This window comes from Elaeis guineensis, chromosome 6 (assembly GCF_000442705.2).
Source record: "Elaeis guineensis isolate ETL-2024a chromosome 6, EG11, whole genome shotgun sequence".
Taxonomy (NCBI): domain Eukaryota; kingdom Viridiplantae; phylum Streptophyta; class Magnoliopsida; order Arecales; family Arecaceae; genus Elaeis; species Elaeis guineensis.
The window spans coordinates 74,843,088-74,987,266 of record NC_025998.2 but is presented as its reverse complement, the minus strand read 5'-3'; the positions used below and the strand labels follow the sequence as shown (position 1 = coordinate 74,987,266).

Sequence of the window (144,179 nt, the reverse complement as noted above, 5' to 3'; positions counted from 1 at the left end):
TTAATGGGAGGCTATGACTCAGTTATCTCCATAACTTTGTCATTTTAAGGACCTAATAATTTTAGAAGATTTAAATAATTTAGAGGATGAGGTCAGATAAACCAGCTTATCATGATTCTCCCACTGGCTTCACCAAGTCAGCTTAAGGGAGACCAGGGCTGGTCTAGGAGCACCTAAATCAGTCACACTGATTTACCTAGCTGACATGGGTCAGCTCGAATAGTCAAGTGATCCGATCAAAATATAATTTCACCAAGAGGCCAGGTAAGTTCGATCAGTGGGAGGGTCTGCCAAAGCTTGCCTTAGACACCATCAGAAATGGCCAGGTAAGCGGGCTCCCAATTAAAAACCACCGGTCTAGTTTACCTTAGACACCAACTGGTTTAATTAGTTTCGATTAGATCAACCTAATAGTTCGTGCTAGACCGCTTAGCCAAGAATCAAGTCCATTTGGTTCTTGTTAAAGACATGGACTTGACCAACTACAACTATTATAATTGATCTAGATAATCCTTGACCTAATCTAAGACAATAATTGATTAGATTTAGTCAATTCTCTAATTAAGTCCATCTTTAATCTAACCATAGGTCTAACCCAATTAATGGACCTAATTCCCACTAACCCATTAACCCAATGTGTTATGATTTGTGTCTTAGGTTCTTCAATTTACAATCCTAGAACCTAATCAAACAACTTCTTAATTCTTAATTAAGTTTTGGGCTGAGGGTTGGGTTCGGCTTTTCAAAAAATAATTTTCATATTTGTAAAATAATTTTACAATATGATTCTACCAAGCATATTGCATGTTTGATTCATAATCAAGATGCAAGTGAAATAAACATGAAACTACTTTAGATCTAATCTAAACAGGTTCATGTAATTGAAACAATTTCAACTTTAAACAATTTCTTTGCACAAAAATTATTAACAAAGAGATTTTATTTCAGATTTAAACATCTTTTAAATCTAATAAATTATAAATTTAATCTAGATCATATCTAATAAATTTATGATTAAAGATAGATCTACACAAACTAGGACAACCTTTGCACTGTAAGGGGTAAACCTTACAGCAGGATAACCTTGCAGTTTGTGATTGATCTAAAATTTTAATTTTAGATTTAATAATCAGATTATAAATTAGATCTAATCTAAAAAATAATCTAAGCATGTATAAATAATCATGTAATAAAGAACCTAGGCTCTGATACCAATTGTAGGAACCAGATCTAGGGTTTCAGGGTTAGATCTTGAAAAAGAGGGTTAGATCTTGAAACTTTTTCAAGATCATACAGCGGAAGACTAAAATAAATCAAAATTTATTTTTTAAGATCAAAAAATCCCTAGATCTAAGATCCTATTACATGATTATTACATGGCATTAAATTAGAAATTAAAATATATAAATATAGCATGAACTACATGTTGATCATATCAACATGTTTCTATACTACATCTAATGTATGTATTAAACAATAGATCAGATCTATTACCTTGCAAGTTAGACGTTCTAACCTTGCTGATCTGGGCTTGAGGATGATGTTGCAAGCCGCACACACGTCCGGCCTCTAGGAGTCGTCCACACGAGCCCACGAATCTCGATCAGAAGTCCTGCTTCAGGAAATCAGCACAGTATACTAGTACTGCGCTGATCCTTCTTTGATGGTTGATCAGGTGCCTCCTTCTTCTTGATTTAGACTCTTCCAAAGATGGAAAGTAGAAGGAGGAGTTTTAGATCTGAGACACTCTCAGAAAACTCAAGATGGAGGGAGGAAAGATATGAAAACAAAAAACCCAAGAAGAAGACCCTCTTCTTCTTCACGTTTTTCTCTCTAGACACTCAAACTTGCATCTTTTATATCTCCATGACCCAAAGGTATTTCTCTCTGATTTTTGGATGGCACAAAGGACTCTCAAATCTCTAATTTCTCCTAAAATTTCATGAAGAAACTCATCTTATATAGAGAGATATGATAGAGTCCTTGTCTAGGTCAAACACCTAGTCAAGGCTTATCCAAACATGGCAAGTTAAGGGATGCCCAACTCTTGAGCACCTCCTTCATATTTTCATGTATAGATCAACAGAAAAGGGTGCATAATGTATACCCTAAAAGCCACGAAAATTCCAAAAAAAATTTGGATAAATTCGATGCAAAATTGAAAGAGTTTTGGATTTCTAAAACTCTATCTCATAGAATTCGAAATCCAAACTTATTCCTTTTAGATTTGATCCAAATCACCTTCCATGTAAGAAAGTGTTGGGAAATGTGTCCCAAAAAGCAAATCATCAAGCTGTTGACGGTTGAGCAACCAAGTATTGTAATTGATTTGTTAATAAATAAAATATATTTGGCATCTTCATCATAAGCTTTCATCTTCTAATGAACTCCGTTGTTATGATGAAGTCCTTAGGACTATTTAGGTTCGATAAAGAGAAGATTTATCGATTAGTCCTTAAAACTGTTCACGACTAAATGATAGGCTGTTAATAAGGACGACGGCTTCTATCGAGCATAGGTCGTTGTAGGCCATATGGGTTGGTTGTCCTCTTAACCAAAGAGTGTGGAGACACTGGTATGGCATACAGGTGAGATGTAAGGGTACATCATCATTGAACGTGACCAACTCCAGAGCATTCTGCTGTCGAGAATGTCTCTGATGGGATATAGGTATAAGTGTCCCTTAGACTTGAGATCACCTCAGTGACTTACAAGCAACTCACTGTGCTTTGGTACTGGACTAACTGAATTTCTAATTCAGGGACGGAAGGCTTCTGGGCACAGTCAAGTACTTGCAAAGTCAGAGTGTGATCGAGATGGGATTGACCACTCCAAGAGTTGGAGAAGAATGAGTGCTGTATTTCAATTTAGCAAAACCTTGGCCAGGGTAATCCATCAGATGGATTTGATATTTTGAAATACAATGTGGACAACCTGATCAGAGTTGACAGTTGAGCTCTGGGGTGTCCTATGATCATTTTGGTCAAGGGGATGAATTATATGAAAACTATATCCGCATGGGTTCTAAGGATGTTGTTCTACACATTCGACCTATCCGGTCGTCGGGTACCATTGCTAGATGGTCACTTCGATTGGTATAGAAATTTGTTTCTATGCTACCGGCTTAGGTTCGGACCTATGAGGTCACACACATTAGAGTTCATGATCCGATCAGATGGTTGATCAACGATTAAGAATCGTTCTAGGGTTAGATGATCAATACGATTGATATTTAACCCAGTGCAAGTGTTGCAGGAGGATCGATTAGCAATTCGATTGCTAATTGGCTTAATTTGATTAAGCCAATGGGCTGAGATTAAGTCTAATTAAATATGATTTAATTAGATTTAGTTTGGGCTTGATTGGATCAAGTCCAATTAGTTTATTGGATAAGCCAAGTGCAAGGAAAAACTAGTCCTAGTTCAACTAGGACTTGGGTCAATCTAATTTCTAATTTGATTAGAAAATTAAATTAAATTTAAATCTAATTTAATCTGATTAAATTAGATTCTTAATTAGGTTAAGATCTATTTTAATTGGATTGATCTAATTTTGATTTAATTTGGTTTGGAAAACCAAATTAAAACAAGTCATAAGACAGAATCCTAGTAAGACTAGGATTCCACCTTGCACCACATAAACCTTCTCCATGCCTTCTCTCTTATTCAATGCCAATCTCCACTTATTTTGTGCAACAAAAGCCCTCTCCCAGATCTCTCTCACGTTCACAAAAGGTCTCCTCTCTTCTTTCTTACATGGAAGGTGGTTTGGATCAAATCTAAAAGGAATAAGTTTGGATTTCGAATTCTATGAGATAGAGTTTTAGAAATTCAAAACTCTTTCAATTTTGCACCGAATTTATCCAAATTTTTTTTAGAATTTTCATGGCTTTTAGGGTTTATATTGTGCACCCTTTTCTTGTGATCCATCCACGAAAATATGAAGGAGGTGCTCAAGAGTTGGGCGTCCCTTTACTTGCCATGTTTGGATAAGCCTTGACTAGGTGTTTGACCTAGACAAGGACTCTATCATATCTCTCTATATAAGACGAGTTTCTTCATGAAATTTTAGAAGAAGTTAGAGATATGAGAGACCTTTGTGCCATCCAAAAATCAGAGAGAAATACCTTTGGGTCATGGAGATATAAAAGACGCAAGTTTGGGTGTCTTGAGAGAAAAACGTGAAGAAGAAGAGGGTCTTCTTCTTGGATTTTTGTTTTCATATCTTTCCTCCCTCCATCTTGAGTTTTCTGAGAGTGTCTCAGATCTGAAACTCCTCCTTCTACTTTTCATCTTTGGAAGAGTCCAAATCAAGAAGAAGGAGGCACCTGATCAACCATCAAAGAAGGATCAGCGCAGTACTAGCATACTGTGCTGATTTCCTGAAACAGGACTTCTGATCGAGATTCGTGGGCTCGTGTGGATGACTCCTAGAGGCCGGACGCATGTGCGGCTTGCAACATCATCCTCAAGCCCAGATCAACAAGGTTAGAACGTCTAACTTGCAAGGTAATAGATCCGATCTATTGTTTAATACATACATTAGATGTAGTATAGAAACATGTTGATATGATCAACATGTAGTTCATGCTATATTTATATATTTTAATTTTTTATTTAATGCCATGTAATAATCATGTAATAGGATCTTAGATCTAGGGATTTTTTGATCTTAGAAAATAAATTTTGATTTATTTTAGTCTTCCGCTGTATGATCTTGAAAAAGTTTCAAGATCTAACCCTCTTTTTCAAGATCTAACCCTGAAACCCTAGATCTGGTTCCCACAGAAAGAAGAGAGGAGACCTTTTGTGAACGTGGGAGAGATCTGGGAGAGGGCTTTTGTCGCACAAAATAAGTGGAGATTGGTGTTGAATAAGAGAGAGGGTGTGGAGAAGGCTTATGTGGCGCAAGGTGGAATCCTAGTCTTACTAGGATTCTGTCTTATGACTTGTTTTAATTTGGTTTTCCAAACTAAATCAAATCAAAATTAGATCAACTCAATTAAAATAGGTCTTAACCCAATTAAGAACTTAATTTAATCAGATTAAATTAGATTTAAATCTGATTTAATTTTCTAATCAAATTAGAAATTAGATTGACCCAAGTCCTAGTTGAACTAGGACTAGTTTTTCCTTGCACTTGGCTTATCCAATAAACCAATTGGACTTGATCCAATCAAGTCCAAAATAAATCTAATTAAATCATATTTAATTAGACTTAATCTCAGCCCATTGGCTTAATCAAATTAAGCCAATTAGCAATCGAATTGCTAATCGATCCTCCTGCAACACTTGCACTGGGTTAAATGTCAATCGTATTGATCATTTAACCCTAGAACGATTCTTAATCGTTGATCAACCATCTGATCGGATCATGAACTCTAATGTGTGTGACCTCATAGGTCCGAACCTAAGCCGGTAGCATAGGAACAAATTCCTATACCAATCGAAGTGACCATCTAGCAATGGTACCCGACGATCGGATAGGTCGAATGTGTAGAACAACATCCTTAGAACCCATGCGGATATAGTTTTCATATAATTCATCCCCTTGACCAAAATGATCATAGGATACCTCAGAGTTTAACTGTCAACTCTGATCAGGTTGTCCACATTGTATTTCAAAATATCAAATGCATCTGATGGATTACCCTGGCCAAGGTTTTGCTAAATTGAAATACAGCGACTCATTCTTCTCCAACTCTTGGAGTGGTCAATCCCATCTCGATCACACTCTGACTTCGCAAGTACTTGAATGTGCCTAGAAGCCTTCCGTCTCTGAATTAAAAATTCAGTTAGTCCAGTACCAAAGCACAGTGAGTTGCTTGCAAGTCACTGAGGCGATCTCAGGTCTAAGGGACACTTATACCTATATCCCATCATAGATATTCTCGACAGTAGAATACTCTGGAGTTGGTCACGTTCAATGATGATGTACCCTTACATCTCACCTGTATGCCATACCAGTGTCTCCACACTCTTTGGTTAAGAGGACAACCAACCCATATGGCCTACAGCGACCTATGCTCGATAGAAGCTGTCGTCCTTATTAACAGCCTATCATTTGGTCGTGAACAGTTTTAAGGACTAATCGATAAATCCTCTCTTTATCGAACTTAAATAGTCCTAAGGACTTCATCATAACAACGGAGTTCATTAGAAGATGAAAGCTTATGATGAAAATGCCAAATATATTTTATTTATTAACAAATCAATTACAATACTTGGTTGCTCAACCGTCAACAGCTTGACGATTGGCTTTTTGGGACACATTTCCCAACACAATTCTCTTGTAGATTTTTTATTTTTAAAGCCTCTTCTCCTCCTCCTCTCTTCCTCCAAATCTTCTATCACTTTGGAGTGTCCAAGGTGCTTGTAGAAGAAGGAAGAGGTCAGCTATTGAAGTTGTTTGTAGACTAGCATCTCTAAGCCCCTGATCTGCGCCAGTCTTCGTGTGGATTTTTCTATAGAGGCCAGACAACTTCGTGTGGTTGTGAATGACCTAAGGAACATCCTCTCCAACTGTTGGATCAGAGGAGATCAAGATCAAAATTTATTTGATAGTGATCTCTAACTTATTTTGATTCTTATGGTAGATCTAATAGTTAGATCTAGAATTTCAGCATCAATGAGATCAATGTAATTTTTATTTTTAGATCTAAAGTATATATTTTTATATCAAAAATTTTGATGTGGTAGTCTAAGATTAGATCTTATACATGTGATTAGGATTAAATTATTTAATCTATTATTTTCACTGCATAAAATTTTTTAATTGCATGTACTGCACTACCATAAATTTTCTTCAGGAAGAAATTGAAAATGAATTCTATGACCGTAAGCAAGAGAAGTGCATAGGGTTTTCCAATGGGATCAGGGGGAAATCACCCATCAAAGAAGGTTAATACTTTTGAGTAGCCCAATCAAAGTTTCAGAACACCGATAGAGTCCGGGGTGGAGTCTTTTGCTTTTACCAGCCCAAAGCAGAAGAGGACAAAACAAAGATTTGTACCATAATCAGCAGACAGTCGGATAATAGGAGGAAGGGAGAATCAGGGCAGCTCTAACCGGGGTGTCAGCCCAGTTACTACTTCACTAGGTCAGGTGTTGGGAAATTTGTCACAAAATCAATCGTTGGATGATTGTGCTTATTTTATAAATTATATATAAATTTTTGTTAATAAAAATTATTTAGCTTTTTTATTACAAATTGATCATCTTTGAACTCCTATGTTGTAATAAAATTCTTAGGACTATAATTAATCAACAAAAGAAAATTTGTCGTTAAGTCCTCAAAAATGATCGCGACCAAACGATATGCTATTACAAGGACGATAGCGATATCAAGTATAAGTCGTTGCGTGCCATATAAGTTGGTTATCCTCTTAACCAAGGAGCATGGAGACACTGTCATGGTGTGCAGACGGAATGTAGGAGTACATTCGCATCGAACGTGATCATGTGTCGGATACTCTACTGTCACAAGAAGGATATGGGTATAAGTGTCCCTTAGACCTGAGACCATCACGGTAACTTGAAAGCAACTCACTGTATTTTAGTACCGAACCATCTGAGTTTCTAATTCAGTGATGGAAGGATACTGAGTGCAGTCAAGTACTTAACAAGTCAGTGTGTGAGTCAAGATAGAATTGACCCCTCTGAATTAGTAGGAGATATGCATCAGTGTATTTTAATTTAGTCAAATCTTGGTCAAGATAATCCATGTGATGGATTTGAAAGATTGAAATATAATGTGGTCGACTTAATTAAGGTTGAAAGTTAAACCTTAGGTCACCTTGAGCATTTGGATCAAAGGGATGAATTATACGGTAACCATATGCCAATAGGTTCTAGAAGGTTGCTTTGCAATACTTTGACCTATCCGGTCATCGAGTCATCATTACTAGATGGTTACATCGATTAGTATAGAAAGTTATTCCTATGCTACCAGCTTAGATTCAAACCTATGGAGTCACACGTATTAAAAGATTTTATCAGATCAGATGGCTGAAGAGTCCAATTAGATTGTGACTCTGGTGGAGAGTCCTACTGGGACTGGGACTCTAAGTAGAGTCCCACTATGATTGAGACTCTACTATTTATGAAGAATTTATTAGTAATTAAATTATTAATTGATTCAATTTGATTGAGTAAAGAGCTTTGGATCAATTCTAATTAAATGAGATTCAGTTTGACTCAGATTGGGTTTGATATGATCAATCCTAATTACAACGAAAATCTGATCCTGATTCGATCAGGATTTGGACTCAGCTAAGTCCTAATTAGATTAAAAATTTGATAATATATTTAGATTTTTAATTAGATTAGAATTATTTTCATCAATGGGTTCAATCCAAATTTGATTTGGATTAGAATCAGAATTGAAAATGAAGAGTCCTTATCAACTTGGACTCTATCCTTATCTCTTGCGCCACTCCTGAACCCATACCAATTTCTTCATGCCTAATTGGATTTGAATTGTGATTTTTGACATCATGATAGAGGGTCCAATAAGAGTGTGCGACAATATTTGATGAGTCATAATCTTATCTCTTGCCTAATTCGAATGTGATCCGAATTAGAGATAAGATGTAAACTAGGAAAGAGATTTTTCATACATAGAATATTGTAGGGACCATATTATTTTTTTTTCTTATTTTTCTTAGAGAATCCTTTGGCATGTGAGACTCTAGAATCCTTCTCCATGCCTTAGTGATTTTTTTAGAATTTTTTGGGATGCCAAAAGATGGTTTTGGCATGGACTATTGGTGCCCTTCCTTGTAAAAACCCTAATTCCTAGTCTATCAAAAGGGGTCCTCTCTCTTGGATATCCTATGATCAATTTTTTTGCTAGTTTTTATTTTTAGAGTCTCTTCTCCTCCTCCTCCTCTCTTCCTCCTCTAGATCCTCTCTTGCTTTAGAGTGTCCAAATTGCTTGAAGAAGAAGAAAGAAACCAGCTATCAAAGTTGCTTGCAGACTAGCACCTCTAAGTCCCTAATCTGCGCCAGTCTTTGCATAAATTTTTTTGTAGAGGTCAGATGATTTCGTGTGGCCATGAGTGATCTGTGAAACACCCTCTCCAAGTGTTGGACTAAAGAAGATCAAAATTCAATTGGTTTGGAAATCATTTCTAATCTATTTTGATCATATTGTTAGATCTAATAGTTAGATCTAATAGTTAGATCTAGGATTTCAGCATCGATGAGATCGATATGTGTTTTTGTTTTCAGATCTAAAGTACATCATATTTCATATGTTCTTTATGATATGATAGTATAGATTAGATCTTATGCATGTAATTTAAATTAAATAGTTTAATCTTATTCTTTCGCTACACAAAAATTTTGAAATTGCATGCATAGCACTACCTATGTTTCCTTCAATTGGTATTAGAGCCATAGTTATTTTGATATAAATTATTATGCCTTTAGATCTAATTTTTTATTGTTAGATCTGATTATTTATGATTTAAATTAGATCTAAATATATTTATTTTTAGATCTGATTATCATTTGTTTAGATTAGATATTCTGAGTAGTAAAGTACTCGGATTGGATAATCACCAAGCCGTCTGGTCATAGGAGCAAGTAGAATTTTATGACCCTCTCTTTTCATTCAATGGGGTGCTCTTCATGGTGTATAGGGGTGCCACTGTGAGATCCCATGAAGAAGAAAATGAAAGGAGAAAACTTACTTTCTTGTAAAATCCTAGATCTTGAAATCCTAGGTGTTGTTGTATGTGATGCAAGTTGCGAAGAAGTTAGTTACATCTAATCTTGTTTAATTAAAATTATTTTGATTTAAAATCATAAAAATTTAGATTTGATCTAAAAGATTTTATGATTTAATATAAAAGATTTGTATGTAAAAATTATTTTCAAAACCTTAACCATGCTGATGCAAAACTTAATTAAGAATTAAGTGTTAAACTCAATAGATCTAGAATTATGATTTAGATCTAATGGCATTGCATAAAATATGAGGCATGAGTTAGATCAAATCAAGTTCTTCTCTTTAATTGGATTAGACCTAAGGTTAGAATCAAAGAATTAATTGACCATGTAGAGAAATTGATTAAGTCTAACTAAATATTGAATTAGAGTAATCAAAATTTTTTTAATACAATAATTGCAGATGGTCAAGTCCATGTCTTTAATTAGACCAAATAGACCTTGATTATGACTCAGTGATTGAATCCGAATCATTAAGTTAGTCGAATCAAAACTAGTTAACCAATTGGTGTCTATGGTAAGTTTGACATTTTGATCAGTGATTTTTAATTGGAAGTGACTTATTTGGCCATTTTGATGGTGTATAAGACAAGCTTAGCAGATCCTCCTATCGATCTCACTTACCTGGCTAATTTGATGAATTAGATTTTGATTAGATTGCTAAGTAATTCGAGTTAGCCCATGTCATTAAGATTGATCAGTGTGACTGATCTAGGTGCCATTTCAATCAGCATGATCCTAACCTGATTCAGTGACTTGATGAAGTCAGTGGGAGGATTATGATCTACTGATTGATTTCTTCTCTTTTCTCTTCTCAAAAATAAAAATTAAATTCTCTAAATTATTAGATCTCTTAAATAAGCTGGTTATGATGATAACTAGATCATAGTCTCCCATTAAGTTAGATGATAATGGGTCCATTAGTATGATGATCATTGGAGGCCCAAAGGCTTCATGCTCATCTGCTATTGGAATTATCATTCATAATATGATGACTTTGTTGAGTCTCTCTGTCAGGTGGTTAAGTTAGCCAGCTAAAGTCAGGCCTAATCATTTGGTAGTTAGATTTGTAAGTATGATCGTGTTAATGATTGGACCTAACCAGGGGCTTACAGAGAAGATCAAAGTCATCTAAAAAGTTATCTAGGGCTAAATCAACTACTAGAAATTGTTTGGTGAAATAATTGATTAATGAACCCACCCATAGATGCACATAGGTGAGCCGACCAAAGTCGGGCTCATGTGCAATCGTATGGATTCTAGTACCCACAAAGGAATTAAAGTAATTCCTCAAATTAGAGGTAGAGGCTACCGATTTGTATAAAATAGTGAGAGAACCTTTAAACTAAAGTCTATATCTTTAGGCTTAACAAATTCATATACTAATTAGGTTTTGATTTTTCTTTGTGTGTGCAGATATGGCCTCAAACTTATCGCTCTGATCACTATTAGACAGTGAGAAATTGACAGGATCCAATTTTGATAACTGGTATCGAAAGTTAAAGATCATCCTAGAGCACGAGGGAATCCTGTATGTGATTACGGATCCGATACCTGAAGGCCTACTCCCAATGCCTAAGATGTGGTTCGAGATACTTATTTGAAGTGGCTCAACGATCGCACCATGGTTCGTTGCATCATACGAGCCTCTATGAACGACGAGTTCAGTCAAAAATTTGAAGAGACTTAGCTAGAGGAAATGCTTCAAGTGTTGAGGGATTTCTTTGGTACTCCTGACGATGTTAAGCGGCACAAGATTAGTTGCACCATTTTCAATGCTTGAATAAGGGAGGGTGCATCTGTTATGGATTATATATTGTACATGATCGACTAGATTGAGAAACTAAGCAAACTTGACTTCTCTTTGCATGAACAACTGGAGAAGGATGCAATCCTGAACTCCCTGCTCAAGTCCTACCTATCATTTCTCAGTCATTTTAGAATGACGAAGTCTGTAGTCAACTACCACGGTCTGTTGGGGTTGCTACAGACTTTTGAGAAGAATCATTAGCTCCATAAGGAGACAGTAAATTTAGTGAGAGGATCTTCTTCGGATGGGCGTTGTCCCTTTAAGAAAGAATAAAAAAAATAAAAAGGTACAAAGTGCTGGGAGTCAGACCTGAAAGTCCAAGTACAAGGCCGATCAGAGTCAAACAGAGTACTTCTTTTATAAGAAGTAGGAACTTTGAAAGAAGAATTATCCTTAGTATAAAGCTTCTCTTGGCCAGAATACGCCAAAGAAGAAGCAGCAATCGATTGCTGCACAAGGTACTTATGTGATAACATTTTGTAACTTCTCTCTTTTTGATACAATCACCTGGGTATTGGATACCGAAAGTCCCATTAATATTTGCAATTCATTGTAGGATCTTCAGATCAGTGAGAGGTTTGGAGATGGTGAGAGATTTCTGAACGTTGAAGATGGAAGATCAGTTCCAGTTCTAGCTTTAGGAATCATCAAGCTTGTATTCGAATCTCATTCTATTGTTCTAAATGAATGTCATTACTGTCTTAGTTTTTTTTTAAATGTTATTTCTATAGGCCTCTTGGTCAATTCAAATTATAAAATATTAATAAAGAAAAAATTTTATGATATCATTTTGAATGGTGTTACAATTTTATGTGGACAGTTGAACAATGAAATCTATGTTGTATCTAGGCCTAATGTAATGTACATGTCAAATAAGCACCCTAGGATTGTCGATGTCACGGATGCCTACCTTTGGCATTATAGGCTAGGTCATATCAACAAGAACAAGATGAACAGGTTAGCTCAAGAAAAGATTCTTGATAAAGATGATTATGAATCGTTACCTACCTGTAAGTCTTGTTTACTTGGAAAGATGACTAAGTCACCTTTTACTGAAAAAGATAAACAAGCCAGTGATGTTCAGGGACTAATACATACTGATGTATGTGGATCCATTAGCACAAGTGTTAGAGAAGGATATCACTATTTCATTATATTCACAGACGACCTATCGAGGTATGGATACGTCTACTTGATGAAACATAAGTTTGAATCATTTGAAATATTCAAATATTTTCATAATAAAGTAGAGAAACAAACTGGAAAGAATATTAAAACTCTTTGATCAGATCAAAAAGATGAATATCTCTTTAATGAATTTCTGACATACCTTGAGGAGAATAAGATTCTCTCTCAATGGACACCTCCTGGAATGCCACAACATAATGGTGTGTCAGAAAGGAGAAATCAAATCCTGTTGGATATGGTTCGATCTATGATGAGCTTTTCTACTCTACTGATATCTTTTTAGAAATATGTACTCGAGTCGGTTTGTTGTGTGCTTAATAAGATTCTTAGTAAGTCTGTAAGTAAAACACCATATGAGATATAGATTGGATGTAAGCCAGCACTCACTCATCTTAGGATTTGGGGATGTCCGGCTTATGTCAAATATTTGAAAATAGACAAACTAAGAGCCAAATCTGATAGATATAATTTTATTGGGTATCCCAAAAAAATCAAGGGTATTACTTTTACCTTACTGATGAATAAAAAGTATTTGTTAGCCTTAGGACAGTCTTTTTAGAAAAGAAATTCTTTGGGGAAGGAATTAATGCCTCTAAGGTTGAACTTGAGAAAGTTCAATAGGTAGAACCGACATAGTCTAGTAAACCTACAGAATCAGATTTGATGAGATCAAACCCAAAACCTATTGTAGAGGTACCATTAAAAAGATCCAATAGAGTATCGCATCAATCGGACGGATACTACAGTTTTTTGATCTGGGATGAAGATCCTGTTGAACTCGATAAGAATAATGAGGATCCGATCATCTATATAGATGCAATGCAGAGGTCTGATTCTGATAAATGACTTGAAGCCATGAAATTCGAAATGAAGTCCATGAAGGTCAATGATATATGGACATTAGTTGACCTACCTAAAGGAGTTAAACTCATAGGATGAAAGTGGATCTTCAAAAGGAAGAGGGGCACAAATGGAAAGGTGGAGATCTATAAAGCCCATTTGGTTGTCAAAAATTATCGTCAATATTATGGCATTAACTATGATGAGATATTTTTTTCTGTGGCAATGCTCAAATTTATTCAGATTATGCTTGCGATAGCGGCATACACGGACTATAAAATCTGACAAATGGACGTGAAAATAGCTTTTCTAAATGAAAAGCTATAAGAAGAGATGTATATGATACAACCTAAGGGTTTCACATCCACAGATGAGTCCAAGGTGTGCAAGCTTCAGAGATCCATCTATGGATTGAAGCAAGCATCCAGGAGTTGGAACATGCATTTCGATAAAGTTATCAAAATGTATGGCTTTGTTAGAAATGGAGAAGAGCCCTGCATTCACAAATGGATAAATAATTTTGTAGTTATATTTCTCATTCTGTATGTGGATGATATTCTCTTAATCGAGAATGATATCCCTGTATTACAAAGAATAAAAGTCTGATTATCGTCTCAGTTCTCTATGAAGGACTTGGGAGAAGCATCCTACATCCTTGGGATAAAGATCTATAGAGATAGATCGAAAAGATTGCTTAGATTGTCCTAGTCCATGTATATTGACACTGTGCAAAAGTGATTCAGTATGGAGAATTTCAAGAAAGGCTATCTTTCGATCGACTAAAAAATTTTTCTCTCGAAGAAGGATTGTCTGATAACTCCTCAAGAGAGAGAGCGTATGAGTAGAGTTTCATATGCTTTAGCAGTGGGTTCTATAATGTACGCCATGACATGTATGAGACCAGACGTGGCATACTCACTAGAGATAGTGAGCAGATACCAATCTGATCCAAGAGAGAACCACTGGAAGGTCATAAAAACCATCCTTAAGTATTTGAGAAATACTAAGTACCAGTGGTTTGTATATAGTGAAACTAACTTGAAACTAGTGGGGTTCACCAACTCCAGCTTTCAATCAGATCATGACAATAGCAAAAGTGTGTCAGGTTATATTTTTATCCTGAATGATGAAGTAATTTGCTGGAAGAGTTTCAAGCAGCACACCATGGCTGACTCTGTTTGCGAAGCAGAGTATATCACGGTATCTGATGCTGCGAAGGAAGCTATATGGCTGTGAAAGTTCATCAGTGAGCTCAGAGTGGCACCCTCCGTTAATGATCCTATCTTGTTATACTACGACAACACTAGAGCCATTACTCAAGCCAAGGAGTCGAAGTCCTATCAGCACACCAAGCATATTCTGTGCCATTACCACCTGATCCGTGAGATCGTGGATTGAGGTGATGTTGACCTTCAGAAAATCGATGGAAAGGAGAATCTGACCGACCCATTTACTAAAGCTCTTGAGATCAAAAAATTCGATGATCACAAATCGAAGATGGATATACGATACTGTATTGATTGGCTTTAGTCCAAGTGAGAGTTATTGAGAAATATATTCCAAAGTCAATCGTTAGATGATTGTGCTCAATTTATAAATTATATATAAATTTTTATTAATAAAAATTATTTGACTTTTTCATGACAAATTGACCATCTTTGAACTCCTATGTTGTAATGAAGTCCTTAGGACTATAATTAATCGATAAAGAAAGATTTGTTGTTAAGTCCTTAAAAATATTCGCGATCAAACGATATGCTATTACAAAGACGATAGCGATATCAAGTGTAAGTCATTGCATGCCATATGAGTTGGTTGTCCTCTTAACCAAAGAGTATGGAGACACTGTTATGATGTGTAGATAAAATGTAAGAGTATATTCACATCGAACGTGATCATGTGTCGGACACTCTGCTGTCAAGAATAGCTAGAGAAGGATATGGGTATAAGTATCTCTCAGACCTGAGACTACCACGGTGACTTGTAAGTAACTCACTATATTTTAGTACCAAACCATCTGAGTTTCTAATTCAATGATGGAAGGATACTAGGTGCAGTCAAGTACTTAACAAGTCGGCGTGTGATTCAAGATGGAATTGATCCCTCTAAATTAGTAGGAGATATATATCAATTGTTGCCCAGCTATGCAACCCAAGAGGGGGGGTGAATTGGGTTTCTAAAAATTTTAAGCTTAACTAATGACTTATGAAAAATATTTGTCAATAGCTAAATGAATGAGGAGAATGACCTTAGTTCAAGATTAATTGCCTAAAGCATGAATGCAAGGTAATAATGAAGAGTTAAAGAGAAGCAATTATGCACACCACAAACAAAAGGATTTATAGTGGTTCGGTGCCAACCTTGCACCTACATCCACTCCCCAAGCTCCTACTTGGGAATTCCAATCCACTAAACTTGTATTCAACCCAAATACAAACGTCAAAAACTCCGACACTAGCTATCCCAAGCTAGTCCACTTATTTTTCGGGTACAAGCTAACCCAATACACTCCGATTCTAGGTTCGGATCAACCTTCCCTTGTTTTGAAACTCCTCCAAAACAAAAACAATCACTCAAAATGAGTAAAATAATTTATAGCACAAATAAGTACAAAAAAAGCTCCTTTAATGAGCGAATATAACTTTAAATACACTTTACTCAAGAGAAGAAGCCCCTTTTTGGATTTCCTCAAAGTGGATGGAGAGTTGATTGAGCGCTTGAGGAGTTGGTGAGCTTGGATTGATGGCTTCTTGAAAGCTTTAAATGAGCTCTTGATTAGGGCTGAAAAGTTGGCTTGAGAAATTCATTTCTCTTTTGAATGCTCTTGAATGCTCTTCTTTTTCTTTTTAATCTCTTGCTTTCTCTCTTTCTTCTTGTTGTTTGTTTCCCACCTTTGAATCCTTTTATAGCTTTAAAAAATAGAAAAAAATATTCTAGGCTGAAAAAGAGCCGTTAGACCACATTAAATGAGCATTAAAAGCACTTAAAATAGGTTAAAAACTAGTCGTTGCAGAAAAATCCCGTCGCAGGGGTCGACTCATGCCTCAGGGGTCGACTCATGAGTCGACCTCTGTTGAAGCAACCAGAAAATAGGGTTCTGTAAATTTTGGCCTAAAACTGCAGGAGTCGACTCATGAGTCGACTCATGAGTCGACTCACAGGCCATGCCAAGCCAAAAATTCAGCGTGCCAAACTGCTCATTGTGCCATGAGCTGACTCATGAGTCGACTCATGGATTTCAAACATGCATAACTTCAAAAATACAAGTCCAAAAATGATGAAATTTTTGCCAATAGATCACAAATCTTTTGTTCTACCAAATGATACTATTAAATCAGGGTTTTGGTAAAATTATGATTTTGCCCCTGAAGAGCACAAAGACTTTTTCAAATCAAAAATTATTAGTACCCCTTCAATCTGTTTTGTAATCATCAAAATCAATCTAGGGAGCAACAATCTCCCCCTTTTTGATGATGACAAAACACTTGAACAAAAGCATTTATGTGAATCATGAATTTCAAAAGAATGCATTATAAGTGCATATGCTTGAAAAGAATATTGATTCTTTTGGCATGTGATACAATTGGTCATATGCATAAATAGTTTGCCCATTTGCTTAAAGATTTAAAAATTTGCTCATTGGATTATGTGATTTTGGTGTTAGAGCAGAAAATTTATTTTTGTTATCAGAGCAAGTTGTATTTTGAAAATTTGCTCATTCTCATTTGATTATTTAGTTTTAGTATTAGAGCAAAAATAATTAAGTGTGCCAATGCATGTCTAAGAGTTAATTTGTAAAGTATATTAGAGCATGTTAAATTTAAGATGTATCAGAGCAAGTAAGAATTTTAAAGCATATCAGAGCATATTTAAAAAAGTAATTTTAAAGGTTGCTCATTTGCATTGTACTTAGCAATTTACTCATTGTATTTTTAAGTCATGTAATAATTTTACTTTTGATATGTTTCTTTTTCTTTAATTTCTTATAATTTATAATTTTACTTTTGATGGATTTTTTTTTCTTTAATTTCTCATAATTTATAGTTTTGCTTTTGATGGGATGCTTTTTCTTTAATTTCTCCCCCTTTTTGACATCATCAAACATTGTTAACTCCCCCTCTTTTTCTGAATATGTTTTCTCTTTAATACTTCTAGTGCTAATCATTGATGTTTGCTCCTCCTTAATACAGCAATCATTAACAACAATCATCAACAAGGAGAATATATATAACCAAAAAGATGATTGACATCATTACAAAAAGTAGATATATAGGTAAAGGATGATTAAAACCATAATTGTTTCAATACAAATTTCATAACATAAAAGTCAGCTAGCTAATGTCATTACATGGCCCCAAAATACAGATCCTAGAAAGAACAAGAGACTAACACCTAGAATCTAGTAAAGATCATGACTAGAAGGATCGGAGTCATCAGATATAGGGTGAGGAGATGATGGATCTCGACCAGAGGAACGTCCTCTACCCCGTCTGCCTCTGGCACGAGCAGGTGAGCGAGATGAACTAGGAGGCTGAGAACGTTGAGAGGCCAAGGACTGGACTGAGAGAGTGAGTCTGATGGAATCAAAAACGTTCAGTGTTCTGGAAACAGACTGAAGTAGAGCAGTGAACTGAGTAGATGCATGCTCACTCGAGCCTCTGATCTCTCTCCTCAATAACTCATAGCCACCCTCCAATGCACCTCTAAGCCTGCCAGCCTCTGCAGTAAGGTCTGTCACCTCAATAGTGGACTCCTGTGGCTGAGGATGGGCCAAAGCTAGGACTTGCCCCTGCAAGTCAAGAACTCTCCCAGTCAGTCTCCAAACAGTGTCCTCTAGCTGCTGAATCCGAATAGACTGATCTGAGATCAACTGAAACACAGTGGAGATATGGGGAATCAGGATCTGATCAGATGAATCTAATGAAGTGGACCCTGGTGCAAATGTAGTAGTGCTCCACTGTCGAGATAGCAACGAAGCCACACGATGAGATATCTGCTCGATCTGATCATCAGCCAGTCTGAACTCTGAAGAAGGTGCACTGCTCTCTGGCTGATGTACTGGTGTGGGCCTCCTGGTGAACTCTGAAGGGCCAGCCTCTGGGTCTGGAATAAACTGGATATCTGGAGATGCAGCCCTGAAGTCATGGATAGGAGATGATGGACCTTCTTCTTCAGCTCTGTCTTCTACTCTGTCCTCAGCTCTCTCCTCAGAACTCTTGATCCAACCACCATCAGTTTTAGTAAATCTCATGCGGTGCAGAGTATGTTGGTTGATGGTGTCTACATGAAAAAGCTTTGCAGATGCCTCCCCCTCAAAGCTGACTCCAAACCTCCTAAAAACTCGTGTAAGGGCCATACCAAAAGGCAGATGTGCCTTGGATCTGTTCAGTGTCTCTCTCATGGCCTCAATCATTAATGCTGGGAGGTTTAGGGGGGTTTGAGTGATCACATGAAACATGATACAAATATCTCTGCTAGAAAGTAGATCATGCCTACCACTCCTAGGGAAGAAGAGCTTTGTCACCAATTGATGTAAGATCCTCATTTCAATAGACAAAATTTTGGCTTCCAATTTATTCAAGCTTCCTGAGTAGGTACCCCCTAGAATCACACTGATCCCCTCTTCCTTTATTGGGAGTTCCATGTAAGAGTATCCCTCACAGGGCAAGTGAAGTATTTCTCCCAAAATAGCAGGATCCAGACAAATATCAACTCCCTTAACTGTCGAAGTCACTGTTCCATTATCATAATGCAGATTTTGATAAAATTCTCTAACTAGGTCTACAAAGGTGACTTCCTTAAGAGAGCAGTAGAAACCCCAACCCTGGTTTTTAATCTTTGTTCCAAAGGTGAAACCCTCTTTTTCAAAGAATCTAAAATCTACATTCTTTCCGGTTTCAACCATCCTATCAGATAGAGGGATCTTACTGGGGCTAAGGGAAGACTGAGAGGGACCTTGAGCTGACACAGAAGCCGGAGTGGGAGCAGTGGAGGACTGAGCAGCTTGTCTTTTTCTGCAGACATTTTCTTCTAGCTCACGGACCGACTTTCTTCTCTGAGGGAGCTTCATCTTCGGAGCCATTCTCACCATAGCAGCAGGCAGAGAGACTTGGAGGATCAAGTGGATGAGTGGAAGAAGGGCTACAAAAGGATGGAGAGGGATTTTGGCGGAGAGAAGAGGCGGTTTTGAGAAGAACGGTGGAGGCTAGGGTACGCTCCAACCGTTTCAATCAAAGGGGAAAGATGCAAAAATCTTCTTTCCCATGCGGTGATTTGTGATGGAGAGGAGAAGGGAGAACAATCTTGAGCTAGATCCTTGGTTTTGGAGAGAATGAGGATGTCGGTTCTTGGAAGGAGGAAGATGAAGAGATGAGTCGGCTCATGAACAGGCTTCCAATTAAAAAGAAAGAGCCCGTGGGAAGTTGGCAGTAATTACAAGTTTGCCAAGGGGTCGACCCTAGGGGGTCGACTCATGAAACTCAAAAATTCAGAAAAAATATGAATAAATTTCGAAAAAATTTAAAATTTTAGGAGAAGGAATTTTGCTCAGTGATAAGTTGTGAGAGTGATAATCTTGAGCATTTAGAACCAAGAGAGATGATGGAAATTGAGCTCAAAGAATTTTTGACATCAAATTTTTGGAATTGGAGAAATATTTAGGCATAAGGATCAAGAATTCCTAGATTTCTCCTAATTTTACAGAATCTATCCTCACTAAGGGCCTTTGTAAAGATATCAGCTAATTGATTTTCAGTGCAAACATATTCAGGAATTATATTTTTGTTTTGAACATGTTCTCTTATAAAATGATGTCTTATTTCAATATGTTTGGACCTTGAGTGTTGAATTGGATTTTTAGTTAGATTTATGGCACTTGTGTTGTCGCATCTTATGGGTGTTTCATTAAGTTTGATACCAAAGTCTTCGAGTTGTTGCTTAATCCACAAGATTTGAGCACAACAACTTCCGACTGCAATGTATTCGGCCTCAGCCGTAGACAGTGCTACCGAATTTTGTTTCTTGCTAAACCAGGAGATTAGGTTAACTCCAAGAAATTGGCAAGTTCCACTTGTGCTTTTTCTATCTAATTTACATCCAGCAAAATCAGCATCTGAATATCCTAATAAATCAATTAGTGAGTCCTTAGAGTACTATAACCCTAGAGTTTGAGTACCATTCAAGTATCTAAGGATTCTTTTAACAGCATTCAAATGAGATTCTTTAAGATTAGATTGATATCTAGCACACAAACAAATACTAAATATGATATCAGGCCTACTTGCAGTTAAATATAATAGAGAGCCAATCATACCTCTATAGTATTTTAAGTCTACACATTTACCTTCATCGTCCTTGTCAAGCTTACATGAGGGGCTCATGGGTGTGCCAATTGGTTTGGAGTTCTCCATTCCAAATCTTTTGAGTAGTTCCTTGGTGTACTTGCTTTGGGTGATGGAGATTCCCTCTTTTATTTGTTTGATTTGGAGTCCGAGGAAGAAGGTAAGTTCTCCCATCATGCTCATCTCGAACTCCCCCTGCATGAGCTTAGCAAAGTCTTGACAAAGAAATTCATTAGTAGACCCAAAAATTATGTCATCAACATAAATTTGTATTACTAACATATCATTTTGATTTCTTTTAATAAAGAGGGTTGTATCTACATTACCTCTTGAAAAATTATTATTTAGTAAAAATTTACTTAGCCTATCATACCAAGCTCTAGGTGCTTGTTTTAATCCATATAAAGCTTTATTTAATTTAAAAACATGATTAGAAAAAGCATGATTTTCAAATCTCGAAGGTTGTTCTACATAGACTTCTTCAGTAATATATCTATTTAAAAATATACTTTTGACATCCATTTGAAATAATTTGAATTTCATAAAGCAAGCATATGCAAGTAGAAGTCCAATGGCTTCTAATCTAGCAACCGGTGCAAAGGTCTCATCAAAATCAATTCCTTCTTCTTGATTATATCATTTAGCAACCACTCTTGCTTTATTTCTAATTACATTACCATGCTCATCTAATTTATTCCTAAAGACCCATTTTGTGCCAATTATTGAATAATTTTTAGGTCTTGATACTAAAGTCCAAACATTATTTCTTTCAAATTGATTAAGTTCCTCTTGCATTGCATTAATCCAATTATGATCATTTTCAGCTTCTTCAATAGTTTTTGGTTCAAGATGAGATACAAAAGCACAATGATTAAATACATCTCAAAGTGAAGAATGAGTTTTTACCCCATACATAGGATCACCAATAATTAACTCCTTAGGGTGATTGTGAACATACCTCCATTCCTTGGGTAGGTCATTTGTACCTTGAGGTTGTTCTTGAATTTCTTCACCTCTCTCATCTTGTTTGTCTTCTTGTTCCTCGTCCTCTGGAGTTGTTGAATCTTTCAGAGTGATCTCCTTCATTCCTTCTATTAGAGGATCTGCATCATCAACACCCTCATTCTTCCTTGAAGGAAGATCGTTAGATTCATCAAAAACAACATGTATGGACTCCTCAACTACTAAAGTTCTTTTGTTAAAAACTCTAAAAGCTTTACTAGTGGAGGAGTAACCCAGAAAGATTGCTTCATCTAATTTTGCATCAAATTTACCAAGTCTTTCTTTACCATTATTTAACACAAAACATCGGCACCCAAAAATATGAAAATATACAATATTTGGTTTTCTTTCTTTCCAAAGTTCATAGGGGGTTTTTTCTTTAAAATTTGTCTAATCAAAGCATGATTTAAAATGTAACATGCTGTGTTAATTGCTTCCATCCAAAAATATCTTGGAAGGTTGCTTTCACAAAGCATGGTACGGGCCATTTCTTCTAAGGTTCTGTTTTTCCTTTTAACTACCCCATTTTGTTGGGGTGTCCTAGGAGCAGAGAAGTTATGGCCAATTTCATTTTCATCACAAAAGTTTTCAAAGTCTTGATTTTCAAATTCAGTTCCATGATCACTTCGAATATTTTGAATTGAAAATCTCTTTTCATTAGTGACTTTTCGGTAAAATTTAGTGAAAATATGAAAAGTTTCATCTTTGTGTGCTAAAAAAAAAACCCAAGTAAAACGAGAGTAATCATCTATAATTACAAAACCATATCGTTTTCCTCCTAGGCTAGTGGTTCTAGTTGGTCCAAATAAGTCCATATGCAAAAGCTCTAAAGGTCTAGAAGTTGAAACAATATTTTTGGATTTAAATGAAACTCGTGTTTGTTTACCTAGTTGGCATGCATCACAAATTCTATCTTTTTCAAAATTCAGTTTAGGCAAGCCAAGAACTAATTCTTTCTTAATTAATTTTGAAAGAGAATGCATGCTAATGTGTGCAAGTCTACGATACCAAAGCCAACTAGTCTCATTAACTTTAGCATTCAAGGAAACTAGGCATTGCATGTTTAGTTTGGCTAAATCATTTAAATCTACCATATAAACATTGCCATGTCTATGTCCAATAAATTTAATGCCATCGTTAATAGGACTAGTTACTATGCAGACAGATGATTCAAAAACAACTTTATACCCTTTATCACAAAATTGACTAATACTAAGTAAATTATGCTTTAAACCATTAACTAGCAAAATATTTTCAATGTATTTGGAGGGAGTGATACCAATGTTACCTATCCCGATGATCTTTCCTTTGCCATTGTCTCCAAAGGTGACCATCCCTCCATCCTTAGCATCAAGCGTGATGAATTGTGATTCATCACCAGTCATGTGTCTCGAGCATCCACTGTCAAGATACCATTTCCTGTTTCCTCCTTGGGATGCTAGACACACCTGCAAGCAAAAGTTAAGTTTTTGTTTTAGGTACCCAAGCTTTCTTGGGTCCTTTTTGGTTAGTCAAAATGGTTCCTTTTGGAACCCATATTTTCTTTATAGTTGAGTTTGCAGATTTGTCAAAGAAGCAAGTGTATGACTTATGTCCTACTCTACCATATTTGAAATAAGTAATATTGGTAGACTTGTTATTTAAAGAGTTTACATAAATATTTTTCAGATATTTTTGTTTCTTCAAGGGGTTATAGCCAAGTCCAGCCTTATCATATACGGCTTTTTGATTATCAAGAATCATATTGAGTTTGTTTGAACTTAAGGTGAACTTTTCTACTATTGGTTTTAGCTTGGCAATTTCATTCTTTAAGCTTTGATTTTTTTGAAGCAAGGTGGATTTTTCAATTGAAAAGTTTTCAGCTTATTTCACTAAGGATTGATTTTTCAATTTCAGCTCTTTGTTTTTCATCCCTAGTTTCTTTAATTCATCAACTAAATCATAGAATGCTTCATGCAATTCTTCAAAAGTAAAATCAGTAGGGGTTTCGAAAATTACCTCATTTTCGTGTGCCATAAGGCACAGGTTGGCTTGTTCGGTTGAGGTTTCCTCATCGAAGCTTGAGTCATCACTCGCACTCCATGTGGCCATCATGGCCTTCTTCTTGAACTTCTTGGGACCTTTCTTCAGTTGTGGACATTCGGATTTGAAGTGTCCCGGCTTCTTGCACTCGTAGCAGATAAGGGGTTGGTCTTTCTCTTTTTCTTTGCTTTGTTCCCCTTTTGTGAATGGCCTCTTTCTCATCCCCTGTTTCCTTTTTCTCAAAAATTTCTTGAATCTTCGGATGATGAGAGCCATCTCTTCATCTTGTTCTTCATCTTCAGTGTCATCAGTTTCTTCATCAGGAGGAGCTGTGGATTTGAGGGCAATGATTCTTTTCTTTTTGACTTCTTCCTCTTGATGTTGCTTCATGCTTAGCTCATGAGTCATCAAAGATCCAAGAAGCTCTTCTAGAGGTAGAGTATTCAAGTCCTTCGCTTCTTGGATGGCAGTCACTTTGGCTTCCCAAGTTCTTGGCAAGGACCTGAGAATCTTTCTTACAAGCTCACTGTTAGTATAGGACTTACCAAGACTCTTTAAACCATTAATGATATCAGTAAAATGAGTAAACATTACAGTTATGGACTCATCATGCTCCATTTTAAACAATTCATATTTATGCACAAGCATGTTTATTTTAGACTCTTTTACTTGATTGGTTCCCTCATGGGTTACTTCTAACCTATCCCATATTTCTTTAGCAGAAGAACAAGTAGAAATGCGATTAAATTCGTTTGCATCAAGAGCATAATAAAGTACATTCATTGCTTTAGCATTTAATTGGGCCATCTTTTTATCAACCTCATCCCATTCTTTCTCGAGTTTGGTTGATTCCTCACCATCTATAATTTTAGTGGGTGTGTGAGGACTGTTCACTATGATACTCCACATATCATAGTCAAGTGCTTGTATGAATATTTTCATCCGAGCTTTCTAATAGGTGTAATTAGACCCATTGAAAAGTGAAGGTCGGTTGGTGGATTGCCCCTCGGCTAGAGAAGTACCGACGTGGGTTGCCATAGATCTTTGGCTCATTGATTGTTTAGATCAAAGATGGGCTAGAGCACCAGACTCTGATACCACTTATTGCCCAGCTATGCAACCCAAGAGGGGGGGGTGAATTGGGTTTCTAAAAATTTTAAGCTTAACTAATGACTTATGAAAAATATTTGTCAATAGCTAAATGAATGAGGAGAATGACCTTAGTTCAAGATTAATTGCCTAAAGCAAGAATGCAAGGTAATAATGAAGAGTTAAAGAGAAGCAATTATGCACACCACAAACAAAAGATTTATAGTGGTTCGGTGCCAACCTTGCACCTACATCCACTCCCCAAGCTCCTACTTGGAAATTCCAATCCACTAAACTTGTATTCAACCCGAATACAAACGTCGGAAACTCCGACACTAGCTATCCCAAGCTAGTCCACTTATTTCTCGGGTACAAGCCAACCCAATACACTCCGATTCTAGGTTCGGATCAACCTTCCCTTATTTTGGAACCCCTCCAAAACAAAAATAATCACTCAAAATGAGTAAAACAATTTATAGCATAAATAAGTACAAGAAAAGCTCCTTTAATGAGCGAATATAACTTTAAATACACTTTACTCAAGAGAAGAAGCCCCATTTTGGATTTCCTCAAAGTGAATGGAGAGTTGATTGAGCGCTTGAGGAGTTGGTGAGCTTGGATTGATGGCTTCTTGAAAGCTTTAAATGAGCTCTTGATTAGGGCTGAAAAGTTGGCTTGAGAAATCTTTTTCTCTTTTGAATGCTCTTGAATGCTCTCTTGAATGCTCTTCTTTTTCTTTTTAATCTCTTGCTTTCTCTCTTTCTTCTTGTTGTTTGTTTCCCACCTTTGAATCCTTTTATAGCTTTAAGAAATAGAGGAAAACATTCTAGGCTGAAAAAGAGCCGTTAGACCATATTAAATGAGCATTAAAAGTACTTAAAATGGGTTAAAAACTAGCCGTTGTGGAAAAATCCCATCGCAGGGGTCGACTCATGAGTCGACTCATGCCTCAGGGGTCGACTCATGAGTCGACCTCTGTTGAAGCAACCAGAAAACAGGGTTCTGTAAATTTTGGCCTAAAACTGCAGGAGTCGACTCATGAGTCGACTCATGCCTTGAGAGTCGACTCATGAGTCGACTCACAGGCCGTGCCAAGCCAAAAATTCAGCGTGTCAAACTGCTCATTGTGCCATGAGCTGACTCATGAGTCGACTCATGGATTTCAAACATGCATAACTTCAAAAATACAAGTCCAAAAATGATGAAATTTTTGCCAATAGATCACAAATCTTTTGTTCTACCAAATGATACTATTAAATCAGGGTTTTGATAAAATTATGATTTTGCCCCTGAAGAGCACAAAGACTTTTTCAAATCAAAAATTATTAGTACCCCTTCAATCTGTTTTGTAATCATCAAAATCAATCTAGGGAGCAACATCAATGTATTTCAATTTAGTAAAACTTTAGCCAGGGTAACCCATGTGATAGATTTGAAAGGTTGAAATACAATATGATTGACTTAATTAGGGTTGATAGTTAAATCCTAGATCACCTTAAATATTTGGGTCAAAGAAATGAATTATACGGTAACCATATGCCAGTAGATTCTAGAAGGTTGTTTTGTAATACTTTGACCTATCCGGTCATCGGATCACCATTACTAGATGGTTATATCGATTAGTATAGAAAGTTGTTCTTATACTATCGACCTAAGTTCAAACCTATGGGATCACACATATTAGAAGATTTGGTCAGATCAGATGGCTGAAGAGTCCAATTGGATTGTGACTCTGGTGAGGAGTCCTACTGGGACTGGGACTCTGGAGTAGAGTCCCACTAGGATTAGGACCTACTACTTTTATAAAATTTATTAGTAATTAGATTACTAATTAACTCAATTTGATTGAGCAAAGAGCTTTGGATCAAATCTAATTGAATGAGATTCAGTTCGACTCAGATTGGATTTGATATGATCAATCCTGATTACAAAAAAAATCTGATCCTGATTCGATCAAAGTTTGGACTTAACTAATTTCTAATTGGATTAAAAATTTGATGAGATATTTGGGTTTCTAATTGGATTAGATTCATTTTTATTAGGAGGTTCAATTCAAATTTGATTTGGATTAGAATCAGAATTAAAAATGAAGAGTCCTTGTCAACTTAGACTCTATCCTTATCTCTTGCGCCACTCCTAAACCCATGATAGTTTCTCCACGCCTAATTGGATTTGGGTTGTGATTTTTGGTATCATGATAGAGGGTCCAATAAGAGTGGATGGTAATATTTGATGAGTCATAATCTTATCTCTTACCTAATTCCAATGCTATCTGAATTAGAGATAAGATATAAACTAGGAAAAAGATTTTTCATACATGAAATATTGTAGGTGCTATATTATTTTTTTCTTATTTTTCTTGGAGAATCCTTTAGTCTGTGAGACTTTAGAATCCTTCTCCACATCCTAGTGATTTTTTTAAAATTTTTTGAGATGCCAAAAGGTGATTTTGGCATGGACTATTGGTGCCCTTCCTTGTAAAAACCCTAATTCTTAGTCTATATAAAGGGATCCTCTCTCTTGGACATCCTATGATCAATTCTCTTGCTGATTTTTATTTTCAGAGTCTCTTCTCCTCCTCCTCTCTTCCTCCTCTAGATCCTCTCTTGCTTTAAAGTGTCCAAGTTGCTTGAAGAAGAAGGAAGAAATCAACTGTCAAAGTTGCTTGCAGGCTAGCACCTCCAAGTCTCTGATCTGCATCAGTCTTCGCAAGAATTTTTTTTGTAGAAGCCAGATGACTTTGTGTGACTGTGAGTAATTTGAGGAACACCCTCTCCAAGTATTGGACTAGAGAAGATCAAAATCTAATTGGTTTGGTAATCATCTCTAACCTATTTTGATCATACCGTTAGATCTAATAGTTAGATCTAGAATTTTAGCATCGATGAGATCGATGTGTATTTTTATTTTCAGATCTAAAGTGCATCATATTTCATATTTTCTTTATGATATGATAGTCTAGATTAGATCTTATGCATGTAATTTTGATTAAATAGTTTAATCTTATTCTTCTGCTGTATAAAAATTTTGAAATTGTATGCATAGCACTACCTACATTTCCTTCACCAGGTCCCTCAGAGTGGTAATCGTGGTAAATTCTATCATGGAGAATGTAGAAGAAGATTTAGATGATGTTTCAATTATGGACAGATGGATCATCAGTGGAAGGATTGCCTTAATTATGGTCAAGTCAGAGGTCTTCCATCAGGGTCGAATGCTTCTTGAAGATTTTCGATAAGGGGTGGCAATTATAACTTGAATGCTTCAGCAAATCAGGGAAAGACTAGTACCAGTAGACAGGAGGTCATGCCAGGTAGATTAAGGGCAGAAGCAAGGGTATATGCCATGACAGGCAAGAAACACAAGCTACTCTTAATGTGGTGATAGATAAATTATCCATATGTAATCATGATGCATACATATTAATTGACCCTGGGTCCACACATTCATATGTGTCAACTGTATTTTCCATGCATATCACTAAAAGTTTGAGCCCATTAGATTGTAGTTTGGTAGTATCTATGCCAGTAGGAGAGCCATTTATTGTAGTTCAGGTGTTCAGGGGCTGTCCAATCTGATTAGATGAGTATGAGTTGGTAGCAGATTTGATTCTTCTAGATATGCATGATTTTGATGCTATTTTAAAAATGGACTAGTTATCTGCACATCGGACGAAGGTAAATTATTTTAGAAAAGAAGTGGTTTTTCAGATTTTAGATGGCAGAGATATGTTTTACAGGTGAATGGTGGGCACTTTCATCATATATTATTTCAGCATTAGCAACTAGTGGATCACTTGGAAAAGGGTGTGAAGTATATTTAACATGCATAGTTAATACAGAAGTAAGCAAGCCAAATCTGGCAAATATTCTAGTGGTTTGTGAATTTCTAGATATTTTTTTAGAGAAACTTCCAGGGTTGCCACCAAACAGAGAGATAGAGTTTGGTATTGATCTGATACCAAGTACCAGACCAATATTCAGAACTCCATACCGAATGGCTCCAGTAGAACTATGAGAGCTTAAGACATAATTATAAGAATTATTAGATAAAAAATTTATCAAGCCAAGTATCTCACCCTAAGGAGCTCTAATATTGTTTGTTAAAAAAAAGGATGGCACCATGAGGTTGTGTATTGATTATCGACAACTTAATAAGGTAACTATCTAAAATAATTATCCGCTGCTGCATATTGATGATTTGTTTGATCAGCTTCAGGGAGCCAGAGTATTTTCAAAGATAGATCTCAGATCTGGATATCATCAACTAAAAATTAAAGAGGAGGATGTCTTAAAGATTGCTTTTTGAATCAGGTATGGTCCCTATGAATTTTTAGTAATGCCATTTAGTTTGACAAATGCTCCAACAACTTTTATGGGTTTAATGAATCGGATATTTTAGCAATATTTAGACAGATTTGTGATTGTCTTTATTGATGACATATTAATATACTCTAGAGATGAGACAGAACATAAAAAATATTTGAGAATTATTTTACAGATCCTTCGAGAGAAGCAGTTATATGCTAAATTGAGTAAAAGTGAATTTTGGAAAGATAGAGTAGGTTTTCTTGGGCATGTGATTTCAATAGAAGGTGTATTGGTGGATCCATAGAAAATTGGTGCTATTGTAAATTGGGAGATACCCATTAGCCCGATTGAGGTGAGAAGTTTTTTAGGTTTGGCAGGTTATTATCAAAGATTTATTGAGAATTTTTCAATTACTGTATCTCCCATGACAACATTGCTTCGAAAAAATGTTAAATTTGAATGGAATAATGAATGTCAGAAAAGCATGGAGGAGTTCAAGAAAAGATTGACTACTACTCCGGTACTTACTCTTCCTTCCAGTGGTGGTGGTTATGTGATATATAGTGATGCTTCTCACAAAGGATTGGGGTGTATGTTGATACAGTATGGAAAGATAATTGCCTATATTTCTATACAGCTTAGACCCCCTGAATTGAATTACCCCACCTATGATTTAGAACTTGCTGCAGTTGTATTTGCCCTTAAGGTGTAGAGACATTATCTCTATAGGAAAAGGTGTCAACATTTTACTGACCATAAAAGTTTAAAATGCGTGTTAACTCAGAAGAAATTGAATCTTAGGCAGCGAAGGTAGATTGAGCTTATTAAAGATTATGATTGTATAATTGAGTATCATCCTGGGAAAGCTAATGTAGTAGCAGATGTATTGAGCCAAAAATCTACAGCCACCTTGTCTCATATTAAAGCTGTGTACTTGCCATTGATATTGGAGCTGAGGGCACTGAATGCTAAGCTAATAGTGGAAGATTCTGGAGCCTTGTTAGCTAATTTTCAAGTTAGGCCTACATTGGTTGATGCAATAAGTAAAGCTCAAGTTTAAGACCCTCAGTTAAAGAAGATTATAGCTACTGTACAGAATGGGCAACAGATAGATTTTACAATCAAAAAAGATGTCATTCTAATGTACAAGGATCGTGTTTGTGTTCCAAAGATAGGGGATCTTAGAAGACAGATAATGGAGGAAGCCCATTGCTCAGCTTATGCCTTGCACTCAGGAAGCACCAAAATATATCGGACTATCCAATAAAATTATTGGTGGACTGATATGAAAAGAGAGATACCTGAATATGTATCCAAGTGTCTGGTGTGCCAGTAGATAAAAGTAGAACATCAGCATCCAACTGAAAAGTTGCAACCGCTCTTTATCCCTGAGTGGAAGTGGGAGCGCATCACTATAGATTTTGTAGTAGGCCTTCCAAAGACAGAGAAAGGTAATGATGCAATATGGATAATTATTGATATATTGACTAAGTCTGCTCATTTTTTTCTATCAAGACCACTTTTACTCTAGACAGATTAGCAAAGTTATATGTTGATGAAATTATTAGTAGATATGGAGTGCCCATTTCAATTATGTCAGATAGAGATCCTCGATTTACTTCACAATTTTGGTCAGAGTTGTAGAAGGCTTTGGGTACCCGATTGAGGTTTAATACTACTTTTTATCCATAGACTAATGGGGAGTCAGAGAGGATAATACAAACTTTAGAACATATGCTATAGGCATGTATCATGGAGTTTTCTGATAGTTGGGATAAGCACTTACCGCTAATAGAATTTGCATACAATAACAGTTATCATTCTAGTATAGGTGCAGCACCATATAAGGCTTTATATGGCAGGAAGTGCAAAACTCCAATGTGTTGGGATGAAGGAGAAAGAAAATTTTGGGGACCAAAAATAGTATAAATCACTACAGACCAGATCAGATTAATCAAAGAAAAACTACAAGCAGCACAAGATAGATAGAAAAAGTAAACAAATTCGAAGGATTTTCAATGTGAGTGATAAAGTGTTTCTTAAAGTTTCTCCTTGGAAGGGTATACTATGATTTGGAAGAAGAGAAAAGTTGAATCCAAGGCATATTGGCCCATCTGAGATGTATTTCATGTTTCTATATTGTGCAAATATATTTCAGATCCCTCCCATGTTCTACAGTCCAAGCCAATCAAATTGGAAGAAAATTTATCTTATCCAGAGAAATCAGTGTAGATTTTGGGTAGAGAAGAAAGGCAGCTACACGCTCGAGTTATATCTTTGGTTAAAGTTCTTTAGCAGAACTATAATACGGAAGAAGTTACATAGGAAAGAGAAGATGAAATGGAAAATAAATATTCATATCTATTTCAGACTCAAAGTAACAGAATTTCGAGATGAATTTTTTTTGAGGGGGAAGGAAATATAACATCCCGAATCAGTACTGTAGTAGTTTGAGAAACTTGCACTTGTACTTTACAATCATGCATATGTGGCATAGCATTTCATCTATGATTTACTTGAGCATTTAAATATTTAATTAGGTAGTAGTAGTGAAGTATAAATCTAGTTGTTGGTTAAGAAGAAAAAATGATCGAAAAAAATTAGATTGATCATGGCAATATGCAAGTTGAATTTTGATGCGTATTAATCCTAGAATGAGTTGATATTTTGAGGAATATCTTATATAATTTAAGCATAACAATTTAGTGGTAAATACTCATGATTAGAGCAATTTCTGCCACTTAGCCGGCTTAAATAGAGGGTGAGTCGACTAAGTCTCAGAGGGGTGTGCCGGACAAAAAGTGGAAGTTTCAAAAAATTTTGAATGGCACGTAGCTAGGTTGACTAAGTTTTATGCTGAGTCAACTAAATTTTGGACTGAGTCGACTAACCTGCGAAAAATTCTGAAAAGCGGGATTCAACCGACGTGTTTCAAGTTATAATTTAAAAATGATTTTTAAAGGGTTAGCTCAACATCTTTTTAATATAAAGAAATAACAGGAGAAGTAAGCTATTTGTTGGCTTTTTGTGGGTTAGACATCTAGCAATAATTTCTTAAATTATTCTTTTCCAAAACATCAGTCATTAGTCCCTATCTTCAGCTGCTTGAGGTTCTTTAGTAAATCAGAAGGGTTACAAAAGGAAAGAGGACAAGAGAAGATGATTTTCTTAGTCAAAAATCAAGAAAAATTCAGCTATGAAGAGATGAAGTAGTGATAAGTTGGTTTGAAAGAGGGAAGTAGTTGATTTTGAGGAAAACTGGAAACTATTTTGAGGATAGTAGGATATCAATTATTTGAGGTAATAATTCTAAACTCTAGACCAGATTTAAATTGAATTCTGAATTATTTCTATCCGATGTAGTATTTTGATGAGTTAAATTCTAAAGTTAAACTTGAAATTAAAGGAAGAAGTGCTGCCTCCAACCCATCTTTTTGAAATTTCTGAAGTGTTTCAGTAATAAGTTGGATTTGTGTTTAGCTGAATTAAAATAGATTATGAAGAAGAAAAATAGTGAAAATACTGAAAATTATTGAGGCTATGTAGAGACGTAATTAATCCTAAGTTAGGGCAAGCAAAGTAAAACCAAAACAAGAGCTAGAATGGCTAAGAATTAAGCATAAGAGTAAAGCATGCATAATCATATTCCCATATCATGTAGTAATGTATTAATTAGTGTGTATCCATGCTATAGGAGAAGAAGGCTCCTGAAGTACTTTGGGAGAATCAAGCTTTAAGATAGTGCTGTAGTTACTAAGAGGTGAGTGATTTTTTATCTAACCTTGATAGTTTTCACTATATTTTTGCTATGTAAAGCACTTACTTTAATAAGTAAGTTAATTTTTTATTATTTTACTACTTATGTATATGTATGCAAGCAAGGAAACAGGAGATGATCTTCCATTGATAGGTTATTAAAGAATATGTATGTATATGCATAGTTGATTTGGACAGCATAGCATTGTTAGTTTGAAAATGCTTTGAAATAGCTTAAAAATATTTTGGTGATTTATTTGAGAATATTTTTTTTTAAAAAAAAATTATCCATAGAAGTGATCAACCTATGAGGTGTGCCATATTATCAGCTGTGAGACAACCAGTTTGTGTGTTATAATATCAGCTGTGAGACAACCAATTCAGTCGACACCTCCTTACCAACAATTATGCCCGTAGAGACTCTACAGTACCAAAAGCACCGCAACTGCCATGATAGGGGTGCGCCGTGATGTAGTCGACAGTAGCGGATGCTTTTATTTAAAATGATCTTTTACATAATTTATTTCTACTTAACATACAAAAAATTCAATAATATATCAACAGTGTAAGATATATGTTATTATGAGCATTACAAATAAACTTTCCTGTTTTTTCATTACTAGATCGAGTACTCACTCGTTAGGACTTAGGTCTCGTTATATATTTTCTTTTCTTTTTCTCTTGGCAAGCTTAAAATACTATAGCTCAGCATAAAAGTTACAGCATCAGCATTTTCATTAGAAAGGTTGGCCATGGTAGCTTGTAAGAAGTGTATCTTTTTGGGATATTATCTATGTAAATATTTGTATGACTTGTATGAGTCTAAGTGGTGGGAGAGGTATATTTGGTATGTATCATATATTGAAGTTGTGTAAACCAAATTGATATTAGACGTGCTGTGCTTCTGAAGCCTATGTAACATCTCGAGTTGAGTTTGAAAATTTCTAACTTATTTTGAAATGCTTGTGTAACAGATTAAAAGAGTGATTGAACTAAGTGAGGACAGGTTATTGGTAGATGAACGGGATTAATTAGTGTCTTGTAAACCATGGCATAACATGCTGGTCAAACTCAGTTCAGCTTCTATATCCTTAGGGGGGTGGGGTGCTACAGTATTGGTCCACAATAGATCTGATGATCCTCCTAGATCAAGACTTCACCTATTTGGAGGATTTAACTCTCGCTAAATGGAAGTTTGTGACAGGGAAACGCCTACTTCCCATCTTGTGATTAATGAATTCATCCTTTCTGGGAAGTATTTACCGCTTTGAACATCAATAGAACAAACTATTTGCAAGCATTAGTCCGCCTTTTGCTTGTGCAGCAGTCATAAAATCAGTGTTTTCTTATGTTCTACGAGCATTAATCAAGAACTCCTCTCCAAGATAGAAGTTGCAGGTCTGGAAATTGAAAGCATTAATTGAGACACAAGCTTGGTGAGTTAATATAATCCACATTTCTAGGTAAGGCATCCCTTTCCATCGTTATCTACTGGGATAGATGTAGCAGCCATTACCGATTTCACCTTTGATATACTTCATAAATATAGGATTATGGACTCTAATACCAACTTAATCCGATTAGAAAAAAAAAAAAAATCAACCTACTAAACTCAGACCTCTCAAAAAATATTATAGATTAATAAAAAAAATTGAAAGCACAATTCTAAAACATTTATATTTTTATTAGTTTATCTTTTTACAAAAACTGGCTTAAAACAACTCCATTTATATTAATGAGGTTCAAATCTCCAAATTTGGATCAAATTCCTATGCCAGTTAAAAAGAGTTGGAAAGTAGGGTAACGCACTTTTTACTTTCTTCGGTACAAAATTGTAATGCATGCCCTCTAATTGTATCAATGAGGTCTTCTCTTTCAGAATCCAGATTGAATCTCTCTCCTAATTGGGTTAAATTTTTAAAATAGAAACAAACTATAAAAAATATCAAATTTGGAAGGAAGCCATATCTCAATTTCTATAACAACTTTGCCTTCCATCACATTTTCAAATTCCTTCCATATTAGAAGTTACAACCTTCAAATATTTCAATGCATGATTAAATCCTTGATATAGCATATCTTGCTCCCAGACCCCATCTAGATGTACTTGAAATGGCCAAATTGTGATGCAACAAGTTCAGTTATCCTCCTGGATCAAAGCCTCACAATGTTAAAATCATAAAAATATGACTACATGGGAGGCACCACGTAAAACATTTACGATATTGTGGAGCATTGTTCCCCAAAGTAAGGATGCACATCCCCTAAATTGATATCCCATAAGCAGAGGTACATGGCAATAGTCATACCCTTCAGTCACTTTCCCTTTTACCCACATCAAGAAAAGCCAACCATGCCTCAATGCACTAATAGCTGCTCGAGGTGACAAGAAAGAGGGATTTTTATTTGGTAAAGCATTTGTCCAGTTCATGGGACAACGTACTTAGCTGCCATTGGTGATCAGGACTTGAACAGAAGAAAGGTGGAACCTAGTGTCACAAGGCTCCAGAAGATGACAAAATCGGTGCAAGATCGAACTGGAATGCTGTTGAAAATCGATTCAATTCAAACCACAAATAGATCTTCAAAAGAGTCCTAGATCTGATGGAATACCCTCCGATTTACGACTCTCCGATGATTAAGTCAGCTGGAGCCTTGAGAACGAATAGTAGAAATAAAAAAACTGAAAGGTAAGAAAAGAGATTTTGAACGAGTAGAATGAGGACTCTTGTTCCCTTCACTGGAGGAGCTGAAAAGAATTCAGCAATCTTAGCTCTATGATTTCTAACTTACCTTGTGGAAGATATCCTACCTCATTTTATATAGAGGGGACTTGCTTAGGCCATTAGGAGAATTTGTTAAACCGTTAGTTTGTTATAACAGAATGGTCAGTTATATGGAGATCGTAGATTGTTTACTTATGTAGACATTAGCTATAGCATGACTGAAAGACAGCTGTTGTTGAGTTAGATAACTGTTGTAAGGTAACTATTCGTGTTTTAAGATCACGTGATTCTGGACCGATATTCCTTACGCCGAGATTGGCAAACAACCTAGTTGATTATATTTTATCGGGAACTAACTCTAGTCCGTTCAAATCAATACAGCTAAACCGAAAGTTTATGGCAGATCGATACTCAACCGACTTGACTTGAAAGTATACTTATAATTCAAATAACTCTAATATTGCCACGTAGCTTAATGATGAGGTCAGTTTGTATATACCAACACATGCCCCCACTTTTCAGGCCCGAACTTGAGTTCTTCATATCAGATGTGGAAAGTCAATTCAAAAAATCTTATTTGACTTGTGCTGTCGGTATAATACATCGTACAGCCAGCGGTTGAGAATATTAATTTTTTAAGCATTCGAAGCGACATATCATTTTTCAAAAATAATTCATCGAATTCAATAATTATGAGTATTTAGAGAATCGGAAGCTCATTATTATCTGAACGGTTATGCCCAGATGTGCATGCGCTATGTATCAGACTGCCATTGATTACCTCAGTTGTTATATAGATCAGACCTGCGTGGCTTAATCAAAAAGAGGTATATCGAATCGATTGATCTGATAGTATAGCTTATTGATCTGAATCATTGATGATTTTAGAAATAGGTCTGTACTCTGTTTGAAAATAATTTTACTATTTTCTCTGTGCGAAAGCTCCGTCGAAATTCTTCCAGAGCTTTTTTAGCACCATTAACGTCGAAGAGGGGATCTTTCAGCATCGCCAAAGTCGGAGAAGAGACCATTAAAGTTAAAGAAAAGTTCCTTGAAAGCTTCCTCAGAATCTCTTCTTTGTCTATTAGGTATACTTCTTTATTCTTGACTTCTTTTTCGTGTAACTCTAGGATTTTAGGTCTTTTTAATCGCACTTTTCTCTCCTGGACAGTTCTTTCTTTTGCCTTTTCATTTGTTTTCCTCTTTTCATTTGTTTCTCTTTCTCTTTTCTTTCAAAAAATATCTTCCGATAGTAGTGAGATGAGTCAGCATGATCGTGTACCTCGATCGACCAAGCCGTTGCTTGAATTTGAAGTGAAAACTTCATCTCGAGCAACGATCGAAGTTAGTACCTCAAGTCAGGAGGATTCAAAATCTCCCATAAGAGGATTCTTGGATTATTTCAATCCTGATACTGAACAATCTATTTTGATCGATCTCGATCAGCTCATAGTTCTAGGCTGGGATAATTGGATTACTGAACCTTCAGAAAGTTGTGTTGTATTTTATGATAAGACTCTTCGTTTTGAACTTCGATTTTCCTTACATCCCTTCTTCCATAATATTTTGGATTTCTATAGACTCCATCTGACCCAAGTTACCTCCAATGCCATTAGGATGATCATGATATTCATTATTTGCTATAAATTCTCCATCATAAAACTTAGCATTTCTCTCTTTAAAACATTATTCGTCCTAAAGAAACATCCTGATGAAAAAGACTAGTGGTACTTTTTACCTCATCTTAAATGTAAATTTGGTAATACCTTTCCATCTTCTATACATAACTAAAAAAATCATTTTTTCTTTATTTCTTCCAACATTCTATGGGATTTCAGCTACAAATAACGTAAGCTTGAAATCAAATAAAACTCCAATAATGAAATACTATCTGGGGATGAGGAGGCTTTTATCGAACTATTGGGTATGAAGGTACCCAAACTGAGCATACTAATGATCGATCAATCTTTATTTAACATCGGCATCAATCAAATCTCTCTCTAGGATAAGCCAATTTCAATATCACTTTCTATTTCTCATCATTATTTATTTATTTATTTATTTTTTCATCATAGTAATAATGAAGTTCGATCCAAAGAGGAAGGCTGATGCAAAGAAAAAAAATAAGATTCAACAGGTCAACCTGCCCCGAAGAGGAGTAAGGAGGTTGCTGTCCCTTCTAGGTTGGTTGCCCCCTGATCTTCATCTGGGGCCATATCAATAGATTCGGATGCTGTCCCAATCTCTGTTGTACCACCAATGGTCAAACATCAATCCCGACAGTCCACCGAGATGGCTTGTCCAAAAGAGGCATCTGCATGCCCAAGGCAAGCTTCTTCTCCGGCACCTCCTTCAACGTCGACGAAGTCAACTCGTCTGACAAAGCAATGTCTGAGATCTCAAATTCTCGATGCCAATCCACCATCTACCTCATCGGAGAGGATCGACCTCTCTAAAGCGTCACTTCTGGAGACACCAAGACTTGGTAGAGATCTACTGTATAAGATGATGCCTCAGAAGGATTTGGATACTCAAAAGAGAGTCCTCTCCATCGAGCAGATAATAAACTACGGGTTCAACAGTATTTTGGATGTAAATTTCATCCTTCTCTGCTTCTTTCCCTTTTTCTCTTACATCAGCTCTTTACCAATCTAAATGTATTCACATTTTTCTTTTTGCAGTTGGCCATGTTCTTCAGGTTGCTTAATGAGCACCTGACATGGTTCTTTGAAAATAAAAATCTCTAGAAAAGAGGCTCAAGGTCGAGAATGAGGTCAAAAAAGTGGCCGAAGAGGCCAAGAAGATAGCAAAGAAAAAGGCTTGCCAAAGAAATTGAACTTGCTGAGGGACTAAAAAGTCAACTCCAGAAAATGATGGATATAATAAAGGAGAAGAACCAGTAGCTCCTAAACAACCAACGTCAGATAAATAATCTGAAAGATAAGCTATAGAAACAGACCGAGAAAACTTCAGAGCTGAAGGCCAAATTGAAAGAGGTTGAGTCGATAATTGAGAAGCGCAACGTGGCCCTCCTTTCATATCAAAGGCAGCTCAATAAAGATAAAGAGCACATTTCAAAGGTCATCAAAGATTATAAGGGGCCTTTAACTACGATTTCCTGAGTTGCAGGAGTTTGATTATAAAACTCTTTCCTAACCTTGACTCAGCAAGGTTACCATGGAGGCAACTCTGACGGGAGCATCCGAGGTGACTTATATAGCTACTTCCGAGGTTCGTACTACGACGCCACCTGCTACCCCTCCTGCTGACGTGCCTTCGATCGAAGTCCCAGCCAGTCTAGCTAAGGTCCCAATTATCGAAGTCATTCTAATGAAATTGACCGATAAGGATCCTGCTCCAGCTCCTCCAACAAATATTCCTCAAGCTAACACTTGAATTATCATTGTAATTTTCTTCTCCTTTTTTAGTTATTTAAACTTTTGTATTAGCCCGATGTGGGCTTTTATAAATACTTTTGACATCAATGAAATGAACTTTTTTAAAGTATGTCATTTTCTCTCTGCATCGGATATTACCAATCTTAATTAACCCAATCTTGGATTTAATGATTCGAAAAACTAATTCACGTCATTCATAATTGATGACCATCATCATACTTCAGTCAAATAATTACAGATAAACACCATTTGACTTCAGTTGGGCAAATAATTAAAGCACCAACAAATATTGACCAATCTCAGTCAAATTAATAATAAAGCTGATATGGCTAAACTTATCATGTAAGCTTATCATTGAAGTAAACTAAATCAAATCAATTAACTAGAAATAAATCAACCTTTGATAATTCATTGTAAAGATTCTAGAAATACCTTCATTCAAGTGCAAAGTGGCAGATCGGGTCATTTTGTCTATAGGACTTTGACCTATGATGCCATTCTGTGACTTTGATCATTAATTGCTTTAAACCGATGTCGCAAAGCCCTGGCCATGGATCTAGATACTTTTCATTAGATTTTTGTTGAATTTATCATCTTTTATGTGAGGTCCAATCCGAAGATCGGATCCTAGTTTGGTTAGGATTGTTATAGTCTTAATTCGGCTCTTTCCATCCTCGTTTGGACACTTAACCTTTTTTAGTCCTTGTTCGATCAGACTTAATGATCTCATTTAGATGAGATTCTTTAAACCATCCTCATTTGGCTAGACATCGTAGCCTCGTTTGGATAGATTTACTTCTTTCGATCGATTTGACACCGATCCAGTCTAGATGTGATTTTCATCTATTATCATCCTCATTGGATCAATTATCACCTATCTAGTTTAGATGAAAAAAAAAAATTTCACAAAACCACCTTCATTGAAATAATCTGTAATTTATTTTTATTGAGACAAAAGCCGAAAGCTTTATTGAAAGATTTTATTGATAGTACATTCTAAGATTTTCAACAATCCATATTCGCGGAATAACTATATCATCCAATTTCTCAATTTGGTAAGCTCCCAGATAAATCACTTCTATAATCCGAGTAAAATCCTTCCTAATTCGGAGCAAGTTTCTTTTATTCTATGAGTTTTGAGACTTCAGCTCGATGGACTAAATCTCCTTTATAAAAAATTTTAAGCTTTACTCGAACATTATAGTTTCTCCCTACTTTTTGCTTATAAGTTGCCATACAGATCCGAGCTCTTTCTCTGATTTCATCAAATAAATCTAGATCGGCTCAATCTAGATCGGCTCTTTAACCGACCTGAATTATTTCCTTCATGAAAGTTTTCTATTCTGATCGTTGGCAGGATGATTTTCATTGGTATTACAACTTCTGCTCCAAAAATGAGCATAAACGGTGTTTCTTCGATAAGCCTCCGAGGTGTAGTTCTATAAGTCCAAAAAATATTGTAAAATTCTTTTGCCCAAAGACCTTTCACCTCCATAAGCCTGATCTTTAAACCTTGAAGGATGGTTCTATTAGTGACTTTAGCTTCTTCATTTGATTACGGATATCCTATCGAGGTAAATCTGTGATCTATATGAAGCTCAGAATAAAATTCTTTGAACTTTTGATAATCAAATTACCGTCCATTATCAATGATTATAACTCGAGGTAAGCTAAAACGATAGATAATTGACTTCCAAACGAAGTCTCGCATCTTTTTTTCAATGATTTGTGTTAAAAGTTCAGCTTCCACCAACTTAGTGAAATAATCAATAGCCATAATCAAAAATTTTCTTTGTCCGATAGCCATTAAAAAAGATCCTAGAACATCTATTCTCCATATAGCAAAACATCAAGATGCTGTAATAAAAAAAAATTTGGCTGCAGGCTAACGTTGAATATTGACATACTTTTGACACTGATCACATTTGTTAACATAATCGATCATATCTTTTTCGATAGTAGGTTAATAATAACTTTGTCGAATCACTTTGTAAACCAATAATCTGCCTCCCAAGTGATCGTCACATATTCCTTTATGGATTTTTTAAAGAGCGTAATCAGCTTCCGATGGTTATAAGCATCGAAGTAATGAAAATGAATATGATCTTTTGTATAATCGATTATCTTGAATGACATACCATGGAGCTTATCTTTTAATTCTTCTTGCTTCAATTAGATTAGTTGATAGAGTTTTCTTAATAATAAAATTCATTAACGGATCAATCCAACTTGATTCATATTCAATTTGGAAAATTGGCAAAGCTTCGATACTGGACTTTTCAAGAACATCAATAAGAATCCTTTGGTTAAGCTCAAGAAAATCGATGTTGCCAAATGTGACAAGATATCAGCTCGAACATTCTCTGATCTTGATATTTGTATGACTTCTAAATCTTTAAAATTTTTTAATAACTCTTGTACATTCTACAAATATTGGAATATTATAGAATCTTTTACTTCGAATTGATCTTGTATCTATCCGACGACAAGCTGAGAATCGATAGAAACTTTGAGTCTTTTGATACTAAACTCTTTAACCATTTTGAGTCCTGCAATAAGTACTTCATATCCTGTCTTATTATTTGAAATATCAAAATTGAATCTTAAAGCATGCCTGATAATAGCATCTTCTGAACTAACCAAAATCATACCAGCTCTGCTTTCTTTCGAATTTGATGCTCCATCAACATATAGCACCCAACAAGAGCTTTTTTTAATATTGCTTGGGCTTTCTGAGATCGGTTCTTCATTAAAAATAGAACATTTCATAATAAAATCAACTAATATTTGAACCTTTAATGAAAATCGAGATCGATAATGAATATCAAATTCATTTAATTCAATAGATCAAGTCGTTGCAAGACTGACTTCAAAGGCTGATCGGTTAGAACAACAATAGAATGAGCTTGAAAATAAGACTGAAGTCATCTAGCGGATGTAATGAAAGCATAAATCATCTTTTTAATTTTAGAATATTGAATTTCAGTATCTCAAAGTAATTTGCTGGTATAGTAGATTGATTTCTGTATTCTTGCATCATCTCAGATTAAAAATGAGCTAACGACGTTAATTAAAACAGATAAATACATGAATAATTTCTCATCTTCAACCAACTTTAATAACAATGGAGCTATGCTAAGATATTTCTTGAGATCATCGAAGGCGGTTTGACACTCATCCATCCAATTAAATTTTTTGATTTGCCCCAAGATTTTGAAGAAAGAGATATATTTTCCAGTCGATCTGGATATGAATCGATTGAGTGATGCTATCCGTCTGATAAGTCATTGTACCTCTTTTATTGTGCTCGGATATTTCATCTCGAGTAGCACTCAGATCTTTTCAGAATTAGCTTCCATTCCTTTTTGTGTTACAAGAAAATTCAAAAAAAAATTATATCACTCCAAAAGCACATTTGTTTGGGATTGAACTTTATTTGATATTTACGTAATTCTTCAAAGGATTCTTTTAGATCGGTAATATGCCGATCTGACTCAGTGCTTTTCACCAACATATTATCAACATAAACTTTCATATTGCGGTCAATTTGTTGCTTGAAGATCTTATTGACAAAAGTTGGTACGTGGCACCTACCTTTTTAAGATCAAAAGATATCATTTTATAACAATACAAATCTCTTTCAATGATAAAGGCTGTATTTTCTTCATCCTTAGATGCTATTTTAATCTGATTATAACCAAAAAAAGTATCTATAAAGCTCAATAATTTGTGTCCTAAAGTAGTATCAACAAGTTGATCGATTCTTGAGAAAGAAAAACTATCTTTCGAGCAGATTTTATTGAGGTCGGTATAATTAACACAAATCCTCTATTTTTTATTTCTCCTTTTTGACCATAACAACATTTACAATCCACTTCGAATACTGTGCCTCCCTGATGAATTTAGCTTTTAGAAGCTTATCAACTTTTTCATCTATTATTTTGTTTTTCCGAGGCAAAGCTTCTTTTCTTTTATTATACTGATTTATATTTTGAATCAACATTTAATTTATGTACAATGACATCGATAAAAATTTCCAACATATCAGAGTCTGACCAGTCAAAGACATCGGTGTTTGTTCAAAAAAAAGATATCAATTTTTTTTAAATCAAATTTTAGTTGAAATCTGATCTGAACAGTCTTCTCCGGATCCTCACCTAAAGGAACAATAATAAGTTGTTCGACTAGTTCTCAATTTTTGCTGATCTCAATTTTATCCTTTTGATCAGGTACTTTAATTGATAGAGCTTCTATTGATTTTTTTCATCCTTGTAGCTATTAAAAAGTACTACCTAGCAAGTACTTGATCTTCTCGCATTCTTCCAACTCCATCTTTCATTGAAAATCAGGCTAATAAATGATAAGTAAAAACCATAGCTTTGAGGGCATTAAATCCAGATCCGCCAAGAATAGCATTATAGGCTGATGGTATTTTAACAACTAGAAAGATGAGCTATACAGTCGATTAGTGGGGTTCTCTTTCTATGATTACTAGCAAGGTAATCTCTCCTTGCACAGCTACAGAATCTCTAGAGAATCCAACTAGTAGAGCACTGACCTATTTTAACTGATCCAACATGTTCATTTTTTAGAATGCATCATAGAACAACACGTTAGCGGAGCTTTCATTATCAACTAATATTCTTTTTACATCATATTTTGCTATTATCATAGAGACGACAATAGCATCATTGTGGAGAGTTTGTACTCCTCTGACATCATCATCAGAAAATGAAATGATATTATCAGTATGTTGTCGCTTTGGAGAAGGGCCTTCGACTACTTTAACTGCTCCCTAAGCTCCAACGAGATCTGAGATCATGTTAATAACTCCAATAGTAGGTTTATTGAGCTCATTTTCATTATCGAGCCTTTGCCGTTGTTGAATAGCTTGACTTGTCTGATCTCAAACATATTTACTGAGATAACCTTGATGGATTAGCGCTTCGATCTCACCTTTAAATTACCGACACTCTTCAGTATCATGGCCATGGTGTCGATGAAAGCGGTAGTACTTTCTTTTATCTCTTTTCACCGATGGGACCTTCATGGGATTAGGTCGGCAAAAATATCTTTCATCCTCGATCTCCATCAGTATTTGAGTTCGAGGAGCAGATAATGAGGCATAAGTATCAAATCACCGAGGTGGACTTTTAGACCTTAAATTTTTTCGATATCGGTCAAACTCATTCCCATATTGATTTTTGCAGTCTTCTTCTCGAAGCTGTTTTTTTCAATTCTTTTCCTTCTTCACCTGGTGGAGTATACTCTCTTCTTCTTCAGCTTGAGCATTTTTTTTAGATCCAAACCAATATTTGCTCATAAATGTCTACATAATTCTTATTAGGGGAGAAAATCAATCGATTATTATGAAATCTTTGCTTCAAAGCAGCCATTGCAATAGACTCATGGAAGTTTTTTACTTCCAATGTAGCAGCATTAAAATGTGCCACATATTCTTGGAGAGATTCATCCTCCTGCTGTTCAATAGTAAAAAGACTATTAGTATTTTTCAGATGAACCTGATTATTATCAAAATAAGTAATAAACAACTTCATCAACTATTCAAAGAAAGAAATAGATCTTCGCTTGAGCCCGAAGAACCAAATTCTCATAGATTTTTTAAGGATAATCGAAAAAACGATACAAAGGCATCAGAAGCCCCTTGCAATCTCATGATAGCAGTAAAACCATCAAACAATTCCACCATGGACATCTTGAACCAGGAAGGAACCGATTCACCTAAAATTTTTTGGAAGAAAGGAGACCATAAATTGAAATCTTTTTCACTTTGAGGATGGCTTCCAAACTATATTTCCATCAATCTTTTCTCAAGATCCTGAATCTTCTATCCAAGACCTTCCCAATATGATTTTTACTATATGGAGTAGATTCTACTTTCCAAGATTGATCAATGCGATCAAGAAGATGATCATGATGAAGATCTTGATGAATCAGTTACTGGGTGTGGCGAGATTGAGCTTCTTAAGAGGCTGCTTCTTGCTGCTGTTCAGTGATATGCTGAACTGATTGCACCACAGCAATAAGGGCTTAGACCTACTGAACCAGGAGATTAAATTGTTGATGATCCACTATAATGGAAGGTTGAGCATTCTTCTGAGTATCTCCTAGAGAGGATGGTGCGGATAAAGGATCATTCTGTGCCTTCTTCACCATTTCCACCAAAAAATTTTGAATTGCCCTCCTTCTAACACCAATCTGATGTCACAAGACTCCGAAAGAAAGATGACAAGATTAATGCGAGATCGAGCTGGAATGCTGTTGAAGATTGATTCAATGTAAACCATAAGTAGACCTGTAAAAGAAGTCCTAGATCTGATGAGATACCTCCAATTTAAGACCCTCTTATAATTAAGTCAGTTGGGACCTTTGGAACGAATAGTAGAAATGAAAAAATTGGAAAGCAAGAGGAGATTTTGAGTAAAGTGAGGATTCTTATTCCCTTCAGTGAGAGAGCTAAAAAAAATTAAGTAAAATCTCAACTTTGTGAATTCTAACTTATCTTATGGAGGATATCCTGCCTCTCTTTATATAGAGGAAATTTGTTTAGACCATTGAACTATAAGAAGAATTTGATATACCGTTAATTTGTTATATCAGAATGGTTAGTTGTATAGAAATTATAGGTTGTTTATCCATATGAAGATTAACTATAATATGACTGAAAGATAGCTATTGTTGAATTGAATGACAGTTGTAAAATAATCGTCTATATTTTAAGATCACGTCGATTCTGAACTGAGATCCTTTACGTCGAGATCAGGAAACAACTTAACTGATCATATTTTATCAGAAACTAACTCTGGTCAGTTCAGATCGACATAGAGCTAAAGTGAAAGTTTAAGATAGATCGATACTCAACCTATTTGACTTGAAAGTATACTTATAATTCAAAAAATTCTGATATTGCCACATGGCTTGATGATGAGGTCAGTTTGTATGTACCAACATAACCAATTGATGTAAGATAACCATAGGGGAGCTAATAATTGATGTCATGCAAATACGATAAATTCTAACTCAAATTGATGCAAAATCCATGAATGCAAAATTTAAATATGATGCGAACTAATGGTAATCAACAATGTGAATTAAAAACCTGATCTAATTATATGCAAAAATTTAACTACCTATTAATCCTAACACATGATTAATGCATGGGAAAAGCAAACCATGGTTGCAGGTGCTGAATTTATTTGATGCAAAGCAGATAAGAATAATTAAAATACAAACCAAAACAAATAATAGCATTACAGTTACCAATATTCTGTTGGAAGATGACAACGATGGTTATACATTTGTACAATCTCAAAGGCTGTTGCTGCTGTTCAGAAATGTCCCAAACTGCATCTTGCAAGAGATGATGTCAATGCCGAAGAATTGAAGCCTTCCTTTCTTGAAATATAAGAGAATTAAACAACCTCCAAACCCTAGATTACTGATTTGGGTTGTTTGTGGTAGGATCTAGAAGAAGATATCAGTTCTACAGTTGGTCTAACCAAATATTGGAGGATAGTAAAAATGATATTCAACAGCAGATCAATCGGTTCTTACATCAGATCAGATTTGCTCCTGCTAGGGTATTCAGCAGGCCCTAGCAGATCTTAGAAGAGCACTATATTTATTTGCTCCAAGTGAGTTATGATGCAGAAAGACTTCACAGCTCAAATCCAGTGTAGGAAAATTTCAGGACAGAAAAAGTAGCGCATAGAAATAAAATTAAAAAGAAACAAGTAAAGAGGAAGAAAACAAAAAAAGAGGGAAAAAAAACAACAACAACAACTGCACACTGGCTGGTTGGGATCGATTCCAGGGCCTCACACCGATTCCTCTGCCTTATACGCACAAGAAAAGAGATCTGATGGGCCTCACACCCAATTCCTATGCCTCATGCAGAATAGAAGAGGAAGACAAATTTGATTTGATTAGAGAAATAGAATAACAAAGACGCCTGAAATTGCCTTGAAAAGTAGCATTACTGTTCATGATACGTACCACAAACAGGAACATGCCCCAACTTTTATTTCTAAAATGCAGCTCTCTAATCACATGTGACTAGACTAATCACTTAGTGCCTGTTTAGATATTCCTACATGATGGGACTTAAAATTCTATAGGAATTGAACCTGTTGGCTCATCTAGTTTTGTATTCTCTAAGAGCCTCTTTAAACCCAGCCTAGATCTATGAAGGTCTTGTTTTCTTTTCCATAGGATATAGGCTGAGTGGTGTTTAGTTGATATAGGGTCATGCTTAAATAAAGAGCCCAATCCACAAATCCTACAGGATTTTCAGCTCAATCCTACGGGAATATTCAAACAGGCCCTTAGATTCTCTCTTTTTCATGATAAATGCAATAAAACATGGACTAAAACAATTAAAACAGAAAAAAAATATAATTAAACAAAAATTCAATGATGCTAAGATTCAAAAACTAGAAAAGCTCTAATAATGCTTGATGATGTTTCCGAAGCTCCCATTATACCACCTTATCATCCAAGTCAATCCCAATACTTGGCATCTCCTCAAGATTGAGTAAAAACAAGAAATCAGCAATCACCATCAACTCTCTCTAGCTCGGTAATATTTGCCAGGCTGCGGTGTCTCTCAAGCAACTCTGGACAAAGCTTTAGTAGTTCACCAGCTGTGAATGTTTCTAACAGATGTTACACCATTTCATAATAAAGTCCACATACATCTCAAGAGAATTCTAAACTTCAAATGCTTATCTACTATCAGTACTGGCTTAAGTTCAATTCTGCAGTACACACACTTCGACAGCTTACCGTAGGTCATTGTCATGCTGGAAAGAAAAGATATTTTGCTGACATATAGCTTATAACAAAGTACCCAATAAATAGTTCTATAGGGTATTTAAGTTTCAATGTATATACAAATAATAGTATCTTCCATGAATCAAATATTTTTTATGTTTTAACAAGTAATTGATTACCAGCAATGACTGGAAATGTAGTAACACAGAGCTAATTTATTGCTTAGACCAAGATTTTATCCGGTAAAGAACCTCTTCCATGACTGCCACGGAAGAAATCCACCTGCAAATGAAGGATTCAAATTCAAATTCAAATAGTAATATGACCAATAACCACCAACGAATGGTTCCTAAGAGCATTGGTTGACTTCGAAAATGCTTCTGAAACTGAAAACAGACTAGCAGACAATTGCCGAACCTCTAAAGATAGGATGTCAAAAGTCAAAATAAACAACAGACTTGACAATTAAAACATACCACAGCCAGGGCAACGGACATAAAAATCATTTCTCAGAACAAGTCCAGAGCCTCTGCAAAGTCTGCATTTTCTCTGTGCCACCTACCATAGAATTTGAAGTAAGATCACGGTGAACAACCTAAAAACCCAATGCAGAAGCAGATATCAATATTTGGCATGTTGACTTCAAGTTGAGAGTCAGACATAAAACACAAATATTAATGTGTTATACCTTGGTCATTATAGTTGACACCTTATACATGGTATAAGGGTTATTTGTTTAGGTACTATTATTCACATAACTGTATGTCCTACCATGTCTCTTATAAAATATCACAGGATCCAGTATTTCATAACAGTCATCATCACACACAATATTAAATTTGTAAAGATGGCAAAAAATTGGAGATGACTCCATCTGCATATTTGCAAAATCTCGCAATCAAACATTAAAAGGGCCCAAAAACAACACATTTCCAAACTTAACAGGAAATGGTAATCAAGTCTATATCTGCTGGACCACTTATGGCCCTGTTATAGGAGTATGATGCTTTTCTTATTCTTATGATTGGAGATCAAAGGCTGCTGGCCCCATCTACACTTCTCCATGAAACCAGCTGGCAAGCTTTCAATGTAGAACTGTGTTGAAGAAGATTGCAGCAGCTCTCTAGCCAAACAGTGGGCTACGATGGTTTAATGTGAAATTTGAGGAGGGAATCAAGATATGTTGTATATGAACCATAGGATGCAAGTCCACTAAAAGGAGGAAGGGTGCCATGATATAAAATAAAATGTCGGACATCTTACACAAGATTGTAATATGAAAACATAATACCCAAATCATGCATATGATAGTTCTATCTTGAGTGATCCCTTAAGCAACAACCAATTCAGTGCAAACATGGCGCCGTTAAGCAAACATCCAACTCCTATTTAGTTAAATAATAACATTTATTTTGTAAGACATATGTAAAGATTCCTTTGGGACACATCAGAGTGATGGTTGGAAGGGATAAACATAGGTCCCCAAGTAAAAGAATATGCAATCAACATCCAACAGTTTCTCAATAACATCTTTTTATCTGATGAACAACATTTTTACATGAGTTTGGAGACCACATTTCCATCACCTCCATCTTAACTGCAGTAGTAATACATTCCAAAAGACCATTCCAATTAGCACAAAAAGCAAGAGTTACATCTAGTATTAGAGGCGCAAGTAGGTTAGTAGACCAAAATCCTACTCAAACCCACTCAACATACTCAGCCCATACCTGATGTGGGGATGGGTCCTAAAATAGCAACCCACATCCAATTGGATCAGGTACAAGTGTCATGATATTGGACCTGACACAATCAGACACAAACAGAGCCAAATTTAACCTGCAAGAAATTACTTCAAAAATCTAGCTCTAACCTTAACAACTGATATGGGTAGGAAATCCCACCTCTAAGCCAAAGATGTGAGTAGGCTTCGGTAGCTGCCGACCCAGATCCTGTCGACCCAAATTCAGTCGACCCTTGCTTTTGTCGATCCAAGGTACTTTAGTCAACCGTCATCGATACATTTGGAAGGATTGATCTCGAGCTCCTACGTATTTTTTTCAAATCCCTCGACCACTGGAAATAACTGGCAATGTGGCAGATAGGGCAATGGGCAACCCCCAGATCCCAAAAAATATGGTTAGGAATATCACGGGCGACGTGCCCAAAATGGTCGAGATGACCTCTCGCACTTCTGCCCTCTCACAGCTCTCACCTGTCTATAAATAGAGGCTAATAGGGGACCCCCAGGTATGCGATCTCTCCTCTTTCACTCCTTCCCATCTGTTCTGGGTATCTAACTTGAGTATTGGAGGTCCCCGCCGAAACCAACTCCGATTAGGAGACTTTTTTTGCAGATCCGGCCGCCGTCATCCTACCGTCGCCACCCACTCTAATCCACCAACATTCGAATTGAAAATTCACAGCAACAAATTGGCACTAGAAAAAAAGATCAGACCCACTTTTAGGAAGGAGCATGAGACCAGCAACAATGCCGCCGCGTAGAACCTCTTCACGACGTTCTAATGCCATGGCAACCTGGCTAGTCGAAAATCTGGTTGAAAACCATGCTCCGATACAACCACCAGAGGCCCCATCATAACCGTCCCAATCGGCTATGGGAGTGAATCCGGATCACTTCAACATGATGGTCGAGCAATTATAGGTGTTGACTGCAGCAGTCCGCGTCATGCTGCAACCAAACCTCGCATAGGAGGCTCCCTGGCAGGAACCACCTCAACCTCCCCCGCGCAGTCTAGAGTGGGGAAGGCAGATGCAACAGAGTCAACCCCAAAGTCCTAAATGGAGGAGGCGCTCTCCTACCCCCCATTCCAAAAAGGGCTCTGCTCCGGACTAATCTCCGTCGCACCACACAGAGGCCTATATGGCCCATGACGCTAACATTGACCCCGCAACTAGAAGTCTATGATGGGTTGACTGATCCAATGGATCACTTTGAGAACTTCAAGACTCTTATACTCCTTCACGGAGCAAATGACAAAATTTTGTGCCGAGCCTTCCCTTCTACACTCAAAAAGATGACTCAGGACTAGTATCGGGCTTGAAACCAGGCTCCATCTATTCGTTCGACCAGTTGAGTTGGTAATTCGTAGCCCACTTCGTCAGCAGCAAAAGACAACGTCGAGGATCCAATTCCCAGGTGAATATCAAATAGAGGGAAGGAAAGTCCCTCCGAGCCTACACGAGCCACTTCAACATGGCCATCCTGAAAGTATGCGATCTAGACCAGTCGGCTGTAATGACCATCCTGAAAGGCGGACTTTAGAAGAACTCTCCTCTTCTAACTGGAGAAGAGATACCTGAAGGACTTCACTGAAGTGTTGGCTCGACCAGAAAAATATGCTCGAACCGAGGAAGCCTTCGAGATACATGGAACATCAACTGATGCCACAATCGAGGAGAAGAAATAAGACCAGAAGCTCTCACCAAGTCGAGAAGATCCTCAAAGTTGACAGCGATCCAGGCCTCCGCCCCGATGCCAGCAATCCAAAACTCCTCAAAGCTGACGACCCAAAAGCCCCAGAGGACAACAGTCTGTCACCACCGAGGCATCTGTCGTCGCAAAGAAGGTTCATAAACTACACCCCCCCTGAATGCATCTAGGACTCAAGTGCTAATGAAGATCAAGGAGCAGCTTCTCGAGATGAGGAGGATGCAATCCTGGCAAGATCAGTGCGATCCAAACAAATACTGCCTTTACTATCCTGACCATAGCCACAACACCGAGAAATGCATCCAGCTCCAAGATGAGACAAGTTCATTCGATGGGGCCGATTGGACCGTTTTATTCGGCACAGGAGGGACCAGTGCGAGGATCCGTCAAGGCCACCTCAGCTGTCAGAATCACCTTGACTAGAAGAGCCAAAAGAACCGACCAACAACCGAGGTGATCAATGCCTTTGTTGGAGGGCACACTGGTAAATCAGAGCCTAGAGAGTCAGCCAAGAGGCAAAGGTCTGAAGATATCATTACCTTCTCCAAGAAAGATGCACAAGAGATCCAGTTTTCACATAATGATGCGCTTGTATCTTTAAATATTACTGATTATGTACATTGCATCTTGATGGATAATGGAAGCTCGACTGATATTTTATTTTACGATTCATTCTCAAAGATGGGAATTTTCTCAAATCGATTAGGCAAGCAAGATTCTCTACTTGTAAGGTTTATCGAAAATGTCATACCCATCGAAGGAGTCATCATTCTGTCAGTCACTACTAGTCGAGCACCCCGACAATCCACTATCCAAATCAACTTCCTAATGGTCAGAGCACCGTTGGCATACAATGCCATCCTTAGATGGCCAGGGTTGAATGCTCTCCGGACCATGATATCAACTAATGAAGTTCCCAACAAGGCACGAAGTCGGAGAGGTCTGAGGAGATCAAGCATTGGCATGACAATGCTACACGATTGCCCTCCAGAAAACAAAACTATCCAACGCTCTTCCTATCGAAGGGCTAAACTAGTGACGAATTGACTAAAAAATATGGAAAGACGTAAAGGAAATGCCGAAAAATTACCTTTCTTTCTTTTGGAAGATGGAAACGAGCATATGGTTTGGATCAGGTCGAATCTAGACGAGATAATCAAAAATTATCTTTCTTTTTACAGAAAAATACTGATGTCTTTGCTTAGTCGCTTGCTGATATATTGGGCATCAGACATGAAGTCATGATGCATCAATTGAATGTGGACCCAGTCTACCAACCCGTCAAGCAGAAGAAATGAAGTCTTGCCCCGAAATCGCAAAAGGCAATTGCCGAAGAAGTGACAAGTTAATTGATGCCGGTTTAATCAGAGAGATGACCTACCCAGATTGGCTTGCGAATATGATCTTTGTAAAGAAGACGAATGGAAAGTGATGGATTTGCATAGACTCCACCAATCTGAATTAGGTCTGTCCAAAAGACAGCGATCCCCTACCTCGGATTGACCAACCGATGTATGCAACATCGAGCCACGAGCTCCTCACCTTCATGGATGCCTTTTTCGACTACAATCAAATCCGGATAGTGCTTGAAGATGAGAAGAATGCTTTTGTTACTGACTAGGGTCTCTTCAGTTACAGGATTATCCCTTTAACTTAAAGAATGCAGATGCCACATACCAGCGACTGATAAACAAAATCTTCAAAGAGCAGATCGATCAGAATATTGAGGTGTACATGGATGATATACTGGTTAAAAGCTAAACCTTGGAGAAACTACATTATTAACCTCAGAAAAACCTTCGCCACCCTCTGCAAATACCATATGAAGCTAAACCTGATGAAGTGTGCTTTTGGGATCACCTCAGAGAAGTTCCACGGATTCATGGCCTCACACTGAGGCATCGAAGCTAATCCTGAGAAGATGAAGGCTGTGCAAGAAATGAACCTTCCGAAGTCTATAAAAGAGGTCCAATGCCTCATAAGTAAGGTGGCCACCCTCAATCGATTTATCTCCAGATCGACTGAGCGATGTCTCCCCTTCTTTAAGATTTTGAAGCACCCAAAGAACTTCGAGTGGATCGAAGAAAGTCAGCGGACATTCGAAGAGCTGAAAAGTTATCTCAACTCCACACCACTCCTTAACAAGTCAGAGCTGAATGAGGAGATATCTTTACTTAGCAGTCTCGCCAACCACGATAAGCTCGATATTCGTCCGTGAAGAAGGGAAGGTTCAAAAGCCAACCTATTATATCAACAAAATCCTTCGCGATGTGGAGATCAGGTACACAAGGCTTGAAAAGCTAATTTTCATCCTTATTGTCTCGGTCCGAAAGCTCCGACCCTACTTTCAAGCCTACATCATAGTCTTCCTGATTGATTAGCTTTTAAAGCCTGTCCTACATCGATCGGACATATCGGGTCAAATAGCAAAATGGACAATCAAACTCATGGAGTTCGATGTGAAGTTTTGATCTCAACCCTCCATTAAGGCACAGATATTAGCCGACTGCATCTTGGAGTGCATAATTCCCGAGGAAAGCCCCAAAGAAGCCGAGCCACCGAAAAAAGATCTGGCCAAAGAAGAGTCCAAGGAATTATGGGTCACGCACATGGATGGATCATCGAGCTCCATCGAGTCAGGAGCGAGACTGATCCTCATCGAACCAGAAGAAATCATCACAAAGTATGCCTTACGCTTCCCATTTCCGCCCATCAATAACAAAACAGAATACGAAGCCCTCACTACCCGGCTTAGAATAGCAAAGGAGCTGGGGGTGTGAAATCTGAAGGTCTGCAGCAACTCTCGACTGGTGGTCGGTCAAATCCGAGAAGACTGAAGCCCGAGAGGAAAACATGAAAAGACATCTGCTAAAGATAAAAAATATGATCTCTGTATTCTCTAGCTTTGATATTCAGCAAGTACAAAGGTCAGAAAACTCCCGAGCCAACCTACTATCCAAGCTAGCGACCTCAACACCTGAAGACCTGCCCAAAGAATCCTTTTTTTGAAGTTATGAAAAGGCCCAACATCGAGGAACCCATCTCGGTGATGCAGATCGATAATGAACCAAGCTGAATAGACCCACTGATCCGCTACCTCAGAGATGATATAGTACCAATGGATTAGAAGGAGACTCGAAAACTAACCGAGCATCCCACTATGTCATCTATGAAGACAAGCTATACAAGAGGTCGTTCTCTCTACTGCTCAAGTGCTAATGCCCCTTTGAAGCTGTCTACACTCTGCGAAAGATGCATGAGGGGATATGTGGAAACCACCTGGGGAGCAGATTGCTAGCCTATAAGATACTTCAGCAAGGATATTACTAGCCCATCATACTGCAGGATGCGACTGATCTAATCAAACAATGTGATCGATGCCAACGGAATACAAATATCCAATGCCAACTTGCCATGCCGCTCGCTAGCTCCCATTGTGCACCCTAGCCCTTCACACTATGGAGAATGGATATCCCCGGGTGTTTCCTCAAGCATCGGATCAATAAAAATTTCTACTGATCACCATCGATTATTTCGGTAAATGGATAGAGGCCGAGCCATTGGCCTGCATCATTTAAGCCAAAGTAAAAGACTTCATCTGAAAGTCCATTATATGTCAATTTGGCCTCCCTCGGATGTTGATCACGGACGTCCATCAATTCATCAACGTTCGCTTAGTTTTGCCGAGATTTGGGCATCTCACATCATGTCACATCGATAAGCCATCCCCAAGCTAATGGAGAGGCCGAGGTAACTAATCAAACTCTTCTGCAGGACTTAAAATCCAGGTTGGATCATGTTAAGAGATCATGAGCCAATGAGCTTCATGTACTCTGCATTTATCGAACCATAAAGAAACCCACTGAAGAAACTCCCTTCAACGTTGCCTTCGAGATAGAGGTAGTCATTCCAATTAAAGTCGGGATTCCCTCATTGCGGGTCCAGAACTACGATGAACAAAATTCCGAATGGCTCCGAGCGAACTTGGATCTGCTTAAAGAAGTTCGAGAGAGAGCCCGAATAAGGATGGCAGCCTACCAACACAAGGTTGCACGATACTATAACTCCTAAGTCCGAGGCAAAATATTCAGGATCGGCAATCTGGTGCTGCACCGAGCCGAGATATCTCAACCAAGTGAACAAAGCTCTCTCCCAACTGGAAAGACCCTCACCAAGTGGACGAGGTCATCAGACCCAGAATCTACTGCTTGAAGTAGCTGGATGGAACACCACTGCATCGATCATGAAATTCAGACAACCTATGGATGTACTACCAATAGTATAACAAATACTTTCAATAAAAGAACAATTTTTTCTTTCTAACCCACAAATTTTACGAATAGTCATAGACCTCGTTCTTCTTGCGATAATATCCAGGCCGAAGATCTGGGCGGCCAAGAAGCAATGGCTAACCTAAAGGACCATCGCAGGCCCCATGTTCCAAAAATAAGCTGAGCCGACAAAAATCTTTGATCGTGCGAGAAGCAAGGGCTAACTATGAAGGACCCTTAAAGCCCACAAATCTAAATCCTCCGGACCAAAGACCTCGACAGTCAAGAAGCGAAGGCTAACCTAAAGCACCTTCGGAGGCCCCTTGCTCCTAAAATGAGCTGAGCCAACAAAAATTTTGCTCGTGCGAGAAGCAGCTAACCACAAAAGACCCTCAGAGCCCATAAAACCAAGTCATCCGGATCGAAGACCTCACGTCAAGAAGCGAGGGCTAACCTAAAGGGCCCTCGGAGCCTACAAATCCAAGTCATCCGGGCCAAAGACCTCAACAGCCAAGAAGCGAAGGCTAACCTGAAGGATCCTCGAAGGCCCTTCATTCCTTGAACAAGTTGAGCCAATAAAAACCTTGGCCATACGAGAAGCAAGGGCTAACCACAATAGAACCTCAAAGCCACAAATTCAAGTCATCCAGGTTCAAGACCCAGTGGCCAAGAAGCGAGGGCTAATCTAAAGAACCCTCAGAGGCCCCTCACTCCTAAAATGAGCTAAGCCGATAAAAATCTTGATCGTATGAGAAGTGAGGGCTAACCATGAATGACCCTTGAAGCCCAAAAATCCAAGTCACCCGAGCGAAGACCTCAGCAGCCAAGAAGTGAGGGCTAACCTAAAGGCCTCTCGTTCCTAAAATGAGCTGAGCCAATAAAAATTTTGGTCATGCGAGAAATGAGGGCTAACCACAAAGGACCCTCGGAGCCCTTGCATCCAAACTTCTCGGTTCAAAAACCTCAAATGTCCAAAAGGCGATGGCAAACCTAAAAGGACCTTCAGAGGAATCACGCTAGACCCAATCATATTTAAAAACTACTGCTGACTACAAATTGACAGTACTACCTGCACTATAACACTAGAATAGCATCGAAAGGATGTCAGTAGGTAAGCATCAACACAACATTTCAATAAATTAAATTCCAAAGGTCGAATCGATCGATCACAATACTCACTCTGTGAATAATGGGCGATAAAAGAAAAAAACATACAACAATGCAACCGACCACTAAGCTTCCAGAGCGGGACCATCTCCGACCTAAGAAGGGTCTTCGACGATAGGATCCGATGCATCTTCGATCACAGGTGCCTCATCTTCGACGTTCTCGGCCTCAGGTCCCTCAGGATCGCTCGATAAATGCACCTCAAAAAGGCCATCATTGACTTCAGGGAAGAGTTGCTTAAGTGAGGCCTTGCATTTCTTAAAGCCGACCTTGTACGTTGTTACAGAAGCTTTCACCATCTCGCATATAACTTCAATCTGATTGGTGGCAATTTCTGATTTCCGTTTGCTTAATTTTATCTTCAGTGGTGCGGGTCGCCGCCTCGCCCCCGCCATCTTCTGTGTGAGCTCCATCACCATCGACTTTCCCTTATCAATGGAATGCTCCAAGGCGGCAATCCTTCCCCTTGCCATATGGAGCTCATTCCGGAGCCATACAACCTCCGCGGCACCCCACCTCGCCTCTTCGGCTATCTTAGTCAATCCTACCAAGTATTCTAAGGCAGCAATTCTCCCCTGGTCCGCGTGGAGCTCGTTTTGGAGCCACTTTCTCCATAGCACCCCACTTCACCTCTTCAGCTGCCTTGGCCGACCTCGCACAAGCTTCAGCTGACCAAGCTCTCTTCGAGGCAAATCTTTTGTCAACTCATTTAATTTCCTCCCTTAAACACTTCACCTTTGCAAAGGCCTCAATACAAGCCTTTTCCTTTTCTAAGGCCCTTCGCTTTACTTTAAAGGCCCTCTTCTTAGCTTCATGAGCCTCTCCCTCGGAAACCCCAACCTAAACGCCAATGGACCAAGCCAAGCTCCTCGGTAACAACTCCATGCGATCGCGAATAGCCAAGCATCTCCAAAATCAACAACAGCTCGACTGCCTGGAGATAAACAAAGGCACAAGAAAATCAAAGGCATGGGGCAGAGCTCCAAAGATAAAAACTTTCTAATTAAGTAAAAAGTTCATCTTTACATAATCTGACAGGCCAAAAAAAAACAAAAGATTATACAAAAATTTAAGCCTAAGTCGAGGCATCAATAACCTCAGGTTGAGGATCGATCGAAGAACCCGTGGGAGCATCGGCAGCTAGCTAAGCAGTCTCCACGACGGACACTAGCATCGTCGAAGGTAGCTTCTCGATGATCGCAAGCTCTACCTGCAGTTGCACTTCGACAGTCACAGACTCCGATTGTGGTTGTTCTTTGGTGGCCACAAGCTCCAGCAAGGATTGATCTTCATCGGCTTCTTCTTCCTCATCCAAAAAAGACAAGTCTAATTCGAAGAAGCGGCCTGATATCTTCAAGCGGCATACTTCTTGTCTGGTGTTGAAGGCTTCCTCACCGAACTTGACCTTCTCGTCAAAAAACTCTTGTGATGCACGGAAGGCTTCCACCACCAGACAGCCCGCCTTGATGATTTGACACTCCACCTTCTTCTCCACCTCGACGACCTCTTGAACCGCTCGACGCCTCTTCCATTTCGAGACTAGATCGGTCTCGATCTTCACCCTCAATTCCAGGCCTCCTCCCGCAACTTCGGCTTTCTCCAACGCTTCCTTAAGGTACTTCACTTCGGCCTCCGCCTTCTTCGTTACTGATCAGGCCTTCGCTACAGCCAAGTCCACCTCTTCGCACTTATGTTAGAGTGCCTCGATCTGGGTACATGCATTGACAGTCTCCGATCAAGCCAACCTTATTGAGTTCATAAAAATTGCAATATAGGGACCCAACTATGCAAGCAAGAAAAATAGGTTAGTTGTGGCAAGTATGTGCAAAGAAGAGAGTCGAGGGAAGACTTACTTGAAGGAAGTTATCACGTCTCTCTATTGGAGGTTCTGACTTTAACCCTCCAACCTTTGGAGGTCCTCTAAGAGAAGGATCCTCTAAAGAAGGTCACATGGGACCCTCCAATTTTCCAGGGTGGAATTGGACGACGAAACCAAAGAGGAGCCCGATCCTTGATCGATTGGAGCAGTGGCAGGAACCGAACTGACCTGTCCAGCTCGAGAAGGTGATCGACGAGATCCCTTGATCCGAGGGGCAGGAATAGGAGTCAAAGGCCTGGGCCCCAAAGCACAAGCCTAGATCGAGGAAGCTAGCACTACCTCGGTCGAAGCAGATGAACCCCCAAGGGCAAGCTATCCCGACACCTGCCCAGCTTCAGCAGTTCTTTACTTCTTCTGGACTTTGGCGGCTACCCAAGCCTTCCTCTTCCTCATGGTGTTCTTTTTCAACTATTCAAGTTCTTCAGACTTCATATTTGCACCGAGCCAAAGCAAGGTAGTTCAAAAAAAAGAGAAAATGCATGCAAATATCAACCAGACTGACGCTCACCTCAGGGGTCAACTGGGCTCAGACTGACACTAAAAAGTCTACCCCAACAATAGCTGCTTCAATAATGAAATCTTATACTCACGCAAAATCTTAAAGCACTGAGTATCCTCTTTCTCCAACACTAGAATCCGAAGAATAGACTCCTTTGGTCAGCCCAAGCATGCAAATCCCCAATCTTCAATGGAAAAACAAGATACAAAAAGAAAGCACACCTTCCAACCATGGACAGAGGAAGGAGCGCCCCTAATCAGAGAAGTAATCCCTTTTTGGAGGGAAACATAACACTAGTCATTGACATAGGGATGCCTCTTAATAATGAAAAAAGACCTAAAAAAAAGGATAGCCGTCCGAACTTCGGCCAAAAAACAAGCAAAAAAGAAGCCACAGACGGAGTGCCATGAGTTCGGCACAACCAAACTCAAAGACATGTTGAGAAATTTGAAGAGATGAACAATAAAGAAATAAAAGGGTAATCTAAGCCCGGCGCAAAGTGACTCCTCATACAACCCAAGTAGACCTGGGGGAGGGTCGTAGATCCGACCACTCATCCCCGGGAGTTCCAACTCAAACTAGGAAGGAATCCTGAATTGGGCTCGAATCAAACTCAGGTCATCCGGATCCAGTACAGATCCAAAACACCTAGGCACAAAGGACTGTTTGGCCTTGTGCTCAGCATCCGACCTTTCAGGGTTGTACCCCGAGGAGAAGAACCAGAGGACCAGTCCCCTGATGAGTTCTCCGGATGAGCAGAAAGATCGGCATACAAATAATGAATAAGGACAAGAAGATGAGCATAAAGGAAAAGGGAGCAAAAGCAAAAACCAATAGAAAGGAAGATGGGACTAAAAGAATAGAAGAAAGTAAATTGACAAAATGCTTAGGGAACCAACCTATGGCTGGACATAGGACAGAGGCTGCTGGAGAGGATGGTCGAGAGACTAAGAAAGTCCGAGAACGACTGCCAACACAAGGCTTGAAAGGAAAGATGAGAGCTAAAGGATAAAAGCAAAGAGAGGAGGACCCTACTTATAAGCACCTCAAACAGCACTGATCGGGCATCAGTTCAGGTAGGGCCGCCAGATGGTCACCATTTGGCATCACCTTATTGGGCGAGTTGACCCCTCAAATGGCTCATTTATGAGCACATCTTAAACAGCGCATGTGACACTCTAAATCTGACACACCCCTTAATGGCGACCACTTGGCAACTCCTGGTTAATCGTGATGGTTCTCTGATGCGATGCTTAGTCTTGCCCAAGCATCATGGACGCATCATTTCGATCGAAGGACCAAATGCATGACATATAACCTTGACTTGACTGAAGAAGCAAGTGTACTCCCTTCATCCGACCCAGCCTTGTCTCAGACTTGAAAGTAGGGGGCATATGATTCAGATAGGAAATCCCACCTCAAAGCTGAAGATGTGAGCAGGCTTCGGTAGCTGCCGACTCAAATCCTGCCGACCCTTGCTTCTACCAACCCAAGGTACTTCAGTCCATCGTGATCGATACATTTGGAAGTATTAACCTCGAGCTCCCATGCTTTTTTTTCAAATCCCTCAATGACCAGAAACAGCTTGCAACAAGGCGGATAAGGCAATGAGCAACCACCAGATCCTGAGAAATCTATCCAAGAATATCGTGGGCGATGCACCCCAAATAGCTGGGACAAACCTCCCGCACTTTCGTCCTCTCACAGCTCTCACTTCTATCTATAAATAGAGGCTCATAGGGACCCCCAGGTATGCAATCTCTCTCTCACTCACTCATTCCCATTTATTCAAAATTTTTAACTTGCGCGTTGGAAGGTCCCCATCGAAGCCAACTCCGATCAGGGACTTCTTTTGCAGGTCCGATCGTTGTCGCTCTATCGTCACCGCCCACTTCAATCGTGCCAACATCCAAATCAAAAATTCACAGCAACAACAACTAAGACCTTGATTGGATTAGATTAACCTAGAACTATGAAGCTGATAGGAAACGCCATCACATGGTGATCCAATATGCATGCAACGATTTCAAAAATTTTAAACACAGCGAAAGAAAATTTCAAAAATTTTTCAACATCGTTCTAGGACAACCATACAACATAACATCCTTGTTATGCCAGGACAATCTTATGCCAAAACGATATTAAAACAAATCTCTAATTAGATCTAATCTAATCAAGCATGCATATAGAGATCATATCTCAACATAACCCAGGCATCATCATATGTACAAGATTAAAATATATGCAAAAATAAAAATTTGATTTTTACCTTTATGCAGGTAGATCTTTATCGCGATCCAATGATCCATGGATATCTTCATGGTCCGTTGAAGTCGCGATCCAATGATCTATAGATGTCTTTAAGGTCCTTTTGAAGCCGCACAAATGTCCGATCTCTACAAATATCCACATGATGCTGATCTGATCAGAAAATCCCGATCTCACCGAAATGCTAGCTCCCTTAAAAAGATCGCTCCTTGGATTGTCGAATCTTTGATCTCTTTTGATTCTCTTCTCAAAAAAATTAAAGAGATCCATAGGAAGATCAAGAAATTAGATCTAATCTGATTTCTTTTCTCTCTCTTCTCAAGAGAAAGAAACAGATCTAAAGAAGAAGAACGAGAGATCCCATCTCTTTTCTTTTCTTTCCCCATCCAACTCTTGGACTGATCATGGAGGAGAAGACATATCCAACTCTTGGACTGATCATGGAGAAACTCTTGGACATTTATGGAGAAAAAGACAATGTCCAACTCTTGGACATCTATAGAGGAGAAGGGAGACAAAAAACCATGGCCAACTCTAGGTTCCACATATACTTCAGATTCATCTCATTTCTGGAACTCTCAGACCCTACGACACTCACTATCTGCTCAGATACCGATATCGAGCAAACCCAACATACCTTCTGAAGGTATATCCCCTTTCTTTTCTTTAGGCTTTCCAGGAATACGGGACAGTTCTTTCTTTGGCTTGCTCTCGGACTTATGTTTCTTCACGAACTTCTTTTTCTTCCAAGTATACCTCTTGAAAGTAAAAGCCCGCTCTACAGCAAGAACCCTTCCCCTTGAACTCTTCAAAGTCCCTTCGATAGTCACCCACATGTTCAATAATTTAATCAAGTACAATCGTTCTAATTCATGTGGTAGTTTACTATAAACTGCCCATATGAACTAATAAGGGATTGTAAGATCAAATCCATTCGCAATTCTTTGTGCATGATCGAGCTTCTCAAGCTCATCCAAGCCCTTAATCATTATCAAACAATGATCATGAATTGATTGCCTTTTGATTAATTATCGGATGATTTGGTAATATAAGGATATCCTGATCATGATATAAGCTTAACCCTTCGGAATCTAAAACTATTTTAGCTTCATGAGTCAGTCTTTATAACTTGTCTGGTTAATCAATTGGTTTCTAATATGTGAGCAAAAGATTTGAAGCCGATATTTTATTCTATCAAGAGTAAAAATTCTAGTTAGATTTTCGTACTTGATTTTAATATTCTAGGATCTTTTAAAACAAATATGCCTCCCACTATTTCCTCGAATCTCATACATTCCTCAGGTAGAGAAACGAAAATCTTTCGCGACTAAGATTTTAAATGGATACTACGGTCCCACCGATTGGCACACCACCTCACCTGACAGTTATTGAGAATCTGTTAATCAATGAGTAGACAACTCTTGTCCAATATTTCTCCAAGCATATTGCAGCGATCTCCGACCTCTACATCCTAAGGCCTTATCTGACAGTTATTAATCTTATTTCTTAATTAAATCAGACCCACCCCTCACCAGAAGGTGTAAAGCCGTCATTGGATCCTTCACCTGATAGTTATTAGGCCCAATCTCATCTTTACCCTGGAGCATTTCATGCTATAGAGTGATTACATCTTTCTTGATGCAACTAAATCACCGTGACCAATCGAGAACAGTCAACACCCAGAAGAATCCGCACATCTACAATAGTGGAAGACCACTCAACTTAATATCTAATTAAGGAGATTTTTTTAGATCTTCTTAGGCTTTAATTATTCATTTACATCGCATGTAAATCCACAATTAAATTAGATCTACCAGTGAGATCGCATCTTGACTCATCAAGACCAGACTCATAGTGCAATACAATCATGGTGAACTCAACACTAAGCACCCCAAAGCAGAATTTGATTAACTAAATTGGCCAAATAAGTGATGATCGATGGGAGGCTCCCCGCTGCTGATGCAATAATCCTAATTAAGTAACCATCTTTCCAAGCACTTGCCTTAAACACCAATAGGTCAACCTATTCTAAATTGGGCTTGGCATTTGGTTCCTCACCATAAATTAATATTGCATCCATCTAAAGTATATTCATGATACAACCCTACTCCTAGGGTTTGTAGTGATTCATGGAGATCACCACATGTATCCATGAAAAACACAGATGTGACTATCACATAATCCTTATGTTCAAGCTAATTTCTTATGATGTTTTATATATCAATCATTTTTCATCCTAGGATAACCATACCACATAACGATCTTCGTTATGCTAGAACAACCTTAAATCAGGATGACCTAAGATTGATTTATAAAATCTATGTTTAATCAAATTACTCTAATTTGAAAACATCCATATCATCACAGATCACATCAAGATGAATCTCTATCTATAAACATCATCTCATGCATGAACATATAATAAAGATAAATTCAGATCTAACATGATTCACATCACATAAAAATTAGATACCGAATTTATGAATGCATGAATATAAGAATTTAAATTTTCAAATCTTAAAATAATTTTTAGATCTTGAAATCAATGCATGAACATAAAATAATCTGAAATTCAGATTTGAAAACAGATTTTCAGATCACGAAATCCATCACATAAATTTCAATCATTCAAATTTTCAGATCTGAAAATAATTTTTGGATCTTGAACTCCATCTCCTTTCCATAATCATTCATGATTTCTGATTTGAAAATAATTTTCAGATCTGAAATTAATCTTACGATATGAGATGACTCTAATACCACTGTTAGGAAACGCCATCACATGACGATCTGGTATGCATGTAGAGATTTCAAAAATTATAAACACGCAGCGGAAGAAAATTTCAAAAACTCTTCAACATTGTTCTAAGACAACTATACAACATAACGATCTTTGTTATACCAGAATAACCTTATATCAGAATGATGTTAAAACAAATCTCTAATTAGATCTAATCTAATCAAGCATGCATATAGAAATCATATCTCAACGTAACCCAGATATCATCATATGTACAAGATTAAGATATATATGCAAAAATAAAAATCTGATTTGTACCTTTATGCAGGTAGATTTTCACTACGATCCAATGATCCGTGGATATCTTTATGATCCATTGAAGCCGCGATCCGATGATTTATGGATGTCTTCAAGATCTTTTTGAAGCCGCATAAATGTCGGACCTCTACAGATATCCACACGAGGCTGATCTGATCAGAAGATCCCAATCTCACCAAGATGCTAGCTCTCTTGCAGAGATCGCTCTTTAGATTATCGAATCTTTGATCTCTTTTGATTCTCTTCTTAAGAGAATCAAAGAGATCCATAGGAAGATCAAGAAAGCAGATCTAATCTGATTTTTTTCTCTTTCTCTTCTCAAAAGAAAGAAAAAGAACTGAAGAAGAAGAACAAAAGATCCCATCTCTTTTCTTTTCTTTCCCTATCCAACTCTTGGACTGATCATGGAGGAGAAGACATATCCAACTCTTAGACATCTATGGAGGAAAAGATATATCCAACTCTTAGACAATAGAGAGAGAAGAAGATCTCCCTTCAACAACCAACTCTTGGTAGTAAGAAAAAAAAAGAGGTAGCCTAACAAACTCACCATGCCAATCTAACTTTTCTTCTCCCTCGCTTCCTCACGCGCACCTCCTTTTTTTTCCTTGTCTTCATGCCATACCAAGCATCATAATCGCCATGTGATTTGATTTCAGGCACCCTTTATCCCCTTTTAAACTTAGGATTAGGGTTAGGGTAAAGTTTGTTAAAAGTCCCTCAAGAGGACTCTTGGTGCGCCCCATCCCTTCTTAGCGCCATCTCTCACGCCAACTTAATTCCATCGCCTAAAACTCCTTTTTGGCATGTAATAAATAGGGTGTGAGGTCTCTTGAGACGTGGATAAGGAGACAAAGTCCCAATTTAATGGGACTCTGATTTCCTAACTTAATTCCAATCTAATTCGAATCCAATTCGAATCTAGTTTGAATCAAATCTAATTACGAATTAAGTCTAAATCCTATTTGGACTAGGAAACCCAAATTAACCCAAATCCAATCAGATCCAATCTAATTTAATTCAGTCCATATTTCATCAAATCAAATAATTAGCAATATTTGCAAATTAATCCTCCTATAACTTACTAATTCTTAGCAAGTTCTTCATATAACTTTGACATATTAGTCTAATCATCAATCAAATTGATAATTGAATCCTTTTACGATTCAAAATCGCTATTTGATGACCCAATCAGTTGGGAGCTTTTTAGTATGTGATCTCGTAGGTTCTATTTTGTTTGGTAGTGAAATATATTTTGATCTCCATCAAAATATTATTGAAACTCCTTTCAATGGATTGAAACAATTCCAACTCTGCCCATCAAGAGTCATCGATCATCAAGATGACGCTCGATGAGTCTTACGATCCACCAATGACACCTAACAGTATGTAGTGGCAACCCAGCAAAATGAAAGTAATGAACCTCTAAGTGTAGTTACCATATGATTCAATTCTTTTATCATGAGTCCCGATTTGATAGAGGTTATGAAAAACTCATCAAATCCCATTGTCTGTCATATGCAAGATTGGCTCGACTCGAGTTTATTTGTGAATTTTCATGAAAACTCTTTTTTAGTATTCACACTTGCTATGCCCAAAGACTTTCTAAACTCAGTCTCGCGAATCATATAGGACTTCTTTTTTTTTACTAAAATCGATAGATCCCATCTAGACGTACATCCTCTTACTATAATGAACCTACTGCAGCCAACATACACCTCAAGACTCTGTATAACTGAAAGATCGAGTTATGATGCAGTCAAACTACAGCAATCTTATTATGAACAGTCGAGACACCGTATATCAAAGAACTATTCACACTACTACAGCATCGAGAATGTCGCTAACGAGTGAGTAGACATCCAAGTGACTTCTTATGTTGGTTACGCTCAGTATCCTTGTTCCCTAACAAATGCCTGCACTCTCACTCAGTGTCCCCACACTGTAGACTCGAGACTCGTCTTTACATAAGAAAACGATCTGTGCACCAACCTATCTAGATTCATCACCATCCCCATGATGATCCTATAGTCGGGAGCAATTTATGAATTAACCATCAATGACACATGCCTCAAATTCTCAACTCTTTGAGAATGTATCATCATCTTGTTAATTCATTGGATGATTTATGGACACATACACTACATGAATGGTTACTAAGTGTCCTAAATAATTAGGTCAAGTATAAAATTATGTCCTTGAAAGCTATTCACACTACTACAGCATCGAGAATGTCGCTAACGAGTGAGCAGACATCCAAGTGACTTCTTATGTTGGTCACGCTCAACACTCTTGTTCTCTAGCAAGTGCTTGCACTCTCGCTCAGTATTCCCACACTGTAGACTCGAGACTCGTCTTTACATAAAGAAACGATCCGTGTACCAATCTATCTAGATTCATCATCGTCCCCGTGATGATCCTATAGTCAGGAGCAGTTTATGAATTAACCATCAATGACACATGTCTCAAATTCCCAACTCTTTGAGAATGTATCATCATCTTGTTAATTCATTGGACGATTTATGGACACATACTAAATGAATGGTTCCTAAGTGTTCTAAATAATTAGGTCAAGTACGAAATTATGTCCTTGAAAGAATTAATATGTCAGTCTGATTGACTTCTAGAGCATACATCTAACAGAAGCATAGATACCTCAACTTGTATGTCATGTCCACGTCGGATATGTATTGAATAACGACACTTTATAGATACTTCTAGGATATGTGTCCAATATTTATATTATCTATTCAAAATTACAAAGTACATTTAATCAAGTTATGCCCTCATGATCAGGATTTTTCGTATCGACCCGAACTGATCGGTAGAGGATGTACCGAACCGAACTAAGGGGGAACCGATGCCGTTCACCCCTTATTTTCGATAAATGAACCAAACCACACCAAACTGATAGTTCGGTGCGGTTCGATGTCGAACCGCTCAAAACCGAGCGATTCTGCTCGATTTAGATCGATACGGCTCGAAATTCAACGAACTGCTCAAAATCGAGCAGTTCTGCTCGATTCGAATCGATACGGCTAGGAATCGAGCCGTACTGACGACACTGTGGGGGGTGGAGTGAGGGGGAGGGAAGTTGGGGGTGGGGGGGCCAAGGGGGTGGCTTTGTCTCCCTTCAGCCTGTGAGACCCTAAAAAAAATCGAGAGCAAACTCTTAGGCTCTCAAAGTTCGACGACGGGTGCGACGGCCTCCCAAAAAACACAAGAAAAAATTCAAAAAAATTTCACAACTCCTTCAACAGGGCAACAAATTTCGACCGAAAGTAAGATAATCCTTCCTTCTGTCTCTAAATATTTTATTTTTTCATATTTTTTTGGCCAATAACCGCTAAAAAGTAAAAGAATAAAAAAAATCATGCCAAAATTTATGATTTTGGTATTATTTTATTATATATTGTAGATCATTAGATGATCTATATGATGACACTAAAATCATTAATTTTTGTTAATTATTTTTTTAAATATATATATTTAAAAAATTATTAAAAAATTAAATTTCAAAAAAAATATAATCTCAAAAAATTATTAAACTGTCGTATTTTATTAAACTTACAGAAATGAGTAAAAAAGATCCAGAGCATGACATTAGCTGGGAGCATGGTGAGATGCTCTCAACTAGGCATCATTGGAGATACAAATGGTGCGGTACAGAGTTCAAGAGAGGAAGGATGACTAGGTTGAAACAGCATTTGGCTGGTGATTATCAGGATGTGGCTATGTATCAAAAATGCCCACAGGAGGTCCGACAGCTTATGAAGTACTTCGCTGATCAGAAAGCAGTGAAGGAGAGGGCAAAAAAGAAGAGGACAGAGGTGGACCGTCGAGCTAGAGAGGCACCTTCCTATCATTCCAGAGAGTCAGAGGAGGTCTCTGCTCCATATGACGAGGAGACAAAGATTGAGGCTGTCATTCAGATAAATCTGGATGATCAGTACAGGCTGGAGGAGATGGTCAAATATAGAAAGCGATTTGGACTGCCATTCTATGAATCGGAGTCTAGCTCTGCGACCGCTAGAGGAGAGTCTGAGTTCAGGAGGACCACCTCTGTCACGGAGCCAGTCAATAAAGGGAGGAGGGGTATTTCATCGATGCTGGAGGCTTTTGGCAATAGAAAATCCGACAGAGATATCCAGCTGGAGCCACCATTTATGATGTGGATCCACAAGCTTTTTCTAGCACAGATTCAAAATAGCAGAGGATTGACACTATACTAAAGAAGGATAAGAAGAAGGATATATAGCGAGCTATTGGATCATGATTTTATTTTAGCCACATTCCAGCAAATGCAGCGGGTAATACTTACCATCGGTCTACCAGTAGATCCCCCAGCACCCAAGGATATCCATGGTCAACTTCTTGATAGTAATAAAGAAGAATTGGAGAGATGGATCTCTTTTTACAAATGACCCATGTTGGTGCAGAATTCCGTCGAAATCGGAGAAGCTGGAGCTGGGATGACCGCGGCCGCCGCCGGGACCTGCAAAGTCTAAACTGGAGTTGGGGGTGCTCCGACAAGACCCTCCGACGCTCAAGTCAGTACTCTGCTTCAACAGAAATGGAATGCTCGAGCGAAAATTTTGGCAGAGTTTCGAGATAGAGTTACCAGCTTAGAGAAGAACGTATCTGGGGGTCCTTATTTATAGACGGAGGGTGTAACTGACCGACAGCGACGTCTGTAACCGTCTGGTAGTGGACCGCTCAGAGCCGCGTGAAGTTTGTTACGGAGAGTAGTGGCGTCAGGGGTCGTTCAGGGCCACGTGGAGCTTGTTGCGGAGAGTGGAGTGGTGTCCGTTGTCGGGACTTGCCAGAGAGGGGTGGAGCTGCATGGAATCCATTGCAGAGAGTGGAGCAGGATGGCGGCTCTTGTCGTGGCTTGTCAGAGAGTGGTGGAACCGCTTGGAATCTGTTGCAGCGAGTGGAGTAAGGTAGTGGCCCTTGTTGTGGCTTGCCAGAGAGTTTGGATCCGTCGGCTGAAGCTCGGCTGGGATGCCTGATGGAGCAGAATGGCTCTTTACATCGTCGTTCTAGGAGAGGCTCGGATGTTCCGAGGTCGCTGACGAATCTACTGTTGTCGGACGCTTCGGGTGCTAACCTTTCAGGCGGGAGTCACCTGCTGTAGGAGCTCGGATGGAGATTTTTTTGTTGACGAAGTCCGGAGAAGTCCGATCATTAGAGAAGTTCGTCTGGGATTTATCTGATGTGGAAGCTCATCCGAAGATCGTCCGTCGGGGAAGTCCGATTTTATGGAGAGCCTGGTAGGAGGCCGGCCGACGATGGACTTCGGATAGCGCTGGGGAGGCTCGGCAGACATCGGAGGCAATCGACTATCGCAGGGACCCAGTTGCTGGAGCTCGTCCATCATAGAAGCTCGTCTGGAATCCATCCACTGGAGAAGTTCGGACGGGCTTCGATTCTCGCGAGAGATCGAAAGGGGGCCGTTTATTGTAGGAGCTCGGGCGAGGACCAATTGTCGTGGAAGCTCGGAGTAGTGTCCCGCTGTAGAAGTTTGTCCAGAGCCCACTCGCTATGGAGTAGCTCGGCTGGAGTCTACCTGTAACAGAAGTTCGGAAGAAATTTGCTTACAGAAGATATCTGGGATAGACAGCCCGCTGTAGGAGTTCGAAGTAGACCGTTCGTAGCAGAAGTTCAGCTCTCGCGGGAGCTTGATTAGGATCCGGAAGGCGGTCGATCGCCGTAGAAACTTGGGTGGAGTCTGCTTACTGTAGAAATCTCGTTGTCGGGGAAGCTCGAATGCTGATGAAGTCCGAAAGAAGTTCGGGGGTAGTCGGTTGCTATAGAAGGTCGGCTAACAGTGGAGTCCTGAGGGCCTTTGGGGTGGCCCAGTGGGTGAACGCAGAAGTCCATTGTCAGAGAAGTCCAGACGGCCGAGGGAGTTCGGAGAGGCGCCACATACAAAGTCGGGAGTCGGAAGAGCCCCGAAGGATCAGTCTTTTACAAACTTCGACCGAGGGGGGGTATTTTATACCCAACACCAGTCCCCCTACTTTCGAGTTTGGGTTCCGAATGAAGAAAGTACAAAGAAATTCTCACGACCGAAGCTGCTCTCCTCGATTTCCGCACTCGGTGGTTGCCAGGTATTTTGACGTTCGGCACGCTGGTACTGGAGCCTTTTCGAAAAAGGTTTCTTTTTGGAATTCCCGCCGGGGCGTGGCTCTAGGTACGGCGTAATAATGACTCTGTCAGCTGCCAGCCATTTCCAACAGTCTGTCGAGATGAGTGGGACACGCGGCGAGTGCAGGCCGGCCAGAGGAGATCCGCAATCATTATTGCGTCGGATCCCGGGGTCTATTTAAACACGTTCTCCTCCTTCAGGGGTTCCACCTTGCTTGAGAGAATCCCTCGGTTCCCCCTCTTCTTTCCCGAGAGCTCCAGCTTCCTCTAGCATCCTTCCCGGCCTTAGGCGTCCTCCGGGTCGACCTCCATCATCCTTGCCGTCTCCCTGCACTCCTGGGGTCAATCTAGGTCAGTTCCGAAACTTCCTGACGTTTTTTCGTCCTTTTTTCTTCGTATTCTATTCGTTTAGCTTTCTTGGGGACCTATTTGCTATTTTTCCCGATTTTCTGGGATTTTTGTGGCTTCCATTTGATCCAAAATGTCCTCTGATATCTCCTCTTCTAGCAGTTCTAGGAGTTCGTCAACCCCAGTTTCCCATAGTACTGGTACCGTAGACGAACCCATAGCTAGGACCGAACCCTGTCTGGCCTTTGCGCCAGACACCATCCCCGACTCCTTGACTCCGGATGAACTCTCACTAATAAGGATTCAGTATGGAGTTCCTCCGGAGTACGAGCTGGAGCTTCCCGGGCCATCTGACCGGGCTAGCGCCCCTCCTCCCGGCCGCTTCTGTCTGTACCAGGAGGCCTTCCGTGCCGGACTTTGGCTTCCGCTGCCGTCCTCTTTCATTTTCTGAATATTTCTCTAGTTTCCGTCGTGCCGAACTCCTTTAGATTTTTGATAGGGTTTCTTTCTCTTTGTAGTTTAGCCGAAGTTCGGCCGACTCTTTCTTTATTTAGGAACTTCTACACCTTCAAGCGCCATCCCTCGACAAAGGATTGGTGGTACTTCTCCCCCCAATTCGGTAGAAAGGGACTGCTGAAAGGCGCCCCCTCTTCTGTCCATAACTGGAAGGAGAAGTTCTTCTATGTCCGATGCCCGACCTTGGAGCTAGGATTACCCTCTTGGGGCTCCCTGAGGGATTCCATCCGCCGGACTTCTACCTTGGAAAGGGACGACCTCGAGGCCTCCGAAAAGCTCGAGGCCTATCAAGCCCCCCTCCTCCCCGACCTTCTGAGGGAACTTTTGTTCAACGTCGGCCTGAGCCTCCTTAACCCTGCCGGTATCTCTCCCTCTCTTTTTTTTCTCTTTTTTTTTTTTGCTTCCCCTTCTTCTTGTTCCATTTCGGAGCCATGCTGATTTTCTTTTATCGCAGACATGGATGCAAGCATGGCTCGGAGATTAGTCCAGGGTCTCAAGACCCACAAGAGAAAAGGCGTCTCAACTTCGGGGTCGGTGAAGAAAGTCAGGACAGAAGGGACAAGCTCGGCCGTGCCTGCTCCGATGCCCGTCGCCGTCGAAGCCCCTTCCGACACCGAACCCGAAGTCCCCCGAGCTCCTTCACAGAGCCCCCGGCCGAGAGTCCCATTTCGGAGGTTTGTCCCGAGGAGGCACCCGGGGCCGAAGGGAGGAGAAGAAAGAAGACCCTGGCCCGGAGGAGTCGCAGTCGCAGGGCTGCCGTAGAGGGGGCCGGCGGCTCCGAGGAAGACCTGGGGGAAAATCCCTTCAATAATAGGGACTTAATAAAGAGGCTGGTCGAAAGGTGCATTCTGCCCGAGATAGTTGAGAGGATCGTCCTCGCCGATCCCGAGCTGCGGGTCTGGAACTCTCTGGAATCTTTCCTCGAAGTAGGTTAACTCATCCTTTTCCTTCTTCCTGCTTCTTTAATTTATTCTTCAGCCCTTCTGTCGACTCCCCAACCCTTCTTGCAGATTGGGCACCAGCTCGTCGCCAACGTCGAGGTGGCGAAGATCGCCAAGGAGGCAACTCGGGCAGCAGAGGGTCGCCTAGCCGGGGCCGCCCGCCTTGAGGAGAAGATCGCCGAGGTCCTAAGCCTCCAAGAGGTGCTGGAAAAGAAGGGACAAACCTCATCCGATCTGAGGACCGCCTTGGAGGAGGAAAGAGGGAAGGCTGAGGCCGAGGTCTCCGCATTAAGGGCACAGGTCTCCGAGTTGAAGGAGCAGGTTTCCGAGTTGAAAGTGCGGATTCCGTCTCTGATCTCGGAGGCAAGGGCTCGAACAGTGGAGTTCAAAGCCTCCCCCGAGATGAAGGATCTGAAGGTCCAGCTCAGCCAGGACGCCTTCATCAAGGAGTTCGAGCTCTGCCAAGAGAAGGTGGCTGGGAGGTTTCCCGAGTTGGATCTCGGCTTCCTGAATGAGGCGTCCGATGATGAAGCCGGACCATACGAAGTCGCTGTCGGTCCTCTTCCAGTCGGGATCTCGTCGACTGCCGCGGCCGCCGCTGACGATCTTCCGGGGACACCGACCCCCTCTACTTCTGCCCCAGAGGTCCGGAACCTCTAGTTTTGTATTTTTTCCTTTGTGGTGATTTTTTTCTCATTCTCTTGTACTTGAAATTTATTTGATCAATGAAGCCGGATTCGTCTTTACGAAGGGTCCCTCCCCTTTTTTTTTTGTATTCTTTTCCTTCTTTTTGTCTTCTTACATTAATTTGAGTCGTGGTGCTCTTGTCCTCCAACGACAGTGTCCTGCCGAAGCTCTTCCCCCGCCGGAGGGTATTCCCTTGAAATCGATGATAAAAATCCAAGAAGCTGGAAGATGAACTTCACCGGCTGAAAGAGAGCCATTCAGAGGCCACCGCGGAGGCTACTCGCTTTCGAGACCTCCACAAGAAAAGTTTCATGGAATACACCAAAAGGAAAGCCGACTTCATTACGAAGCTTGAGGAACTCTGAAAACGTGCCAGCGACCGGTCTTGGACTCAGGCTTCCAAGATCAGCTCCTTTAAAGTCGAGCTAGCGGCCGCACGGGAGAAGATCGGCCGGCTGGAAGGGAGCTCGTCCCGGCTCACAGTCCAAACTGACCACGACCAAGACTGGTCGAAGAGGTTCTCCGACCTTCAAAAACAACTGCAGGATGCCGAGACGACTTACGACGCCTATCGAGTCGGCTGAAGCAGACAAGTAGAGGACTACCGAAGGAGGCTCCAGACGACGACTGACGAAGTTGCCCGCCTTCAGAGGCGGCTGTCCGAGAGAGTCCAGCCTGTCCCTGCCCAAGGTTCTGACGAGCTTTGCTCCTTGAGAGGGACTATGGCGAAACTATCTGTAGCCCTTGGGCGAGAGGAAGCCGAATTACGGCGGTTGAAAGTTCTGCTGGTCCACGAGCAGCAGACAGTCAAGGATGCTGAGGCGGAGTCCGAGATCTTGAGGAGGAGGCTTCGAGAGTCAGAGGACGAGCGCCGGCGGTTCCACCGGATGTTCCAGGATATGCTGCTGAAAAAAATGGAACTAGAAAAGGAAGTCGAAAATTTAAGGCAATCCATAGCAAGGGCCGGAACCGAGAGCTCGAAGTCGGAAGAAACTGGGCTTCCTTAGAGCCTCTTTTTCTTCTTTCTTTTTTTTTGTTTTTTGGCCTTTAAGGCTTTGTAACGTGTACTTCACCAACAAAATGAAAATGAAATTATCTATTACCTTGTCCATTCTGGTATTAAATGGTTGTTTACCAAACTCCATTTGTCTTCCATCTTGTTTGGCATCGACGTAATTTGTAATCCCTCGTCGGTTCTTGCTTTGAGTCGTCGTTCACCGAACTTCTTTTGTCTTTCGTCTTGTTCGTTGCCGACGTAATTTAAAGGTTCCTGGTCGTCGCCGTGTCGATTTGCCCTTAGGGACTAGAGATTTTCGACAAGAATTTTCTCTCTCGTCGAGACGAGGTCCCTTGTGCCTTTGATGTAGTTCATTTTTCACCTATCGCCGGTGTAGTTCGTCGCTTTCTCTTTTCGTCTCCCCTTTTCTTCTGTGTTTGAGTGAGGATCTTCCCTCTGCTTTTGATGGGGTCGTGAGAGTGTAGAGGAGTCATTGAGGAAGCTTTCCTCCTTGTCGATCAACCGAGTCTTTGTTTGCATCGGGACGAGGTCCTCCCTTTGTTCCCGACAGTCGGTTTCAGCTCGTGTCAGGACGAGGTTCCCCTCCTGTTCCTAACAAGGCTGTGAGGGCACATAGGGCCGTTGTGAGGACCTCTCCCCCCATCCGGTCCTTAGGAAACCAGACCTTCGACTTTGCTCATGTTAGGACGAAGTTCTCCTCCTGTTCCTAACAAGGCTGTGGGGGCACATAAGGGCCGTTGCAAGGGCCTCTCCCCTCATCCGGTCTTTAAGAAACCAAGCCTTCGGCTTTGCTCATGTTAGGACAAGGTTCTCCTCCTGTTCCTAACAAGGCTGTGGGGGCACATAAGAGCCGTTGTAAGGGTCTCTCCCCCCATCCGGTCTTTAAGAAACCAGACCTTCGGCTTTGCTCATGTTAGGACAAAGTTCTCCTCCTGTTCCTAACAAGGCTGTGGGGGCACATAAGGGCCGTTGTAAGGGCCTCTCCCCCCATCCGGTCTTTAAGAAACCGGGCCTTCGGCTTTGCTCATGTTAGGACGAGGTTCTCCTCCTGTTCCTAACAAGGCTGTGGGGGCACATAAGGGCCGTTGTAAGGGCCTCTCCCCCCATCCGGTCTTTAAGAAATCGGACCTTCGGCTTTGCTCATGTTAGGACGAGGTTCTTCTCCTGTTCCTAACAAGGCTGTGGGGGCACATAAGGACCGTTGTAAGGGCCTCTCCCTCCATCCGATCTTTAAGAAACCGGGCCTTCGGCTTTGCTCATGTTAGGACGAGGTTCTCCTCCTGTTCCTAACGCGCTTAATTTCGTTTGTATGGGGGAGTTATCTCCCATCGTTATAAGCTCATACCAAAAGAAAGAATACGCAAATATGAAGAGAATTTTTATTCAGGGCAAAGTTGTTGGTTATACATTCGTAGATTTTTCGAACCCTATAACCGCGGAAGGTCTGCTCCCCACCGGGGTCCTCCCGAGACGAAGTTGATAATCCCAATTGGAGGCCGATCTTCTGGCTGCTCCTCCCTCCTTGGCGGTTCCGGCTGCGGCAGGACCCTAGGCCGATCTTCCCTTCCTTCAGGTCGGCGTCGAATGAATCTGTCGAGCCGACCTCGTCTGATGAGCTCCTCGATCTCGTCTCGGAGCTGAATACACTCCTCTGTATCGTGGCCGTGGTCACGATGATAGAGGCAGAATTTGTTCGGGTTGCACTTTTCGGAGTGCGAGCGCATCCTCTCCGGCCTTGAAAGCTGCTCCCTAACCTCCATCAGCACTTGAGTTTTCGATGCGTTGAGAGGGACGTAGCTGTGGAATCTCCCGAGAGGAGAGCCTCGCCGAACTCGACGGTCTGGGCTTCTCTGTTTACGAGCTCGGAGAGGAGTCTGGGCGCGCCTGTGCCCGAGAGGAGTTCGAGAGCGTGGTCGAGCTTCACTTGGCCCTTTTTCAACTGCGGGCTTGCTCGAGTCTTCCGCCTGCCGCTCTCTCGCGGTCTCCTCGTCCTTCATCTTGAAGGCTTCTTCTGCTCGGGCATATCCTTCGGCCCCAGCCAGTAAATCGACAAAATCCCTGGGGTACTTCTTTTCCAAGGAGAACAGAAAGTCGTTCTTCTGAAGGCCGCCTTTCGAACGGCCGTCGCGATCGATTGGTCCAAGTTCCGGACCTCCAACGCAGCGATGTTGAAACGATTGACGTAAGCCCGGATGGATTCCCCCTCCATTTGCTTGATGTTGATGAGGGACTCCGAACCTCTCCGGGGACGCCAGCTGCTAACAAAATGAGCCGCGAACTGGTGGCTCATCTGATCAAAAAAAAAGATGGTTCCCGACTTCAACGTCGAGTACCAGTTCCTTACTGCTCCCTTCAGAGTGGATGAAAAAGCTCGGCACAGAATGGCTCTGACGCGCCATGGAGCAGCATCATTGTCCGGAAGGCCTCCAGGTGGTCGACCGGGTCCGAGGTCCCGTCATAGCTTTCAAATTAGGGGAGCTTGAAGTTTGACAGGATCGGTTCCTGCATGATCATTTGAGAGAAGGGAGGGTCAGTACAGATGTCCTCACCATAAGCAGGGGGAGCGTGGCGGAGTTCTTCGATCCGCCGGTTCATCTCTTGGAGCCTTCGATCCAGGAAGTCCTCTCGACCGCGGGTCTCGAGGGTCTTCGAACAGAATGGAGGTAGATATCCTCCGGGAGTAGAATCGTGATTGGACTGAGGGCTCTCCACCCTCGGATTTGTCTTTCCGAGAAAGACGGGGCGACTGGCCCAAGTGGCCGGCCCTACCGCCGGATTTTGGAATTCCGACGACGTTCTCTCCAACCGCACTGACGCCTGCGACTGTTGTTGCTGTTGCATGGCCTGCACCGCTTCAGTGAGACCTCTGACCTGCTAAACCAGCAAGTCGAATTGCTCCGCGCCGACCGCCGTTGCCGGAGGAGCCTGGGAAACTGGAGGTGAGGCCGGAGCCTGAGATCTGGCCGCGGAGGCCGTGGATCGCCTGGTGGATGCTTTGCGGGAAGGCATCGGGTGAAGATCTAGTAGAAGAAGGAGAAGAGGATGTCAGAGAAGATGACCGGAATCAGTCCCGTTGAGCACTCCTTTAAGAACAAGGGTACTGCAAAGACACACGCCGCCCCTTCCTATAGCGCCAATTCTGTTGGTGCAGAATTCCGTCAAAGTCGGAGAAGCTGGAGCTGGGATGACCGCGGCCGCCGCCGAGACCTGCAAAGAAAGTCTAAACCGAAGTTGGGGATGCTCCGACAAGACCCTCCGACGCTCAAGTCAGTACTCTGCTTCAACAGAAATGGAGTGCTCGAGCGAAAATTTTGGCAGAGTTTCGAGATAGAGTTACCAGCTTAGAGAAGAACGTATCTGGGGGTCCTTATTTATAGACGGAGGGTGTAACTGACCGACAGCGACGTCTGTAACCGTCTGGTAGTGGACCGCTCAAAGCCGTGTGGAGTTTGTTACGGAGAGTAGTGGCGTCAGGGGTCGTTCAGGGCCACGTGGAGCTTGTTGCGGAGAGTGGAGTGGTGTCCGTTGTCGGGACTTGCCAGAGAGGGGTGGAGCTGCATGGAATCCGTTGCAGAGAGTGGAGCAGGATGGCGGCTCTTGTCGTGGCTTGTCAGAGAGTGGTGGAACCACGTGGAATCCGTTACAGCGAGTGGAGTAAGGTAGTGGCCCTTGTTGTGGCTAGCCAGAGAGTTTGGATCCGTCGGCTGAAGCTCGACTACGATGCCTAATGGAACAGAATGGCTCTTTACATCGTCGTTCTAGGAGAGGCTCAGATGTTCCGAGGTTGCTAACGAATCTACTATTGTCGGACGCTTCGGGTGCTGACCTTTCAAGCGGGAGTCACCTGCTGTAGGAGCTCAGATGGAGATTTTTTTGTTGACGAAGTCCGGAGAAGTCCGATCGCTAGGGAAGTTCGTCTGGGATTTATCTGATGTGGAAGCTCATCCGAAGATCGTCCGCCGGAGAAGTTAGATTTTATGGGGAGCCTGGTAGGAGGTCGACCGACGATGGACTTCGGATAGCGCTGGGGAGGCTCGACAGACATCGAAGGCGATCGACTATCGCAAGGACCCAGTTGCTGGAGTTCGTCCGTCATAGAAGCTCGTCTGGAATCCATCCGCTGGAGAAGTTCGAACGGGCTTCGATTCTCGCGAGAGGTCGAAAGGGGGCCGTTTATTGTAGGAGCTCGGGCAAGGACCAGTTGTCGTGGAAGCTCGAAGTAGTGTCCCGCTGTAGAAGTTCATCCAGAGCCCACTTGCTACGGAGTAGCTCGGCTGGAGTCTACCTGTAACAGAAGTTCGGAAGAAATTTGCTTACAGGAGATATCTGGGATAGACAGCCCGCTGTAGGAGTTCGGAGTAGACCGTTCGTAGCAGAAGTTCGGCTCTCGCAGGAGCTCGATTAGGATCCGGAAGGCGGTCGATCGCCGTAGAAACTTAGGTGGAGTCTGATTACTATAGAAATCTCGTTGTCGGGGAAGCTCGGATGCTGATGAAGCCCGAAAGAAGTTCGGGGGTAGTCGGTTGCTGTAGAAGGTCGGCTAACAGTGGGACCCTGAGGGCCTTTGGGGTGGCCCAGTGGGTGAATACAGAAGTCCATTGTCGGAGAAGTCCGAACGGCCGAGGGAGTTCGGAGAGGCGCCACATACAATGTCGGGAGCCGGAAGAGCCCCGAAGGATCGGTCTTTTACAAACTTCGACCGGAGGGGTATTTTATACCCAACAACCCATATATGGATTGATGGTGATGTGTGATGGTTGGATCGATCTTACTAGACGGAGTATCATAAATTTCTTGACATGTTGTAATGGAAAAGCATTTTTTCACAAATCAATTAATGCTTCAGATAGAGTGCACGATACCGCATACATCCTTGGACTGATGGAGGTGATTGATTTAATTGGAAAGCGGAATGTCGTGCAGGTCGTCAAAGATAATAGGCCGCAATATAAGGCCGCTGGTGAGTTGCTGATGGAGCAGCAATCATATATTTACTGGACACCATATGCTGCACATTGCATTGACCTTATTTGATGGATATTGAGAAACTTTGTAGAGTACAGCAAGCAGTGGATATAGTCCAGTCTATTACTAAATTTATCTATAATCATACATGGGTGCTATCATTGATGCGAAAAATATTGGAGAGAAGATCTTGAGATCGGATGTCACATGGTTTGCTACAAACTACATAACACTTGATAGCCTTCTATAGAAGAAAGCAGTCTTACGTCAGATGTTTGTCAGTGTCGAGTGGCGGAAGAGCAGATATGCAAGGACCGACATTGAGGAAAGTCATATGGAGAACTTGGTGACCAAGTAGTCATTCTGACAATGAACTGATAAAATAGTGAAAGTTATCAAGCCATTATATAAGGTACTTCGCACCATGGATAACGAGAGATGCCCCCAGATGGGCTTTCTACATCACATGATGGAGAGAGTAAAGCAACAGATCAGTGAGATAGATCCCAACCATGCCTAGGAATACATCAACATCATTGAACGTCGCTGGGATTATCAGATGGATAAGGATTTTCATCTAGCCGGTAAGCATAAATTCAAGAATCATCTGAAAATTTTTCTTTTCTTGCACTAGTATAAGTTTACTTAATCATTTGTGGAATTTATTTTCAGCTTACTATTTGAATTTAAGATTTCAGTACAGCATATTCGAGATAGATATGGATAATGAGCTCCTCACTGCTCTCCATAATGTTATATATAAGATGGTGTCCGATCCCAAAATCGCATCTGTGTCCGCAAGAGGTACGTTAGGTAATTAAGATGCGACCATTAATATATTTGTTACTAAAATGAATATATTTTTCACAGACGAAACAATTTAGAGAAGGGACAGCTTTGGAGTCTCATCGGCTATCATAAGCAAAAAAAAAGATGAATCCAAATAAATTATATATCAACAGTGAGGACTTTATTGAAATTACATGACTACTAATATCATAAAATCTGATATGTAATTTTGTCTAATTTTGTAATAGCTGAATGATGGATCTATTTTGAACAATCCACATCCAAATTTGAAAAGTGTGGCCATCTGCATTCTTTCCCAGATGGTCCCCTCTAATGGGTGTGAGCGCAATTGATCGACTTTCACTCTTATCCATAATAAATAAAGAAACCGTCTGACACAAAAGTATCTCAACGATCTTGTTTATGTGCACTATAATTTGAGATTGATACTAAAATATGTTCAGAATAAAGTACAGCTGAAGTATACGGATCCAACGATAGATGATTATGCCATTGATGATGAGGATCCAATAATTGGATGGCTTGCAGGCCAGCAGCAGGAGCTAGAACTTGATGAGCCGAGATCTCCTCCATGACCAGCCACTGTGGTAGCTAGAGAGATCAAAATGGATCCAAGGCAGTGGGTAGAAAGACATTCCACATAGAGTTCCAACTGATCAGCCACAGCCTGAGGGATCATAAGGGAGTCATTCATCACGTGACTCCATGTTCGAGTCATCCGACCAGATGTTTGAGTGAGAAATGTTGGGATGAGGTCAGTTACAGTGGGGCACCGAGGGAGCTCAAAAAGGCAAAGAAAAAGGAATGTCAGTTGCAGCACCCTCAAGAGTGCAACAGTTAGTTGACTCAAATTCAGAGACCAGTGACAGTGAGAGTGATAGTAGCAGTTATGAATTTGATGATCAGATAGGGATTGAAGAATATAAGACCACTATTCATGAGATACAGCCACAAGATGGTATTCGATTCATCAGTGAGTCTCAATTTATACATACCAACAAGATAGGAATTACGGTGGACGACCTGATAGACCCCATGAGGAGACGATCTCATATAGACGATGGCCTCCCAGAGGTCATCCAACGTATGATACAGCTGCAGATGATCTTGCACGTGGAGTAGGATCCATTGATGTATCTGGATCATCGTATTATAGATCTTATCACCCGTAAGCAACTTATGATCCATATAGATATGATGTATCCGAGACATCGACTTTCAGTGGCTACTATCCTATGCAGTCTGGAGCATCTTATGGATCGAATTTTGCTACTGAGATATTTGGATAGATCTCTCCACAGCCATACCATCATCCCGAGGATACTTCTCAGAATCAGAGTTTGAGCAAGAAATCTGATAAGTCTTACAATTCAGAGAGGATATCTTATAGGATGCATATTTAGGATTACAGTGTTATTTGGTTAGAAGGATGGACAGATGTTCCTCTGGAGTATGCGAATGATCCGAATATCTACGAACGATACGGATACTCGACGAGATATTACATCAGCAAAAATCCTGAGGTTAGAATATTATTCTTTGTAATTTGTACTTTAGAGATATTTAATGTATTGTTTGTCTTTTAGACTTTTTTTGATGGTACAATTATTATATGACATAAATAAACATTAATTTGGATATAAAGTAATTTAAAAAGTAAAAAAATCAAATCAAATCAAATTCAACAAAAAAAATCAAAAAAAATGATGGCATACCGATACCAAACCGGTACGCCATCGCGTACCAACACATGGTACAGTATGGTTCGCGACACCATATCGTACCACGTCGAAACCGATATGGGGCTCGATATCGGTTCCAGAATCCTTGCTCTCAATACTAGACCCCATACTAGTGCCATCCTTTTACTATGTCAATATGCCTGGTACAGGGAGTGGTTCAACATACTGCAAGTCGATATACCCCTTGTATGCATACTAGTTTATTACTGATATGGTACAGTATGCCCCATACTACCCATTTGGTACCATATGGCGTACCTTGTATCCAATAGTAGAAACACCTAAGATATTTTTCTGATATCTTCCAAAATGAGGGGAAGGGTTTTTTCCCTTTTCCGAGTGAATGTTAACTTTTTTTATAATGAACTATTAGTTGGGGAGTTTTTGAGGTTCATACCATAGCATGGAACATGGATTAGGGTCAATGGATTTGAATGATGATCAATTCATAAGTCTGTGGAAACTAATACAATCACATAAAGCATGAACTACTTTATGCTTTCTAGAGATATACACACACATATATCAAATATATGCATATGCATGTATTTATGAGCATAATATTTGTGGATATAAATATATATTCATTTCCATATCCTAGTTGTATGATACCTTGCATTTTCAAGATTTGTTGTATCAATGGATTCATATTCATATTGTATCATATCCTTGTCTTGTATTAGATTCCACATTTCATAGATCCAGCTAGCTTAAGTGCTAGGTTGGATCTCAGTCTAAATGTTATATCCAACAGCTATTCAAGGCACATCGAGAACAATACGGACCCAACCCAATGCATTTCCAGCTCCATCTAATATATTGAATCTAAAACCTTATGAGAATGTTTTAGACTTTTAGTTATTAGAATCAAATTTTAAATGCACATTTGCATCTTAAAAGTTTGATTGTAAATTTGAATTCTATGATCCTTATTAATCCAGATTCATGTGATGACCCTACAATACTAATCAAATTTGGATGCTCCATTTATACCATCAAAACAAAATTCCCACCCACCTATACCATTTAAGACTTTATTGCATCCTTTACCACATCATAACATTAGCCTTAGTCACCATCACCCTTGCATCCTCATTCTCGCGACCCTTTATCATACCCCTCGAGCAATCTTTCCCTAAATCACAACTGCTACCACCAACAAAGCAGTTCATAATCATTCTTAGCACTTCCATTACCCTTCACTGAAACCATCAGCCGCCACTGGTCCTAGCAAGCCTTTACTCTTCCGTCTGCTCCCTCCATGGTAAAGGTATCAATTGTTGTGGTGGTTGCTGGTGGTATGTTGATTGTCCACAGATTTAGGTGCCAAGCCATGATGTTATTGACAAGGTATGGAGCTTAAAATCAGGAGTTACAGGAGACTCTCATCACCTATCCTACACTTGCCATATGCTAAAAACGCTCAGCCACTACATTTCAAGGTTAAAAAAGGGCATGATTGTTGATGGGCTTTTCTTCAAAAGGGTTTTGTCACAAGCAAACATGTGCATGCACATATAAACACAGATACACGCACATGCACTTACACATGCAACCATTAGCATGCATGAACACAAAAAGTATAAAAAAGTAAATAACATTGTTCTTCTATTTTACCTTTCTTGGCATTAGCACTGCAAGCCATTAGGCACCCAAAATATTAACTAGAGCAATGAAAAGGTGTGAAGAAAACTGTGCTTTCTCTAACTTTTCCTATCATACCTATTAATTTTAGTCCTCTTGATTCAACCTTTTTCCTTCTCTTTTCTTTTTGCTTGAAGATTGCTCACAAAACAGAGAAAAGTGATGTGTCATCAAATGGATAATGCAACAGATTTGGTCAAACAGTGAAAGACTATTATGGTCTTGCATCTAATAAAATATACTAAAGGCCGGATTGGTTGTAGATAAAAGAAGCGGTTAAAAATATATCATCTGTAATCAAACATGGATTCTATGCAGCCAACCAAGGTGAAGCTAGAGATACAGTGACTAGTGATCGTTACAAAAACCAATAGCAATAGAGATGCTGTCAGGGAGAATGAGATGGTAATGGCCTGCTGACATGGGAAAGCTCACGAATGACTTGCTGAACACAGAAGATGTAGTACATCCAGGGACAGGTATTATTAACAGGGTCTCAGTTTCACATGCAAACAACAAAATTCACAAATGTTGAACAATAAGGATCGTAATGAAAATAACAATTCGTTCAATTTTTAGATAATTCCTGCAACTCATGCACCAGAAATATTCAGCTATGCAGACACTTCTCTTTATATGTTTTTAGAAGTATTGCCATTTTGGGTATTTGGACACCACATGATATGGCTGGACAGTCCACTTTTGAAGTATCTTGCTCCAGTTGACAAAAAGTGCAGACATTTAGCATGTTTTCATCATGTCACCTGAAGGACTCCTGTTTCTATTGCTTGACAGCTTAAGACTTTAAGTGCCTTTATGTTTTGTAACATAAAGTTATCACTTTTATTGGTATTTTTGAATTTGTAACAATAAAAAACAGTTGATGATGATATTTTTTGTATCAATCAGATGATCACATGGAAGTGCGGTTTTTTGCATCTATGAATGCAGATGGCTACATTAATCGCTGAAAGCAAAATACATTTTGGAAACGGTTATAAAAAATGAATAGCATTAAATGTATCTGTGAACTCTCTCTCTCTCTCTCTCTCTCTCTCTCTCTCTCTCTGTGTTTTCATGTGTGCATTATGTTTTTGTGCCAGGGTTTCTAGGAGATTGCTATTTTTAACCCTTGGGAAGGACACCGACATAATTTGCACGCATGTCATGCTTTAAAATTTAAATATTGCCAGCCTTCCACTAAATGAAATCAAACATCTCATCAATTTCTTATTGTTTTTTATAAACCTATATGAAGAATTCATCTATAACTAATCTACAAAAGAGAAAGCATAAACAATTACCATAAACACATAAAATAAATATCCACCAAAGGGTCACTCAAAGTTCAAATTTCCTATTCATCAACAAGCATGGGAATCTATCCATACTTTCAAGAATTAGATAGCTCCAAATTTCTAAAAATTAAAATTCTTGGATTGGAAAGTCAATAGTCTTAATGAAAAAGGAGGGGGAATGGGGAAAAAAAGAAAAGAAGAAAAGGTATACTGTGTAGAGTCTCAAACAAATCAGCCTTTATCCCTCTCAAATATCTACCCATCCGACCATGCCTATATAGCACTTCTATACTTCTCTTTCTAAAATAGGGTATGTACATATATGTATGTATATATGTATGTATCACAAATTTGGAAGTGGTCTCTCTGCATCCTCTCCTAGTATATTTCCATATCTATATGTTATGGGGTCATGCCACCTTAGCCAAGGACCTCGGAACTCATCCCCTGATCCTGGGGCGATGGAGATGCAAAGATAACAAGAGGTCAGTTCTGGGAAGCCAGGGCGAAATGATCGCACCGACTCGACTAATCAACCTTCGAGTTGGGCCTCCATCAGCCTCCCAATCGACCCCTAGGCTGGGATTCCATTAGTCATCAAGAACAAGATCCTATGGTTCGTGTTGATATAGATCCTTGTTAGATGTATGTCCTAGAAGTCAATCTTAGCTAACGTATACCATAATTCTAAGACATATTTTTGCACTTAACAGGCAGTTTTTATTACCAATCATGTTGTATGTGTCCATGATTTGTCCTAGAAATTAACAAAGATGATTTCGTATATTCTCAAGATGTTGAAAATTTGAGACATACATCATTAGTGGTTAATTTTTAAATGCTTCCGATAGGAGGATCATCACGGAGGACAGTGATCGATCCAGTTAGATCGATGCACGGATCACCTCCCTTTCAAACAGATGAGTCTCGAGTCTACAGTATGGAGACACTAGAGTGAGAATACAGGTGGTTGTTAGAGAACAACTTGCACTGAGCGTGATCAACATGAGAAATCATTTGGATGCCTACTCACTCATCAGTAGTTTTCTCGATGCTGCAATGGTGTGAGTGGTCCTTTGACCTACGGTGCTTCGGCTATTCACAGCGAGGTTACTGTAGTTTGACTGCACGTTCACTTGATCCCTAGCCATTCGGATCCTTGCTGTGTATATTGACTACAGTGGATTTAGGTTCGCTGTTTGGGGTAAGATGCACCTAAATAAAATCTATCGATCTTGATAGAAAAGTAGTCCTATGCGATTCGCGAGACTAAGTTCAGAAAGTCTCTGACCAGAGCAAGTGTGAATACTAAAAAAAAATTTCTATGGGATTCACCATGAACTCGAGTCAGTCAATCTGACATATGACTGACAATAAGATTTGATGAATTTTTCATGACCTCCGTGTAGTTAGAACTCATGATAGAAGGACTGAATCACACAGCAACTGCACCTAAGAATTCATTCTTCTGTTCTGCTGGGTTGCCACTGCATGCTGCTAGACGTCACTGGTGGATTGTGAGAACTCACTAAGATCATTTTTGGATCAACGATCCTTGTTGGGTTGAGTTGGAATTATTCCAGCCCATTGAAAGAAGTTTCAATGATACGATGATGGAGATCAAGGTATGTCTCACTACCAAACAAAATAGAACCAGAGGGGTCGCACACAAAAGGAGCTTGATCCGATCAACGACTTGGATCCTATTCAAATTATCAATTGGATTAATGGTTTGAATTTGAAAACTGCTAATGTGTAAGTGTTACAGATTTAGTAACTACTAATTGTTAGCAAAGAGACTTAATTGCAAGTGTTGCAATTTATTTGGATCTGATTAAATTATGAATCAAGTCTCAATTAATTTAAATCAGATTTAATTAAATTAGGTTTGATTTAATTTCAAATTAATTGGGTTTAATTATCCAAGTTGGACTTGAATTCAAAGCCTAATAGGATTAGGTTTAACAACTTTTCGAATTTGATTCGAATCAGGGTTCGAATCGGATTCAAATCAAACCCAATTTGCAATCCAATCAATTTAGGAAGCCAAAAGCCCAACTGGACTGGGCTTCTCTCTCTTGTTTCACGCAGAAAGGGAGAGGGCGCGCATCCTTATTTGCATGCATGAAAAGAAAAAAAGGCGCCAACAGTTGGCGCCCCACTTCTTTGGGACTCTCTTTCATCTAGATTTTTATCCATATTTGAATTTGATTCCAATAGAGATAATCCATATCTGAAAATTGGTGTGAAAATTAAATTTTGTGCGACAAAATTAGAGGAAAAGGAGGGCGTGCATAATGATTCTTCCGGGTTCTTTCTTTGCCGCAAGTTTCAACCCAACACCCCATCCTTTCTTTCTTACATCTCCACACCCCATATTCTCATCAGATTAGATAACATCTTATCTGATTAAGGCATGGGATTTTTGGGGTTTTGTGTGACAAATAAATGGAGAGAAAGATGTGCGTGCGTGAGGACTTGTCCCGGGTGTTTTCATCTTGCCACAAGCCATCTTTTCTCAACACCTCCCTTCCTCTTTTCTTCAACATCCAATGCCTCACCACTTGTCCTCAGATCAGATCTGAGATAAAGAGAGCTTAGGAGAGAGGAAAAGAAGAAGGGTTCTTCTTGCTCTTCTTGGCATCCAATTTAGATCTCGTCAGATCAGCACGAAGGGTTCGTGCTGCAATCCTGTTTTTCGAGATCTAGAAGAAGCCTAGATCAAAGCCTGCAAGGAAGCTAGCACTCCGAGGCTTCGGAGTTTCGATCGAGATCATTTTCGTATGGATACCAACAAAGGCCGGGCACTTGCATGGCTACGACAGGAACCCTGGACATCCGCAGGATCTGAAGGAAAGCTATCAAGTATGGAGATCGGATCTCCTGTTCACTTTTGTTTCTTGTTTCAAATTTCAGATTTTTCGGTATCGTGTTCGTTTGAAGATGCATTGTGTGATTTTCAGATATGATCTAATGCGTTATTTAAATTAAAAGTGTTTTAATTTATTTTATCTTTGCTGCACATAAATTCTAATTTATGAAAATTTTTAAAACTATACGTACGAAACCATCGCACATTCTAATAGTAGTATCAGAGCCACGAGTTCAGATACGAACACGAACTGAGTCAGATCTGAAATCTAATTTGTAAAAATCAAATTTGAAGATTAGTTAACTGTTAGACATTGTTCTGACAAACCATTGCCTGAAACAATGTAAAACGTTAACAATAGTTAGATCTGAAAATTTCTGCATGTTGTAATATGATTACAAGGTTGCTTCGGATCTAAAATTGTTTCGGATCTTAAATCAATCATGATTACTTCAGTTCTGAAATTAGTTTCAGATCTGAAGACGTCAAGTAGGATTTGATTTGGATCTAAGTTTGTTGCAGAATTTAATTCATGTATGCGATATATGATTGCATGCATAGATCTGAATTTTTATTCATAGATCTAATATTTAATCTATTATACATATTTGATATATTAAATTAAAATATCTTAATAGCCTAGTAGTACTCAAATTGAGTTAATCACCATAGCCGTCCGATCATAAGAGGAAGCAGGGATTAAAATCTCTCTTATCCAATCGACGGATTCTCTTATGACGTGTAGGAGTGCCACTATGATCATATCTCATAAAGAAGAACAGCTAAAAGAAAATTTGTGCATATATTAGATGTGTCTTTATCAGTTTTAGATCACAAAATGATACATGCGATATATAGTTTGTATATATATGATCTGAAACTGAATTTCTGCAAAACCCTAGATCAAAAAATCCTAGGACCTATTTGAATGAAACCTTGAAATTGTGGCTGGCACACCTGCCAAGTCAACTTGTTTTCTGTTCGAGTCAACTCCAATCACTGGCAAGTCAATTTGTTTATGTTGGAGTCGACTCGAGACCCTAATGAATCGGCTCATTTACAGATGAGCCGACTTAATACTACAGGCCGAGGCTTATAGTTTCTTTTCATCACAAACAAGTCGACTCGATCTCAGAGTCGAGTCAACTCACTGTGACGAGTCGACTCGAGTACCAGGACGAGTCCATTCGATTCTGTAGACATAAAATTGCATGAGATACAATTTAAATTAGTTTAGATTACAAATTATTTTGACATCTAAACTAAATCCATGTTCATAATGTACTTAATTAAAAATTAAGATTTGAAATTAAAAGATCTAAAATTATGAATTTAAGATCTAAATTTTATTGCATAAAATATGGAGTTTTGGGTATAGGTTGAACAAACTAGGTCTAATGACTTGACTACAATTAGGATCGTTGATTAGATCAGATTAGAACCCTTTTCGATTTTGAGCAATTGATCGAACCTAATTAAAAGTTGGTTCGAATTAGGTCAAAGGAGCTCAAAATTGAGTTTAGTTGTAGTTGGTTAAATCGATTCACATGTGATGTGAATTGATTAAATCAAGATCGAATTTGGCTCAATAGTCCAAGCGCGAGTAACTAGGCTGACCTATTTGATTCTAATTGATCAATTGGTGTCTAAGATAAGTTAGCAGCTCGATCGATGGTTTTTAATTGGGAACATGCTTATCTGGTCATTTCGATGGTATCTAAGGCAAGCATCGACATACCCTCCCACCGATATCACTTACCTAGCCAATTTGATCAATTATGAATTGAATAAAGTTGCTTGATCATTCATGTTCACCCATGCCGACTAGATTAATCAGACATGAGATTGACTGACCTGAACCTAGTCAGTCAGACATCAGATGTACTGACTTAGAAGAGACCTGAACCTAAATCTCCTCATTAAATATTAAGTCTAACAATCTTCTATCGTTGTAGAGATCCGGATGCCTTCCTAGCGTTGATCATTCTCGACTGATTCAGTAATTCGGTTCCATCAGGAAGGCACAACCATTCTATTGACATTTGATGTCTCGAGGTAAAGATGAGGTTGGGCCCAATAACTATAAGGTGAAAGACCCAATGACGGCTTTGCGCCCACTGATGAACGGTGGGTCTGACTTAACTAAAAAATGTGCCAATAACTGTTAGATGAGACAACAGGACTTAAAGACCAAGTCGCTGCAACATGCTTGAGAAGCATCTGGATAAAGAATTGTCTACGTATTGGTGTACATGTCACCAATAACTATTAGGTGAGGTGCCGTACATCAGTGGGACCGTAGCACCCACTAGAAGCCCAATTTTATCGTGTATAAGTTTTTACTTCTCCACTCGATATGTGTGAGAGACTCGAAAAATTAGTGGGAGTCTTTGTTTGTATTTAAAATCCCTAGAACAAATATTGACAAATACAATCATTTAATTAGAATCTTTACTCTATACGGTTTATTGTATCAGCTTCTGACCCTCTAGTTCGAATCCTAGATATCAACAGTTTAATCAAAACCAATTACATACTCTAACTCAGAAACCTAAAAATTATTCTTAGTTTTTGAAAAATAAAGTCATGTTCTAGATTAGGTTAACCCTATGTCATCAGCCTGTGCAATCCATAGTCAATGAGCTTTACTTGACAAATGGCTGGACAATGATAATAAAGTTAGATGCTATAAATTGGAATCCATGGTTGATGAACTCCAACGCGTGCATAAAGACATGTATACTACCAACGAAATGCTGACTCATCTACAATAGTTGTGAGGTGATCAGAGTCACACAGCATATGAGATGCGCGATGGGCATTTTGTCTATGATCACTGTTTGACAATGATCAAAGACATTGAGGAGCTTGAAAAGCTCGACATGATCATTCATAAGAAATTGCTAGTAGATTTGATCCTACAATCCCTTACTGACTCATATGGATAGTTTGCGAAACTACCATATGAATAATCATTATAGCATTTTATCTGAATTGGTCAATATGTTAGTAACTAAGAGACCTTGAAGAATTTAGAGGTACATACCTAAAGAGCCTTAAAAAACAATGACACGCCTTTGGAAGACATGTCTAAATTGCTCAAAACTCATTTTGCGGTTTCCTCTTTTCCCGATTAAGTATTAGACTCTAGTGCATGTTAACACGCTTCAATATAGGGTCTAAGGAAAGATAGAGGGCTAAGGGAAGGTGAAGTAATCCTTTCGAGTCGGCAATGGCGCAAGAGTTACGCTATAGCTGTGGGCACTTAACCACTCCGATTACCATTTGGGTTTAGTTCTTAGAGATAGTCTCTATCATTTGCATGGTGATGCATCTTGAACTTATTTGAGCAAACAATAAATGCCATTGAATTAGACAGATCTAGAGATCAGACAAACCTGAAGTCAAGGATTGCAGAACTAGTACCGAGGCCGTATCGGTCGGTCGATGGTACAGTTCGATACAGTTTCGAAACGTACCAAATCGTGATGAACTGACAAAAGCAAGCGCACCCGAATCGGGAGAAGAAAAAGAGAGAGAAATAAACAGAGGGAGGAAGAAAGACAAAGGAGGGGAAGGGGCCGGCAGGGCCGTCGGACGGCCTCCGACTGGCCACCGTGGCCATCGGATAGTGCAGTCCACATGCGCGGCTCCGCAGGCATGAAACAAGGGCGACGCCTTTGTTTCAAGATTTTTTTTTTTAAATTGAAAGTTAAGTGAAGCCGACAAATCATTTGCCGGCTTCACTTAAGTTTTTTTATTTTAAAAAAGGGGTCGCATGAACAGGGGCAACAGCCCTTATTTCCCTGACTCTTGTGAAGCCCGCATCCGCGATCGCGACGTCGCCGCTCTCATCTCCGATGATCTCCCCCCTCCTTCTTGCTCACTTCAAAGCCCTATCGAGCGAACCAACGAACCACGCAGAAGCTTCCACGGCCCTCCAGCAGCCGCAGCGGGCCATCGATGGCCCCTGAGACGACATCGACACTCCCCCTCTCCTCCTCTCTCTCTCCTCCTCTTTTTCCCTCTCTTCCCCAGTACCGACGTGTGCCATTTTCCATGCCTAAACCATCCCAATTCCCTATCGGTCCAATTCGGCACGCTCCAAACCGCCCATTCAAGACAGTTCCAAGAATGCTGCCTGAAGTATATATATGTGATACATTAGACTAGGTCATATAGGAGAAGAAATTATTTACTGATTGGAGAAACATGGGCTTTTGAACTCATTGACTGTTGAGTCATATCTAGTCAGTGAATCATCTCTTTTAGGATAAATGACCAAGCTATCCTTTGCGGGACAAGAAGATAGGACCGTTAAGATACTTATCCTAATATACATTTGATGTGTGCAACCCATTTGATGAGCTAGACAAGGGAGGTTATCTCTACTTCATTATCTTTACCGATGATTAGTCATAATATAGGTATGTGTATGAGATACAAATCTAAAACCTTTAAAAGGTTCAAAGAAATCAGATGTGAAGTAGAGATGTAAACCGAAAAAATCCTAAAGGTACTTCGATTAGATCGAGGAGGCATACCAAAATAGAAAATTTCTCGGTTATCTCAAAAAAAATGACATAGTTTCACGATGGATCCCTTCTGGTACATATCTGAGAGGAGGAATGGCCCTGAGACATGATCCGGTCCATGATGAACTTCACTGATTTAATCTTTATTTCTTTAGATACATGCTTTACTTTCTGAAATTTATTTATTGAATAAAGTTTTCTCTAAATCTGTTCCTACCACACCGTATGAGATATGACGTGGTGGACAAATTAAAAGCTAGATTTATGAGAGCTCGTTATATGGGATATCCTAAAGAGTTTAGGATACTACTTTCTCTTCTCAATGGATCACAATGTGGTTGTGAGCTATCATGTTGTCTTCTTGAAAAATAGTTTATCCAGATAAAGTAGGAGGACAAGCTCCAATAGAGAGTCTCTGAAGAGCAATGAGTCATAAGATCTGTAGAAACTATTCATGATGAGCCAGTTCATATAGTACCTCTTCTATCTCGTAGATCTAATAGGATCTCCCATCTTTCTGAAAGATACTTAGTATTCTTACAAAGGATCCGAAGAAAATGTTTCTCATCGAAAATAGAGAACATAAAGATGATCCCAAAATCTATAACGAGACGATATTGGACATCGACTCCAAGTAATGGATGTGTAAATGGCCCTCCTGAATGGATATCTTAAGAAGATATCTATATGGAGTGGCTATTTCACTTTCAGTGATGGAGATCACACTGCAAAGATCTATACATGGATTTAAGCATCTCAGAGTTGGAATACTCATTTTAATGATGTGATCAAATTATTTGATTTCATCAAAAATGAGATGTAATCATGTGGCTACATGAAAATCAGTGGGAGTATCCCATGTTGACATCGGTTAAAATGTGGTTGCATATAGAATTTTTCCATGACAGACCTAGGACAAGCATCCTATATTCTGAGAATTAAGGTCTATAAAGATAGATCTAAAAGGATGTTTGGATTTTCACAGATAAGTACATAGAAAAGATGCCGAAAAAATTCAGCATAGAAACCTCCAAGAGGGGTCTGCAACCCTTTTGGACATAAGTATATGCCATACTCTGTACTCGACTTGGTATATCTCTTGCTGTGAGAGTCACAAGCAGATATCAGTCGAATCCAGACTGAGAAAAATAGATTGCCGTGAAAACATCCCTAAATACTTGAAAAGTATTGAGGATTTATTTCTGATCTTTGGTGAAGGATCAAAGCTGAGAGTGGGAGGATACATTGATGCTGATGATAGAAGTCTACATCAGAGTGTGTTCTTGAGCAATATTGGTTCAGTATGTTAGAAGGGTTCCAAACAACCGATCAATGGAAGCTGAGTATGCTGTAGATGTGCAGGATGCATTCTGATTTTTATGTTAGTTACAAAACTAGATGTCATGCCATCAGATGCTATGACACTGTACTGCAAAGACAATGACCCCATAGCCCTAGCTAAGGAGTCTAGGTCTCACCAGAATTCCAAACACATAGAGCAGCGGTATATACGATAACCTCAAATAGAAATACATATAGGTGCAGAGAGTAGACTCCACATGGGATGTGATAGGCCCAAGTCACTTAACCAGCCAAAGATCGAAGCCTGTCTTGACTATATGAGGCTTAGATATATGGCAAATTGACTTAAGTGCAAGTGGGAGATTATTAGATGTATGTCCTAGAAGCTAATTTTGGCTGATGCGTACCATAATTCTCAGACATATTTTTATACTTAACGGACAGTTTTTATTACCAATTATGTTGTATGTGTCCATGACTTATCCTAGAAATTAACAAAAATGATTTTGTATATTCTCAAGATGTTGAGAATTTGAGACATATATCATTAGTGGTTAATTTCTAAATGCTTCCGATTGGAAGATCATCACGAAGGACAGTGATCGATCCAATTAGATCGATGCATGGATCACCTTTTTTTCAGACAGATGAGTCTCAAGTCTACAGCGTGGGAACATTGGGATGAGAGTACATGTGGTTGTTAGAGAATAACTTGCACTGAGCATGATCAACACGAGAAACCACTTGGATGCCTACTCACTCATCAGTGATTTTCTCGATGCAGTGGTGTGAGTAATCCTTTGACCTACGGTGCCTCTACTATTCACAGCGAAGCTACTGTAGTTTGATTGCACGTTCACTTGGCCCCTAGTCACTTGGATCCTTGCTGTATATATTAGCAACAGTGGGTTCAAGTTAGTTATTTAGATTAGGATGCATCTAGATGGAATCTATCGATCTTGATAGAAAAAGAGTAGTCCTATGCAATTTACGAGACTGAGTTCAAAAAGTCTCTGACCAGAGCAAGTATAAATACTAAAAAAGAGTTTCCACGGGATTCATAATAAACTCGAGTCGAACCAATCTGACATATAACTGGCAATGGGGTTTGATGAGTTTTTCATGACCTCCATCTAATCGAGACTCACGATAGAAAGACTGAATCACACGATAACTGTACCTAAAGATTCATTCTTCTGTTCTTCTAGGTTGCCACTACATACTGCTAGACGTTATTGGTGAATTATGAAAACTCACTAGAATCGTTTTCAAATTAACGATCCTTGTTGGGTTAAGTTGGAATTATTTCAGTCCATCGAAAGGAGTTTCGCTGATACTATAATGGAGATCATGGTATGTCTCACTACCAGACAGAATAAAATCGAAGGATCACATACAAAAAGAGCTTGATCCGATCAACAGCTTGGATCCTATTCAAATTATCAATTGGATTGATGATTTAAATTTGAAAATTACTAATTTGTAAGTGTTACAGATTTAATAACTGTTAATTGTTGACAGAGAGACTTAATTGCAAGTATTGCAATTTATTTGGACCTAAGTAAATTATGGATCAAGTCTCAATTAATTTAAATCAAATTTAATTAAATTGAACTTAATTTAATTTAAGATTAATTGGGTTTAATTATCCAAGTTGGATTTGGATTCAAAGTCTAATAGGATTAGGTTTGACAGCTTTTCGAATTTGATTTGAATCAGGATTTGAATCGAATTCGAATCAAACCCAATCTAAAACCCAATCAATTTAGGAAGCCAGAAGCCCAACTTGATTGGGCTTCTCTCTCTTATTTCACACAGAAAGGGAGAGGGCGCGCGTCCTTGTTTGCGTGCGTGAAAAGAAAATTGACGCTCCACTTCTCTGGAACTCTCTCTCATCCAAATTTTTATCCATATTTGAATTTGATTCAAATAAAGATAATCCATATCTAGAAATCGGTGTGGAAATTAAATTTTATGCGACAAAATTAAAGGAAAAAGAAGGGCATGTGTAATGATTCTTCCAGGTTCTTTGCTTGCTACAAGTTTCAACCCAACGCCCCATCCTTTCTTTCTTACATCTCCACACCCCATATTCTCATCAGATTAGATAAGATCTTATCTGATTAAGGCATCGGATTTTTGGGGTTTGTGCGACAAATAAAAGGAGAGAAGATGTGCGTGCATGAGGACTTGTCCCGGGTGTTTTCATCTTGCCGCAAGCCATCTTTTCTCAATGCCTCCCTTCCTCTTTTTTTCAACATCCAACGCCTCACCACTTGTCCTCAGATCAGATCTGAGATAAAGAGAGTTTAAAGAGAGAGAGGAAGAGAAGAAGAAGGGTTTTTCTTGCTCTTCTTGGCGTCCAGTTTAGATCTTGTCAGATCAGCATAAAGGATTCGTGCTGCAGTCCTATTCTTCGAGATCTAGAAGAAGCCCAGATCCAAGCCGAAGAACGAAGCCTGTAAGGAAGCTAGCACGTCGGGAGCTTCGGAGTTTCGATCGGGATCATCTCCGTGTAGATACCAGCAGAGGCCGGATACTTGCACGGCTACGACAGAAACCCTAAACATCCGCAGGATCCGAAGAAAAGCTATCACGTATAGAGATCGAATCTCCTATTTACTTTTGTTTCTTGTTTTAGATTTCAGATTTTTTGGTATCGTGTTCGTTTGAAGATCCATTGTGATTTTCAAATATGATCTAGTGCATTATTTAAATTAAAAGTATTTTAATTTATTTTATTTTTACTGCACATAAATTCCAATTTATGAAAATTTTTTAAAACTACACGTGCGAAACCACTGCACATTCTAATAGATCCCACTATAGATGAAACTTCAGTGTCCGATCTGAAGATATAGACATATTATGGTTGTGGCCGATCTACACATCGGCCACCGACCCTCACATCGACCGCCGCCGACCCATAGGTGGGTCTCCAACTTCTCACCAGCACCTTTGTCCATAAGCCGCAGACCCTCGCTTGAGCCACCGATCCTAGGGTTAGCCGACCCTCATATTAGATTGTTGACCTACACACCCAACATCTCACCCATTATCAGAGCGACATCCGAACATCTGACACCGATCCAGGAAGGGTTCTGTCACGCCCCCAACCCGAGATTTGAATCGAAGGTCATGGCAACCGCCACATACTCATAGAATACTTTTTCCATAAGCATGCAAGGCATCTCATCATGATATCTTCACACAAAGTTAAATAAATTTTTTCAATTTTTAATAAATCAAACCTTAGTTCAAATAACAAATCAAAACTCAGTGTTCAAAAGAAATTAACTGTCTGACAAAGTCAACACTTAAAAAAAACTAAAAGTCTTGAATCAATTCTGAGAAAATCCTAAATCAATGAGCTAACTCCATCTCTAATTGCTCTCCCAACCGAAATCCCGCAACAAGCTAATTTTCTGGATCTGTAAGAAAAACATAAAACTCATCATGAGCTAAACAGCCTAGTAAGCAGTGTATACCTTTAACTGAATAAATCAGGCAAATAATACTATACATATCGATTTACTGATAATAACAAAATCAATATGTAATTTCATGAAATCATAATCATATTATCAATCATATATAAAATTCAATTCATCATAATTTCAAATTATGATTTTCATCTTAAATTCATCAATTTCTTAAGTTCTTCTTACCAACCATGACTATGACCACATTATCCCTGTGGCAGGATCATAATACCGTGTATCTGCTTGTAGTGGACTGCGAATCATCTGGCAGCCAAGTCCTTTGGAACCGCTGGTCTCGCTGGCGACATGTTGCTGGTCTCGCTGGCGACATAAATCCTCAGGACAATCAATTGCCAATGTATATGCCTCCATTGGCGGGATCCTCAACACAGTCAGGTTGTTAATTTCATATTGTTTTCCAATTCATATATTATTTTCAAAAATAATATAAATAAATGATATTCGAGTCAAATCAATCATATCATTCTTTGAGATCATACATCATCATAATAATTGTTCAACAAATAACTTCAATCATAAATAATTTTCTACAATTAACTTTAGTCATAAATAATTTCAACAATTATTTCAATAAATAATTTCAATCACAAGTATGCATAAATTTATTTAATTCAGAATTTATAATTTACCAGATAAATGCAATAAAAGTGAACACTACTTACCTCGAAAGAAAATCCAAACTAGGAATTCTAGAAATCTCGAAAATCCTTCTCTGAACCTGATACGTCAAATATCATATTTTTTAATCAAAATTTCATCGAATTAAAAAATAATTAAAATTATTAAAATCTAATGTCCCCACGAGGATCAACTTGACAACAGCATCCAGGATTTTCGGACTAATCCATGGACACCCTAATTATATTTATTTATTTTTATTATTATTTATTTTTTTTAATTAATTCTATAAATCCTAAAAATCTAAAAGAGAGAGAAAGTTTCTCTCTCCTCTTTTTTTTCTTCTTTTTCTTCTCTTTTTCTTCTTTTTCTTCTTTTTCTTTTCTTTTTCTTCTTTTTCTTCTTTTTCTTCTTCTCGGCTCCTTCCACGCCGGAACAGAGGACCGGCATCCTTCCTTTTTGCCGGGCCATTCAGGCCGCGGCCGCCACGGCGGAGACCGACGGCAGAGGGAGGCTGCTCCCCCGGTTATGGAGGAGCATGGTCGGCGGTCGATTACGATCGCCGGCGCCGGAAAAATCCACGGAAAAAGAGGCCAAAACAGGGGTCTCTTTCCCGACCGAAAATCGGCGACACTCGTCGCCGGCAGTCACGTGCAAGGGTACGGGAGGAAAGGGAAGGAAGAGAGGAAAGGGAGGAAGACTTACCTCGGCCTCCGGTGACTCCACCGGCGAGCAATCACGGCAAGAACCAAACGGTGTCCGCGGCTCCGATCAGGAAAAACAGGGAGAAAGAGAGGGGAAAAAGGCCGATGGTCAATTTCTAAGGAGAGGGGAGGTCTTCTTATAGAGGGCCCTAGGACTTCGAGAGGTCTTAGGACTCCCAATTTGCTCGGATCTCGTCGGAGAAGAAGACTCCCTCTTCCCGATTTTCCTCTGTTTCTTTTTTTTTTTTTTTTTTGGCTTGGGTCTTGACGTTATGGGCTTAGGCTTGGGCTATGACATTCTTCACCCCTAAAAAGAAATTTCGTCCTCAAAATTTTTCATACCTGTAGTCTCGAAGAGCTGGGGATATTTTTGCTTCATTTCTTTCTCTAGCTCCCAAGTAGCTTCTCTTTCCGAATGTCGACTCCACTGTACCTTGACATAAGAAATGTTGCGACGTCTCAGTATCTGTTCTTTACGGTCCACGATCCGTATCGAATATTCTTCATATGTTAGATCTTTTCTGGCTTGCACTGGTTCAAGTTCCACGATGTGATTTGGGTCTGGTAAATATTTCTTTAACATAGAAACATGAAAAAAATTATGTGCTCCTGCAAGTGAAGGGGGTAAGGCAAGTCGATAAGCCACCTCACCAATTCTTTCCGAAATCTCAAACGGACCCACATATCTAGGATTCAATTTGCCACGAATGCCAAATCTTGAGATTCTTTTTGAAGGAGATACTTTGAGAAACACATGGTCACCAACTTGAAATTCTAATTTCCGTCTCCTGTTGTCTGCATAACTTTTCTGTCTGCTTTGTGCTGCCCGAAGTCGTTCTTTAATTAATTGAACCTTCTCGACTGCTTGTTGAACAAGTTCGGGACCCAATATTCTTCGTTCACCAACATCATCCCAGTGAATCGGCGATCGACATCTTCTACCATATAATGCTTCATAAGGTGCCATACCAATGCTAGCCTGATAACTGTTATTGTATGCAAACTCAATCAAAGGTAGATGCTCATCCCATGAACTTTTCATATCCAAAATACAGGTTCTCAACATATCTTCTAAGATCTGAATAGTTCTCTCTGACTGACCATCAGTCTGTGGATGAAAAGCTGTACTGAAGTTCAATTTTGTTCCTAATGCCTTATGTAAGCTCTTCCAAAACTGTGATACAAATCTAATGTCTCGATCCGATACGATGGTCACTGAAATTTCATGTAGCCTTACAATTTCTTTCATATACAACTTTGCTAGTCTTTCCAAAGTAAATCCAACTCTAATTGGTAGAAAGTGTGCAGACTTTGTCAATCGGTCCACAATCACCCAGGCTGCATCATTTTTACTTGGAGTCTTCGGTAGTCCAGTTACAAAATCCATAGTGATATGTTCCCACTTCCATACTGGAATATCCAGAGGTTGAAGTAGTCCCGCAGGTCTCTGATGTTCAGCTTTAACTTGTTGACACACCAAACATTGAGCCACGAATTGAGCGATCTCTCTCTTCATATTATTCCACCAGTACATTTCCTTTAAGTCTCTATACATCTTAGTACCTCCCGGATGAACTGTATAACCGGTCTGATGTGCCTCCTGAAGTATTTCATGTTTGAGTGCTGAATCATTGGGTACGCAAATCCTATTTTCGAACCTCAACGAACCGTCTTCATGTATCTTGAATTCAGATTGAACACCAGCTTCCACTGAATTTCTTATTTTCATTAGTTGTGGATCATCATTCTGGGCAACTGAAATTCTTTCAATGAGTGTTGGCTGAACCCTCATGTTGGCTAACCGTACTGTTGAGTCATATATTCGGATGTCTAATTCCAGTTTTCTTATATCCTCCAATAATTGGCTTTGATGTGTAATTAAAACTGCCAAATTTCCCACAGATTTTCTACTAAGGGCATCAGCAACAACATTAGCTTTTTTCGGATGATAATAGATTGTTAAATCATAGTCCTTTAATAGTTCTAACCACCTTCTCTGTCTCATATTTAATTCTTTCTGTGTAAAAATGTACTTCAAACTCTTATGATCAGTAAACACTTCACACTGCGCACCGTATAAATGATATCTCCAAATTTTTAGGGCAAAAATCACTGCAGCTAATTCCAAATCATGTGTCGGATAATTCTGTTCATATGGTTTCAATTGTCTTGAGGCATAGGCTACTACCTTACCATGTTGCATCAATACACAGCCGAGTCCCTTTTTAGATGCATCACTATATATTGTGAATCCTTCATCTCCTATTGGTATAGTAAGGATAGGGGCTGAAACTAATCGTTGTTTTAATTCTTGAAAACTCTGTTCACAATCTTCGGTCCACTCGAATTTAACCCCTTTTTGAGTAAGACGAGTCAATGGTGCAGCTATGCGGGAGAATCATTCTACAAATCGTCTGTAATATCCTGCCATTCCCAGAAAGCTTCGAATCTCGGAGATATTTGTAGGTCTGTTCCACTGCATCACAGCTTCCACTTTTGCTGGATCTACAGAAATTCCATCTTTAGATACGATGTGTCCTAAAAAGACGATTTTGTCCAGCCAAAATTCACACTTCTTAAATTTGGCATAAAACTTTTCTTTCTTTAATATTTGTAGTACATACCGTAAATGTTCTTCATGCTCCAATTTGCTTCTTGAATATATCAAGATATCGTCAATAAATACGACAACAAACTTATCAAGATAGGATCTGAATATTCTGTTCATTAAATCCATAAAAGCTGCTGAGCATTGGTTAACCCAAAAGGCATTACTAGAAATTCATAATGTCCATAACGAATTCTAAATGCAGTCTTTGATATGTCCTCTGTTTTGATTTTTAGCTGATGATACCCTGAACGAAGATCAATTTTAGAAAAGACTTGTGCACCTTGCAGCTGATCAAACAAATCATCGATTCGAGGTAGAGGATACTTATTTCTGATAGTATTCTTATTCAACTCTCTATAGTCGATACAAAGTCTCATACTACCATCCTTCTTCTTCACAAATAAGACTGGAGCTCCCCAAGGAGATACACTAGGCCTTATAAAACCTTTATCCAATAAATCCTGTAATTGATCTTTTAACTCCTTCAACTCCATAGGGGCCATTCTGTAAGGAGCTTTAGAAATCGGACTGGTATTGGGTACCAACTCAATGATAAATTCAATTTCTCTGTCTGGTGGTAGTCCGACTAAATCATCAATGAATACATCCAAAAATTCATTTACGATAGGAATATCCTGTAACTTCAATTCATCATGTTCTTTATTCTTTATTGATATTAGGTAACCTCTACATCCCTTTCTTAGCATCTGTCTAGCTTGCACAAATGAAATAATACGTGGAGGGGTGGTTCCTGTACTTCCATCAAACTGAAAGTTAATTCTTCCGGTATGTGAAAGTTCACTCTCTTTCCATGACAGTCTACAGAGGCATAATAAGTAGCCAGCTAATCCATTCCTAGAATGACATCGAAATCATGCATATCTAGGACCACCAAATCTATCGATAATTCTCTTTCTCCTATTCTGATACTACATGACTTGCACACACTTTCGGTACTCAGAATACCACCTACTGGTGTCTCAACATATAATTTGGTTTTCATAGGTTCACATACTATATCATGTTGTCTAATAAAAGTAGTGAATATAAAGGAGTGTGTAGCACCAGAATCAAACAAAACTGAAGCATGAATACCAGATACAGGAATGATACCTGTCACCACCGCATTGGAGGCCTGAGCATCCTGTTGTGTGAGTGCATAGATCCTTCCTTGAGTTTTCGGCCTTTGACCTCCGTCCTTTGTTTGTGTGGGTCTATTTTCATCCATCTGGGGGCAATCTGCAATCTTGTGTCCTTTCTGTCCATATCTAAAACAAGAACCAGTATTCCATGGCAATTAGAAGACTCATGCTCTCTTCGGCCGCATCTCGAACATCTAGCTGCCTCATTCTCACGATTCTTATCAATTGCTGGCTTCTTTGCTGGACTCTTATTGTTCTGATTTCGTTCTTGAGTTCCACTAAATCTATTTCTCTTCTTCTGATTCCGTTCTCGCTCCGCATGGGCTTCATTAACTTCTCTCTCAATTATTAGGGCTTTATTTACAACTAAGGCATAGGTAGTTAGCTCATAGGGTACAACTTATTTTCTGATTTCTGTCTTCAGTCCCATTTCAAATTTGTGTACTCTGTCTTGCTCAATCTCAACTAATTTGGAACAAACTTGGCTAACTACGTGAATTTAACTTCATATTCTGCAACGGATCTGTTCCCCTATTTCAGGTGAATGAACTCCTGCTCTTTCTGTATTCTGACACTTCGGGGGAAATATTTGTCAAAGAATTCATCTCGGAATCTCCCAAGTGAGTGGTATCCTATCGTGCTCATATTTTTGTTCCAGTATACGCCACCAGTTGTATGCCTCGCCTTGTACCAGATATGCTGTGTAACGGATCTTCTCTTCATCTTGGCATTCTTGCACGGCGAATGCCTTCTCCATTTTCATAATCCAGTTATCTGCTTCCAATGGCTCGATGGTCCCTTTGAAGGCCGGAGGGGCTAGTTTCTTAAATTCGACGATATTGTTCCTCTGCATCGGATGTTCTCCATGTCCAGGTGTTGGTGGAAAATGCTGACGGGGCTGTGCATATTGTTGTTGAAGTAACTGTTGCTGTGTTTGAACTACTCCGATCAGAGTTTGCATTAGTTGAGTCATGTTCGGCTCCTCCTGTACTGTCGAAGTATTATCGGTAGGATCAAGGCTTCCCTCCTGCTGAGTTGTGCCGCTATTTAATTGGGGAGTGTTATCGCCAAGTGGATTTGATGTCCCTCCTACCGCTCCTTGAGTATTCTTCGCTCGTCGTGGAGGCATATTGACCTATGATAGATTTGAGATAATAATTTATCCTTAATAAGGTTATAATTTGTGACAAGTAAAATCATCATCATAACTAATCTTTCAACTTTCTAATATCTACCCATCACTCACTCACTCTATTCTACATGTGTCTATCTATCTACTTATACTCTGATACCATATTAATTGTCACGCCCCCGACCCGAGATTTGAATCGAGGGTCATGGCAACCGCCGCATACTCATAGAATATTTTTCTCATAAGCATGCAAGGCATCTCATCATGATATCTTCACACAAAGTTAAATAAATTTTTTCAACTTTTAATAAATCAAACCTTAGTTCAAATAACAAATCAAAACTCAGTGTTCAAAAGAAATTAACTGTCTGACAAAGTCAACACTAAAAAAAAACTAAAAATCTTGAATCAATTCTGAGAAAATCCTAAATCAATGAGCTAACTCCATCTCTAATCGCTCTCCCAACCGAAATCCCGCAGCAAGCTAATTTTCTGGATCTGTAAGAAAAACATAAAACTCATCATGAGCTAAACAACCCAGTAAGCAGTGTATACCTTTAACTGAATAAATCAGGTAAATAATACTATACATATCGATTTACTGATAATAACAAAATCAATATGTAATTTCATGAAATCATAATCATACTATCAATCATATACAAAATTCAATTCATCATAATTTCAAATTATGCTTTTCATCTTAAATTCATCAATTTCTTAAGTTCTTCTTACCAACCATGACTATGACCACATTATCCCTGTGGCAGGGTCATAATACCGCGTATCTGCTTGCGGTGGACTGCGAATCATCTGGCAACTAAGTCCTTTGGAACCGCTGGTCTCGCTGGCGGTTTGTCGCTGGTCTCGCTGGCGACATGTCACTGGTCTCGCTGGCGACATAAACCCTCAGGACAGTCAATTGCCAACGTATATGCCCCCATTGGCGGGGTCCTCAACACAGTCAGGTTGTTAATTTCATATTGTCTTCCAATTCATATATTATTTTCAAAAATAATATAAATAAATGATATTCGAGTCAAATCAATCATATCATTCTTTGAGATCATACATCATCATAATAATTGTTCAACAAATAACTTCAATCATAAATAATTTTCTACAATTAACTTTAATCATAAATAATTTCAACAATTATTTCAATAAATAATTTCAATCACAAGCATGCATAAATTTATTTAATTCAGAATTTATAATTTACCAGATAAATTCAATAAAAGTGAACACTACTTACCTCAAAAGAAAATCCAAACTAGGAATTCTAAAAATCTCGAAAATCTTTCTCTGAACCTGATACGTCAAATATCATATTTTTTAATCAAAATTTCATCGAATTAAAAAATAATTAAAATTGTTAAAATCTAATATCCCCACGAGGATCAACTTGACAACAGCATCCAGGATTTTCGGACTAATCCATGGACACCCTAATTATATTTATTTATTTTTATTATTATTTATTATTTTTTTTAATTAATTCCATAAATCCTAAAAATCTAAAAGAGAGAGAAAGTTTCTCTCTCCCCTTTTTTTTTCTTTTTTTTCTTTTCTTTTTCTTCTTTTTCTTCTTTTTCTTTTCTTTTTCTTCTTTTTCTTTTCTTTTTCTTCTTTTTCTTCTTTTTCTTCTTCTCGGCTCCTTCCACGCCGGAACAAAGGACCGACGTCCTTCCTTTTTGCCAGGCCATTCAGGCCACGGCCGCCACGGCGGAGACAGACGGCAGAGGGAGGCTGCTCCCCCGGTTATGGAGGAGCATGGCCGGCGATCGATTACGATCGCCGGCACCGAAAAAATCCACAGGAAAAGAGGCCAAAATAGGGGTCTCTTTCCCGACCAAAAATCGGCGACACTCGTCGCCGGCAGTCACGCGCAAGGGTACGGGAGAAAAGGGAAGGAAGAGAGGAAAGGGAGGAAGACTTACCTCGGCCTCCGGTGACTCCACCGACGAGCAATCACGGCAAGAACCAAACGGTGTCCGCGGCTCCGATCGGGAAAAACAGGGAGAAAAAGAGGGGAAAAAGGCCGATGGTCGATTTCTAAGAAGAGGGGAGGTCTTCTTATAGAGGGCCCTAGGACTTCGAGAGGTCCTAGGACTCCCAATTTGCTCGGATCTCGCCGGAGAAGAAGACTCCTATCCTATCGGGAGTCTTCTTCCCGATTTTTCTCTATTTCTTTTTTTTTTTTTTTTTTTGGCTTGAGTCTTGACGTTATGGGCTTGGGCTTGGGCTATGACAGGTTCAGACTCAAATGTCACCTCGAACCAAAAGATCTATAGTCGATCCTTGCCTCCAACAGCACGATCCTCTGACCCATATTGGACACTATATTTGGAAAGGTTGATACCCCAATGCAGTCCCATCAAATCACATCACTCAATATCAAATCGCACCACTCCTGATGATGGCTGGCTGCATGCCGGATAAAGTCTCGTCAAATCACACCATTCTTGAGAACAGCTAGCTGTGCATCGGATAAGGTGACATTAACTGCCAAAAAATCAGGCCGAACATCTTGAAATGGTACACTAAGAGAAGTTGGGATGGCCTCTCGCAACTTCCCCTCTTATGGCTCCTACCTCTATAAATAAAGGCAAACAGGGGATCCCCAAGGTATGCAACTCTCACGCATTCTCCTTCCAATCTATTCCAAATTTTTGATTTGAGCGTCGGAGGGTCTCTACCGCAACCACCCCAGTCAAAGATTTGTTTTGCAGGTCTGGTCGTCGTCATCTTCGCCACACTTTTCACTCTAGCGACTCCGGCTTAAGCCGGAAATCTACGATAATAAATTGATGCTAGAAAAAGGACTTGCCACATGCAATCCAACTTGAAAGAGAGTATGCTGCGCCACTTCGCCGCTTTCCGTCAACTCAATGAGGATGAGGTGGAGCCACCCAATCATCCACCTCGCATCGATCGACAGAACTAGAGCAACTACCTATGATGACAGAGCTCCAATGATTCGACAACCTGATCCGTCAGGTTCAGGTGCTGGCAAACGCTGTCCGGCACCTGCAATGGACCACAGAGCAGCATCCACCTCAGCTTATTCCCCCCGGCGGTGCCGTCTCGGCATATTCATCGAGACCAATTTCTGATCTTGAAAAATCCTCCTCAAAAAATGTATCGATCTATCTCCTCCGATCAGCAACCACCCTCCCACCACAGATCTGCCCACGACAGACAACACCGATAGTCTCCCACCTCATCTAATGGTGACTCAACTCCAGGCTATGCCCCCCAAATCAGAGCGATTGCACCCGGATTATAATCTCGAGCGAAAGATCCGCGAGATTGAGCACTAACTCGTCGAGGTCCAAAGGGGCGATGGAAAAACAACGATGTCTCTATCTTCAGTTCTCGACCACCCTTCATCCACTCCATCCTCCGGAATCGATCCCGTATCCATTTAGGATGCTAGCAGTGGAACTATACGATAACTCCATCGATCCCCTAGATCACCTGGAGGGCTACAAAGCCCTCATGATGCCCCAAGATGCTTTGAACGCCCTTCTCTACCTCGTCTTCCCTGCAACTTTGAAAAAGATGGTGCGGACCTAATACTCCAAGCTCCAACTGAAATCCATTTCTTTGTTCGAGCAGCTCGACAGCAGTTTGTTGCTCATTTTTGGCAATAGTCGAGTTCAACCAAGGACTTCAGACAGCCTCTTCTCCCTTCACCAGAAAGAGAAAATCATTGCACGACTACATGGCACGTTTCAACGCAGCAACACTGGAAGTACGCAATGTGGATGAAGCCGTCGCTACGTCGTCTTTGAAACGAGACCTCCGCAATGAGCGCCTCATGTATTCCCTCGACAAGACATATTCGAGGGACTACACCGATTTTCTGATTCGGGTCCGTAAGTATATGCAGGCCAAAAAAGGTCAAATCATGTGTCGGGAAGATCAAACCTTCAACAAAAAAAATATGCGCAAGAGGACGCTCGCCTGGCTCAGGCCGAAGCTAGATCCTCCCAATCATTGAAAGCACCAAGGGCGAGGAGTCACCTCAGTGCTACAACAGTTACACCCTGTTAACCGCTCCCCAAGTTCAGATCCTTATGGAGATTGAGCGTGAAGGCTACCTCTGCCGACCTCCGCCAATGAAGACCCCCTCAACCCGACGGAACAAGTGAAGGTACTGCTGTTTTCACCATGACCACGATCACAAAACCGAGTGCCTTCAATTGAAGAACGAGATCGAGGCCCTCATCCACTGAGGCTACCTTGGTAAGCATGTTCAAAGGCGACAGAGCCGAGCCCACGAGCAGCCCCGTCGCTAGCCCAATGAGGATAACCACAACCGCCAAACGGCTAGCATCATCAACATGATATCGGACTTCGAAAGCACCTGGGGTGGCAGGAAACCGAGTTGACAACATTCCTACTCCTCAGACTCAGAATGCCGAAAACTTTTGAACAAACTATCAATAAGACTTGTAATTATTCGCTTTTATTAATAAAATTGTGCTTCAAATCTTATATAGATTTTATGTAAGTTAAGAAAGATGGACGACGACAAAGGAGCACTTTGTTCAAAAAGAGAAGCTTAATACAAGGCGACTTCAGTCAAATGAAGTTCGTCACAACAAAAAAAAGAAAAATACAAGCTTGGCCATTAATTGAGCCATACATCGAATTGACGCAAAATGATCGCATTGGCTCGAACTAACGACCCCCGGGTTGGGCCCTCCATCGGCCTCCTAATTGACCCCCAACCAACCCCTAGGCTGGGATTCCATTAGTCATCAAGAACAAGTTCCCATGGCCCATATTGACATGGATCCCATTACTGATGAAACCTCATGCCCAATCTGAAGATACAGACATACTCTGGTTGTGGCCGATCTACGCATCAGTCGCCAACCCTCACATCAGCCAACGACCAAAGGATCTCTCCGACTTCTCACCAGTACATTTGTCCACAAACTACAAACCCTCACTTGAGCCATCAATCCTACAGTTAGCCGCCCTCATATCAGATTGTCGACCTACACATCCAACATCTCAACCATCATCAAAGCGACATCCGAACATTGGACACCGATCCAAGAACGGTTCCGACCCAAATGTCGCCTCCGACCAAGGAATCTATCGGCATCCTTGCCTTCAACAGCACACTCGATAGGATTTTGAGCCACATCCCCTCCAACCCATGTCGATCACCATATTTGGGAAGACTGACAAAAGACCCCTATGCAATCCTATCAAATCACATCACTCAATGTCAAATCATGCCACTTCTAATGATGGCTGGCTGCGTCCTGGATAAAGTTCCGTCAAATCACACCATTTCTGAGAATGACTGGCTGTGCACCGAATAAGATGACATCAACTGCCAAAAAATTAGGCAAAACATCTTGAAATGGTACACCTAGAGAAGTGGGGATGGCCTCCCGCAACTTTCCCCTCTTATAGCTCCTGCCTCTATAAATAAAGGCAAACAGGCAAACAAGCAAACAGGAGACCCCTAAGGTATGCAACTCTTACGCACGCTCGTTCCCACCTGTTTCAAATTTCTGACTTGAGCGTCAGAGGATCCCTGCCAAAACCACCCCCAGTCAAAAACTTGTTTTGCAGGTTCGATCACCATCATCTTCGCCATACTCCGCCATACTCCAGCAACTCCAACCCAAGCTGAGAAGCTACGACAACACTACATATGGCATGAGCATATGATTTTGTATTTGGTTAGTGCACTTGAATTATGCTTACAAGAACTACCAAAGAAAACCCCCTTGAAGATTCCTCCTCTCTCATCCCTAGTCCATCTAATAAAGACTAAGCATATTAGTCATGTGAGGATGCAATTGGCCCAAACTGAATCCGAACCCGCACACCCAAAACTGCTTATTGTGTGAAGTTTGATTGTGGTTTTATAAGTCTGGGTGGGATTTGAGTTTAAAAATCTCGACCAGACTTCTCATTGTGGTTAGGATGAGCTTAAATGCAACAAGAACTCAATCCATCCAAACATGTAAATAAAGAAATTGTCTAATATTTATGTTTTTAATTCATATTTATGCTTAACATAAAAGTAACTTATATTTTGTATAGAATTATATCTTTAGCCTTGTTAAATTATCAATAAGTGTATTATCAAAATTAATGAATGTTGAGGCCTTAACCTCATAAACTTCAATCCGACAGATCTCAAACCTTTCCTCCATTTTAAAATTTCTATTTAACCCAATCAAACCCGACTAATATAGGCCAACCAACCCAACCTAGCTAACCCTACACAACCGTGATTTATCTTAAGAAGGGTTTGGGTGAGGTCAAGTTAGAGAAATCCCAAACTATGATTGTTTGTTTGGGTTAGCATTTGCCCTTAACCTAAACCAAAACAACCAAGTTGCAATCCTTGTCACATGCACCTACAACAAATCTTAAGACTTCATAAAGGTAGGATATGAGTCATCTGAATTAAGTGCCACACATAATTATATTATATCATGATGGTGAGTAGTTGGACTAAATAGGTGTAGTTAAGTCAGCTTCAATTGTGCCATGTTTTGGCATGGTTGGATATTGTTGGTTATTTGGTTAGGGATTTAATTAACTGGGTCTCTCCAAGGAATGGAGGCAGCAATAGTGCAAGGAAATGTTTCTACAAATAATAGTTAATTATAATAACCACTACATCAAGCTTGGTTTAGGTTGCATTGCCCTGAAGATAACCAATCAAATATAAACTAACATCATCTGAATGCAGCTTAGAATGAAAAGAAAATGACTGACATCTAATCTGCACAGGATGCAAAACATATAAGAGCCCATCCTAACCCAAACTCATTGAAAATTAATACATCAACATTCGCAATCTTGGTGCCGGATCTTGTGCTACTAGTACCATCCTAGTACAAAGTCGGTACACCCACTATGATGCTCGTTTTGGTATACCAACACTCAGTACGCTTCACATACCATATATCGATTTGGTACCGGTATGATACAATGAGGTCAATATCTATCGATACTAGTAGGTACAGCATACAATGCATTACAAACAAATACATATATAAACCCAAATTAATGTGCTAATAACACCTATGTAATCTATCATCTGAATCCAATCTCATATTTTTCCTTTTTCAGAAAAGGTAGAGCAACCCCCCCCCCCAAAAAAAAAAGAAAAAACTAAAAGAAAGGAAAGAAAGAAAATACAAGGAGGGAAAAATTATAAAAGCAAAGGCAACACTCTTAACTCTATCCAAGGCAACTTCACACACTCAACAACGAGCTCTCAAGCTAACCGCAAACTCCCTTTCCAATTTTGAAGTACCCAAAATTCCCTAGTACCTCAGCAAAAGTGTTGACCTAACGGATTGATTTTGATGGTCACAAAAAGCTGAGTGTGTTACTAATACGTGTGTTTTGGAGTAGTTTAATTTGTTTCCAAGGAAAGATTTAGGAGGTTGAACACTCAAAGAAGCATGAAGAAGCTCAAAAGATCAAATCTTGAGTTTGGAGAGGATTTCAAAGTTGTTTGGAGACTTCTATGGTAAAGAAGGTAAGTCTAGAATGATGGAAGTCGACCCTTGGATGTGTCCACAGGATAAAACTGAGAAGTTTAAAAATTCCGTACATTAGGAGTCAACCTAAGGTTGCCAAGTCGACCCTTGGATTCTAGGAATCAACCTTAACACTTGGAAGCAAATTGGCACAAGCCAAAAGTCGACCCCAAGTTGCCAGGAGTCGACCCTTGAAATGCCACAAGCGAGAGATAGAACACAATCAATTTTTGGCCTTTTAGGAGTTGACCCCACATTGCAAGAGTCGACTCCTGATGTGCGGGAGTTGACCTTGGAATGCCACAGGGTGGAAATAGAATGGGAACTTTTCTTGGCCTTTTAGGAGCCGAACCCTAGTGGACCAGGAATCAACCCCTGAAGGGCTAGGATCGACCCCTATGTTCGGAAAAGTCTATTATGAAATTTTTAGGTTATACTGCCTTTGTTCATATATTTTCATAGAAACCAAATTTCTTAATGTAATTTTTGAGATATATTGCCGTTGTTTGAGTATTTTCATTTTCTTATCATGTGCATCAACAGGCCCTTTGCTCATATTCTTTCAGAAATTTAGCCTTTGTTGTTAGGAACTCGTTTTCAGGCTACATAAACCAAGGGAAAATAAAGCCAAATTTTGGGAGAATTTAAATATAAACCAAAAATCATGAAAACAAAATATCTACAGAACACCCTTTTGACTGAGCCCCTAAAAAATCACATTGAAAAAAAGAAGCATCATATACTTTATTAACTTACAATCCTCTTTCCGAACTCGATCCCCGCGACAACGAAGGGCGTAATTCCAGCTGAAGAATCAAAACAAAGGGACAAGAGAAAGGAGATTTTGGTCACATGGAAATTCTAAAAAAATCAAATTGCGTTAAAAGAGACCAAATGTGTTCGAAGAAAGGGTACCTAATGCACCGACGGCGACCTGCCAGGTGAGCTCCACCGTAGGGCCCAAATCCGCCGCTCCGTCCATGGCATGGACTCTTGTGGCAGCTCGGGCATGGCCGACACCACACTTGCTTCTGCTGAAGCGAGGAAGTCTAGCGTTGGGGTTTGCTGAGACCCATCTTCGTTGAGGGAGGCATACGAGGGACAGAGGAATTGAAGAGGCTTCCATGCGTGTAAGAGTGGGAGTGGGAGGAAGCGTGGCACGCCGGGCAGTAACTCCCGCTGGGGTTTCGAGAACCAACGACCGCAAGCTGGTCACCGTCGATTAGCCGCACATCCTGCACTTCTGCCTCTCCAGCGCTGTTTTTTTTTTTTTTTTTTTTTTTTTTTTTCCTCTTGCATTTAGCTCCTGTTTTGTACAATACAATTAAAACTGTCAATGGACCATATCCACACACCCATGTGTATTTATCCAAAAGATTCGGGTCTGATATTAGCATCAGACTCATGCAGATTTGAATCCGAATTCAGATCCAATAAATTATAATATAAGCAAATAAGATCTGAATATTTAATATCAAGATCCAATAGATCTGAAATCCAAATAATATAATATAATAATATTATATATATATTAAACATATAATACTTATTCCTTCCTCTACCTCCCAGTCTCCCTCTCTCCCTCTCTGTCTCTCAGCCTCTCCCTCCCCCTCCTCTCCTGCTCCAAACCCCGCTCGTCCCACGTGGTGCATCTTCTCTCCTCATTCTCATGCAAACCATATAGAAAAGCATGGCCGCTGAGAGATGTTCCTCCCTCCTCCACAAACCCTAATCCCAAGACTGAGACGCTCGCTTCCCAAAACCCTAACCCGACAACCAAGGATTTCACCCGCCATGTCCATCAACCTCCAAACCCATGCTTTCGCCGACAACCCGCTGCACTCCAAGCTCGCCAGACCGGCGGGCCCTTGCTCCCCCGGCTCTGCTCTCAAGACCCTTAAGTCCCTTCTAGCCACCGATGCCGACGAGGGGTTGTCGTCCGGTTTCAAGGTCTTGGTCTTCAAAAAGGGCCGGCCTTTGGCTCAATCCTTGGAGCCCATGTCGGACACTCCGCCAAGATGGCATCTTGGATGGGTTCCCCCTCCAAATTTAAGGATTCGTCAGTGGATGGAGGAGATCCTCTCCCTCTCTCTGTCTCTCAGTCTCCCGCTCTCCCTCTCCGTCAAGATCCCTCCATCGAGATCCGATCTCTCCAACAACGTTGAGCCCTCCCTCCTCTCCTGCTCCCAGCTTCCTCTCTTTCTTCACCGAGATCTGATCTCCTCTCCGCCTCTCCCCCTCCCCCTTTACCTTCTGTGGCTCCGTCACTCCGTGCCCCTCCCTCTGCCTCGCATCATCTCTGCCGCCATCCGGGCCGCCTCTCCCTCTCCATCGCTACTCTCCACTGAGATCTGAATATGAGTTTCGGGTCCTAGAACTGAGTCCGAATACTTAAGACCCATTAGGGTTCGGGTCTGGTACTTTAAGGTCGAATCCATCAAATATTCGAGTCTGGGTCCGATACCAGTAACTAAGATCGGATCCGAATCTAAATATTCAAGTTTCTGTTGGGATTTGATGTCTCAAGATTCGGTCCACAAAGAGTCCATAGCGAGGTCCAAGGTGACGAATGGAGTCCAACGAACCCAAGAACAGTCCAAACGGAGTCCAAACGGAGAAATTACGTGCGAAAAAAGTGAGGAGGTGGGCTGGTAAGGCACACGGATGGGAGACGGGCTGGCGCAGGCCAGCAGCGACGCGGGCAGGCTACAGGCGCACAGGGCCAGTCGCCCATGCGGCCTAGTATGCGAGCACGTGCGTGCAACCCATGCACAAGCATGGCCCAGACTGCGCAGTGTACCAGGTCCATCATGGATTGTGGTTCACGGGAGAGCGTGTGGATCGATCAGGCATTTCTTGAGCAATTTCTTACGGTTCATGGTGGACTTGTGGCATTTCGAGGGCATTGCTCATAGCTCATGCAGGTTTCATGGATCAAGGAGCCAGGTAATGCACGATCGGACAGTGTAGAGATGTTTGTGGTCATCATTGAATGGTTAGGGAGGCTTTTGAGTCCTGTTCAAGCTCTGTTACCGAGTGGGACTTGGATTTAAGGCTCTTTAAAGTCCTGTGGACAAACAGAGAGGCGGAGTGGCATGGTGGTTCGGCAGAGACCTGAAACCATGGAGCAGAGGGCAGCAGCAGCCAACAGAGAGCAAAAGTACAGAGATACTTCAGACAGACTGTTTGGCAGCGGACAGCGATCATTTCAGAAGTACAGAGACTTTTTAAAGAGAGAGCTTTTATGAGGGAGAGCTTCTTATTGAGAGAGAGATTGGGTGTACGAGGGTTGAGGGTGTGATCTCCTTTGGTAATTTTTTTTTCATAGTGAAGCTTGTATGCCCCATGGAGGCGAGCTTTTGGGTTGATCCACATATTTGATTGTATTTCTATTTTTATTTTTTTTTATTCCTATTGAATCGAGCAGTATCAAAAAGGTCCTACGGTGGTGGTGTTCTGGCCAGACATCCCCAACAAGTAGTATCAGAATAAAATGATATCACAACAAGTGGTACCAGAGCGAGACGGTACCAGGATGCAGGTTGCGACGGTGGTGGTCAAAATTGAAGATGGAGAAGACAAGCATAATCAAGGTGGAGATCAACCGATTCAATGGGAAGAGCAATTTCTTCTCATAGCAGATAAGAGTGAAAGACGTGCTCATCCAGCAAAAATTGATCGATGCACTTTTGTGTGAGAAAAAGTCGACTACCATGGAGATATAGAATTAGAGGTAGCTCCAGATGTAGACGGTAAGTACAATCTACTTGTACCTAATAGATGAAGTAGTGATCCATATGCTTGGCGAGATTTCTTCGATGGTGCTGTGGTCGAAGCTCGAAAAGTTATATATGATGAAGTCTCTCATCAACACTCTCTTCCTCTGGAGGTAGTTCTACCAGCTGCAGATGACTAAAGGACAGCGTGCAGAAGCATCTCAGCCACTTTTAGAAGATCTTCATCGATCTCCTCAGCATTGGCGAGAAAGTTGAAGAGAAGACCAAGATGTTGGTCTTGCTAGCGTTGCTTCTCTCTTCGTATGAGTTCTTGGTGACTGCTCTTCTAGTGAGGAAGAGCACCATCAAGATAGATAAAGTCACCATAGCGATTCTCCAAAATAAAGTTCTCAGGAGGAAGAATCCAGCTTCGAGCTCAGGCGACAGCTCAGATTTGGTGGTTTTTAAAGGAGCAGGTGGTAGCAGACGAAGCGGCAGGAGATCACGAGATGGGTGATCCAAGTCCAGGAAGAGGAACTTGAGCAAGATCAGATGCTACCGATACGATGAGTTGGAGCATCGTATCAGAGATTGTCCATAATGAAGAGATTGGACTGTTGGAAAACATATGCAATTTTATGCATATATTTTAAAATTTTTTAAAATAAAAAATAATGAAAGATAATTAGATTAATCATATTAACTTAACATACATATAATCTAATCATCAAATCAACCTACTCTAGGATCTATGACATGATATATTGCATATAAAATCTGAAAAGAACAGAAGATAAAATCTGTATACATGGATGTAAGTAGTAGATCAAATCTACATCTACCTGAGTTCAGAACTCGATATCTGAGTACAAATCGATGATCGCCGCTATTGAGAGATATGGTAAGAAAGATCCTCGCTAGTTGCTTGTAGCCACACATATGTCCAGCCTCTACAGAAGGTCTACTCGAAGCTCCAATTTAATTGATTTTCTCAAGAGTGCTAGCTCATACGAAGATCTTCTTCTTGACTGATCTGGATCCTTTCTTCAAATCTCTAGAATCTTTTTAGAAATTGAAGATGGACCTCTGGAAGAGATGAAGAGGCGAAAGAAATGTGGAGAGGAAACAATTTTTCCTCTTATTTTTCTCTCTTTCTAGACCTTGGGTCCAAACCCTAGGATTTTTACATCTTGCACTCACCCAAGAGAAGAAGACTCTCCTCTTCTTTTTTCACGCCATGAACCAAACCCAAACTTCTTTCACATGAAAACCCTTTCCACTTCTTTCTTACATACACAAAAGTGAAACAAAACCTCCTTTTTATATGGCGTGTAAGGGAATGGGTGAAGAGTCCAACAATATTTGGACTCTTCCAAGAGATGTCGCCACATTCTCATAATTCCACACCCAAGGAAACATGGGATGCCCCAACCAAAAATTTCTCATGTTAAACCAAATCCTTATCTGATTTCCCACAGTGAGAAACTTCCCTTTTGTCGCACAAAATAAATGGAATAAAAGGACTGGCGTGGAGGGTGATTTGGATAAGAACAAACACCACTTGATAAGGAATATTTTGAAATCTAATTTCAAACCTTTTCTTTTATCAAAACCAAACTAGATTTGGATGTGAGATAGGAAGGGTAGAGGGCCTCTTTTGCATAAAGAAATCTCATGCAAAAAACTTTTGTGGCATGAGGAAATATGGCATCAAAGTTGAGTGGCGTATGGGAGAAGAGTCCAATCTTCTATGGACTCTTTGTTTCCTTATTTGACTCCTAACCAAATCACATCTGGTTAAGCCCAAGTAAATAGATAAAATTTGATCTAATTAAGATCATAATTTTTTAATCAAATTTTAATCAAATTAAAAATTAATTGGATTTAAATCCTGATCAAATCAAAGATAATTCTCTCTTAGTGACTAGATCATCTCATAACCTTATCGAGTCAAACCAAATTGAATCAAATTTAATTTAATTTAATTTAATTTTTTTACTCAATCAAATTAAACTAATCAATAATCTAATTATTAATTAATTTTTTATTAATTTACTAACACTCAGTGAATAAATTCATTGTAACTTTTGCATAAGGTTAACCATCAATCGAATTGATGATTAAATCTTTGAACAATTCTCAATCGTTGATCAACCATATGATCAGTCAGAAACATCTTTTGAGTCTGACCCCGTAGGTTTGAACTTAAGTCAGTAGTATAAAAATAAATTTTTAAATCAATCGATGTAACCATCTAGCAGCAATGGGACCTGACGTCCGGATAGATAAAATGATGGCAAAGCAACATTCAAGAACCTATTGGCGTATAGTTACCGTATAATTCATCTCTTTGATCCTAATGCTCAAGGATGACCCAGGGTTTGACTGTCAATCCTATATAAGTCATCTATATTGTATTTCAATCTTTCAAATTCATCACATGGATTATCTGGACCCAGATTTTGCTAAATTGAAATACATTGATATATAACTCCTACTAATTCGTGAAAGAATAATATCCTACAAGTCAATCGCAAATGAGATGTGATAGGGTATTTTTTAATTTATCTTCTAAACTCATATAAATTGATATTTATATTATCAATAAAATAAAAATTTTTGATTCATTATATGCTGCATCTTATTAATTTTAAGATTATAATGAACCCCGTAGGTCGAGCAATGATTTTAGGGTCATGATGAAATCACGCCAGTGAGATCTAATTTTTTGATAGTCCTGATCTAAAATATTCTTAGTCATTGGTATATTGAGTCGGAGATCAATGATATCGGTAAGACTGGCATGTCCTATGTATGCTCAGAAATGAGGATGGTTGATCTCACAACCACTTATGTGGTGACACTAATTCAAGGATATGGGTGCTCATTAGAGAATAAGTTCACTGAATTGACCTACGAGAGAATATCAGATGGAGTCTTATTTACATGTCAACTGATGATTCTCTAGTGAGAGTTGTGTAAGTGATCCTTAGATCTGAGGTCATCATGGTACCTTGTGTACATGGATCTATATTTTGGTTCACTACCTAGCTTGGTTCTTTGATCCTTATATGGGGTGTTTTGGATATAGTGAAGTGTGCATGGAGATTGTGAGTGATCAATAAGAGATCAGTCACTCCTAATAAGGAGAGCGAATATCCTATGTGATCTCATAGGATAATGATTCTGGAAGTCTTTGACCAAAGCAGGATGATAATTAGAAAAAAAATTTTAATGTATCATCAACTGAATCATTGTCTTTTGATCGAGATACATAATAATAAGTGATTAGATTTGACATATTTTCATGCCCACAGCTCATCTGAAATGTTGTTTGACTGAAAGATTGAATTACATGGAAACTTACCACTGAATGATATTTTGATAATTTTTATCAAAATTTTAAATCTTTCAGATAGTCATGATATATTGCTAAATATTAATCTTGACTTATAAATTTATCAGAATTAAAAAAATTTAATTCTGGAGTCAATTTGAAAGACTCCAAGTTGATTGGGACTCTTCGGGTGATCTAATCTCATTGGATTAGGGTTACGTCAAAAGTCTGGATCACTACTGGTTAGATTTGAAAATCAATGGGTCACACACTTTGGGATTTGATCTTGATCTAATCTAATAAAAGTTTAATGTAAATTCTATGGGTTAATTTGATATGCTAGCACATTGTATTAACCCAAGTTTCCAAATTAGTTTAGATCAAATTATTTGAGCTAACCCAGACCAGTTGGCTTGGACCTAATGGGATTGGATCAATTTGGATTTGATCCTTATCTAACTTGAATGAGTTTCAAGTGGAGAAGGAGTCCTCCACGTTCACCAGAAGTCATGGCAAAAAATAAATACCGCCCACCTTAAATTGGCATGAGAAGTGGAGAGTCCTTCTTAATGAAGGCTCTTAACTATTACGTGTTATCTTAAATTCTTGATCAGTTCTCCTATGATTTGACTCTAAATTTATCTTAACTATTACGTATTATCTCTTTGTATGCTTGAATTTGCTTTGATCGTGATCGACAAAGTGATTCTAAGATTTTGGATTCGGCTCGATAGTTTTATTTGATAAGGCTATTGATTTGCTTGTTTTAAAATTTTTGAAAATTACTTTTCATTATGTAGCCAAAATTCAACAGTGGTATCAGAGCTATCTTTATCGAATTCGATCGAATAAGTACAATAGTTGTGCATTGAATCGTTCTTGTGCATATCTTACCAAAAAAATTTTGCATTGATTTATAGCATCAATCTTTTAAACTCAAAAATTATTTTTGACTTTATATATGCCATGATACATAATTTTAGTTATTAAATTATTTATTTATGATAATTCTAAAATTTGTATTATCATGGTTGTATGATGCTCAAATTGATGCATTGTTAAGGGTGCAAAGCATGCCTAATGTGATTAAAATTTGCTATTTTTTTTTCGATATGCTTGATATATGTTTTGATTTCCATTGCACCCTTATATGATTTTAGTATGTCATATGATTGCTATTTAAAATAGTAGAAGCATATCAAATTGCATAATTTGTAGTGTATATTTTATGTGGTTGTAGTTAGGATATATTGAGACCAGTTTAAAGTTTCTCATAAAAAATTATATTAAGTTGTAATGTCAAGATTCATTTTATTAATCAAAAATCGAATTCTTAAGATCAATTGGTATCGAAGAAAGTATCAAAAGTAATTTTCTAATTAGATCCGTATGCTAGTTTGGCCAACTCTGTTGGTGTCTAGAAAAGCTACGTGGAGCCTCCTACCTACTTACCTAGCTAATTTGGTCTTATTGATTTTCAGACTTAGATTGATTAGTGATGTAGACATTACAAAGTTCTTCCTTCAAACTTGGTCGATAGAGTATGTCAAGATCTTAGTGAGCTTATTGTGCTATCCACAAGACTTACTATAGAAATTGACATGATGTTGATCAAGTACATAATGATGCTTATGGCATATTTGAATAGTGTTGCTTTGTTGTGCTATCCACAAGGACAACGTTGTTTAAGTATGATCATATAGGATTGAAGGATCAACTTAACTAGAACACTATAGTTTGTTGTGCTATCCACAAGACTATATGTGATGTAGAGGCCAGAGTGAATGATGTTGAGAATTATAAAGGTATAATTGGTAAAGAGTTACCTACTCTTGAACTCATGAATACTTGTTGTGCTATCCATAAGGTGTTTATGAGGAATAGGGATCTCAATTCCACTAAAAAATATTAGAATGTTTCTCAATTTTCATACTTGAAGGCTACAAAGTTTGATAAAATAGTGGGAGACACAATTAGATAAAAGTCCTAGTCTAATTATGCATGTCATCATGAGTTATCCGCTTATATTATATTCTTGTTGTTGTAGATTAACTACCACATGGCATCATCACTTTCACTTAGAGGTATTCTAGATGCAAAGAAGTTGACTGGACCTAACTATGTCAACTAATTAAGGAACTTGAGAATTGTTCTCACTCAGGAGAAAATCTCCTACATTCTGGATATACTTGCTCTAGATTCTCTTGGAGAAGATGCTTCCGAGGAGGATAGGGTCAAATACAAGATGTGAAAAGATGACAGTGTGACTGTCAAATATATCATACTTGCCTCAATGAGCAACGAGCTCCAGAGACAGCATGAGGACATGGACGTTCCCTCTATTCTCCTTAATCTTAAGGAGCTATATGGGGAATAAAATCGGACTTCTCGATATGAGATATCGAAATAATTATTCCATGCCCGTATAATTGAAGGTTCTTTCGTACAAACGTATGTCCTAAAGATGATTAATTTTATGACTCATCTGAGACAACTGGATTTTACCATGGATAGTGAACTAAGCCAGAATTTGATTCTGTAGTCTCTCCCTGACTCTTTTTCTCAGTTTGTCATTAGTTATCACATGAACAAATTGAACATTAACTTGTCAGAACTGTTGAACATGTTGAAAATAGCAGAGAGCCATTTTAAGGATGAAAAAGCTCAGGTTCTTCATGTTGATAAGATCAGTAAGAAGAAGGTAAAGAAGAATTCTAAGAAAAAATTGAACCCTAAGGCTGGCATCTCTAAGAAGAAGGCGAAGAAGGTCTCCACCAAAGATACTTATTATCACTGTGGCAAGGAGGGCCACTGGAAGAGAAATTGTAAAGAGTACCTTGCAATTGTAAAATCGGCAAGCATTGCTAAAGATTTATATATGATACAAACTAATTTATCATTAAGTATTTTATTTTCAGATTCTTGAATTTTGGATACCACCAGTAGTTCACACCTTTACAAATCATTGCAAGATCTACAGAAAATAAAGAATCTGAATAAAGATGACTTCGAGCTGTTCGATGCTAGTAGAGAGTCCATTCAGGTCGAAGTCATAGGAACCAAGATTTTGAAGTTGCCTTCGGATAAAGTTTTGAAACTAAAGATCTGTTATTATATCCTGATATTGTTAGAAATATTATTTCTGTATTATTGTTACTGGAACAAGATTTTAAAATAATTGTAAAGAACAATGGTTGTTCTATTTATTTTTCTAATGAATATTATGGAAGTACTTTTATTAATAATGATCTTATGTTTCTTTCAGTTAATGATAATGTGCTTCATATTGATAATATGAAGAAAAGAAAGAGAGAGGATGTGAATGTCACATACCTCTGGTACTGCCGACTTGGCTATATAAATGAGTCCAGGATTAACAAGTTATACAAAGATAATTTCTTTGATCCTTATGATTATGAATCATATGGAACTTGTGAATCTTGTCTCATAAAAAAAATGATCAAGACTCCATTTACTGGACATGGAGATCGGGCGAGTGACATTTTAGATCTTGTACATATTGATGTATGTGGTCCAATATCGACTCAAGCCAGAGGTGGATACTCTTATTTCATCATATTTACTGATGATAGGTCAAAGTTTGGATATGTGTGTTTCATGAAATACAAATCCGAAGTCTTTGATAAATTTAAAGAGTATCAAAGAATGGTCGAAAAATAAACTGGTAAAGTATTAAAACTCTTCGATCGGATCGAGAAAGAGAATACCTATCCAGTGAGTTTCTCGATTATTTGAAATAAAATAGAATACTCTCTCAATGGATACCTCTTTATACTTCACAATTAAATAGAATTACAGAAAGGAAGAATCGCACCTTATTAGATATGGTGCGGTCCATGATGTATTTTACGGATCTTTCAATATCTTTTTGGGGATACGCCCTCGGGGCTGCAACGTATAGTTTAAATAAAGTACCTTCAAAATCTGTTTCTAGCACTCCATATAAAATATGAAAAAGAAAAAGACCCAATCTTAAGCATCTTAAGATTTGAGGTTGTGCATCTTATGTGAAAAATATTAATGGACATAAGCTGGATGCTAGATCAGATAAAAATAGGTTTATAGGTTATCCCAAAGAAAGTATAGCATACTACTTCTATAATCCTACTCAATAAAAGGTGTTTGTTGGTAGGCATGTCATTTTTCTGAAGAAAGAATTTATCTAAGACGGAGACAGTGGGAGGTTTGTTGAACTTGAGGAAGTTCAAAACTTATAATCTATTCAGGATTTACCAAATAGTTCTCAACCAGTTGTGCCCATTGTTGAGGCACAGCCACTATACATACCTCCTCTCCGAAGATCAAGTAGAATGCATAGTGTACCACTCAGGTATGGATTTGTCATTGAGAATGACAACACAACCCACATCATTGAGAATAATGATCCCATGACCTATTCAGAAGCTGTCATGAGTAGTGACTCTGACAAATGGCTCAACATAATAAAATCTGAAATGAACTTCATGTATGCCAACCAAGTATGGACTTTGGTTGATGCACCTGAGGATGTAACCCCAATAGGCTGCAAATGGGTCTTCAAAAAGAAGATTGGAGCAGATGGTCAGGTAAAGACCTATAAGGCCAGGCTTGTGACAAAAGATTTCAGACAAAAATAAGGTGTTGATTATGAAAAAAAATTTTCATCGTTAGCCATCCTAAGTCTATTCGGATAATGCTTACTATTGCAGCATACCATGACTTTGAGATCTGACATATGGATGTCAAGACTGCCTTCCTCAATGAAAATCTTGAGAAAGAAGTCTATATGACTTAGCCAGAGAGATTTGTCTTTAGTGGAAGAGCAAATCAGGTATGTAAGCTGAATAGATCCATTTATAGATTGAAGCAAGTATCGAGGAGCTGGAACATCTATTTTGATAAGACAGTCAAATCGTTTAGAATCATCAAAAATATGGATGAATCTTGTGTGTACAAGAAGAATAGTGAGAGTACTTTTGTCTTCTTGATTTTGCATGTAGATGACATACTGCTCATTGAAAATGATATCTCAATATTGCAATCGGTTAAGACTTGGCTATCACAAAAGTTTTTCATGAAAAATTTACATGAGGCATCCTGTATACTTGGTATTAAGATCTATAGGGATAGATCGAAAAGGATACTAGGCTTGTTCCAGTCTAGGTACATTGACCTTGTGTTGAAGGGGTTCAACATAAAGGGAAGTAAAAGAGGTTACTTGCCTATAGGTTATGGCATACAACTCTCTAAGAAGATGTCTTCTAAGACTCCTGAATAGAGAAATAGAATAAGTTCTGTTTCTTATGCTTCGGCTGTAGGATCAATAATGTATACTATGTTATGTACCAGGCCTGATGTTGCTTATGCTTTAGGCATTGTAAGCAGATTTCAGGCTGATCCCGGAGAGGATCATTGAAAAGCTGTGAAAAACATACTCAAGTACTTGAGAAGGACTAGAGATATTTTTTTGATATATGGTAGATTTGATTTAAAACTGAAAGGTTATACCGATTCTAGTTTTCAATCTGATCCGAATGATAGCATATCCATATCTGGATATGTGTTCACCTTGTATGGTGGTGCAGTAAGTTGGAAAAATTTCAAACAGCAAATGGTTGCTGACTCAGTCACTGAGGCTGAGTATATTGCTACAAGTGAGGCAACTAAGTAGGCCATCTAGATGAAGAAATTTATTATAGAATTAGGTGTGGTTCCAGAGATTGAACAACCAGTGTCCCTTTATTGTGATAATACTGAGACAGTTGCTCAAACCAAAGAACCAAGGTCTCACCATAAATCCAAGCATATCCTAAGATAGTTCCATCTTGTTCAGGAGATAGTCGAAAGACGTGATGTGATCGTGAAGCGAGTTGACATCAAGAATAATATAGCGGATCCGTTCACTAAGGTCTTGTCAATGCAGCAGTTTGACTGCTATCTTGATAGTATGGGCATCAAGTATAGGGGTGATTGGCTTTAAGTGCAAGTGGGAGATTGAAAGAATAATGCCCTACAAGCCAATCATAAATAGAATGCGATAGAATATTTTTGTAATTTATCTTTCAAACTCATATAAATTGATATTTATATTATTAATAAAATAGATATTTTTGATTCATTATATGCTGCATCTTATTAATTTTAAGATTATAATGAACCCCATAGGTCTGGATAATGGTTTTAGGGCCGTATGAGATCACGCCAGTGAGATCTAATTCCTCGATAGCCCTGATCCAAAATATTTTTAGTCATTGGTACATTAAGTCAGAGATCAATGTTACCAGTAAGACTGGCATGTCCTATATATACTCAAAAATGAAGATGGTTGATCTCACAACCACTTGTGTGGTGATACTAATATAAGGATATGGATGCTCATTAGAGAATGAGTTCACTGAATAGACCTATGAGAGAATATTAGATGGAGTCTTATTTACATGTCAACTGATGATTCTCTAGTGAGAGTTATGTAAGTGATCCTTAGACCTGAGGTCACTATGGTACCTTGTGTACATGGATCCATATTTTGCTTTACTACCTAGCTTGATTCTTTGATCCTTGTGTGGGATACTCTGGATATGGTGAAGTATACATGAAGGTTATGAGTGATCAATAAGGGATCAGTCACTCCTAATAAGGGGAGCGAATATCCTATATGATCTCATAGGATGATGATTTTAGAAGTCTTTGACCAAAGCAGGATGATAATTCAAAAAGAATTTCTAATATATTATCAACTGAATCATCACCTTCTGATTAAGATACATAATGATAAGTGATTGGATTTGATATTTTTATATGTCCACAGCTCATCTGGGATGTTGTTTGACTGAAAGATTGAAATATACGGGAACTTGCCACTGAAAGGTATTTTGATAATTTTTTATCAAAATTTTAAATTTTTTGAATAGTCATGATATATTGCTAGATATCAATCTTGACTTATAAATTTATCAAAATTAAAAGAGTTTAATTTTGGAGTCAATTTGGAAGAGTTCAAGTTGATTGAGACTCTTCGAGTGACCTAATCTAATCGGATTAGGGTTACATCGAAAGTCTGAGTCCACTGCTGGCTAGATTTAGAATTCAATAGATCACACACTTTGAGATTTAATCTTGATCTAATCTAATTAGAGTTTAATATAAATTTTATAGGTTAATTTGATATGCTAGTACATTGTATTAATCCAAGTTCCCAAATTGGTTTAAATCAAATTGTTTGAGCTAACCTAAACCAGTTGGCTTTGACCTAATGGGTTTAGGTCAATTTGGATTGGATGCTTATCCAACTTGAAAGAATTTTAAGTGAAGAAGGAGTCCTCCACGTTCACTAAAAGTCATGGCAAAAAATAAATACCACCCACCTTAAATTGGCATGAGAAGTGGAGAATCTTTCTTAATGAAGGCTCTTAACTATTATGCATTACCTTAAATTCTCGATCAGTTCTTCTATGATTTGATGCCAAATTTAATTTAGATTTTTATGGCATATAGAAGACTAAGAGTCTTTATGCTCCAAGTATCTAAATTACCAAAAATTTACTCAATAAATTTATTTGGCATGTGGGAAGTTGGAGCGCTAAAGGTTGGCGCCCCATGATCTCATGTGACGTCCCTTGGTCCCCTATTTATAGGGGATACCCCAGATGGTTTCTGATGGTGATTTTTGGCTAAGACTAAGAGAGGGGACATGGTAAATATAAAAAAAAATCTAAAAAAAATTGAAGAAAAAAAGAGAGAATTTTGAGTGGCAAAATTTGCAACTAGGATGGTGAAATTTTTAGTAAGTGTTGCTTGAGTGCCCTAGGATTTGATTTTTCCATATGTTGAAGCCAAAAATCAAATCCTAAGTTATTTGATATCTGAAGAGTATCTTTTTGGTATTGTTTTAGTGGTGAAGTCGAAAGTAACTGGGCTTTGGTGCGATCGTGATGCAAGTTCAAAGCCGGCAGTATTCTTGAGAAGATAAGGCTGCGGCAGCGCACCGGTTGGGAAGGACTTTGGCCAACTTCCGTGTGGATCACCATTGGAGGACTTCTACCTTGGGCCTTATGGAGAACACTAATGTGCCACTTTTTTATATTGGTTGAAGTATAATTTTCTATCTCTTTGCATACTTGAATTTGCTTTGATCCTGATCGGTAAAGTGATTTTAGGGTTTTGGGTTCGGCTCGATAATTTGATAAGGCTATCGATTTGCTTGTTTTAAAATTTATGAAAATTAATTTCCACTGTGTGGTCAGAACCTAACAGTGAATTACCTAATTATAATATTTGCATAAAGTTAATCATCAATTATATTGATGATTTTATCCTTTAATGATTCATAATCATCAATCAGCCATCTGATCAGATAAGAACCTCTTTTGTGTGTGATCCCATAAATTTCATTATATCTGATAGTGAGATATATTATGATTTTCATCATAATATCATCGAAACTTCTTTCGATGGATTGAAAAATTTCAACTCTGTCCTTCGAGGGTCATCGATCATTAAGACGACATCCGATGAGTCTCATAATCCATCAGTGACACCTAGCAGTATGTAGTGGCAATCCAGCAGAATAAAAGTATGAATCTCTTGGTGCAGTTACCGTATGATTCAATCTTTCTATCATGAGTCCTGACTTAATGGAGGTCATAAAAAACTCGTCAAATCCCATCATCAATCATATGCAAGATTGGCTCGACTCGAGTTTACTTGTGAATCCTGTGAAAACTCTTTTCTAGTATTTATTCTTGCTCTAACCAGAGACTTTTTGAACTCAGTCTTGTGAATCGCATAGGACTACTCCTTCTCTATCAAGATCGATAGATTTCATCTAGGTGCATCCTACTCTAAATAGCAAATCTGAACCTATAATAGCCAACATATACAGCAAGAACCCGAATGGCTAGGGACCAAGAGAATGTACAATCAAACTAAGTAGCCTCGCTGTGAATAGCCAACACACCGCATATCAAAGGACCAGTCATACCACTGTAGCATCAAGAAAATCACTGACAAGTGAGTAGATATCCAAGTAGTTTCTTGTGTTGGTCACGCTCAGTACAAGTTATTCTCTAACAACCATCTGCACTCTTACCCTAGTATTTTTATACTACAGACTCAAGATCCATCTATCCAAAATGAAGGCGATCCATGCCTCGATCTTAAATAGATTGATCACTATCCTCCATGACGATCCTACTATCGGAAGCATTTAGAAATTAACCACTAATGATGTATATCTTAAATTCTCAACACCTTGAGAATATACAAAATCATCTTGGTTAATTTCTAGGACAAACCATGGACACATACAACATAGTTGGTAATAAAAAATTATCCAACAAGTATAAAAATATGTCCTAGAGAAATATATGCATCAGCCAAGACTGGCTTCTAAGGCACATATCTAACATGGTCCACCATGGACCGTAGGGTGCTGGGTTGTCCATGGAGGCCGCATGGATTGATCACGCAGTCTACGTGTGGTCCAAGGATGTTTGTGTGTAATCCAATGATCTAGATTACGTGCGATCATGATTGGATGGCTGAAACTCAATTTGGACATGATCAAGCTTGATCTAAGGCTGTAGTGCAGGATCAGATAGCTCTGGTGCGAGCTGATCACCATCGGATGGCCACAGATAGTTTTAGGGTTGATTTGGACTTGATATTCCTAGTATAACACTATTTTGGAGATTCTGAAATCTATATAGCTCCAATTGATGGCCCATTTATTGCGTTGGATAGCTAATGATGTCCTAGAGGTGCAAAAAGGCTTCAAAAGAGGTCTAAGAGAGCTTTTGTAAGAATTTTAGGACTTCTTATTGAGAGACTCTTATACAAAGATTGAGCGATGAGTTTCTCTTATATTATTATGTTTTATTTTCTCATAGTGAAACTTGCATACCCCGTGGAGATAAGCTTAAGACTGATCCACATATTTGTATTGTATTTTTTATTTTATTTCTTCCTTCTTTCTGCTATAATGCGTGGTATCGGATCCTACACGACAATGATAAAAATATCAAATAACTTTTATTAATTTATAATTCATATACAATTTACAAGGAGCATAATCGTTTACAAATAGACGATTGGCTTTAGAACACATTTCTTAATATCAAGTATGGACTTTGGTTGATGCACCTGTGAGCATGACCCGATAGACTGCTAACAGGAATATCTATTCAGATCTTGTTATTACTGTATATCAGCCTGAGAAATTTGACACTAGTAGGAGGGCAAATCTAGTAAGCAAGCATCGAGGAGTTGATATGTCCATTTTTTATGAGACAGTCGAATTGTTTGACTTTATCAAAAATATAGGAGAACCATGTGTGTACTAAAAGTCTAGTGAGAGTCTCATTGACATCTTGATTTAGTATGTGGATGACATACTATATATTAAGAATGGTATCCCGATGTTTCGATCGGTTAAGATCTAGCTATCACAAAAATTTTTCATGAAAAACTTGGGTGAAGCATCCAATATACTTGGTATAGAGATCTATGAGATAGATCTAAATGGGTACTAGACTTGTTCCAGTCTAGGTACATTAATCTCATGTTGAAGAGGTTCAATATGGATGGGTGTAAAAGAGTTCAATTATCCATATATTCTATGTACCAAGCCTGATGTAGTAGATTTTAGAAAGATTCGAAAAAGGATTATTGGAAAACTATGAAAAATACTCTCGAATACTTGAGAAGTACTAGAGAAGTAGTGAATTGAAAGAGTTCCAAACAGCAAACTATTGTTGACTTAGTATATTGCTATAAGTGAAGATTACTAAGAAAAATCGTCAGATGAAAGGGTTCATCACTAAGTTAGGTGTGGTCTCACTAAAATCCACGCACATCCTAAGGCACTTTCACCTCATTCATGATGTGATCATCGAGTGAGTTGATACTAAGAACTGCATAATGGACCTATTACTATGCCTAATCATAGCAATAGTGTGATCGCCACCTTGATAGCTTGGGTATCAGGTACAAAAGCGATTGACTTTAGTGCAAGTGAGAGATTGAAAGAATAGTATCCTACAAGCCATCACATAGATGATGTGATGGGACTATTTTGAATTATCTTTCTACTCATATGAATGACATTAGTTATTTTATATCTATGAGATATTGTGTTTCATCATTTGCTGTACCATATTCATGATTATGACAAACCCCATAGATTAAGACAATGATTTTAGGATCATGATGAGATCATGTCAGTGAGATATAAAATCTTGATAGTCCCAGTCTAAAATATTTTCAATCATAAGATCATCAAGTCGAAGATCGATGATGTCGGTAAAACTGATACATCCTATGTATGCTCGACGAAGAGGGTGATTAATCTTACAATCACTTGTGTGGTAACACTAATATAATGATGTAGGTACTCATTGGAGAATGAGTTTATTGAACTAATCCATAGAAAGAATATCTGATGAAGCCTTACAGCATGTCAAAAGATGATTCTCCAATGGAAGTAGTATAAGTGATCCTTAGATCTGAGAACATCATGGTACCTTATGTATGTGGATCTATGCTTTGGTTCATTCTCTAGCATAACTCTTTGAGATATGTGTAGGATATTCTGAGTGTGGCGAAATATACATGGAGGTTGTGAGTGATCAATAAGGAATCGATCACTCCTTGTAAAAGAAAAGACATCCTATATAGCCTCATAGGGTGATGACTCAGAGAGTCTCTAGCCAGAGCAAGGATGAATATGAGAAAGAATTTTTAATGATTCATCAACCGAGTCATCATCATCAGATTGAGATACATATGGATAGGTATTTGGACTGGACATGATTTCATGCCCATGGTCTATCTGGAATGTTGTGTGATCGAATGCTTGAATTGCACGGTAACTCACCACAGAAGAATAATTTTGGTATTCCGTCAAATTCCATATCTTCTAGGTAGTCATGATATATTGCTAGACATCAATCTTAACTTGTAAATCCTAATGAATTAAAAATATTTAATTCGACAAATTAATTAGAAAAGATTTTAATAAATAGATAAACTTGGGTTCAATATGTCTTGGACTTAATTGGATTAGGTGCACTTGAATCTGAACCTACTACTGGCTAGGTGTGAAACTCAATGGATCACACACAAAAAAAAAATTGGCCTAGGACTTTTGATTAGGTCTTATTGAACCTAGTTGAATGAGGATTTGATAGAAATCCTAAATGGGTTTGAGTCAAGCATGCTAGCACATGTCTAAAACCTAATCCCTAATCTATTTGGATTCATAATTGGCATTGGGCTTTGATTGGTCAAAAACCAAATCTATTTGGACTCTTAGTCATTTTTGGATGGTCAAAAATTTATTTAAGAAAAAGTTCACACCTCCTAAACTTCCTTCCATGCATTTTGGGATTCACGTGAAAGTGTTTCATGCCTTCTTATTTCTTCGCATGAGAAACAATGTGCCAAGTAGTTGGCACAGCACCCAGAAGAGTCCTTCTTAAGGAAGGAAACCTTCACGCCCCATTTCCATGCACCTTTTGGGTTTTCGTGCGAAATTCCAAGTGCCAAAAATGTTTGGCGCAACTCTTGATAAGAATCCTTCTTTAAGAAGGAAATCTCCTCACGTGGAAAGGTTTCATGGGCACAGCGAAGGATATATCTCACACCTCTTATCTCTTTATTTAAGGAAAGAGTTTCATGCCATTTAAAACCAAGTCCAAGTGTTGGACACTAGGCGTGATGTTTGTTTCCCTCTTGAGAAGGTCTCTGGGCATTAAGAATTTTGCTATTATTTTCTCCACGTGAAGAGGCGTCACACCCTTTTGGTCTTCACGCTCCAAAGAGTGATCTAGTGTCCAAGAGTTGGACACCAGAGGGATACCACGCTAAAAAGAAGGAAAGTCTTTGTTTTGGAATGTTATCTTCCTTGCTTCTAAGGCCCCACACATGAAGGTGTTCATGCTAAATAATATTCAGTGCCCAAGGAACTCTACACAGATTTTTGGTTTTTTATGTTGTGCGCTAATGGAAAGGAAACCATGGAGAGTGAGACTCCTCCATCCTTTATGCCAAGATAAATTTTCATGCCTCTAGTTTTGACACCTGAGTGTTGGGTGATTGTGGGTGTGTGACACTTGTCATGACTTCTATTTGAGTCATAATTTGAGGCTAAAAATGGCTGATTCTATTGGGCCTAGGTGTATGTTCTTTATGTCCAAAAGTTGGACCGCAAAAGGGCTGATACAAATGGGGCTTGTCTATGGTTCTTAATATCCAATTGTTGGATAGCAAATGGTCCAATTGTTGAACAGCAAGAGGGCTAAGAGCTGAGAGGGATTTACCTATCCAAGAGAGGAAGAAATAAGATAAGAAAACACCAAATGTTGGTGTTGCAAGGAAGGGAGCCGTAGCTGATCTTCTTGAGAAAAAATTTTGACGAATCCAGATTGGGGAGAGCCCTAGATTGAGACCCGTATAGATCATCATTGGAGGGCACACACTTAGGTGCTTCTTGGATACCAATCAGCGGAAAATTCGATCGTCTTGCAAGATATATAACATTTTTGATCACACATTTGTATGCCACATAACTTTATGTTTGATGGAATACACCAAGATGATTTTGGGTTTTGGGATTCGGATTACCTATTTTCAATTTTGAAGCATGTTAAAAAATTTAAAATCTATTTTTGCTGTGCATCCGAATCCCAGCACTTATATGCATGCTTGATATGTTTGATTGAAATCAAAAAGATGTTCCTTGGATTTATATTCTGATCGTCTTGTTTTAAGTATTAAAACTTGTTTTCAATAGTTAAAAGTATGTAAAAATTTTTAAAAATCACTTTTCGCTATATGATCGAAAACCAATATGGGGGGCCCATGAGTAGATTGGTGATAGGGGCTAAGGTCATCGTGGGATTCGCAAGCCAAAGTGTGGGGTTAGCTTGTCCGGGACTTACTTGTGTCTTCGGATTTGGTGCTACCCCCAACACATACCCCCTACTCTCTAGCCTAAACTGGGCTCAAGCTAAGGGAGTATGAATCAGTATTTTGCTTCTAAAGACACAAGTCAGATCTTAATTTTTTGATCAACATGAAGTGCTTGTCGTGCGGCTTGACCGTTTTATAATAGCTTCGGTCTATTACTCCCGGCTTTAATATTTGATGAGACATTATTTGGGATTAATCTGTTGCCTGCCACTTTCATGAGTGGTCCAAGCCTAAGCCCTTCATACTTTATGGCCTGACATGACTTGGTGTGTAGGCTGGTGTTTCCATAATGACCTAATTTGATGGGGTATGTAAGAGCCTCCCACCAACCTTTCCAAATACAGTGCCCAAGTAGAGGTTGGTTGAAGCTTGAGTGCGGACATATCCGAACTAGCCTGTGGATGGACTTTTTAAAGGAGGACAGTGCCAGAGGTTTTATTGTGCAGTTGCTGGAAGGAAGCTTTAAGTTGCGTTGTTGTCAGCACTGCTTCCTATTCTTGGATCGGAGAACATGGTAAGGTGCTCTCCGAGGTTTCTCGAGAGCTTTCCCTCCCTTTGCTAATCCTTTGAAGACTTTCGGTATGGGTCTTTTTGGCACCAATGGATGGGTTGCCTTGATGGCCAAGATGTGATATTATGGTGTATATTATCATTTCCATCTGAAGAGGGCTGTTCATACTTTAGCATTCTGAGACGTGACATTATGTCACCTTGCTAGCCTAGCTCTCATTTATGCACATCAAACTGCTAGCTAGCCAAATCGCACCCATGATCTTCTTTTTTTGTGTGTCGCATGCATTCTCTATTAGATATATACTTTAGAAGCCAATCTTGACTGATGCATACCTTTCTCTAAGATATATTTTTGTATTTGACGGGCATTTTTTATTACCAATCATGTTGTATACATCCATGATTTGTCTTAGAAATTAATAAAGATGATTTTGTATATTCTTAAGATGTTAAAATTTGAAGATATACATTATTAGTAGTTAATTTCTAAATGCCCTCGATCAGAGGATCATCATAGAGGATAGTGATCGATTTGGTTAAATCGATGTATGGATCACCTCTGTTTTGGATAGATGAGTCTCGAGTCTACAGTGTGAGGACACTAGGATAAAAGTATAGGTGATTGTTAGAAAATAACTTGCACTGAGCGTGACCAACATGAGAAACTATTTGGATGTCTACTCACTCGTCAGTAATTTTTTCGATGCTATAGTGGTGTGACTAGTTCTTTGACCTACGGTGTGTTGGCTATTTACAGTGAGGCTACTTAGTTTGACTGCATATTCTCTTGATTCCTAGCTATTCGGGTTGTTACTGTGTATGTTGGCTATAGTAGGTTCAGATTTACTGTTGGAGTAGGATATATCTAAATAGAATCTATCGATCTTGATAGAAAAAGAGTAGTCTTATGCGATTCACGAGACTGAGTTCAAAAAATCTCTGATCAAAGTAAGTGTGAATACTGAAAAAGAATTTCTACAGGATTCACAAATAAACTTGAGTCGAGCTAATCTAGCATATGACTGACGATGAGATTTGATGAGTTCTCCATGACCTCCATCTAGTCGGGACTCACGATAAAGAGACTGTATCACACAAAAACTGTACCTAAGAATTCATTTTTTTATTCTACTAGATTGTCAATATATACTGTTAGACGTCACTGATGGATTGTGAGAAAAATTTACTAGGATCATTTTTGGATCAACGATCCTTGTTAGATTGAGTTGGAATCATTCCAGTCCATCAAAAAGAGTTTCGATGATATTTTGATGGAGATCATGATATGTCTCATTATCAAATAGAATAAAATCTGAGGGATCACACACAAAAGAAGCATGACCTGATCAGCAACTTGGATTATATTCAAATTATTAATTAATTTGATGATTTAAATTTGAAAATTGCTAATTTTTAAGTATTACAGATGTAGCAACTACTAATTATTAGCAGAGGGACTTAATTACAAGTGTTACAATTTTTTTAAGCCTTATTAAATTGTAGTTCAAGTTTTAATTAATTTAAATTAGATTTAATTTAATTGAATTTGATTTAATTTAAGGCTAATTGGGTTTAATTATTTAAATCAAATTTAGATTGCAATACTGATTGGATCAAATTTGATAGCCTTTCGAAATTGATTCGATTTGGACTCAATTTGAACTCAATTTAGATCTAGTTTAAACCAAATTGATCTCGACTCTTTGAGCCCAGATTCTTTGAGTTTTTCTCTCCATTTGGCCAACCAAAAGTGTGAAGGGATGAAGGTTTTCTCGTGCTCTTCTCTTGGCATGCGTGCGAAGGGACCACTTCTCTAGAACTCCTACTTGATCAAGATTTATTTTCAAATTTGATTTATTTTAGATCTTATTAGAAAAAGGAGTTTGTTATGGCATGGAACTTGATTTTGTGTGACAAAATTAAAGAGAGAAGGGCTTGCGTGCGTGAGGTTGGTTAAGGGTGGTTAGAAGTGTTTCTTTCTTGCCGCACCAACCACCTTAACGCCCCTTTCTTGATCTCCATGCTCCATAATCAGATTAGATCTAAACCTTATCTAGTTTTGGGCATTGGAATTGGATGAGAACTTTATTTTATGTGATAAAATAAAAGAATGGGGTAGAGTGCATGTGAGAAATAGAGGGGTGATCTCTTCTTTGCAGCCTCTCTTCCTCTACCTCCCTATTCTCTTCCTTCATCCTCCACGCCCCATGATCTGATTAGATCAGATTTGAGAGAGAGAGTTTAGAGAGAAAAAAAGAGAAAAAGAAAGATTTTTCTTCTCTTGTTGATGATTCGATTCAGATCCAATCAGATCAACACGATTGATCACGCTGCTATCCCATTCTTCAAGATATTAAAGAAGGAGGATCTAGATTCAAGCCAAGAAGAGATGCCTACAAGGTGCTAGTACACCGATGGCCTCGGTACTTTGATCGGATATTTTCATATGGATATCAATAGAGGTCGGACATTTGCACGACTCAGATATAAACCCTGGATATTCGCAAGATTCGATCAGGCATGGAGATTCGATCTCCTGTTCACTTATTTACTCACTTTTGTTTGATTTTCAGATTTTAAGTTTTGGCATCGTGTTCGTATGAAGATCCTTGCATGGTTTGTAGATAAGATCTGATGTATATTTTAAATTAAAAATATTTTAATTTAATTTATTTCTATCGTGCGCACATAAATCTGATTTATGAAAAAAAAATAAACTACATGTACGAAACCACCGCACATTCTAACAATGGTATCAAAGTCAGATTCTGATATGAACATGAAATCATTTAGATCTGAAATCTGATTTACAAAAATTAGATCTGAAGATTAGTTAATGATTGACATTGTTCTGATAGATCTTTGATTGAGAATGATGTAAAACATTAATAAATTGTAGATCTGAAAATTTTTGTATATTATAATGTGATTATTGGATTATTTCAGATATAAAATTATTTCAGATCTGAAATAAATCATGAGTGATTCACATCTGAAATTAATTTTAGATCTGAATACGTTAATTAAAATTTAATTTGGATCTAGTATGGTTGCTAAAATTATTTTATATATGCGATATATGATTGCATGCATAGATTTGAATTATTGTTCATATGTGTGACATACGAAAGATAATTAGATTTAAATTTTAATTGATTACATATATATATTATATTAGATTAATCTCTTAATAGTCTAGTAATCAGATTGGGATAAGCACCATGGCTGTCCGTTCATAAGAGAAAGAAAGGATTAAAGTCCCTCTCTTGCCCATTCAATGGATTCTCTTATGATATGTAGAGGTGCCGCTTGTGATGTTTCCCATGGAGAAGAATAGTGAATGAAAAATTGTATTTCATACATATTTTAGAATTAGATCTTTTTATGCATGTAATAAGATATGTGTTTTAGATCAAAAATGATATATCTGATATATAATTTTCGATACATAATCTAAAACTTAATTTTCTGTAAAATTCTAGATCCAAATCCTAAGATCTATTTGCATAAAACTGTGGCTGGCACGCTTGTCGAGTCGACTCATATTTGTTAGAGTCAGCTCGAGATCGTGGTGAGCCAGCTCGTTTGTATGTGAGCTGACTCAATTCAATAGGCCATAGCCTACAAGTTTCTATTAGTCACAGGTGAGTCAACTCAGTCTCAGAGTCAAGCCAACTCACTATGACGAGCCGACTCGAGTTTCAGGACGAGTCGACTCGATTGTGTAGAAAGCAAAATTATATGTAATACAATATAAATTGGTTTAGATTAAAAATTATTTTGACATCTAAATTAAATTCATGTTAATAATGTACTTAATTGAGAATTAAGAATTAAAATTAAAAAATTTAAAATTATAAATTTAAGATCTAAATTTTATTACATAAAACATAGGCTTTGGGTATGGGTTAAACAAATTAGGTCTAAAGACTAAACTACAATAGGGCCATTAATTAGATCAGATTAGAATCCTTTCTGATTTTGAGCAGTTGATTGGATTTAATCAAAAGTTGGTTGGGATTGGGTCAAAAGCGCTCAAAATTAAGTTTAGTTGTAGTTAGTCAAATTGATTCACATGTGATGTGAATTGATTAAATCAAGATTGAATTTGGCTCAGTGGTTCGAGGTCGAGTAATTAGGCTAACCTGCTTGATTCTAATAGACCAATTGGCATCTAAGATAAGTTTGACAGCTCGATCGATGGTTTTTAATTGAGAGCATGCTTATCTGGCTATTTCAATAATGTCTATGACAAGCATCGGCATACCCTCTCATCGATCTTACTTATCTGATCAATTTGATTGATTATGAATTGAATGAGATTGGTTGGTCATTCGTGTCCACCCAGCTAACTAGGTTAGTCAGACATGAGATTATGCTGACCTAAATCTGATTAGTCAGATATCAGATATGCTAACTTAGAAGAGATCTAAATCTAAATCTTTTCATTAAATATTAAATCTATCGATCTTCCCCCATTGTAGAAATGCAAGTACCTTTTCCGACATTGATCGTTCTCGATTGGTCACAATGGTTTGATTGCATCGGGAAGATATAACCACTCTATTGGCATTAGATACTTCAGGATAAAGATGGGATTGGATCCAATAACTATTAAGAGACCCAATGAGGCTTTGTGTCTGTTGGTGAACGATGGGTAGGACTTAACTAAAAAGTATGATTAATAATTGTTAGGTGAGCCCATATGACTTAGAGATCAAGTTACTACAACATGCTTAGAGAAGTATCTGGACAAAGAGTTATCCACGCATTGCTATACGTGTGTCTTCAATAACTATTAGGTGAGGTACCGTATATCGATGGACCACAGCACCCACTAGAAGCCCAATCATCGCATTAGGATTTCTATTTTTCCATCCGAGGAGTATGAGAGATTCAAAAAATTAGTGGGAGTCTTTATTTATTTTTAAAGTCTTTAGAACAAACTTTTATAAGTACAATTATCTAGTTAAATCTTTACTCTTTATGATTTATTATCTCAGCTTCCAACCCTCTAGCTCGAATCATAGATATCGACCACTTAACCAAAACTAATTATGTATTTTGACTCAGAAACCTAAGAATCATTTTTAGTTTTTAAAAAATTAAGTCATGGTCTTGACCAGATTATCCTAATGTCATCAGCTTGTCCAATCCATAGTCAATGAGCTATACTTAATAAATGGTTGGACAATGACAATTAGGTTAAGCGCTATAAACTGGAGTCCATGCTTGATGAACTCCAATACGTGCATAAGGATATGTAGACTGCCAACAACATGCTGACCCATCTGTAACAGTTATGAGGTGATTAGAGTCGCACAATGCATGAGATGCACAATGGACAGTTTATCCTTGATCACTATTTGATAATGATCAAAGATATTGAGGAATTTGAAAAGCTCGATATGACCATGCATAAGGAATTACTAGTAGATTTGATCCTGCAATCCTACTTGACACATATGGGTAGTTTGTGAAACTACCATATGAATAATCATTATAGCACTTTATCTGAATTGGTCAATATGTTGATAAATAAAGGATCTTGAAAAGTTTAGAGATACATATCTGAAAAGCCTAAAGAAATAAGACACATCTTTGAAAGGCATGTCAAAATTACTCAAAACTAATCTTATGATTTTCTCTTCTCCCTGTTGAGTATTAGACTCTAGTGCCTATTTATGCACTTTACTTCAGGATCTAAAAGAAACAAGAGGGTAGAAGAAAGGTGAAATAACCCTTCGAGTCGACAATGGTGCAAGAGTTGCACTAGGGTCGTGAGTACTTAACCTCTGCGACTACTGTTTGGATCATATGCATGATGATGTATCTGTGAACTTATTTGAGCAAACAATGAATACCATTAAGTTTGAGAGATCCAGAGATCAGACAAACTTGAAGTATATAGGTGGTTCCTTAGGCCTGGTTATAAAGGAGAAGAAATGATTTACCGACAGGAGAAATATGAGCTTTTGGACTCATGACTGTTAAGTCATATCCAATCAGTGAATCATTTTTTTAAGGATTAATGACTATGCTGCCCTTTATGGGATAAAAGATTAGGACCGCTAAAATACTTATCTTGGTACATATTTGATGTGTGTGGCCTATTTGATGAGCCAAATAAGGGAGGTTATCTTTACTTCATTATCTTTACTAATGATCAGTCATAGTATGGATATATGTGTGAGATATAAATCTAAAATCTTTGAAAGATTCAAAAAATTCAAAAGTGAAGTAGAGAAGTAAATCAAAAAAATCTTAAAGATACTTCGATCAGATCGAAAATGTAATACCATATAGAAAATTTCTTGGTTATCTCAAGAAAATGGTATAGTTTCATGATGGAACCCTCCTTGTACACCTCAGCATAACAAGGTATTTGAAAAGAGTGGTACTATATGAGATATGGTCCGGACCATTATGAACATCACCGATTTAAACTTTGTTTCTTTAAGAACATGCTTTACTTTTTGAAATTTGAATAAAGTTCTCTCTAAATCTGTACCTATCATACTGTATGAGATATGGCATAGTGACAAGTTAAAGACTAGGTCTATGAGAACTCATTTATAGGGTATCCTAAGAGATTAGGGATCCCACTTTCTCTTTCCAATGGTTGAGAATGTGATTGTGAGCAATCATACTATTTTCTTAAAAACAGTGGGAGAATAAATTCAAAGAGAGAGTCTCTAAAAAGCAACGAGTCATAGGATCTATAGAACCTATTTATGATGAGCCATTTCATGTAGGACCTCCTCCATCTCATAGATTTAATAAGATCTTTCATCCTTCTGCAAGGTACTTAATATTCTTATAGAGAATTCAGAGAAAGTATTTCTCAAGGGAGATTGGGAATATAAAGATGATCCCAAAACCTATAATGAGACGATGTTGGACATCGACCCCGAGAGATGGATGTGTAGATAGCCCTCCTAAATGGATATCTTAGGAGTTATCTATATAGAGCGGCCTATGAATTTTAATTCCAGTGATGGAGATCATACTGCAAAGATCCATTTCTGAATTTATGCAAATATCTCAGAGTTAAAATAATCGTATCGATGATGTGATCAAATTGTTTGATTTTATTAAAAATAAAGAGGAATCATGTGTTTACATGATGGTCAGTGAGAGTGTCCCATGCTGCCATTAATTAATATATGGTTGCATATAGAATTTCATCAAAGACCTAGGACAAGCATCTTGTATTCTAGAAATAAAGATCTATAGAGATAGATCTAAAAGGATGTTTGAGTTTTTACAGAAAAGTACATGGAAGAGGTGCTAAAATGGTTCAGCATAGAAATTTTCAAGAGAAATCCGTTACCTTCTTGGGCATAAGTGTATGCCATGCTATGTACTCGACTTGATATGATATCAATCTAATTCAAGCTCAGAGCATTACTATGAAAATATTCTTAAGTACTTAAGAAGCACTAAGGGTTTATTCTTGATCTTCAAAGAAAAGTTAGCACTGAGAGTGAGAGGATACATTGATGCTGATGGTAGAATATCTACATCAGCACGTATTCTAGAGTTATATTAGTTCGGTATGTTGGAAGGATTCCAAGCAACCGACCAATGAAAGCTGAATATGCTGTAAATATACAGAATATATTCTAATTTTTATAATTAGTTGCAGAACTAGATATCATGACATCAGATGCCATGACACTGTACTGCAAAGATAATGGCCTATAGCCCTTGCTAAGAAGTCAAGATCTCATCAGAAGTTTAAGCACATAGAATAGCGGTATACGCGATTACCTCGATTAGAAATATATAGAGGTGCAGAGAGTAGACTCCACATGAGATATGGTAAGTCTAAGTCACTTAGCCAGCCAAAGATCAAAGTCTGTCTTTAAAAGATAGGGCTTAGGTATATGGCAGATTGGTTTCAGTGCAAGTAAGAGTTTGTTAGATGTATGTCCTAAAAGCCAATCTTGACTGACACATATCTTTTTCTAGGATATGTTTTTATATTTGATGGATAGTTTTTATTACCAATCATGTTGTATGTATCTATGATTTGTCCTAAAATTAATAAAGATGATTTTGTATATTCTCAAAGTGTTGAAAATTTGAGACATACATTATTAATAGTTAATTTCTAAATACTCCTGATCGGAGGACATCATGGAGGATAGTGATCGATCCGATAGATCGGTGCATGAATTATCTTTTTTTTTTTATATAGATGAGTCTCGAGTCTGCAGTGTGGAGACACTGGGATGAGAGTGCAGGTGGTTGTTAGAGAACAACTTGCACTGAGTGTGACCAATATAAAAAATCACTTGAATGTCTACTCACTCATCAGTGATTTTTTCGATGCTGCAATAGTGTGACTGATCCTTTGACCTACAGTGTGACTGATCTTTTGAACTCGAGTCAAGCCAATCGAGTATATGACTGATGATGGAGTTTGACGAGTTTTTTATGACCTCCATCTAGTCGAGACTCATGATAGTCACACAAAAACTGTACCTAAGGATTCATTTTTCTATTATACTAGGTTGCCACTATATACTGCTAGATGTCACTAATGGATCGTAAGAACTCATTAGGATTATTTTTGGATCAACGATCCTTATTGGGTTGAGTTAGAATCATTCTAGCCCATCAAAAAGAGTTTCAATGATATTTTGATGAAGATTATGATATGTCTCACTATCAGATAGAATAGAATCTGAGGGGTCACACATAAAAGGAGCATGACCTAATTAGTGACTTGAATCATATTCGAATTATTAATTAATTTGATGATTTAAACTTGAAAACTGCTAATTTGTAAGTGTTACAGATGTAGCAACTACTAATTGTTAGCAGAGGGACTTAATTGCAAGTGCCACAATTTATTTAAGCCTGATTAAATTATAGATCAAGTTCTAATTAAATTCAATTAAAATTAATTTAATTGAGCTTGATTTAATTTATAGCCAATTGGGTTTACTTATCCAAATCAGATTTAGATTTCAATCCTGATTGGATCAGGTTTGACAGTCTTTCGAATTCGATTCGATTAAGGCTCAATTTGAACTCGATTTGAATCTAGTTTGAACCAATTTGATCCCAACTCTCTGAGTCCAGGTTCTTTGAATTTTTCTCTCCATTTGGCCAACCAGAAGTGGGAAGGGGCAATGGTTTTTGTAAGAACCAGATCTAGGGTTTCAGGGTTAGATCTTGAAACTTTTTCAAGATCATACAGCGGAAGACTAAAATAAATCAAAATTTATTTTCTAAAATCAGAAAATCCCTAGATCTAAAATTTTATTACATGATTATTACATGACATTAAATCAAAAATTAAAATATATAAATATAGCATGAACTACATGTTGATCATATCAACATGTTTCTATACTACATCTAATGTATGTATTAAACAATAGATCAGATCTATTACCTTGCAAGTTAGACGTTCTAACCTTGCTGATCTGGGCTTGAGGATGATGTTGCAAGCTGCACATGTGTCCGACCTCTAGGAGTCATCCACACGAGCCCACGAATATCGATCAGAAGTCCTGCTTCAGGAAATCAGCACAGTATGCTAGTACTGCGCTGATCCTTCTTTGATGGTTGATCAGGTGCCTCCTTCTTCTTGATTTGGACTCTTCCAAAGATGGAAAGTAGAAGGAGGAGTTTCAGATCTGAGAAACTCTCAGAAAACTCAAAATAGAGGGAGGAAAGATATGAAAACAAAAACCCTAGAAGAAGACCCTCTTCTTCTTCACATTTTTCTCTCTAGACACCCAAACTTGCATCTTTTATATCTCCACTACCCAAAGGTATTTCTTTCTTATTTTTGAATGACACAAAGGTCTCTCAAATATGTGACTTTTTCTAAAATTTCATGAAGAAACTCATCTTATATAGAGAGATATGATAGAGTCCTTGTCTAGGTCAAACACCTAGTCAAGGCTTATCCAAACATGGCAAGTTAAGGGACGCCCAACTCTTGAGCACCTCCTTCATATTTTTATACATGAATCAACTAGAAAAGGGTGCACAATATATACCCTAAAAGCCACAAAAAATTTAAAAAAAATTTGAATAAATTTGGTGCAAAATTGAAAGAGTTTTGGATTTCTAAAACTCTATCTCATAGAATTCGAAATCCAAACTTATTCCTTTAAGATTTGATCCAAACCACCTTCCATGTAAGAAAGAAGAGAAGAAACCTTTTGTGAACATGGGAGAGATCTGGGAGAGGGTTTTTGTCACACAAAATAAGTGGAGATTGGCGTTGAATAAGAGAGAGGGCGTGGAGAAGGTTTATGTGGCGCAAGGTGGAATCCTAGTCTTACTAGGATTCTGTCTTATGACTTGTTTTAATTTGGTTTCCCAAACCAAATCAAATCAAAATTAGATCAACCTAATTAAAATAGGTCTTAACCTAATTAAAAACCTAATTTAATTAGATTAAATTAGATTTAAATCTGATTTAATTTTCTAATCAAATTAAAAATTAGATTGATCCAAGTCCTAGTTGAACTAGGACTAGTTTTTTCCTTGCACTTGGCTTATCCAATAAATCAATTGGACTTGATCCAATCAAGTCCAAACCAAATCTAATTAAATTATATTTAATTAGACTTAATCTCAGCCCATTGGCTTAATCAAATTAAGCCAATCAGCAATCGAATTGCTAATAGATCCTCCTGCAACACTTGCACTGGGTTAAATGTCAATCGTATTGATCATTTAACCCTAGAACGATTCTTAATCATTGATCAACCATCTGATCGGATCATGAACTCTAATGTGTGTGACCTCATAGGTTCGAACCTAAATCGATAGCATAGGAATAAATTCCTATACCAATCGAAGTGACCATCTAGCAATGGTACCCGACGACCGGATAGGTCGAATGTGTAGAACAACATCCTTAGAACCCATGCGGATATAGTTTTCATATAATTCATCCCCTTGACCAAAATGATCATAGGACACCCCAGAGTTCAACTGTCAACTCTGATCAGGTTGTCCACATTGTATTTCAAAATATCAAATCCATCTGATGGATTATCCTGGCCAAGATTTTGCTAAATTGAAATACAGCGACTCATTCTTCTCCAACTCTTGGAGTGGTCAATCCCATCTCGATCACACTCTGACTTCATAAGTACTTGACTGTGCCCAGAAGCCTTTCGTCTCTGAATTAGAAATTCAGTTAGTCCAGTACCAAAGCATAGTGAGTTGCTTGCAAGTCACTGAGGCGATCTCAAGTCTAAGGGACACTTATACCTATATCCCATCAGAGACATTCTCGACAGCAGAATACTCTGGAGTTGGTCACGTTCAATGATGATGTACCCTTACATCTCATCTGTATACCATACCAGTGTCTCCACACTCCTTGGTTAAGAGGACAATCAACCCATATGGCCTACAGCGACCTATGCTCGATAGAAGCTGTCGTCCTTATTAACAGCTTATCATTTGGTCGTGAACAGTTTTAAGGACTAATCGATAAATCCTCTCTTTATCGAACTTAAATAGTCCTAAGGACTTCATCATAACAACGGAGTTCATTAGAAGATGAAAGCTTATGATGAAGATGCCAAATATATTTTATTTATTAACAAATCAATTACAATACTTGGTTGCTCAACCGTCAACAGCTTGACGATTGGCTTTTTGGGACACATTTCTCAACAACTCTCACTTGTCCTAAAGCCACTCGGCACAGTATCTAATACCCATCTTCGACTTGTGGTTGTCGAACTCCTTTATTGCCAGGGCTTTAGTGAAGGGGTCGGTCAGGTTCTCCTTTCCGTCGATCTTCTGAAGGTCGACGTCACCTCGATCCACGATCTCTCGGATCAGGTGGAAGCGGTGCAAGATGTGCTTCATCCGCTGATGTGCTTTGGGTTCCTTCACCTGAGCTATGGCACCAGTGCTGTCACAGTAGAGCAGGACTGGACCATCGAGGGAGGGTGCTACTCTGAGCTCAGTGATGGATTTT

The 144,179-nt window shown here is 38.8% G+C and overlaps 1 protein-coding gene across 7 annotated transcripts; it reads right to left on the bottom strand.

Annotated features, from left to right (window-relative positions):
• Positions 1–48,067: 48,067 nt before the first annotated feature.
• Positions 48,068–111,972, bottom strand: LOC105035202 (uncharacterized). Of its 7 annotated transcripts, XR_012142141.1 has the most exons (6): positions 111,590–111,972; positions 111,431–111,480; positions 97,595–97,650; positions 83,501–83,552; positions 48,482–48,563; positions 48,188–48,287 (listed from the first exon to the last, which is right to left on the bottom strand). XR_012142141.1 is itself a non-coding variant. In XM_073259535.1 (5 exons), exons 1-4 carry the CDS (start codon positions 111,798–111,800, stop codon positions 48,515–48,517), a joined length of 366 nt encoding a protein of 121 aa, XP_073115636.1. In that variant the 5' UTR covers positions 111,801–111,972; the 3' UTR covers positions 48,188–48,287; positions 48,482–48,514. The 7 variants fall into 7 exon arrangements, 5 of the variants coding, with proteins under 5 accessions (XP_010908957.1, XP_073115636.1, XP_010908958.1 ...); XR_012142142.1 differs by lacking the exon at positions 83,501–83,552 and having other exon boundaries at positions 48,482–48,600; XM_073259535.1 differs by lacking the exon at positions 83,501–83,552.
• Positions 111,973–144,179: the final 32,207 nt, after the last annotated feature.

Bases quoted from the DNA above. Each gene is read 5' to 3' on its own strand.
- LOC105035202 (XM_010910655.3), bottom strand. From the start codon at position 111,800: ATGGAAGCCTCTTCAATTCCTCTGTCCCTCGTATGCCTCCCTCAACGA. The intron at 111,481-111,589 runs GTACCCTTTCTT...TTGATTCTTCAG, and splicing joins GGTCGCCGTCGGTGCATTAG to CTGGAATTACGCCCTTCGTT. The intron at 48,564-111,430 runs GTAAGTTAATAA...ATTCTATGGTAG, and splicing joins TCGAGTTCGGAAAGAGGATT to GTGGCACAGAGAAAATGCAG.